The 142,166-nt window shown below is 49.0% G+C and overlaps 1 protein-coding gene across 6 annotated transcripts; it reads right to left on the bottom strand.

Annotated features, from left to right (window-relative positions):
* Positions 1 to 52,628: 52,628 nt before the first annotated feature.
* On the bottom strand, positions 52,629 to 126,538 carry NDST1 (N-deacetylase and N-sulfotransferase 1). 6 transcript variants are annotated; one of them, XM_060093653.1, is made up of 16 exons: positions 126,306 to 126,538; positions 102,557 to 102,688; positions 95,524 to 96,432; positions 88,707 to 89,201; positions 85,527 to 85,614; positions 77,688 to 77,842; positions 76,873 to 77,058; positions 75,130 to 75,258; positions 73,217 to 73,399; positions 72,191 to 72,287; positions 70,847 to 70,970; positions 68,746 to 68,920; positions 65,915 to 66,085; positions 65,141 to 65,250; positions 63,329 to 63,431; positions 52,629 to 57,590 (listed from the first exon to the last, which is right to left on the bottom strand). In XM_060093653.1, the coding sequence occupies exons 3-16, from the start codon at positions 96,034 to 96,036 to the stop codon at positions 57,471 to 57,473; spliced, it is 2,649 nt and encodes an 882-aa protein (XP_059949636.1). In that variant the 5' UTR covers positions 96,037 to 96,432; positions 102,557 to 102,688; positions 126,306 to 126,538; the 3' UTR covers positions 52,629 to 57,470. The 6 variants fall into 6 exon arrangements, with proteins under 6 accessions (XP_059949636.1, XP_059949637.1, XP_059949635.1 ...); XM_060093654.1 differs by lacking the exon at positions 102,557 to 102,688 and having other exon boundaries at positions 126,284 to 126,538; XM_060093652.1 differs by lacking the exon at positions 102,557 to 102,688.
* Positions 126,539 to 142,166: the final 15,628 nt, after the last annotated feature.

Raw genomic sequence — 142,166 nt, 5'->3', positions numbered from 1 at the left:
CCTGGAGCACAGGTAGGGCTCGGTGACCCTCCTCTGTATGTGGATGGTGAGGGGTAGGGAGGCTCCATGTCCAGGAAAACAGTTCTTGAGCAATGGGCTCAGAATAAGGGGTGTTAAATGCAGACTTGAAGAAACAGGAAACCTCAAAGCCCACTGCCCCCCACTCACCAATTTAGCAGAAGCCACAGGAAGATGGCAGGGATTATCTTGATCCCCCAAGGAGGGTACACCAAGACACCACACTCGGTTCCCAAATCCTCACTATCGCAGCCCTGCAAGTGAGCAGCAGCCCTTACTTTCCAGGCTGCCCTGCTAGCGGTCAGATTGTAAAGAGGGTTCACAAGGGTTGCCACCCTCACAGGCACCACTGAGTGGACACTTGGCTGTACCGACTGGTGTAAAATTGATACACCGCCTTCCTTCACCCTTCAGCCTTTGTGCGTCAATCTGGGTCTTGAAGGAATCAGGGGCCTGGGACAGAGCAGGACGTGGCAGCTGATTCTGAGTCTCCTGCTCAGCAGGACACTGCTCACCAGGCCCTGTGTCTTCAGGGGCCAAAGGAAGGCCCCCCGGGGCTGTGAGAGGGGTGGATCACAGGGATGAGGAACCCTCATCTCTGGCAGAGCAACATTCACCAGGGCCCCCTCTGACACATGAGCCATCCTGATCAAATCACCAGTAATTGAGTTGCTTTGGGGGGTAAATTCCATCCAGATGTGGAGGGCGGGGTGGACTTCCTGAGCAGAGCAGGGGCGGGGTACTGATACACGGGGGCCATGCAACCAACTTGCCAAGCGCCCAGGCGGCCTGGGATAGAACATCGTCTTCTGAAAAAGCCAGAAGTAGAATTTCAGGGCCAGGGCATCTGAGTCCAACCCCCTGCAGGGGCAGATGGGGAAACTGAGGTCTGGACTGCCTAGAGAGCAGAAGGAACTGGTCCAGCCATGACTGGGGGTCCCAGATTTCCTGCCTGGCCAGATCTCTTAAATCTGGGGGGTTTAGATGGAAGTAGGCAGGGTAGCCCCTTCCCCAGTAATTCCCATCAGTCCTTGAATTAGGAGGTCAGAAGTGGGGGTCAAGGAGTAGGGAATCTTTGGGTGGAGGAAGCTCTAATCACCTCCAGCTCAAACCCCCAAACCAGAGAGAGCTCTGCGTTCCATCTGCAAGGATTGGGACGGTGGGGGAAGGCTGCAGGGGAAGCCCTCCCCTCACCACCCACCCCTGCACGTTGCGGAGAGCCTGTGGCCTGGGCCTCTTTTCCCAGGGGAGGCCCCTCCGCGCTTCTCTCCTTTGACCTCCTCAGGCCACATACCTTCCTGACTCCTTTGGGCTGACTTACTGGAAGGCAGGAAGAGGCCAGCCAGCCGTGGGGCGGGGAGGGTAGGGAGTCGGGGCGGGGTGGGGGGGGGGCATGAGAACTTGGAGAGAATGAGAGGAAATGAGGGGGGAGTGGGCTAGGGTTGGGGGGAGATTAAGAAGGGAATTTTTTTCCTCCTGCCTCATGTTTTGGCTGCCTCAGTGTGAACATGTCTGGGCGCCTTATCGCGAAGGCCAGCCTGGTCTGCACGAGAAAGAAAATAGTGTCTGCGGTGAGAAAAATTACATCTTGATAAAATATCCTTTTGGAATGGCATTGTGGGTCTCTTATCAGCAGGCGGCTGGGCCCTACATACCTCTTGTCTGACTGTCCCCAGACCTGCAGCCCCTTCTGTTTCTTCCCCCTCCCCAGCCCCTCCACTCTGTTGCCTCCCCAGAAAGTGGCCTATGCTGAAAATATCTGGGAAGTCAGGATACCCAAGTTCTGGTCCTGTCTCTGTCTCTGATGCTGTGTGACCTGGGCCAAACCCCTTTCCTTCTCTGGGCCTCAGTTTCCCCTCAGTAAAGGTCAGGGAGGGATGCATGAGCCAGATGTTTTCTAAAAATCCTTCCAGCATTAACACTTTGTGATGCTGACATTTTCATACCTTGTGGTTCTCTGTGTTGTGAAAATTTCCAACTTCCACCCAAATGCCATCACATGCTAAAAACTGTGCAAATCGCCTTCATTTCCATTAGACGCATGAAGTTCTTACCTAAACCCAACCCAGAGCTTATGCAGCTGAGAAGCGGGTCCTTTCCAGCTGCCATCTGAGAACGCCCGGAAGAGCATGGTCTTTCAATTCTTTTTTAGACACAAATATTTTTTCCTCAAAATATTACCTACATAGAAATCCACATGGAAAACAGACAAGTGAAGCAATTGTGCCCATTCCGACCCAGGCCCCATGTCTCCCACACTGTGGGAGCGTGCAAACCAGTGTTTCACATGGATGGAGGTCTGGACACAGCCATGGGAGCCCTGGCTCAGCCACTACCTTGCTGTGTGAACTTGAATGACCCTTTTGCCCTCTCTGAGCATCTGTCATCTGAAAAAAAATTAGGGGAATAGCACTCACCACGCCCACCTTACTAACCACCCGGTTGTTGCAAGATAAACTAAGTGGGAAATAGGGAAATGCTCTGTAAACTGTAAGAGTTCATCCTCCTCATCCTCATCCTCATCACTGTTGAAATGATGTGATGCATCTGTTGAAATGATGCGCAGTCTGTAAATGTGAGACCTGGCAGGGCTTTTAGAGACTGTCTGTCCAAGTCCTTCCTCAAACAGTTGGGGAAACTCAAGCCCAGAAAAATGGGAAGGAACTTGACAAAGGTCACACGGTGAGATGGCCGCAGAACAGGGGTCAAAAGGAGAGAGACAGGGATTTGGCAGGACCCCCTTCTTTGACCATCTGCAAAGTAAGAGATGCCATCTGTCAGGAAAGCCTCTCTGCAGGCTGGAGGAAGGACTTGTCGATTTGTAGAGATTTTACCCAGCTTGGAAATTCAATCTGAGCCCTCTGAGATACTCAGAGTCTGGGCTCTCCCCTTTTCCAGCCTCCTGGCCCTGCAGGGCAGAGAAGGGGAGAAAGCCCCTTTGTGTGGAAACCAAGCCCCAGCTCTGACCCGTGTTTTTGTTTCCTAAAGACCTGCCCCCTGGCAGAGGAGCCCCATCTGCACTCCCTGCGCCCCACCCCACCAGCCTCCCATGCCGCCTTCCACACCACCCTCAAGCCGGGAGACTTGGCCTGCTCATAGGATTCAACAGAGCAGCTCTGTCCTCCGGCCCTCTGGGTGGCAGGGCGTGGGCTGACACATGTGTGATAGTCTGCAGGCTGGAGAAAGACAGGGCCAAGGCGAGCATAATCATGCAAGTTACCTTCCTCCTTCCAGCAGGGACGGCCACTGCCCCATATCTGAGTTCACCAAGCACCTCGTTTTGTCCTGCTTTGTCATTCCAGAGCCAGGCACTGCCAGAGCTGGCAGCCCCCTCAAGGCCACAATTGGGTCTATGCGGCTACTATTGGGTCTGGACTACTATGCCACTGCCTACACATGGCCTGATTTCCCTCTGGATCCAGACGTTGCCTCAGAATCCTTCTTATCACAGAAATCCAAGCCAGCACAGCACCAGTCGATCAGAACTGGCACAGATATTTTTACTTGTAAGAATAGGCCAAGCCGTTCACAGTGCATAAGGCAGGGAGCAGAGGCCCAGAAAGGAGAGGGCACTTGTCTGAAGCCACACAGCAAGTTAGGGACTGAACAGGGAACGGAGCCCAGGGCTCCAGCACTCTCCTGCAGCTCTGGGAGGCTGAACATCTGCAAGAAAGGAACTTCCCTCCCTGTCCTGGTCTGTCCTCGCCTCAGCTCCCAGCATTCCCCACAGACAGCCTCCTCCCTGCTCCCTGCCTGTACACAAGTCAGGGCTACGCAGGCATTTCCCTACAAATGGGGAAGCCAGAAACCAAGCCATAAAGGGTGCGCTTCAAAGAAATGGGTCTATTCAGACTCCAGCGGGCTATCATTATGGATGACAAGCCTCTGAAGGACCGTCATGGGGCAGAGGGGAACACTTTGTTCAGAGGGTCAGAGTGAGTCCACAGGAAGGCAGATTTCTGTTCATGCTAAGGAAGAACTTTCTCACAATCCACCCGCCTAACGATGAAAGAGGTTCCTTAGGAGGTAGTGAGTGCCCCATCACTGGAGAAATACAAGCAAGTTTCAGATTTCCACATAGGGCGGGCAGGGACTGGGGGTGGTGGTAGAGGAGAGGCCCTCAAAAGCCCTTTGGTGCCCTGAGAGGGTGTGGTTTGGGCAAACACACATAGTCACTCATACTCACAAGCCACAGTCATGCCAGCACAAGCCCCTCTGTCCTCTGAGAGCAGAGTCAGGACTTGATCCCTGAGGAGTGTCCTCTGTCGCTCAAGCCCTGGCCGATGGGGGGAGGGGTGCTCAGAACTCCAGCAAGACCGCTGCCCTGCACTCACTGGCCCCCTGTAGAGTCCAGCCCCAGTGCCTCCCTCTCCTCTGGGGAGTCTTTCAAAATTTCCCCCAACTGCAATGCTCTTCCCCACCTCCAAATTCCCACACTAGTGTGTTTTGTTGCTCTAACTCCACCTTGAATCAGAACAGTTTTTCTCAAGATTATTTTTGGTGGTATAGGGACACCACATGCAAACATCTAATCTCTCAGGAGTGAGAAAGTTATTCTTTTAAAAGGATAAAAGAATAACTCATCAAGGATAGGGTTGCCAGATTTAGCAAATAAAAATACATAATGCCCAGTTCAATATGAATTTCAGTTAAACAACAAAGAATTTTTTTTTAGTCTAAGTATGACCTATGCAATAGTTAGGACATACTTATACTAAAATATGAGTCATTGTTTATCTGAAATTTAAATTTAACTGGGCATCTTGTATTCTATCTGGCAGCACTAATCAAGGAGAAAGTCTTAGTCGGGTGTTAGCCTGTCGTTAACACAGCTCTCATACCTGCTTATCTCCCCCTACCTTTTTTTTTTTTTTTTATCAAAGAAAGCAAGTCTCAGGCTCTAGCTAGAATTTAACATTGTTTATTGTACTTTATTTATATGGTTACTCTGTATAACAAGTGATACAAGTCTTCCATTTACAGTAGCAAATACAAAGTTCCTTTTTAAAGAAATGTATTCAAGTTTTTAAAAGTGAGTCAATTTAAAGAAAAAAAAGTTATATAATAAAATCACAGGCTAAACTCAGATATGACCAAAAGCCAGTAAGGTGGCAACAAGGGATAAGTTTTGAGGCTACCTGAGAAGGTGCTTCTCTCCTTCCCCATCAGTGGGCTCCCAGGGGCAGGGTCCCTCCCTCCCTGGCTCAGTCCTTGGTCCCCTGCTGGCATCGGCTCGAGGATGGAATTCTCCCACCCCCAGGGCAGGCCCTTGGGAAGTGCAGCGGTTCCGTCTGCCCGTCCGTGTGTGTTGCAATTCTGGGGGAGAGGTTTCAGCCCATCCTCCATCGCTGAGGTCCCCGGAGCCCCTTTATACAAAACAGCCTCCCCAGTCCGGTCTCAACTTCAGAGAGGCTGTTTCTGTGGAGGCAGCCGCCAGGGACTTCTCAATGTGTTTCCAAGTCAAATCCAGACCTTTTCGGCTGTGCCAGGAAACCGCCCCTCCTTTCCCACTCTGGCTGCCTCCTGGAGTCAGGGCTGCATTGCGGGGGGAGGGGGGAGCGGGGCTGCAGGGCCACATCCTCCCACAAACCCTCCCCCAGGCCTCCCGGCCCAGACCCCATTGGTGCCCCCACCCCAGGCCTGGCACCCTCTCCCCATCCACACCCCCCAGCTGAAGCTCAGAAGAGAGCCTTGGAATTGGAGGTGGGGAGTTGGGAGAGGAGCAGAGAAGAACCTAATTCCCTGGAGGGCAGTGATGGCTCCAGCGCCTCCTTAGAGCACCACTGGGCAGGAGTGGAGACCTGTATTAGCAAGTCTACTTCATACTAGCCCCCTCTCCTTAGAAAGCCCTTCCCCAGTCTTTTTATCATCAACAAGTAATATGAGACTCTGTATCAGCCACTGTGCTAAGTACTTTCTTTTTCTTTTTTAATTAATTAATTAATTTGGCTGAGTTGGGTCTTCGTTGCTGCGCACGAGCTCTCTCTAGTTGCGACGAGTGCGGGCTACCCTTCGTTGCTGTGTGTGGGCTTTTCATGGCAGTGGCTTCTCTTGTTGCGGAGCAGGGGCTCTAGGCACGCAGGCTCAGTGGGCTTGGTTGCTCTGCGGCCTGTGGGATCTTCCCAGACCAGGGCTCGAACCTGCGTCCCCTGCAATGGCAGGTGGATTCTTAATCACTGCGCCACCAGGAAAGCCCGCTAAGTACTTTCTTGAATCTTCTCATTTCACCCTTACAAGGACCCTCTGAGGTAGGAATTGTCTTTATTCTATTCTACAGAGGGGAAAGTTGAGGCTCAAAGGAGTTAAGTAGCTTGACCAAGGTCACACAGCTAAAAGGGATGAGCCCAGTATTTGAACCCCGGCAGGGTGACTGCAGACACCTTCACTGAACCACCCGCCTCAGCTGCAGGGTGTTAGTACCAGAAAGTTTCTAGGAAGCAAAGTGCGAAAGTGAGAGACCAACAACCAAGGGGCCACTGGTCTCCACCGATCCAGTTGGAATCCCCTCCAACAGTGTCTGCTCCACCTGCAAGAGAGCGCTTCACCAAATCACTGTGTGGCCTGGGGTAGCCCCTTGCCTTCTCTGGGTCTCTGTGTCCCCTCTGGGCTCGATCACAGGGGTCTTGGTCAGGCCGTGATGGTCCCTCCACTCTCCTCCAGGAGCCTTCGGTCTCAGTGAGAAGTGGAGCCAGGGGAACACGTTGGGCAGGGAAGGCCTGGGGACCATCTCAGTTTGACTCCCCTCTTGATCCTCAGCAAAGATGCTTCTCCCAAAGGCAGAGGCGGGCTCGGCTCAGACATCAAAGGGCCTGCACGGCTGGAGCTTTGATGCCGAGCCTTGTAAAGTAATAGGAAACATGAGGATGACACTGTGCCCAGCCCAAAGTGCAGGACTTGGAAAAATGAAAAGAAGAAACTCTTGGCAGCCCTCTGCACGGGCTTTGGCTGAACTCGTGTCCCTCACAGCTGCCGGCAGCCTGTCCTCTCCCCGCTAGGCTGTTTGCAGCCCCCCTCGGGGACGGGGAGGGGAGCGGGTCCTATGCACGGCCTCCAGTCTGGAGGCCTCTCCCCACAGCAAAGGAACGTGTCATCCCTTTCTCCCAGGCTCCAGAAGGCACTGCGGAGAGCACAGAGCTGGGAGCTCACAAGTGGACCTTCATTTGAAGATCCTTTAGCCCATTTCAGACCTCGAAAGTGTGTGGCTCATAATCCAATACCTCGCTATTTCCATCCCTGCCTCAGGAGCTACTGACCAGACTGTGGAGGCCTGTCATTCCCCTGCTTGAAACCTTCTGAGGGGATAAATTGGGGGTGTGTACTGAACACTGAATGCATGTATCCTTTGACCCAGCAATACCACGGCTAGGAATTCATCCAACATATACTAGCCCATGTATTCCAAGGTGGAGGTACAAGGATATATTCATTGCAGGACTGTTTATGGAAGCAAAAGTCTAGAAACAAATGTCACTGTCCATCAGTAGGGACTAGGTAATGAAATGCAGAGTGTCTGCATAGCTGTACGGTGGCACATGGTGGTAAGATCTGTGTTAAGAAATCTGCAAAACATACAACCCAACAGAATGGTGTGTAGGGTAGGCTTCCGTTGTGTAAAAAGGAGGGATGGATACATTGAACAAATATAGCCTAGAATACCTCTTCAAGGATATATAAGACCCGACGATAAGGCTGCCTTCTAGGGAGGGAACTGGTGGCAGAGAAAAGAAATTTATTTTTTACTAAACATTCAGTTGTACTATTTTCTTTTTTTTTTCTTTTTTACAATAAGTGTGCAACATAAATTTTTTTAGTGTCAAAAAAAATGTGAAAGGCTTTTTAAGAGAATGATTCCTTACTCTAGAGGATAAAGTCTAAAGGCCTCAACCTGACTTTATGGCCCCAGGAACCCCTATGACTGCCACCCCAGCCTCCTCTCCTCGGCCCCTTCCTACACCCCACTCCACCCCACACCTCTGCCACGGGGCATGGGGCTGTCTCTTCTCTCTCTCTTTCTCTCTCTCTCTCTCTCTGTCACACACACACACACACACACACACACACACACACACACACACACACACACACACACACACACACACACACACACACACACACACACACACACACACACACACACACACACCGAGATCCCCTCCTCTTCTGACTCCTGCAGTCCTGTGTCTGGGGTCTCTGAGTCCACTTAAGACCTACCTTCTTCTGGTGCAGCCACAAAGCCCCTTCCTTGCCGACACGTGGATCCCCTTTCCCTGGGGCTGGGCCAGGCACCCCAAGGCCAGCTCTAGGGGAGTTCTCCTCCATGAAACACGCTCCCCCCAGCTTTAGGGGCCGGGGTGCAGGTGTCCAAGTAGGTGAGGAAGTTCCAGACAGGATGTGTGGAGCCGGAAAAACTCACTGGGGGGCCCTTCCACAACCTGCAGCCCTCAGGGCACACCTGAGAGTAGAAAATCATACACTGAGATACAGCTGACGGCCAGGCCGGCTCAAGAGGGAGAGAGAGGCTGGTCCTCCCCCTGCTGACCTGGGGCCTCATGCACCACACTCCCCGGGGCTTGGAGTCCACCCTGACAGCTCCACCGGGCCTTGAGGAAGGTGGAGGGTGTCTGTACCAGGCCTGACAAAATCCAGTGAGGCTGGCCTTCCCAAGAATGCAAAGGAAACCCTAGATTTTGCAACCTCTTCTTTTAAAGGGAAAACAGAGGTCCAGTGACTCATCCCAGATCACACAGAAACCACAGAAGAGACAGGACTGGACCAAGGGATTTTGACCCCATTTTCAGAGGCTGTTTTTGTATGATAGTTAGAAAACAGGGATTTAGAGTCACCAAATTTGCTGTGTGATCTTGGATAAATCTGCTTTACCTTTCTGAGCCTGTCCATCTCTTATAAGAGGGAATTGAACTCTGTAATTGTCCCTTCAAATTATAATGCTGAGCTGTTTCATTCTAATGATATAATAAATAAAAAGCATCTGACTTTAGCAACAGGACCCATCCATCTACCTATCCATCCATCCATCCATCCATATATACATACAACCTGTCCACCCACCCATTTGTTCAACAAATATCTATCAGGTTTTTACTATTTGACGGGGCCTGTAGGTGCACCAGTGAACATGACAGACACATCTCCTGCCCTCTCAGAGCTTGAAGCTAGAAGGTACCCAATATCAACCAAATAATCCCACAGATGAGAGTACAATTACAAACCATTCTAGGAGAAGCCCCAGCTTGTAAATGCTATTCCAGAGGAATTTGGCTGCACCTCCAGTGTGTGGTGGGACTTGCGGGCAGGTATCAGGGTGGGCTTCCCTAAGGAGGGGTCGCTTGAGCTGAGGCCTGAAAGAGGAGGAGGCATTAACCAGAAGATGGGAAATCGGGGTGGACAGTGACCCCACAGGTTGTGGTTTAGGAGGTTCCTGCCTGAATTGCTCTCTGCTTCTCCTACAGTGTGATGGATTCTAACCCCTGTGACTTGGGGATCTGGCTGAGCACATCACAGTGCTGGTCTCAGCTGCCCCGGCCTAGATGGAGACAACTGGGGATGTGGGGTTCCCCTTCTCCCTCCTCCATTTCCAGCCTTTGCCTGGCACTCACCTCTGTTGCCTGGCACACTGGCCTGCAGTCAGCCCTGTGCCAGGGAGCTTGATGCCAATGTGTCCCAAGGACCTTCAGAGCCTGGTACCTGTACCACCCGGCAGTGTCCCTCTCTGGGGGTGGCACAGCCACTAGGGGCCTCTTGGCTTCTCCCTCCATGGGTCCTGGTTAGTGACACCAGGGAGACCTTTGCCTGGCTAAGGGCCTCCTGCGGCTCCTCCAGGGCCAACCCTGGCAGAGTCCCCAGGAGCAACCCAGACCAGGGTACCAGGGCCAGCCTTGCCTGTCAGCCCCTCCTTCAAGAAAGAAGGAGGATTGACAAAGGTCCGTGTGGCTCCCTTAGCCACGTGCCTCCCCTCAGTTTGGTCTGTCCGCTGGTTGGTGCGGGGCTCACAGGAACATTCCATCCCCATCCCTTGACTCAAGCCGTGCCCACTTCCTAGAATGCTCCTCTCTTTCCTCCCGTCCTTTCCCCCATCCTTTTAAAAGACCGCTTAAATCTCGGTTTCTCAAAGCCTTCAACTGTTTGGTGCCCCAGTCTCTTCTTCATTCAAGCCAGTGAGTGCAACCTAGTGAGAGAGCTTGGGTTTCGGAGAAACAGTCCTGGGTTTGAGTCCTGACTGGCTGTACGCTTTGGTTTCCTTATCTGTAAAATGGGGGAAAGGTGGTAATAATAATATCTACCTTAGTGGGTTCCTAGGAGGAGTAACTAAGAGAAGCCGTGAAAAGTACCCACCACCCAGCCGTACCCAGCTACAATCAGTGTTAGTGCTGCTCTGATCTCCTGTAATGTTCCATGTCCAAGCCCCATATTCGGAAAGCAATACAACCGTTAGTTCTCCTGGCGGGGAGAGGCTGTGCTATGTCTCCTCCAATAAAAGCCCCAGCCTGGGCGTGGGGAGACTTCGCTATTAGGCCTGGCTCTGCTGCTCACTCCTTGTGTGACCTTGAGCAAGCCCGTCCTCCGGGCCTCATATGACTGACGGAGCTGTCAGTCCCTCGAGGATGGGAACCTGGGCTACCCTCCCCACTAGAGCCCAGCATTGACCTCAGTGCCAGGCACACAGGAAGTAGGTCCTCAAGGTTGGCTTGAGAGGGCAAAGGAGGAGAAAGAGGGGAGAGGAGGGAGGGAGAGGAAGGGAGAAGGGAAGGAGGAGGGGGAGACCTGGGAAGGTAAAGGACTCAGGGATGGGGTTGGGGGCATGGGGCTGCCCCTTTCCAGCTCAGAAGAACAGGGCTGGGGAAAATTCTGGGTCTACACAAGAAGCCGAGGAGATGGTTTACAGCCTGGAGTTATTGCATCTCCAGCTGCCTGAATCTGGACAAGCCAGGTCTGTTCATTGTGTACCAAGGATTGGGAGAGGTGTGGAGGTATCTGTGTGGCCAGCATCCAGCCTGGGCAGGAAGGCAGCAGTCAGGGAATGGGAGTGGGCCGGGTGTGTGTGCGCCGAGGGCGGGGCTCCTCTGCCTACCACCTCTGTGACCTCAGGCAAGTGAATTCATCTCATCTGTGCAATGGAGCCAGTGATGGTGCCTGCTGTTGGGAGGATCAAACAGTGCCTGGGAAGTGCCTGGCACGTAGTAAATGCTCAATCAATGTATTAGTAAAAATATTATTTTTTGATCATTATTATTATTATTATTACTCTGATTGTGTGTCTAAGTACGATCGAGCGTGCAAGGCAAGGCAAGTATAGGCTTCAGCGTGCGTGTATGCGCATGCCCGCACATGCGCACATGTGAAGGAAAGAGATGGCTGGAATGCTTCGGGAGCAGTTGATGCTGAGTGGGAGTGTGCAGGGGAATGTGTCACCAAAGGTGCGGGTAATTGATGCTGAGTGGGAGTGTGTCACCAAAGGTGCGGATTCCATGCAGTTCACAGGATTCTTGGGTTCCAGGAACCCTTGAGAGGTCACCTCCAAGGCCATTCGCCTCGTCCAGTGCTTTTCCAAGAGATCACGGCTCCTGCCGTGCTGTCGCACGCCCCTCTCCCCAAGGACCCCAGGAGTCTTCCTCAGCGGCTCGCTCGAGGCTGCACTGCTCACCCAGCCTGGTCTTCTGTGTCTGTCGGGTGTAAGCAGGCCTGTCAGTACCCAGGCCCTGGCCTGGGGTAGGTGCTCAGGAGATGATGTCCTGCCCTCGTGGCTGCCACAGTCCCCACCTGAGTCACAGAAGTCCCTGCCAGCTGGGCAGGATCATACTGGAGATGCTGTGGTTCACAGACCCTATGAGCTAGAAGAGAACTGTGATACCGGCTCCCCCAGTTTGCAGATGGGCAAAGTGAGGACCAGACAGGACTTATCCAAGGTCCCCTCAGTTCCCATCCAGGACTCCCCGACCCCTAGCTGCCTTCTTGAGAACAGCAGGGAAGGATGTGTTTCTGGGCCCACAGGCAGACCCCCACTGGCCACTGCAGGCACGGCCAACCACCTGCCTCCAAAGGTGGAGCCAGGCTCGGTGGACATGCAGGGCAGGTCCGGGATGAAGCAGGTGAGCCGAGTTGGGGGGAACAAGGGCCTGCGCGTGTGCGTGAAATAGGCTCAGGCTTTCAGGAAGTCAGTTTCATCACGCGTCCCCCAAACCCCATACAACGTACTCTTCAACCGACCAATTTTACTTCTTGGAATTTATCCTAAGGAAATAATCCACATGTGTACAAAGGTATAGGTATTATACAAAGGGATTCAGTGTCTCACTGTCCATATTAGGGAGATTTTGGAAATCACCCAAAGCCGACAACATGGGGCAGCTGCACAATGGAAAGGCACCAACAAGGCTGCTGTGGATCTCCAGTCCTGGATGCGGGCAGGTGGTCATCGTGTGCTGCTGAGTGGAGGAAGGCAGGTTACAGGTCCAGGAAGCTGGACGTATACGAAGAGCCCGCTTTTTGGGAAACTGTGCAAACGTCACTATTTATTTACATAATCCCAGAATATAAGTAAGAGAAGAGTTTACACAAATATGTTAGCAGTTAATTATCCTCCATGGTGAATCTTGGGGTGATGTTCTCTTTTTGTTGTTGTTCCTTATATGTATATTTTTCTTGTTCTCCTCTAATTATTACGTGTTTAATACTACAAATCATTAGCAGGCCTGGAGATGATGCCATGTAAGTCTTTGCTACAGTCATGGGACTTGAGAGGAGCACGAGGCAATAAGCCTTGGGTCTTATCTTAGTGCTGGTGGAACCACCTTCTTGCCCAGAATCTGCCTTCAGATCCACTCCCCAAATCACAAATCCAGGGGCCTCACTGGGGTCTCCTGACCCCATGGAGGGCTCAGGTCCCGGTCATACCTCTCCATGTGGCTCTGGGCGGAATAACACAAGAGCCTTGGGCGGGATTTTGGGGACATTTTTCTCCTTGGACCTTACAGCCGTTTCCTGGGCTGCTATGTGCCTCTCCCAGCAGGACAGGGTAGGGGAAGACCACCATCCCCAATTCTGAACAGAGTCAAGTCCCAGGGAGATGTGGCCACTGGCCAAAGTTCAAAGCAGAACCAAAGCCACCTGAGTCCAGCTGCCAAAGAGAAGGAGGCAGAGCTTGACTTCTGGGCGGCTGCCCCCCGGCCCACTGCCAGCCTTCCCTGCCCCCATCCCGGGTCCCCAAAGACCAGGAACATCTGGCTGCTGGCCCTGCTCCAGGAGGGGTGAGCGGTGGAGGGGCCTCCTTCCGCCAGGCCCTAACGCGGCTGTGATGCAAGGCACATCAATCAAGGCTGCAGGGCTGGCTGGTGCTGGGAAGGGAGCCGGCTCCTTCCCACCTCCTCCCCAGACATTCCTGCGTAATGGAATCTCCTTTCCTGTCCATTTATTACCAACCCACAGAGCTCTGCCAAGCACAGTCTGCACATTAAAACCTCAGCAGCCCTGCCTTTTCCTGGGGAAAGGGGTTCCCCAGGGGGGGACCTAGGAGGAACGCCAGACCCTAACCCTCACTAGCATGTCCCACCCTGTCCATGGGTTTGCTCAAGGGGCCAGATCTAAGCTAAGCACTTCACATAAGGTTATCTCGCATGTCCATACCTGTGAGATGGGCACTCTCTCATATCCTTGTGTTAACAGATGAGAAAACTCAGGCTCAGAGAGATTAACTCACTTGCTCAGAGTCACACAGCAAGACAATGGCAGAGACTGCCTGATCCCCAAACCCAAACTCTTTCCTTGCTCTTCTCTTCTTGAAAATACTACTCCTTCCTCATTGAATGGTCTTGGTGCCCTTGTCAAAAATCGGTTGAGCGCAGATGTATGGATTTATTTCTGGACTCTGACTTCTATTCCATTGATCTAAATGTCTAGCCTTGGGCTGATACCACACCACCTGGATTACCATTGCTCTGTAGTAAGTTTTGACATTGGGAAGTGTGAGTCCTCCTACTTTATTCTTCTTTTTCAGGGTTGTTTTGGCTATTCTGGATCCCTTGAACTTTAGCATCAGCTTGTCAATTTGTACAAAGAAGTCAGCTGGGAGTCTGATAGGCATTGCATTGAATCTGTAGATCAGTTTAAGGAGTATTGCCATCTTAATAATGTTAATGGACTCTTCCAACCCATGATGAATACATGATGTTTTTCCACTTATTGAGATCTTTAGTTTACTTCAGCAATGTTTTATAGCTTTCAGACATAAATTTTGCATTTCTTTTGTTGAAGTTATTCTTATGTATTTTATTCTTTTGGATGCTATTGTGAGTGGAATTGTTTTCTTAATTTCATTTTCAGATTGTTCATTGCAAATGTATAGAAATACAATCGATTTTGGTATATTGAACTTGTATCCTGCAAACTTGTGGAACTCGTTTATTAGTTCTAATAGTTTTTCTTTTTTTAATATTTATTTATTTATTTGTTTGTTTGTTTGGTTGGTTGTGTCAGGTCTTAGTTGTGGCAGGTGGGTTCCTTAGTTGTGGCTTGCCACCTTCTTAGTTGTGGCACGTGGGCTCCTCAGTTGTGGCAGGTGGGCTCCTTAGTTGCAGCTCACTGGCTCCTTAGTTGTGGCATGTGAAATCTTAGTTACGACATGCATGTGGGAACTAGTTCCCAGACCAGGGATCAAACCCTGGCCCCCTGCATTGGGAGCGCAGAGTCTTAACCACTGCGCCACCAGGGAAGTCCCTCTAATAGTTTTTTAGTGAATTCCTTGGGCTGTCTATATACAAGATCATGTCATTTGCAAAAGAAGATTAGTTTTACTTCCTCCTTTCCAATCTGGATGTCTTTTATTTCTTTTTCTAGTTGTCCCAATTAGAATATCCAGTACAACACTGAGAGAAGAGGCAAGAGCAGGCATCCTTGCCTTGGCCCTTCTCTTCTGTCTGTGCCATGTCTCCCCTTCCTTTCTCAGGCTGCCTTTTCCTCTCCTCCCACCCCAAACAGGGGTGAGTTTAGGGATATCAAGAGAGAAGAATGTATGTACAGGTAGGTGACAAGTGTAAAATGAGAAAAAAGGAAATCAACTGGACACCTGAAACTTCAAAGAATATATCAGGATCCCCACTGTATAACTGAGAAAACTGAGGCCCAGAAAAAAAGATGTAATAATATTTATTGAACACCTGCTATGTACCAAATAGTCAGGATATAAAGATGAATCAGGCACTGAAGGGTCAAAGCCGGAATTCAAACTGAGATCAAAGCTCAAGGAAACCCACTTTACCATCTTGTAAAGAAGGAAAACATAAAAGGAACCTAACATTGTCACTCCAAAACCTCTTTTAGTTTCTAGAAGTGGCAGGCCCAGAGCTGTCATGAAGGCAGCAGGAGGAAGAATCTGATTCAGGTTGGGGCCCTGCTCCTTTACTTCCTGGCTGTGGGATCTTGGGCACACAATGAGCTTCCCTGTGACTTAGTTTCCCCTTCTGTAAAATGGGGAGAATTATAGTACCTACTTCAGAGGGCTGTTATGAAGATTAAATTAGTTAATATATTAAGTGTTTAGTAGAGGTCCTGGTGTGCAGTGGAGCTATGTGTGTGTGTTTGGCACCCACAGATGCCAACCTAGTTATGGTATGGGGTCGTGAAGCTGCTTGTTTCTGGGGACTTGGGAAGGGTCTTGTCCTTGCTGCTTGGGCCCCTTTGGAGCCATGAAAGAAACTGACATGACTTCTGCTCCCTTATAAGACAGGGCTCCATGTTATTTTCCAAGAGCCTACTAGGTGCAGGCCCACTGCTGGGGACTTCTCAGAGAAGATGATAGTAACTGTTTTATTCTTATTTTAGTTTACTATGTGCAAAAGTCAGGGTCCAGCCAGAGAAACAGAACCAGTAGGAGGGACATATTAAGAGATTTATTACAAGGAATTGGCTAACACAACTGTCACAGCTGGCTAGGCAAGTATGAAATCCATAGCTGATGGTTATTTTCATGTCAACTTGATCTGGTGCCCAGATATTTTGTCAGACATTATTCTGGGTATTTCTGTGAGGATGTTTCTGTATGATATTGACATTTTATCAGTAGCTTGAGTAAAGCAGATTGCCCTCCCTAATGTGGGTGGGCTTCATCTAATCAGTTGAAAGTCTGAGTAGAACAAAAGGCTGATGCTCTTGTGAGTAAGGGAGAATTCTTTCTGCCTGACTGTCTTTGAACTAAGACATTGGCTTTTTCCTGCCTTTGGACTCAAACTGAAACATTGGCTCTCCCGGTTCTCAGGCTCTTAGACTCAAACTAGAACTACACCATCAGCTCTCCTGAGCTTGCCACCTCACTAGATGTGTGTGTGTGTGTGTGTGTGTGTGTGTGTGTGTGTACATATGTATGTATACATTCTATTGGTTCTGTTTCTCTGGAGGACTCTGCCTAATACAGTAGGGCAGGCTGTCAGGAAGGGCAGGCTGGAACTCTCAAGCACAGGTGGAGTATCTTCTTCAGGGAAACCTCAGCTCTGCTACTAAGGCCTTCCAACTGATTCAATCAGGGCCACCCAGATTATCTAGGATAATCTCCCTTACTTAAACTCAACTGATTATGGACTTTAATTACATATATAAGATACTGTCCCAGCAACACCTAGATTAGTGTTTGACTGAATAACTGGGGACGGCAGCCCAGCCTAGTTGGCACATAAAACTGACCACCACAGCATTGGCCAGATGTAATGCCAAGCCCAAGCCAGCCGGTTTGCTTTTCCAACAATCCCATAAGGCAGATTTTTTAAAACTCTTTTTTTCTAGAAGAAAGTAACTTGCTCGAGCTCACACAGCTGAGAGTGGGGAGCTGGGGCTTGAACCCAGTTCCCTCCAGCACATGCTCCCACCTCTCAGGTTCTGCATCACAGCCCTCATTACAGCCCTGTGTGGTGGATTCTCTTCTCTGCTTTAGAAGCAGCTGGAGGCCCAGAGGAGGGTACATGGCGGCCCCAGGCACTCAGCTGGGAAGTGGAGGGCTGTTCCACATCAGCTCAGGTTCCCCTCTTCACGAGAGCCATCTGCTTGCTCCTCCTACCTCAGCCACCCACCCCAAAGGAAAATGCTTCTGCCCCTGAATGCTCTGTGAGACACGGGCCCCCCTCCCTCCTGGCCTCAGCATTGCCCTGTGCCAGGAGGGGCAGGGTTCTTCCAGGTTTGTCCTTGGAAGGCCTGGCCTTGGAGTAGAGAGTGGAGTCTGGGGACCCCTGTCTCCAGGGAGCTCTATTTGGGGCCTAGTCTCATCCTTGGGGATGTCTCAAGGGCATCCCGTGGGAGATGCCCAGCCAGGACCAAATGCCCTCAAAGAGTCTGTCTCCCGAGCCTCAGGCCGGACAAGGCCTGAGTTGCCCAGCAGAATGTGCATTCCTTGGGAAACCAGGGAGCCTTCTGGGACACCAAGCCCCTGAAGGGTCCCAGCTCAGCCAAGCCTGCGGTCAGTGCTGGCTGTGGCCTGGCCTGCCCACCCCTTCCTTTGGGGGCCTTGGTGCCAGGGAGGAGGCCCTGTGAACAATGCCTCACTCTGTTCTTGGCCTGGGAGGGGGTGTGGCTAATTCAGCCGCACTTCACACTGGCTGGGGATCCAGTGCTCCCCAGCTTACCCTCACTAACTGGCACCTTGGGCCCCAGAGGAAAGCCAGACACCCTGTGCTTAGCACACTCCCAACTCCCAGACAGGCCACAACTCAGTGGTCAGGAGTCAGGGCTAAAATGACTTCAGAGGCCCTGGGGCTGGGGGCTAGGGCCCAAAACCCCACCCCAGAGTGTCCTTGCTCGGGTGTTTTGACCAGGCCCCAGGCCTCACTTGGTGAATGAGGAGAGGAGCTCAGAGAGGCTGGGCAGCTTGCTTCTGGTCACACAGCCAGGAAGCAGCAGAGGTGGAACTCCAACCCAGGCCTGTGAGCCTCCAGAGTCCATCAGAGAGCCCTAGGGAAACCCTGAAGTGATCATGAGTCCAAGGGCTCAGGGCACCCTCCATGGAGGTCAGCACACGTGTGCACACACACACGGGCACACGCACAGGCACACGCGAGCACACAGTCCTCAGTTGCCAAACCCTGCCAAGGACAGCCCTGGGAAGGACCCTGAGGTGCTCCAGGCCCAGTTCCACACCCTCACCTGGAGGGGCCTCTCTACTTCCCACATTCCCAGCCTGGGCACAGGAGTCAGGGCCGCAGCCCAGGGTCCCCTTCCTGTGTGCATAACAGCGGGGAGGTCAGTCTTGCCCTGGAGCTCCCGCCAGCCCGCCAGGCCTGTGGGTCAGCTGGACCTCCTCCCCCAGGGCCCCCAGGCCCCGGGCCAGGCCCGGCTTCCGGAGCTGCCGCCACCTTGGCCGGCCTCACCACACATGGTTTCAATTAGCAGCCTGCCGGGATGAATGGTGCCTTGTGAGAGCGAGGCAGGCTTCACCTGCACACAGGCTGGGCCAGGTGGGCAGCCTTGGAGAGGGAGGAGTCCGGGGGGGACCTCAGTGGGGGCTGTGCTGGGGGGGGACAGGGCAGCACCACAGGTAAGAGCCAGGGCCTGTGGTCAGACAGAGGAGGGCGGGGTCCTGGGCCTGCTACCCACAGGCTCCGTCTGGGCGACACACAGAAGCTTTCTGGGCCGTGGCACCAACCTCCGTGTAAAGGGGGGTAACAGAGCCCCTTCCTGGGGCTGTGAGGATTCAGGGAGACGGGGCTTGGCACGGAGAAAGGGCCTGGCACATAGTGTGCACTTGGTACCCAGAGTCCAGCCTGTCAGGGGCTCGCAAACTCAATTTAATGAGGAAGGGTAAGGACCCCAGCTTGGAGCAAGGGGGCTGGTCTCCGTTGTGACTTCCTTTGTGACGTGGGGAAGGCTACAGTCCCCTGTGTAGTTCCATCAGCTCCCTCCACACTTCAAAAGGCCTCACCCAGGGAGTTTTAGAAGCAGACCTCAGCTCCATGAGGAGGCGGGCCAGAGGGGCTGGCTGGCCTCCCACCTCCATTGCAGCGGGAGAGGCTCAGGGCAGACAGGACGGGAATAACGAATGTCCATTGAGCCCTTGCTGGGCGCTGCGCTCTGTGCATTGCATGCAGCATCTTGCTTAATTCTGCTCCTCCTTCGATTAATGTTTGCATTACACAGAGCCAAACGGATTCAGAAAGGGTAAGCAACCAGGCTGCAGCCACACAGCTAGGGAGAGGCCGAGCGCACAACGAGCTCCAGAGCCCGGGCTGGAGCTTCCACACTACCTGCTGCACGGGTGGCCGGCACAGGGCGGCCTGCCTGAGGGAGCTGAGAGCTCCTTCCCTGAGGGCCTCCAGGGCCTGGGGCTTTTGGAGGGCAGTGCTCCCAGCTCAGATTCCTTTCCCACCCACAGAGCTTCCCAAGGCCCAGTCTAGAGACCCCGAGGACCCATGTCCTCCTTCCAGCACCCAGCACAGCCTGGCACAGAGGAGAGGCTCCTGGGCGTCTGAGAACAGGGGGGAGGGAGGAAGTGTCGAGGGGTGGCGCAAACCTTGTCACGTCTCTTTGTACCAAACCATGGTGGCAGTCTTGCCACCGTCGGGATAAAGCACAGACTCCTTGCCCCTTGGATGAGGCCCCAAGGACCTGGCAAAAGTCTCCAGCTTCATCACCCCTCCTCCCTCACCCCTGCCCCAACCTCCACTCCCCAGGCTAAGGCCTTCAGCTTCTCGGTAGCCCTTGGCCCTCTGTCCCTCACCTTCAGGCTTTGCTCCTGCTTTCACCTGCCTGGAACCTTTCCTTTTCCACCCAGGCTAACCAGGCCTTCAAGACTCAGCCAAGTACCCGGTGCACCAGGATGCCCCATCTGCCCCACTGGGCTCCAGAGCATGCCTTCCCCCCTTTTCCGAGGGCCAGGAGCAGAGCCCTGGGGCCTCGTGGGCCATTCTATGGGCCTGGCCCCAAATTCCAAATCTATCTCTGTGGAGGAATGAGAGGCTTCCTCTCCCCTCTGTTGAAGATGGGGCACTGCCTCTTTAGGTCGGTCTTGTCTGGGCCTCTTCTAATTCAACCATCTAGGGAGTCCAGGGTGTCATTTGCTGAACGGGTCACTTCTAGCTCTAAGCCTTTCAGTGGTTCTCTCAGCTCTGCTGAGAAACCACTTCTGGAGGATGGTTTTATGATGAGCCGTCCCTTTTGTCTGTTCCATATACTACGCTGTCTCCCTCAAAGTGAGCTGAAGCAGCCAACAGCTGGTGCTCACATCTCACTGGTTGTCCTCCTTCACCCTGACCCCCATGCCCTTTAGTGTGAAGGGTCAGTGAGGGCCACTGTGGAAATAACTATGGATGTGCTTGAGAGTTAGGCCGCAAAAATATTGAAGTGGCTTTGTTTATGACACTAAAAATCCATCATGTTCAACAATTAAATAAGAATGGGACAGTCACAAAACTGAATCCCAAGAATGTTTAATGATACCAGGAGACAGAGAAAAAAAAGCAAAAGAGGAAAACCCCCATGCAGACATGTAAAAGTAAAAGAATCAGGAGGTGTAGTGTAAAAGCATAGACTCAGAAGGTACAAGGCCGGGTCCAAAGGCAGACTCTGCCACCCTGTAGCCAGGAGATGATGGACAAGGCACCAAACCTCAGAGCCGAGTTGCATCATCTGTAAGATGGGGATGACACTGCTTTTATGATTATAGACACCGAAGTGTGTTATGAGTGATTTTAATTTTCTTAGGTTTGCTTATTTGTATTTAACTTTTTTTCCTGTAACGAATGTGTATTACTTGTATTAATTTGAAAAATAAAAACAAACATGACTTCCTAAGGAACCAGACTAGTGGGACTCATGCCTGTGTTTCCTGCCAGCATGTTGTTGAGGACATTGCTCATTATGATGCGCTGATGAGATTTTCTGGGAGAAACTGATCTGTTTTTGGTACCAGGTGGTTTCCCTGATCACACTGGCTGTCCGTGGGCTTCAAGCCACAGCCAGGTACCTAACCTCAGTGTTCAGTGTGAGGGGATCATTTAAATAAACTACAACACAGCTCTACAGTGTGCATAGGAGAGCGTGTGAAGTAGTCCCACCAAAGAGTTAGAAGTGTTAGCCCAGGGACCGGGGCAAGAGAGACACTTATGCTTTAGATTTTGTGCACTTCACTGATGACTGCAATTCTTTCACAATAAGCTTGTATCACAATAATAATGGAAATAAGTTGATGTAGTAGAAAAATATTTAGTGACATGTAAAGATGTTGACAATTCATCACGATTATAAAGAGTTTTGCAGAATAGAATGTTGGTATATTCTCATTTCTACAAAAACGATTTTATACATCAGACAGAAAGGAGAAGTCCTAAAATATGAACAGTGGTTATCCTGGAGTCATGGGGTACAGACATTTTCATTCTAATTTGTCTGTATGTTCTCAATTTTCCACAATGGACATCTATAACTTTTGTGATTAAAAAAAATGTATTGTCTTAAAAGGAAAGATTTGGCCCAAGGCTTTGCCTGCATTAAGTGTCTAAGTCACGGCAGCCTGCATTTTTAGCCTTTTTCTTGCCTCTACTTTCTCCTCCTTCTCTGTGTGCCTGTTTTCTCACCCACTTTTAATTGGTGCCATCTTGCTGTCCTTCCTGCGTCCTTGAAAGAGGTCTGAAGTCCTTGTTAAACCGAGGCTAGGGGGCTTCCCTGGTGGCGCAGTGGTTGGGAGTCCGCCTGCCAATGCAGGGGACACGGGTTCGAGCCCTGGGCCAGGAAGATTCCATATGCCGCAGAGCAACTGGGCCAGTGCACCACAACTGCTGAGCCTGCACTCTAGAACCATGAGCCACAACTACGGAAGCCCGCGTGCCTGGAGCTCGTGCTCTGCAACGGGGGAGGCCACCGCAATGAAAAGCCCGCACACCACCACGAAGAGTGGCCCCCACTCGCTGCAACTGGAGAAAGCCCGCGAGCAGCAACAAGGACCCTGGGCAGCCAAAAGTAAATAAATAAATAAATAAATTTATTTATTTAAAACAAAACAAAACCGAGGCTAGGCAGAAGCCAGGGCTCAGGTCCAGCCGATGGTTTCCCATCCAGTGGTCCCCCAACACCCCATGCCGCCTCCAGGAGTATTGTTCTAATTAGAGTGGGGATGCAAAGCAGACCCGAAGGCGGAACTATAAACACCAGAACTATAAACATCTGGGTAACTGACTGCAGCTGTGTAGATGGCCCTGGCCCTCGTGTACACTGGGAGCTGGATGGGGGCTGGGCTGACCATTGAGGACTTGCCTTGGCCTCACCTCCTTAGACCACAAGCTGCTATGAGCTGGGCAGTTAGAGAACTAGGTGCATCAATCGTGGGTGAGCTTACATCCAAGTGAGCTGGGGGTGTGGGGGCCAAGCATCCTCAAAGTCATTTGAATTCTATTATCTATGCCCCTTGGCCTCAATTTCCCCTTCTGTAAAATGGGGGAGAGAGGAACTAAGAGACTAGACGGGCCTTCTCAGCCCTACCACATCATGCTTGACTCATAAATCTAGGCACTGGGACTAAATGCCTGTAATTATCTGTCTGTAATATAATAAAAATATATACCATGTGATACTATAAACATGGTATAATAAATTATCTCTAGTATAACCCATACATTATATTATATATTACCATATCATACTCTTTAATATTATATTTCTATATTTTTAAAGTGTGAGTATCTGTGATCAGAGAGTATGTAGAGGCAAGCCAGGAAGCCTTCCTGTAGGAAGAGAGATTTAAGGGCTATAAATTTGACAGGCAGAGGAAAGGAGAGCAGAAAGGGAAGAAAGAGACTTGAAAGAGAGATTTATGGGTATTTTTGCGGGTGGGGGGGTGGTCATCTGGGACAGGAATCCATGTCTATACTCCACCCCAGAAACACACAGCCTGGTATAGTGGAGGGCAGGAAGAAAGCACACTGGATTAAAATGATCAAGACTTGCCAGCCCCAGCAGCTCCCAAACCTGGCTGCATAACAGAAACCCTGGTGAACTCGGTAAAACACAGATTCCTGGGCCCTTCGCAGAGTTCCTGAATTAGAATCTGGAGCAGCAGCGCCAGGTATTTGAATTTTGGAAATTGCCCAATTGATTCTGAGGCCAGAAGTGTCTGTGTCTGGCACAGGTGGGTGTTTGGGAACCTTGGCCCAGAGTTCCCAGTGTCTGTGGATAGAACGTGGGGTGGGGAGTCACTCACAGTTCTCACATCCTCCTCTGTTCCTGGCTATCCACATGCAAAAGAATGAAACTGGACCCCAACCCTACACGATATATAAAAATCAACTCAAAATGGATCAGAGACATAAATGACCTATCTGTTAAGGGTCCAGTATCCAGAATATATAAAGAACTCTTACAATTCAAGAAAAAAGACAACCCAATTCAAAAACGGGCAAAGGGGGACTTCCCTGGTGGCGCAGTGGTTAAGAATCTGCCTGCCAATGCAGGAGACACGGGCTCGAGCCCTGGTCCAGGAAGATCCCACATGCTGCGGAGCAGCTAAGCCCGTGCGCCACAACTACTGAAGGCCGCGTGCCTAGAGCCCGTTCTCCACAACAAGAGAAGCCACCGCAATGAGAAGCCCGTGCACCACAACAAAGAGTAGCCCCCGCTTACCACAGCTAGAGAAAGCCTTCGCGCAGCAACAAAGACCCCATGCAGCCAAAAATAAATATTAAAAAAATAAATGAATTTACATAAAAAAAAGAATGAATTAGAAAAACAGGAAAAGCTCTTGAATAGACCTTTCTCCAAAGACATACAAATGGCCAACGAACACATGAAAAGATGCTCAACACCATTAGTTATCAGGGAAATGCAAATCAAAAACCACTTTGCACCCACTAGGATAGATACAGTTTTTAAAAATGGAAAATAAGTTTGGGCAAGGATATGGAAAAACTGGAACACTTGTACATCGCTGGCAGGAATGCAAACTGGCTTGGCCACTGTGGAAAACAGTTTGAAGTACTGATTCATTCTACGACGTGGATGAACTTTGAAAACATTATGTTTTAGTGAAAGAAACCAGACACAAAAGGCCATAAATTGTAGGATTCCATTTATGTGAAATGTTCAGAATAAGCGACCCATAGAAACAAAGTAACTGAATGTTTGCCAGAGGCTGGGAAGAAGGAAGAATGGGGAATGGCTGCTAATGGATATGAGCTTTTTTTTTGAGGTGATTAAATGTTCTGGAATTCGATAGTGGTGATGGCCGCACATCTCTGTGAATACTAAAACCCACTGGTTGTACACGTTCAAGGATTATTTTATGGCATGTGAATTTTATCTCAATTTTTAAAAATCAGAGCTGCCTTTAATGCTGTGTGTGTATCTTTATTGTGCTAAAAAATACATATCATAAAATTTCCCATTTTAACCACCTTTAAGCATTAATTACATTCCCAATGTTGTATAACCATCACTTTCTATTTCTAACATTTTCCATCACCCCAAGCAAGAACGCTGGATCCATTAAGCAACAATTCCCCATTCCCTCTCCCCTCAACCGCTGCTAACCTGTAATTTACTTTCTGTCCCTATGAATTTTCCCATTCTAGATATTTCATATAGGAGGAATCATACAATATTTGTCCTTTTGCGTGTCTGCCTGTAGGGTCAGGCCACTCAAGATGGCTGTTCTCTTGCTTTCTCTACATCCCCTGCTTGACCAGTCTCTGCTTCTCCTGCACCTACTCACGTGAACGTGCTTGCCCCCTGCTCTAGCTAGTGATTGTTCTAATCCTCAGGCCAGAGTGGCTCCACCTGCTAGTTTATTAAAGGGAAACGTCTGCCCTGGTGATGGTCATTAACCTGAGGGCTGTGAGGGAGTGCCCCAGCCGCTGGTTTCCTTGGTAACTGATGAGCCAACGTGACGTCACTTCCCCCTATAAATGGCAGCCTCCATCTCCCCATAGCAGTGCAGATAGCTTGCAACGTCCTGCCTGCCGGCCGTCGTTCGCAGTGGGGGTGTTGCTCCAGGCCCCTTTGTTTTGGATGCGTAAGAGCCCCCGTCCAATAAACCATTGATGTCTCTGTTTCCAGGCCCTTTCTTCCGTCTCGAGGCTGAGCAACTACAACACTTGCTGGGGTGCAGCCCAACAATTGGCGAGCCAGCCAAGGAAACTCCTGGGAGCATTGAGATGTCCGGAAATAAGCACGGGGAACGGAAGGTTGTGAGAGTGATCCCCGGGCTGGCCGTCCACTTGCATGTGGAGCCCTGTGGCAGCTGACTACCATGAGAAACGTCTTTCTCTTCCGTTACGTTGATGCTATCCTGTTAAATCTTCCCAGTTTCAAAGTAGCAGCCCTGTGCTCGTGGCCCATCTGACTACATGAGGTTGGCTGGTGAATACAGACAAAACGTAAGGACCTGGATTATCTTGGATGTTAACTGGTTGGGTAAAACAAGCATACCCCCAACCTACCATCCCTAAACAATTACAGACACAGACTTCAGGGATATTAACTCAGGGACAAGCTCGTGAATTGGACATGGCCAGTTAGCTGGAAGGATTTGGTTGCAGCCTGCGGCAGTGGCAAAATAATATGAGTACCCTTGGGCTTCTGGTCCCAGCTATGGAAGGGGGCAGAGCAGTGGTATCGTGTGATGGAACACTATATGCGGTCTACAGTGTGTTACAACAGGTGAAAGACATGACAAAAGTCAAACAGTGCAAAAAGCCACTATTTTGGATCTAGAACGGCTGTGCGTGACATACAGGACCTCCACGGACATTGACAGCGACCGAGGAACCCACTTTACCAGCCATGAAGTTCAGGAATGGGCCGATGAAAACGACACACTGGCACTTCCACCTGCCTTACAAGCCCACTGCTGCCAGGCTATGAATGGACTGAAACAACTATAGAGATGGGAAACCCACTCTGTCAACACATGGACACATCGCAGGAGCAATCCTCCCAGTGCTCATGCCTTGTTAACCCAGAGGCAACCAGTCAACACAATCAGAGTTCAACTGTTGACCACCAAAGGACCGTTGCCAACTATTCATCAGGACAACAACTAGCTTTTGCCCTTTGCCACAGCATCTGCCCCCAGAGGAACACGTTATAAAATGGCCCTGGAACTGGCAGGTAAGTGTCTGGTGGTTTGAGTTTGCTGCCTCGTGGGGAATAGGATTAGAAAGGGATTTACAGATTTCACCTGTGTTCTACCTGGCCCCGCCTAAGACTACTAAGGTAATTAATCTGGGCCCCTCACCAGAGAAAGGCACCATTATATTAACCCTGTGGTCTGTTGTTAAACTACCTCCCCGGTATTCCGCACTGGCTGTGGGTACTGAGGGTGGATAGAGGGTATGGTAAGGCAGGCCGGGACAGAAACCACAGGCAGGACTGCTCTTATCTCAGAATCCTCTTACTGCTTGTATTTTGCTTGATGGTCATGATCGTCCCTGTGTTGTACCTGTTAAACAGCTTACATTTCGTCCTGTTACCAAACCAAACTTGGGTCCCCTCGCCCACACTGCAGAAAAGCCAATCTACTGACACCAGGTTGCGATGAAGGAAAGTGCAGTGTTGATTGCAGGGCACCAAGCAAGGAGTCCAGCAGCTATGCTCAAAGGGCCCGAATTCCCCCAGGGCTTTCAGGGAAAGGTTTATTAAAGACAGGGTGAGGGAGAGGGTTACTGGGTATGCACATTCTTCTGACTGGTTGGTGGAGAGGTAATTGGGAGTCAACACCATCACCCTTCTGGTTCCACTGGGTCTGGGGTCTACATGCTTGTGGTCAGCATACAGTTAACTTTTCCACCTGGTTGGGATTTCAGTATCTGCAAAACAGCTTAAAGGACTTGGCTTGGAGTATTATCTATAGCCCTTGAGGAGGGGCTAAAGGTCCTTGACTTTGTTTAATAGCTAAATTATTATTTTGTCTTGCTTGACTGTTTTCCTTTTGTTTCTGCATTTTCTTACTTCTCTGAGTAAATTTATGCTATGGAACTTGGGGAAGGCCTAGGAGGCTCAAGTTTTTCTACAAAGAGGTAGGCGGAGGACGCGGAGGGGACTCTCTCTCAGGAAGGCCCCATTGGGTCCTGCTCACTTACAGTCCATAGTCTGAGGGGAGGGAATCTGTTGGCCAGCTGGGGGCAACGGTGACCTCACTGCGAAAATACTCTTGTTTGCTGGGTCTACAGTGAGATGCTGTTGTCGTCCTCCCCGAATTCCATGAAAAATTGACTCGATATGCCCCTGGCTCCAAAGTTTGCCCACCTCTTAGGCTCTAGACACTCTCTAGCTGCTGGTGTCTGTATTGCATTTGTGGTATTTGGTTTCAGTGCACCTCTGCACACCGGACCTCATGGATAGAGTGGAAGACGGGCAGACTGAGACGGTAAGGGTCGTGCAGGGCATACAGGGGTGGAGTGTAGGGTCAGACCACTCAAGATGGCTGTTCTCTTGCTCTCTGTACATCCCCTGCTTGACCAGTGCCCGCTTCTCCTGCACCTACTCACGTGAATGTGCTTGCCCCCTGCCCCAGCTGGTGATTGTTCTAATCCCCAGGCCAGAGACGCTCCACCTGCTAGTTTGTTAAAGGGAAACATCTGCCCTCGTGATGGTCATTAACCTGAGGGGCTATGAGGGAGGTGACCAGGCTGCTGGTTCCCCTGGTAACTAGTGAGCCAACCTAATGTCAATTCTCCCTGTAAATAGTGGCCTCCGCCCCCGAGTAGCAGATTGCTGCCATGGCCTGCCTGCCATCTGCCGTACTTGGTGGGCTATCCATCTAGGACCCTTAGTTTAGGAGGTGGAAGATCCCCTATCCACAAAATCTTTATCTCTGTCACCGTCTCAAGGCTCTTTCTTCTGTCTCGAGGCTAGGCAAATACAAGGCTTGCTGGCTGGTAGGGTACAGACCCACACTGCCATATTTCACTTAGTATAATGTTCTTAAGGTTAATTCACACTGTTAACATGTACCAGAAGGTCATTCCTTTTTTTTGACAGAAACGTTTCACTGTATGTATATACCACATTTTGACAGAAATGTTTCACTGTAAGTATATACCACATTTTGTTTATCTGTTCATCTATTGATGGATGCTTAGCTTATTCCCATCTTAGGCTATTGTGAATAATGTTTAACTCTTTGAGGAACTGTTTGCCATAGCAGCTGTACCATTTTAGAGACACACCAGCAACGTTTGAGGGTTCAAATTTGTCAACATCCTCAGCAAAACTTTTCATTTAAAAAAAATTATAGTGATTCTAGCAGGTGTGAAGTGGTTTTAATTTGAATTCCCTTATGACTAATAATAAATTTCCTTGATATCTATGCTAATGCAGTACCACATTTTTGCAAGATTATTTTGGCTCTTTGGCCTCCCTTGGAACTCCATATGAATATTAGCATCGTTTATCCCATTAAAAAAAAACTCTGAGATTTAATAGGGATTGAATTGAATCTGTATATTGTTCTGGGTAGTTATTATTATTTGAACAATATTAAGCATTCTAATCTTTAAACATGGGTTATTTTCCATTTATTTAGGTCCTCTGTAAATTAAGCAATGTGTTGTAGTTTTAAGGGTACAAATCTTTCACCTCTTTGATTAAATTATGTAATATATTTTTAAAAATTTTTATTGGAGTATAGTTGATTTACAATGTTGTGTTAGTTTTAGGTGTACAGCAGAGTGATTCAGTTATACATATACGTATATTCACTCATTTTTAGATTCTTTCCCCATATAGGTTATTCAAAAATATTGAGTAGGGCTTCCCTGGTGGCGCAGTGGTTGAGAGTCCGCCGGCCGATGCAGGGGACGCGGGTTCGTGCCCTGGTTGGGGAGGGTGCCGCATGCTGCGGAGCGGCTGGGCCTGTGGGCCATGGCCGCTGGGCCTGTGCGTCCGGAGCCTGTGCTCCGCAGCAGGAGAGGCCACAGCAGTGAGAGGCCCATGTACTGCAAAGGAAAAAAAAAAAAAAATATATATATATATATATATATATATATATATATATATATATATATAGCGTAGAGTTCCCTGTGCCACACAGTAGGTCCTTATTAGTTATCTATTACATATATATATATATATATATATATATATATATATATATATATATATATATATATATATATATAGTAGTGTGTATATGTTGATACCAGTCTCCTAACTGATCCCCCCCCGCCCCCTTCGGTAACAATAAGTTTGTTTTCTACATCTGTGACTCTATTTCTGTGTTGTAAATAAGTTCATTTGTACCATTTTTTTTAAGATTCTGCATATAAGCGATAACATGTGACATTTGTCTCACTTAGTATGAGAATCTCTAGGTCAAACCATTTTGCTGCAAAAGGCATTATTTTGTTCATTTTTATGGCTGAGTAATATTCCATTGTATATATGTACCACTTCTTTACCCATTGTCTTTTGATGGACATTTAGGTTGCTTCCATGTCTTGGCTATTGTCAGTAGTGCTGCAGTGAACACTGGGGTGCATGTATCTTTTTGAATTATAGTTTTCTCCAGATGTACGCCCAGGAGTAGGATTGCTGGATCATATTGTAGTTCTATATTTAGTTTTTTAAGGAACCTCCATACTGTTCTCCATAATGGGTATACCAATTTACATTCCCACCAACAGTGTAGGAGGGTTCCCTTTTTTCCACACCCCCTCCAGCATTTATTGTTTGTAGGTTTTTTGGTGATGGCCATTCTGACTGGTGTGAGGTATCTCAGTGTAGGTTTGATTGGCATTTCTCTAATAACAGCAATGGTGAGCATGATTTCAAGTGCTGTTGGCCATGTGTTTGTCTTCTTTGGAGAAATGTCTGTTCAGGTTTTTGGCCAATTTTTGAATTGAGTTGTTGGCATTCTTTACATATACTGGATATTAAACCCTTAGCAGACCTATCGTTTGCACACATTTTCTGTCATTCTGTAGGATGTCTTTTTGCTCTGTTGATAATGTCCTGTGATGCACGGAAGTTTTTAATTTTTATGAAGACCAATGTATCTATTTTTCATTGTTTTCTGTGCCTCTGGTGTCATATTTAAGAAACCATGGCCAAATCTAAGGTCATGGAGATGTGCACCTATGTTTTCTTCAATAGTTCTATAGCTTAGCTTTAAAATTTAGGCCTTTGGTTGATCTTGAGTTAAGTTTTATATATGGTATGAGGTAGGGTCCAACCTCAAGGTTCTGCATGTGAGATCCAGGTTTTTCAGTACCATTTGTTGAGTCTGTTCTTTGCCTAGTGAGCAGTCTTTGCACTCCTATCAAAAATCAAGTGAAAATCGATGTGAGGGTTAGTTTCTGGGGTCTCAAGTGTATTCCATGGTCTATACGTCTATGCTAATGCAGTACCACAATTCTGTAAGATTATTTTGGCTCTTCAGTCTCCCTTGGAACTCTATATGAATATTAGCATTGTTTTTCCCATTTCTTAAAAAAAAAAAGAAAAAAGAAAACAACAACTCTGCGATTTAATAGAGACTGAATTGAATTTGTATATTGTTCTGGGTCGTAGTATTATTTGAACAATATTAAGCATTCTAATCTTTAAACATGGGTTGTTTCCATTTATTTAGGTCCTCTTTAAATTAAGCAGTGTGTTGTAGTTTTCAGGGTACAAGTCTTTCACCTCTTTGGTTAAATTCTGTAATATTTTTATTTTATTTTTTAATTTTTATTGGAGTACAGTTGATTTACAATGTTGTGTTTCAGGTGTATAGCAGAGTGATTCAGTTATACATATACATATATTCACTCATTTTTAGATTCTTTCCCCATATAGGTTATTAAAAAGTATTGAGTAGAGTACCCTTTGCTACACAATAGGTCCTTATTAGTTATGTATTATGTATATAATAGTGTTTATATGTTGAACCCAATCTCCTAATTGACCCCTCCCCCCTTCCCTTTTGGTAACCATAAGTTTGTTTTCTACATCTGTGACTGTATTTCTTTTTTGTAAATAAGTTCATTTGTGCCATTTTTTTGATTCTGCATATAAGTGATATCATATAATATTTGTCTTTCTCTGTCTGACCTACTTCACTTAGTATGAGAATCTCTAGGTCCATCCATGTTGCTGCAAATGGCATTATTTCCTTCACTTTTATGGATGAGTAATATTCCACTGTATATAAGTACCACTTATTCTTCACCTGTTCATCTGTTGATGGACATTTAGGTTGTTTCCGTGTCTTGGCTATTGTAAATAGTGCTGCAATGAACATTGGGGTGCATGTATCTTTTCAAATTATGATTTTCTCCAGATGTATGCCCTGGAGTGAGATTGCTGGATCATATTGTAGTTCTATATTTAGTTTTTAAGGAACCTCCATACTGTTCTCCATAATGGGTGTACCAATTTACATTCCCACCAACACTGTAGGAGGGTTCCCTTTTCTCCACAGTCTCTCCAGCATTTATCCTTTATAGATTTTTTGATGATGGCCATTCTGAATGGTGTGAGGTTATATCTCATTGTAGTTTGGACTTGCATTTCTCTAATAATTAGCAATGTTGAGCATATTTTCATGTACTTTTTGGCCATCTGTATGTTCTTTGGAGAAATGTTTAGATCTTCTGCTCATTATGACTGGGTTTTTTTTTTTTTTTGATGTTGAGCTGCATGAGCTGTTTGTATATTTTGAAGATTAATCCCTTGTTGGTCACTTCATTTGCAAATATTTTCTCCCATTCTGTGGGTTGTCTTTTCATTTTGTTTATGGTTTCCTTTGCTGTGCAAAAGCTTTTAATTAGGTCCCATTTGTTTATTTCTGTTTTGATTTTCATTACCCTAGCAGGTGCATCAAAGCAGATATTTCTGCGATTTATGTCAGAGAGTGTTCTGCCTTTGTTTTCCTCTAAGAGTTTTATAGTATCTAGCCTTACATTTAGGTCTTCAATCCCTTTTGAGTTTATTTTTGTGTATGGTGTTAGATAGTGTTCTAATTTCATTCTTTACATGTAGCTGTCTAGTTTCCCAGCACCACTTATTGAAGAGACTGTCATTCCTCCATTGTATATTCTTGCCTCCTTTTTCATAGGTTAGTTGACCATTGGTGTGTACGTTTATCTCTGGACATTCTATCCTGTTCCATTGATCTCTATTTCTGGTTTTGTACCAGTAGCATACTGTTTTGATGACTGTAGCTTTGTACTATAGTCTGAAGTCAGGGAGCCTGATTCCTCCAGCTTTGTTTTTCTTTCTCAAGTTTGCTTTAGCTATTTAGGGTCTTTTTTGTTTCCATACAAATTGTAAAAATTTTTGTTCTAATTCTGTGAAATGCATTGATAATTTGATAGGGATTGCATTGCACCTGTATTTTGCTTTGGGTAGTAGAGTCATTTTGACAATATTGATTCTTACAGTCCAAAATCATGGTATATCCTTCCATCTGTTTGTGTCATCTTTGATTACTTTCATCAGGAACTTATAGTTTTCTCAGTACAGGTCTTCTGCCTTCTTAGGTAGGTTTATTCCTAGGTATTCTTTTTGATGTGATGGTAAATGGGATTGTTTCCTTAATTTCTCCTTCTGATCCTTCATTGTTAGTGTATAGGAATGTAAGAGATTTCTTTGTATTAATTTTGTATCCTGCAACTTTACCAAATTCATTGAGCTCTAGTAGTTTTCTGGTAGCATATTTATGATTTTTTAATGTATAGTATCATGTCATCTGCAAACCTTGACAGTTTTACTTCTTTTCCAGTTTGGATTCCTTTTATTTCTTTTTTTTTTCTCTGACTGCCGAGGCTAGGACTTCCAAAACTATGCTGAATAAAAGTGGCAACAGTGGATGTCCTTTTCTTGTTCCTGATCTTAGAGAAAATACTTTCAGCTTTTCACCATTGAGAATGATGTTAGCTGTGGATTTGTCATATATGGCCATTATCATGTTGAGGTAGATTCCCTCTATGCCCACTTTCTGGAGAGTTTTTATCATAAATGGGTGTTTCATTTTGTCAAGAGCTTTTTCTACATCTGTTGAGATGATCATTTGGTTTTAATGCAATTTGTTGATGTGGTTATCACATTGATTGATGTGGTATATTGAAGAATCCTTGCATCCCTGGGATAATTCCCACTTGACCATGGTGTATGATCCTTTTAATGTACTGTTGGATTTGGTTTGCTAGTATTTTGTTGAGGATTCTTGTGGCTGTGTTCATCAGTGATATTGCTCTGTAATTTTCTGTTTTGTGGTATCTTTGTCTGGTTTTGGTATCAGGTTAATGGTGGCCTTGTAGAATGAGCTTCGGAGTGGTTTTTCCTCTGTAATTTTTTGAAATAGTTTCAGAAGTATAGGTATTAACTATTCTATAAATGTTTGATAGAATTTACCTGTGAAACCACCTGGTCCTGGACTTCTGTTTGTTGGAAATTTTTAAACCGCAGTTTCAATTTCAGTACTTGTGATTGGTCTGTTCATATTTTCTATTTCTTCCTGGTTCAGTCTTGGAAGGTTATATCTTGCTAAGAATTTCTCCATTTCTTCTAGGTTGTCCATTTTATTGGTGTATAGTTGTTTGTAGTAATGTCTTTTTTTTTTTTTTTTTTTTTTTTTTTTTGCGGTACGCGGGCCTCTCGCTGCTGTGGCCTCTCCCGTTGCGGAGCACAGGGTCTGGACGCGCAGGCTCAGCAGCCATGGCTCACGGGCCCAGCCACTCTGCAGCATGTGGGATCTTCCCAGACCGGGGCATGAACCCGTGTCCCCTGCATCGGCAGGCGGACTCTCAACCACTGCGCCACCGGGGAAGCCCCCTGTAGTAATGTCTTTTTAAAAAATTATTTTTTTAAACAGCAGGTTCTTATTAGTTATCCATTTTATACATATTAGTGTATATACGTCAATCCCAATCTCCCCATTCATCACACCACCAGCCCCTCCCCCCGCCACTTTCCCCCCTTGGTGTTCATACATTTGTCCTCTACATCTGTGTCTCTATTTCTGCCCTGCAAACCAGTTCATCTGTACAATTTTTCTAGGTTCCACATATATGCGTTAATATACGATATTTGTTTTTCTCTTTCTGACTTAACTTCACTCTGTATGACAGTCTCTAGATCCATCCACATCTCTACAAATGACCCAATTTCCTTCCTTTTTATGGCTGAGTAATATTCCATTGTATATATGTACCATACCTTCTTTATCCATTCATCTGTCGATGGGCATTTAGGTTGCTTCCATGACCTAGCTATTGTAAATCGTGCTGCAATGAACATTGGGGTGCATGTGTCTTTTGGAATTATGGTTTTCTCTGGGTATATGCCCAGTAGTGGGATTGCTGGGTCATATGGTAATTCTATTTTTAGTTTTTTAAGGAACCTCCATACTGTTCTCCACAGTAGCTGTATCAATTTACATCCCACCAACAGTGCAAGAGGGTTGCCTTTTCTCCATACCCTCCCCAGCATTTGTTGTTTCTAGATTTTCTGATGATGCCCATTCTAACTGGTGTGAGGTGATACCTCATTGTACTTTTTTTTTTTACAACTTTATTGGAGTATAATTGCTTCACAATAGTGTGTTAGTTTCTGCTTTATAACAAGGTGAATCAGTTATACATATACATCTGTTCCCATATCCCTTCCCTCTTTCGTCTCCCTCCCTCCCACCCTCCCTATCCCACCCCTCCAGGCAGTCACAAAGCACCGATCTGATCTCCCTGTGCTATGCAGCTGCTTCCCACTAGCTATTTACCTTACGTTTGGTAGTGTATACATGTCCATGCCTCTCTCGCGCTTTTTCACAGCTTACCCTTCCCCCTCCCCATATCCTCAAGTCCATTCTCAACTAGGTCTGTGTCTTTATTCCTGTTTTACCCCTAGGTTCTTCATGACATTTTTTTCCTTAAATTCCATATATATGTGTTAGCATATGGTATTTGTCTTTCTCTTTCTGACTTACTTCACTCTGTATGACAGACTCTAGGTCTATCCACCTCATTACAAATAGCTCAATTTTGTTTCTTTTTACGGCTGAGTAATATTCCATTGTATATATGTGCCACATCTTCATTATCCATTCATCGGATGATGTACACTTAGGTTGTTTCCATCTCCAGGCTATTGTAAATAGAGCTGCAATGAACATTTTGGTACATGACTCTTTTTGAATTATGGTTTTCTCAGGGTATATGCCCAGTAGTGGGATTGCTGGGTCATATGGTAGTTCTATTTGTAGTTTTTAAAGGAACCTCCATACTGTTCTCCATAGTGGCTGTACCAATTCACATTCCCACCAGCAGTGCAAGAGTGTTCCCTTTTCTCCACACCCTCTCCAGCATTTATTGTTTCTAGATTTTTTGATGATGGCCATTCTGACTGGTGTGAGATGATATCTCATTGTAGTTTTGATTTGCATTTCTCTAATGATTAATGATGTTGAGCATTCTTTCATATGTTTGTTGGCAGTCTGTATATCTTCTTTGGAGAAATGTCCATTTAGGTCTTCTGCCCATTTTTGGATTGGGTTGTTTGTTTTTTTGTTATTGAGCTGCATGAGCTGCTTATAAATTTTGGAGATTAATCCTTTGTCAGTTGCTTCATTTGAAAATATTTTCTCCCATTCTGAGGGTTGTCTTTTGGTCTTGTTTATGGTTTCCTTTGCTGTGCAAAAGTTTTGAAGTTTCATTAGGTCCCATTTGCTTATTTTTGTTTTTATTTCCATTTCTCTAGGAGGTGGGTCAAAAAGGATCTTGCTGTGATTTATGTCATAGAGTGTTCTGCCTATGTTTTCCTCTATGTTTGATAGTTTCTGGCCTTACATGTAGGTCTTTAATCTATTTTGAGCTTATTTTTGTATATGGTGTTAGGGAGTGATCTAATCTCATACTTTTACATGTCCCTGTCCAGTTTTCCCAGCACCACTTATTGAAGAGGCTGTCCTTTCTCCACTGTACATTCCTGCCTGCTTTATCAAAGATAAGGTGACCATATGTGTGTGGGTTTATCTCTGGGCTTTCTATCCTGTTCCATTGATCTATCTTTCTGTTTTTGTGCCAGTACCATACTGTCTTGATTACTGTAGCTTTGTAGTATAGTCCAAAGTCAGGGAGCCTGATTCCTCCAGCTCCATTTTTCGTTCTCAAGATTGCTTTGGCTCTTCGCAGTCTTTTGTGTTTCCATACAAATTGTGAAATTTTTTGTTCTAGTTCGGTGAAAAATGCCAGTGGTAGTTTGATAGGCATTGCATTGAATCTATAGATTGCTTTGGGTAGTGGAGTCATTTTCACAATGTTGATTCTTCCAATCCAAGAATATGGTATATCTCTCCATCTATTTGTATCATCTTTAATTTCTTTCATCATAGTCTTATAATTTTCTGCATACAGGTCTTTTGTCTCCTTAGGTAGGTTTATTCCTAGATATTTTATTCTTTTTGTTGCAGTGGTAAATGGGAGTGTTTTCTTGATTTCACTTTCAGATTTTTCATCATTAGTGTATAGGAATGCCAGAGATTTCTGTGCATTAATTTTGTATCCTGCTACTTTACCAAATTCATTGATTAGCTCTAATAGTTTTCTGGTAGCATCTTTAGGATTCTCTATGTATAGTATCATGTCATCTGGAAACAGTGACAGCTTTACTTCTTCTTTTCTGATTTGGATTCCTTTTATTTCCTTTTCTTCTCTGATTGCTGTGGCTAAAACTTCCAAAACTATGTTGAATAAGAGTGGTGAGAGTGGGCAACCTTGTCTTGTTCCTGATCTTAGTGGAAATGGTTTCAGTTTTTCACCATTGAGAACGATGTTGGCTGTGGGTTTGTCATATATGGCCTTTATTATGTTGAGGAAAGTTCCCTCTATGCCTGATTTCTGGAGGGTTTTTATCATAAATGGGTGTTGAATTTTGTCAAAAGCTTTCTCTGCATCTATTGAGATGATCATATGGTTTTTCTCCTTCAATTTGTTAATATGGTGTATCACGTTGATTGATTTGCATATATTGAAGAATCCTTGCATTACTGGGATAAACCCCACTTGATCATGGTGTATGATCCTTTTAATGTGCTGTTGGATTCTGTTTGCTAGTATTTTGTTGAGGATTTTTGCATCTATGTTCATCAGTGATATTGGCCTGTAGTTTTCTTTCTTTGTGACATCCTTGTCTGGTTTTGGTATCAAGGTGATGGTGGCCTTGTAGAATGAGTTTGGGAGTGTTCCTCCCTCTGCTATATTTTGGAAGAGTTTGAGAAGGATAGGTGTTAGCTCTTCTCTAAATGTTGGATAGAATTCGCCTGTGAAGCCATCTGGTCCTGGGCTTTTGTTTGTTGGAAGATTTTAAATCACAGTTTCAATTTCAGTGCTTGTGATTGGTCTGTTCATATTTTCTATTTCTTCCTGGTTCAGTCTTGGCAGGTTGTGCATTTCTAAGAATGTGTCCATTTCTTCCAGGTTGTCCATTTTATTGGCATAGAGTTGCTTGTAGTAATCTCTCATGATCTTTTGTATTTCTGCAGTGTCAGTTGTTACTTCTCCTTTTTCATTTCTAATTCTATTGATTTGAGTCTTCTCCCTTTTTTTCTTGATGAGTCTGGCTAATGGTTTATCAATTTTTTTTATCTTCTCAGAGAACCAGCTTTTAGTTTTATTGATCTTTGCTATTGTTTCCTTCATTTCTTTTTCATTTATTTCTGATCTGATTTTTATGATTTCTTTCCTTCTGCTAACTTTGGGGTTTTTTTGTTCTTCTTTCTCTAATTGCTTTAGGTGCAAGGTCAGGTGGTTTATTCGAGATGTTTCCTGTTTCTTAAGGTGGGATTGTATTGCTATAAACTTCCCTCTTAGAACTGCCTTTGCTGCATCCCATAGGTTTTGGGTCGTCATGTCTCCATTGTCATTTGTTTCTAGGTATTTTTTAATTTCCTCTTTGATTTCTTCAGTGCTCACTTCGTTATTGAGTAGTGTATTGTTTAGCCTCCATGTGTTCGTATTTTTTACAGATCTTTTCCTGTAGTTGATGTCTAGTCTCATAGCATTGTGGTCGGAAAAGATACTTGATATGATTTCAATTTTCTTAAATTTACCAAGGCTTGATTTGTGACCCAAGATATGATCTATCCTGGAGAATGTTCCATTAGCACTTGAGAAAAATGTGTATTCTGTTGTTTTTGGATGGAATGTCCTATAAATATCAATTAAGTCCATCTTGTTTAATGTATCATTTAAAGCATGTGTTTCCTTATTTATTTTCATTTTGGATGATCTGTCCATTGGTGAAAGTGAGGTGTTAAAGTCCCCTACTATGAATGTGTTCCTGTCAATTTCCCCTTTTATGGCCATTAGTATTTGCCTTATGTATTGAGGTGCTACTATGTTGGGTGCATAAATATTTACAATTGTTATATCTTCTTCTTGGATTGATCCCTTGAGCATTATGTAGTGTCCTTCTTTTTCTCTTCTAATAGTTTGTATTTTAAAGTCTATTTTGTCTGATATGAGAATTGCTTCTCCAGCTTTCTTTTGGTTTCCATTTGCATGGAATATCTTTTTCCATCCCCTTACTTTCAGTCTGTACGTATCTCTAGGTCTGAAGTGGGTCTCTTGTAGACAGTATATATATGGGTCTTGTTTTTGTATCCATTCAGCCAATCTGTGTCTTTTGGTGGGAGCATTTAGTCCATTTACATTTAAGGTAATTATCGATATGTATGTTCCTATTCCCATTTTCTTAATTGTTTTGGGTTCAGTATTGTAGGTCTTTTCCTTCTGTTGTGTTTCTTGCCTAGAGAAGTTCCTTTAGCATTTGTTGTAAAGCTGGTTTGGTGGTGCTGAACTCTCTCAGCTTTTGCTTGTCTGTAAACATTTTAATTTCTCCATCAAATCTGAATGAGATCCTTGCTGGGTAGAGTAATCTTGGTTGCAGGTTCTTCTCCTTCACTTTAAATATGTCCTGCCAGTCCCTTCTGGCTTGCAGAGTTTCTGCTGAAAGATCAGCTGTTAACCTTACGGGGATTCCCTTGTGTTTTATTTGTTGTTTTTCCCTTGCTGCTTTTAATATGTTTTCTTTGTATTTAATTTTTGACAGTTTGATTAATATGTGTCTTGGTGTATTTCTCCTTGGATTTATCCTGTATGGGACTCTCTGTGCCTCCTGGACTTGATCAGCTATTTCCTTTCCCATATTAGGGAAGTTTTCAACTATAATCTCTTCAAATATTTTCTCAGTCCCTTTCTTTTTCTCTTCTTCCTCTGGAACCCCTATAATTCAAGTGTTGGTGCATGTAATATTGTCCCAGAGTTCTCTGAGACTGTCCTCAGTTCTTTTCATTCTTTTTTCTTTATTCTGCTCTGCAGTAGTTATTTCCACTATTTTATCTTCCACGTCACTTATCCATTCTTCTGTCTCAGTTATTCTGCTATTGATCCCACCTAGAGTATATATATATATATATATATATATATATATATATATATTTTTTTTTTTTTTTTTTTTTTTTTTTTGCCGTACACGGGCCTCTCACTGTTGTGGCCTCTCCCGTTGCAGAGCACAGGCTCTGGACACACAGGCTCAGCGGCCTGGCTCACGGGCCCAGCCACTCCGCGGCATGTGGGATCCTCCCGGACTGGGGCACAAACCCATGTCCCCTGCATTGTCAGGTGGACTCTCAACCACTGCGCCACCAGGGAAGCCCTATCTAGAGTATTTTTAATTTCATTTACTGTGTTGTTCATTGTTGCTTGTTTCATCTTTAGTTCTTCTAGGTCCTTGTTAAATGTTTCTTGCATTTTGTCTATTCTATTTCCAAGATTTTGGATCATCTTTACTATCCTTATTTTGAAGTCTTTTTCAGGTAGACTGCCTATTTCCTCTTCATTTGTTAGGTCTGGTGGGTTTCTATCTTGCTCCTTCACCTGCTGTGTGTTTTTCTGTCTTCTCATTTTGCTTATCTTACTGTGTTTGGGGTCTCCTTTTTGCAGGCTGCAGGTTCGTAGTTCCCATTGTTTTTGGTGTCTGTCCCCAGTGGCTAAGGTTGGTTCAGTGGGTTGTGTAGGCTTCCTGGTGGAGGGGACTAGTGCCTGTGTTCTGCTGGATGAGGCTGGATCTTGTTTTTCTGGTGAGCAGGTCCATGTCTGTTGGTGTGTTTTGGGGTGTCTGTGGACTTATTATGATTTTAGGCAGCCTCTTTCCTAATGGGTGGGGTTGTGTTCCTGTCTTGCTAGTTGTTTGGCATAGGGTGTCCAGCACTGTAGCTTGCTGTTCGTTGAGTGAAGCTGGGTGCTGGTGTTGAGATGGAGATCTCTGGGAGATTTTCACCATTTGATATTATGAGGAGCTCGGAGGTCTCTTGTGGACCAGTGTCCTGAAGTTGGTTCTCCCACCTCAGAGGCACAGCACTGACTCCTGGCTGCAGCACCAAGAGCCTTTCATCCACACAGCTTTTGGGAGGTCTGAGGTCTTCTGCCAGCATTCAGTAGGTGTTCTGTAGGAGTTGTCCCACGTGTAGATGTATTTCTGGTGTGTCTGTGGGGAGGAAGGTGATCTCCGCATCTTACTCTTCTGCCATCTTCCCCGGAACCTCATTGTACTTTTGATTTGCATTTCTCTAATAATTAGTAATGTTGAGCAGCTTTTCATGTGCTTCTTAGCCATCTGTATGTCTTCTTTGGAGAAATGTCTCTTTAGGTCTTCTGCCCATTTTTTGATTGGCTTGTTTGTTTTTTTTAATATTGAGCTGCATGAGCTGTTTATGTATTCTGGAGATGAATCCTTTGTCTGTTGATTCGTTTGCAAATATTTTCTCCCATTCTGAGGGCTGTCTTTTCCTCTTGTTTGTAGTTGCCTTTGCTTTGCAAAAGCTTTTAAGTTTCCTTGGTCCCATTTGTTTATTTTTGTTTTTATTCCCATTACTCTAGGAGGTGGATCAAAAAAGAACTCGCTGTGATTTATGTCAAAGAGTGTTCTTATGTTTTCCTCTGAGTTTTATGGTGTCCAGTCATATATTTAGGTCTCTAATCCATTTTGAGTTTGCTTTTGTGTATGGTGTTAGGGAGTGTTCTAATTTCATTCTTTTACATGTAGCTGTCCAGTTTTCCCAGCACCACTTATTGAAGAGACTGTCTTTTCTCCATTGTATATCCTTGCCTCCTTTGTCATAGATTAGTTGACCATAGGTGCGTGGGTTTATCTCTGGGCTTTCTATCCTGTTCCATTGATCTATATTTCTGTTTTTGTGCCACTACCATATTGTCTTGATTACTGTAGCTTTGTAGTACAGTCAGAAGTCAGGGAGTCTGATTCCTCCAGCCCCGTTTTTTCCCCTCAATTCTGCTTTTGCTATTCAGGGTCTTTTGTGTCTCCATACAGATTGTGAAATTTTTTGTTCTAGTTCTGTAAAACTTGCCATTGGTAATTTGATAGGGATTGCATTGAATCTGTAGACTGCTTTGAGTAGTATAGTCACTTTCACAATGTTGATCCTTCTAATCCAAGAACATGGTAAATCACTCCATCTCTTTGTAACATCTTTAATTTCTTTCATCAGTGTCTTATAGTTTTCTGCATACAGGTCTTTTGTCTCCCTAGGTAGGTTTATTCCTAGGTATTTTATTCTTTTTGTTGCAGTGGTAAATTGGAGTTTTCCTTAATTTCTCTTTCAGATTTTTCATCATTAGTGTATAGGAATGCAAGAGATTTCTGTGCATTAATTTTGTATCCTGCAACTTTACCAAATTGATTGATTAGCTGTAGTAGTTTTCTGGTGGCGTCTTTAGGATTTTCTGTGTATAGTATCATGTCATCTGCAAACAGTGACAGTTTTACTTCTTCTTTTTCACTTTGTATTCCTTTTATTTCCTTTTCTTCTCTGATTGCCGTGGCTAGGACTTCCAAAACTATGTTGAATAATAGTGACTAGAGTGGACATCCTGGTCTTGTTCCTGATCTTAGAGGAAATGCTTTCAGTTTTTCACCATTGAGAATGATGTTTGCTGTAGGTTTGTTATATATGGCCTTTATTACGTTGAGGTAGGTTCCCTCTCTGCCTGATTTCTGGAGAGTTTTTATCATAAATGGGTGTTGAATTTTGTCAAAAGATTTTTCTGCATCTATTGAGATGATCATATGGTTTTTCTTCTTCAATTTGTTAATATGGTGTATCACATTGATTGATTTGCATATATTGAAGAATCCTTGCATCCCTGGGATAAATCCCACTTGATTATGGTGTATGATCCTTTAAATGTGCTGTTGGATTCTGTTTGCTAGTATTTTGTTGAGGATTTTTGTATCTATTTTCATCAGTGATATTGGTCTGTAATTTTATTTTTTTGTAGTATCTTTGTCTGATTTTGGTATCAGGGTGATGGTAGCCTCAGAGAATGAGTTTGAGAGTGTTCCTTCCTCTGCAATTTTTGGAAGAGTTTGAGAAGGATGGGTATTAGCTCTTCTCTAAATGTTTGATAGAATTCATCTGTGAGGCCATCTTGTCCTGGACTTTTGTTTGTTGGAAGATTTTTAATCACAGTTTCAGTTTCATTACTTGTGATTGGTCTGTTCATATTTTCTATTTTTTCCTGCTTCAGTCTTGGAAGGTTATAGCTTGCTAAGAATTTGTCCATTTCTTCCAGGTTGGCCATTTTATTGGCATAGTAGTCTCTTAGGATTTTTTTTTCTGCGGTGTCTGTTGTAACTTCTTTTTCATTTCTAGTTTTATTGATTTGAGTCCTCTCCCTCTTTTTCTTGATGAGTGTGGCTAATGGTTATCAATGTTTTTTATCTTGTCAAAGAACCAGCTTTTAGTTTTATTGATCTTTGCTGTTGTTTTCTTTGTTTCTATTTCATTTATTTCCACTCTGGTCTTTATGATTTCTTTCCTTCTACTTACTTTGGGTTTTGTTTGCTCTTCTTTTCTCTAGTTCCTTTAGGTGTAAGTTTAAATTGTTTGGGATTTTTCTTGTTTCTTGAGGTAGGCTTGTATTGCTATAAACTTCCCTCTTAGAACTGCTTTTGCTGCATCCCACAGGTCTTGGATTGTCATGTTTTCTTGGTAATTTGTCTCTAGATATTTTTTGATTTCCTCTTTGATTTCTTCACTGATCTCTTGGTTATTTAGTAACGTATTGTTTAGCCTCCACGTGTTTGTGTTTTTTACATTTTTCCCCCTGTAGTTGATTTCTAATCTCATAGCGTTGTGGTCAGAAAATATGCTTGATATGATTTCAATTTTCTTAAATTTACTGAGGCTTGATTTGTGACCCAAGATGTGATCTATCTGGAGAATGTTCCATGCGCACTTGAGAAGAAAGTGTAATCTTCAGTTTTTGGATGGAATGTCCTATAAATAGCAATTAAATCTATCTGGTCTATTGTGTCATTTAAAGCTTGTGTTTCCTTATTAATTTTCTGTTTGGATGATCTGTCCATTGGTGTTAAGTGAGGAGTTAAAGTCCTGCACTATTATTGTTTTACTGTTGATTTCCTCTTTTATAGCTGTTAGCAGTTGCCTTATGTATTGAGGTGCTCCTATGTTGGGTGCATATATATTTACAATGGTTATATCTTCTTCTTGGATTGATCCCTTGATTATTATGTTGCTTCTTTCCTTGTCTCTTGTAACAGTCTTTATTTTAAAGTCTATTTTATCTGATATGAGTATTGCTACTCCAGCTTTCTTTTGATTTCCATTTGCATGGAATATCTTTTTCCATCCCCTCACTTTCAGTCTGTATGTGTCCCTAGGTCTGAAGTGGGTCTCTTGTAGACAGCATATATATGGGTCTTGTTTTTGTATCCATTCAGTAAGCCTGTGTCTTTTGGTTGGAGCATTTAATCCATTCACGTTTAAGGTAATTATCGATACATATGTTCCTATTACCATTTTCTTTTTTTATTTTTATTAAAAAAAATTTTTTTTTGTGGTACGCAGGCCTCTCACTGTTGTGGCCTCTCCCGTTGCAGAGCACAGGCTCCGGACACGCAGGCTCAGTGGCCATGGCTCACGGGCCCAGCCACTCGGCGGCATGTGGGATCTTCCCAGACCGGGGCACAAACCTGTGTCCCCTGCATCGGCAGGCAGACTCTCAACCACTGCGCCACCAGGGAAGCCCCTTATTACCATTTTCTTAGTTGTTATGGGTTTGTTTTTGTAGGTCCTTTTCTTCTCTTGTGTTTCCCACTTAGAGAAGTTCCTTTAGCATTTGTTGTAGAGCTGGTTTGGTGGTGCTGAATTCTCTTAGCTTTTGCTTGTTTGTAAAGCTTTTGATTTCTCCGTCAAATCTGAATGAGATCCTTGCTGGGTAGAGTAATCTTGGTTGTAGGGTCTTCCCTTTCATCACTTCAAATATATCATGCCACTCCCTTCTGGCTTGTAGAGTTTCTGCTGAGAAATCAGCTGTTAACCTTATGGGAATTCCCTTTTATGTTATTTCTCATTTTTCCCTTGTTGCTTTCAATAATTTTTCTTTGTCTTTAATTTTTGTCCATTTGATTACTATGTGTCTCAGCATGTTTCTCCTTGGGTTTATCCTGTCTGGGACTCTCTGCACTTCCTGGACTTGGGTGGCTATTTCTTTTCCCATGTTAGGGAAGTTTTCCACTATAATCTCTTCAAATATTTTCTTGGGTCCTTTCTCTCTCTCTTCTCCTTCTGGGACCCCTGTAATGCGAATGTTCTTGCTTTTAATGTTGTCACAGAGGTCTCTTAGGCTGTCTTCATTTCTTTTCATTCTTTTTTCTTTATTCTGTTCTGTGGCAGTGAATTCCACTTTTCTGTCTTCCAGGTCACTTGTCTGTTCTTCTGCCTCAGTTATTCTGCTCTTCATTCCTTCTAGTGTATTTTTCCTTTCAGTTATTGTATTTTTCATCTCTGTTTGTTTGTTCTTTAATTCTTCTAGGTCTTTGTTAAACATTTCTTACATCTTCTCGATCTTTGCCTCCACTCTTTTTCCAAGGTCCTGGTTCATCTTCACTATCATTATTCTGAATTCTTTTTCTGGAAGGTTGCCTATCTCCACTTCATTTAGTTGTTTTTCTGGGGTTTTATCTTGCTCCTTCATCTGGTACATAGCCCTCTGCCTTTTCATCTTGTCTATCTTTCTGTGAATGTGGTTTTTGTTCCACAGGCTGCAGGATTGTAGTTCTTGCTTCTGCTGTCTGCCCTCTGGTGGATGAGGTTATCTAAGAGGCTTGTGCAAGTTTCTTGATGGGAGGGGCTGGTGGTGGGTAGAGCTGGTTGTTGCTCTCATGGGCAGAGCTCAGTAAAACTTTAATCCACTTGTCTGCTGATGGGTGGGGCTGGGTTCCCTCCCTGTTGGTTGTTTGGCCTGAGGTGACCCAGCACTGGAACCTAAGCAGCTCTTTGGTGGGGCTAATGGCGGACTCTGGGAGAGCTCACACCAAGGAGTACTTCCCAGAATTTCTGCTGCCAGCGTCCTTGTCCTCATGGTGAGCCACCCCCACCTCTGCAGGAGACCCTCCAACACTAGCAGGTAGGTCTGGTTCAGTCTCCTATGGGGTCACTGCTCCTTCCCCTGGGTCCCGATGTGTGCACTACTTTGTGTGTGCCCTTCAAGAGTGGAGTCTCTGTTTCCCCCAGTCCTGTCAAAGTCCTGCAATCAAATCCTGCTAGCCTTCAAAGTCTGATTCTCTAGGAATTCCTCCTCCCATTGCCAGACCCCCAGGTTGGGAAGCCTGACGTGGGCCTCAGAACCTTCACTCCAGTGGGTGGACTTGTGTGGTATAAGTGTTCTCCAGTTTGTGAGTCACCCACCCAGCAGTTATGGGATTTGATTTTATTGTGAGTGCGCCCCTCGTACCATCTCATTGTGGCTTCTCCTTTGTCTTTGGATGTGGGGTATCTTTTTTGGTGAGTTCCAGTGTCTTCCTGTCAATGACTATTCAGCAGTTAGTTGTGATTCTGGTGCTCTCGCAAAAGGGAGTGAGCACACATCCTTCTACTCCGCCATCTTGAACCATCCTGTAGTAATGTCTTATGATCTGTGTATTTCTGTGGTGTCCATTGTAACTTCTCCTTTTTCATTTCTAATTTTATTGATTTGAGCCCTCTCCCTTTTTTTCCTGATAGTCTGGCTAAAGGGTTATCAATTTTTATTATCTTTTCAAAGAACCAGCTTTTAGTTTCATTGATCTTTTCTATCATTTTCTTCATCTCTATTTCATTTATTTCTGCTCTGATCTTTATGATTTCTTTCTTTCTAGTAACTTTGGGTTTTATTGTTCTTCTTTCTCTGGTTGCTTTAGGTGTAAGCTTAGGTTGTTTATTTGAGATTTTTCTTGTTTCCTGAGGTAAAATTGTATTGCTATAAACTTCCCTCTTAGAACTGCTTTTGCTGCATCCCATAGGCTTTGGATTGTCATGTTTTCATTGTCATTTGTCTCTAGGTATTTTTTGACTTCCTCTTTGATTTCTTCAGTGATCCATTGGTTGTTTAGAAGCATATTGTTTAGCCTCCACATGTTTGTGTTTTTTACATTTCCCCCCCCCCCCGTAGTTGATTTCTAATCTCATAGCTTTGTGGTCAGAAAAGATGCCTGATATGATTTCAATTTTTATTAAATTTACTGAGGCTTGATTTGTGGCCCATGATGTGACTGACCTATGCTGGAGAATCTTCCATGTGCACTTGAGAAGAAAGCGTATTCTGCTGCTTTTGGATGGAATGTCCTATAAATGTCAATTAAGTCCATCTGGTCTAATATGTCATTTAAAGCTTGTGTTTCCTTATTGATTTTCTGTCTGGATGATCTGTCCATTGGTGTTAGTGGGGTGTTAAAGTCCCCCAATATTATTGTGTTACTGTTGATATCCCCTTTTATGGCTGTTAGCATTTGCCTTATATACTGAAGTTCTCCTATGGTGGTTGCCTATATATTTACAATTGTTGTATCTTCTTCTTGGACTGAACCCTTGATCATTATGTTGTGTCCTTCCTTGTCTCTTTTAAGAGCTTTATTTTAAAGTCTATTTTGTCTACGTATGGCTACTTCAGCTTTCTTTTGATTTCCATTTGCATGTAATATTTTTCCATTCCCTCACTTTTAGTATGTATGTGTCCCTAGGCCTGAAGTGGGTCTCTTGTAGACAGCATATATACAGGTCTTGTTTTTGTACCCATTCAGCCAGTCTATGTCTTTTGGTTGGAACATTTAATCCATTTACATTTAAAGTAATTATCGATATGTATATTCCTATTGCCATTTTCTTGTTTTGGATTTATTTTTTTAGGTCTTTTTTCTTCTCTTCCTCTTTTGTTCTCCTCTCTTTTAGTTTGATGAGTATCTTTAGTGTCGTGTTTGGGTTGCTTTTTCTTTTTTATGTGTGTATCTGTTGTAGTTTTTTAGTTTGCAGTTCCCATGGGGTTTTGATATAGCAGTCTATATATATATATACAAGGTTGTTTTAAGTTGCTGGTCTCTTAATTTCAAATGCAATTCCTATTTCTCACATTTGTACTCTCCTCTTCTCACGGTTGCTGGTTTTGATATATTTGTGTGTGGATGATTTCCTACTTGACGTATTTTATTTTTTGATAGTATTATAAACTGAATTGTCTTTTTAATTTCCTTTGTGTTATTGATAGTGTACAGAATTAAAATTGATTTGTGTGTTGATTTTGTCGCCTGCAACTTTCTGAATTGATTAATTCTAAGGGTGTTTGTGTGTAGATTCTTTAGGGTGTTGTAGATATAAGATCACGTCATTTCCAAGTAAAGATAGTTTTACTTCCTTTCCAGTTTAGGTGTCTTTTATTTCTTTTTCTTGCCTAATTGCTCTGGCTAGAAATTCCAGTACACTGGATAGAAATTCCTGATCTTAAATAGAAGGGGGAAAAAAGCAGTCTATCTTGTCTTTGCCTGATCCAAGGGAAAAAGTTTTCTGTTTTATAACCATCGAAAATGATGCAAGCTGTTTCTCATATATGGCCTTTGTTGAGAAAGTTCCATTCCATTCCTAGTTTGAGTGTTTTTATCATGAAAGGGTGTTGGATTTTGCCAAAGGCTTTTTCTGCATCAGTTGAGATGATCATGTGGTTTTTCCACCTTCATTCTATTAATGTGGTATATTACCTTGATTTTTATATTGAACCACCTTTGCATTCCTGAGATAAATCCCACTTGATACTGGCATATAATCCTTCTAGTTAGCTGCTGAGTTTTCTTTATTATTGTTTTGTTGAGGATTTTTTGCATCTGTTTTGATAAAGGATGTTGTAGCTTTATTTTCTTGTAGAGTCTGTGTCTAGTTCAGTATCAGGGTAATGCTAGACTTACAGAATGAGTTAGGAAGTGTTCCCACCACTTCAGTTTTTTTGGAAAGAGTTTGAGAAGTATAGGTGTTAATTCCCCTTTAAATACATGGTTAAACTCATCAGCAAGGCCATTTGATCCTAGGCTTTTCTTTGCTTGGAGTTTTTTGATTAGTGATTCAATCTCCTGACTTGTAGGTCTATTCAGATTTTCTATTTCTTCTTGAGTCACTTTTGTTAGCTTGGGTATTTCTAGGAATTTGCCCATTTCATCTAAGTTATCCTATTTGTTGACATGCAGTTCATAGTGGTCTTTTATGATCCTCTGTATTTCTGTGAAGTTGGTAGTTGTATGTATATTTTGAGGGGTCATTCTCAGTGTCCAATTTGATTTCAAGCGTCCCAGAAAGGACAATCATATACGATGAGTTTCCACTTTGGGTGTGCCTCTTGGCCCTTCAGCCCCATCTTCATCAGCCTCAGGACAAAGGTGGCAGTGCCACCCCCAGGCTGAGGCATGGGAGCTGCATGAGTCTGATGACAAGAACTGGATCAGGCTTTACTAAGCACTCAGCATGAAGCAGGTTCAGGTGAGGGCTTTCCAGGCACTGGAAAAGTAAGGCACCCCTTACTCTTCACAATAGCCCTGGCACCTGCCACCTGCCACCCATTACTATTTCCATTTCACCAGTGAGAAGACAGCCTCAGAGACATGAGGTACTTGCTCAAGATCAGATAACCAATAGGAACCTATTTGACATCAGGTCTGCCTGTCTGTGCACATTTCGACAACTATGCTATGCAGCCTCCTCCCTTCCCGAGGGACAACACCCTAGAATGGGGCAAAGGCTAGAGAATTTAAGCTCCAGCCTATCCCTCCCTCCCTCCCTAAAGGTTTGACAGAGTGGAGCCTCCCCAGGTACCTCTAGCGGAGGAGAACCTCCATCTGTTACTACAGAAAGCAGCAAATACCCCTCTACCCAGTTCCCAGTACCAGTGAAGAAGTGAAGTGCAGAATAGCATGAGCAGTACAAGCCAGCAGAGGATGTATGTGTACTTACTCATATTTGTAAAAAAAAAAAACAACTTCTGGAAAGATCCATAGAAACTGGTGGTAGTGGTTTCCCCTGAAGAGGTGAGGGTCGGGGGTGGGGGTGGGTTAAAGGTGAGGGTCGGGGGTGTGGTGAGCTGTTTAGAGGTAGACTTAGATCTCACTGTAGGCAGTGTTGTGTTTGCTTTATCTTCGTGGATATATATATACACACACACATACATACATACATACACACACACATACATACACACATACATAACTTTTAAATGTCCAGCCTGGAGAGGGACAGGGTCAGGCTCAGTGAGTTCTCCCCACTCTGCCTCATGACAGGAGGCAGGACTACCCAGGGGGCTTAAGGCGGTGGAGTCTCACAGACCAAGGACTCGCAGCTCTATGACCCTGGCAGAATCACTTAACCTCTCTGAATCTCAGACTCCTCATCTACATAATGGGAATGATGACAATCCCTACCTCAGAGTTGTGGCAAGGATGAAGAAAGACAGCACTTGACAAGCAGAAGGCCTTCCCCACAGAGTGAGAAATAGTTTTTATTATTCATGTCATTGAATTCTTTATGATATCATCACCTCAACACCATTAACTACCTGCCCAGTCTTTCCCGGGGAGGCTCACACCGACTCTAGCCCGTCAGAGACTGGGATGACAGTGTCCCCTGGTGGACATGTTATGAACTGCACCAGATAAGTCTGACCCATTAGAAAAAGAACATCAGTTAAAATTCAGCTTTATTTTTCCCTTTTACCCATCAATATTTCAGCATGTACGACTTAAGAGCAATGACATACTCTAACAGAACAGTAATCAAAATCACATAATTTAACATTGATAAAGTACTATTATCCAATGTACACAGTCCATATTCACATTTTGCCGGTTGTCAATATAGTGTTCTTTATAGGTAACTCTTTCCTGGTCTAGGACCCCTCCAGGATCATAAATGACATTTGATTGCCAGGTCTCTTCAGTATCCTTTTATCTTGAACCATTTCTCCGCCTTTCTTTATCTTCCATGACCCTGACAATTTTAGAGTTCAGGCCAGTTATTTTGCATAATGTCCCTCAACGTGGATGTGCCACTGTTTCTCCTTGGGTAGATTCATGTTGATGTGTTTGTCAGGAATTTCACAGGTGTTAGGCTGTGTCCTTCTCAGGCAAGCAATGTCGGTTTGTCCCAACACTGGTGTTCACTCTAACTCCCCCATTTGTGAGCATGTGGGAGCTGAGAGTCACCTATAGTCACATAGCGAGTCGGAATCCTCAGCTCAGGGGCTTGACAAGTGCTCAGGGTACCTGCAGCAAGGCAAGAACTTCCCCCCAAAGGCCAGGGCCTCCTCAGGCCCTGCACTTTGGGTGCCTATGGGCTGGGGGAACAGCAGGGTTGCTTTCATGGTAGCATCCCACAGCAGTCCAGCTGCCTGGACCCCCTTTCTGCTTCACCCATTTCTAATTACTTTTAAGACTTTTTTCATTCCACAACTGATACATGCATTTTCATTGTCTTTAGTAAAATATTTCAGCCAAAGCTAAAGGCCCCTTTGAAATCTTCTCCCCTTTCCCTGCCCCCTCTTCCAGAACTAACCAGTTATCAGTTTGGCGTGAGAGAGAGCTAGCTAGCTACATTGCCAGGAAAAATAATACAGAATAGCATAAGCGGTGCAAGCCAGCAGAGTATGTATGTGTACTTAGTTATGTAGCATTCTCTTTCCACAAATGGTCACACTTAGGTCAGTCTCAGAGATATTTCCTGGTGGGACCTGGAGACTGAGCTGATTATTCTCTCCATCATCATGTTTCAGCATGTGGCCACACGAGTGGCTATTTAGCTGATCCCCTCTAGATGGACATCTAAGTTGTTTCTAGGGCTTTGCTATTATGGAACACACTGCCCTGTGCACCTGATCCAGGGCTTCTCTGAGGGAAATGCCCACTTCCAGGATCCAACACTGCTCCTGGGGCACCATGTCCCCTGAGTGGTCTCCTCACTTAGGGGATGAGGAGGGTTTGATGTGTCTTTGTTCACTCAACCTGTTAGAATTGCAGGACTCTCGGGACCTCTGGGAGCACCTGGGCTGGGCTTTCACAATGTGTTTCAAGGATTCCTAGGGTTCCAAGATAGTATGGTGACAGAGAGCAGTTGAACTGATGACAGTCCAGATACTCACCCCAAATCCAACCAGAAACACCCTTCCTGCCTCTACCTGGTTTTCAATTAAGTTTCTCTTTAAGAAACAAAAGGCTGTTTTCAAATTCAAAAATCTCTGATGTAGCCTGACCACCTACCCAGCACCGAATCCCACCTGTATCATGCAGATCGACTGATCCCATTAATGCAGCCTCCACCCATGTTCTTGTTGCCCCACGACCCATACCAAGCTCCCAGCTGACAAACCGCAAACAGGTGTCTGCAAGTGCTGCCCTTGTACCACTGGGGTTGGTGTTTTGATGTGCTCCCAGCTGTGTCCCAGCACGCCCCAGGGCAGCCGTCCACGATTCTGTGGAGCTTCTCTGGCTCATCCTTCGTGGCCTGATTCAGTGTTCCCACACTTTCCTGTGCAGCAGGGAGTTTGTTTAAAAGCCACATTTCTGGGTCTCTCTGCCAGAGGTTCTGACTGAGTGGACGGGACTGGGGGAGCCTGGGAATGTGCATTTCGTAAAGTTCCACAGAGGCTCCTGCCTCTCTGCTCCCTGCCTCTGCCCCTCCCCCACAAATCTCAAGTTCAACCAGGCTGGGAGAGCTAGGAAGTCATTTGTTTTTACCCAAAGTTTTCATTCGTCGGACAGCAGGACTCTGAATTAATTAGAACCCGTAGAAGTCCTCTATCTGAGCCAGAGTTTCCCAGAGTGCTGGAGAGGTTGTTAAAATGCAGGTGCTCGGGCCGCACCCCACATCTGCCAGAGAGGAATCTCTGGGAGCACAGCCGAAGAATCTGCATTTTAAGCAAGTTCTCCAGAGTAGCCACTGAGTCCAACTCCGTCCACACCCCTAAGAGATGAGGGAAACCGAGGATCAAAGCCTAAGAGTGACTTGGCCCGGTCACATCACACACTGATAGCAGAACTAATTCTAGACTGAGGCTCTTCTCAGTGCAGTGCTCCATCCCCAGCACTTCTCAACCATCTAGCATGGCTGAGGGCTCTTTGTCACCTGAGACACCCCACTGGCTGTCCTGGGACAGGCCTCTGCTATCTAGAAAAGCTTCAGTTTACAATCCATTGAATTGATCTTTGGTTTGACAGTCACCTTGTGTGTACGGGGGCGGCCAGACTGGCCGTGCATGTGAACATCCTTTTCTCCACCCTCCCCTGCGGGCCTTGCAAAAACGTCAGACAGACGGACACACATGACCAATGTGTACAAACAGAACCCCACTTTATTAGCAGTTAGTTCAAGATTGTACATTAATGGAGGGAAGGTTCCCACTTTTAGCACAACCCAAAACGGCTGGTTTGAGAGCCCTGACCAGGTGAGCGGGGAAGCGCCCCCCTCTCTACTCCTCTCCCCACTCCCACAAGGGAAGGAAACCTCTGCCTGCTCCCCTCATGTGCCCCGCACCCTCTCCAGTCAGCCCTCTCCTCTCCCCAGGAAATGACATGAATTTCATGCACAAATTACAAAAGGAGCCCTCTTGCTGATATAAAAGCTACTAGCACAGTCATAGAAAACCCTCTCCGCCCTCATTCTCCTCAAGGGCCACAGAGAGGAAGGAGAGAGGGAGGGGTGAACTTATTAGGATAAAACACAGCCAGAGTCTCCCCATAGGCCCTTGACATAGACCCCACACAAAGCCCATGCCTCTCCCTTGTGGGAACTAAAAAATGTCTCTGGCTGTCTGAGCTGGCGAGCGGAAGCCTCTGGGGGCAGGCAGCCCTGGGCGAGCAGCCTGGGGACCCAGCAGTGCCTCGTGGGCAGCGGTGAGGGGGGCCTGGGACCTCCATCCTCACTTCAACTAGAGCAGACCTGCTTCCTTCTTTGACGTCTGAAAATCCATGCTGTAGGCCCATCTGCTCATTCTAGATGGGGAAATTGAGTCCCTGGGAGGAAAACTGTCACTCAGCTACTCAGTGTACTCAACTGGGACAACATTTCACATCTCCTGCCTCCAGCCCAGCGCTCTCCTCCGCAACGGCAGCTTGGGTGGGGCAGCGCCCCCGCGGAGCCCTTCTTTGGTGCATCCCAGGGGCTGGCTCTGCTCCGGTGCACACAGACCACGGGCCTCCGGGAAATGAACACCCAGAGGCCACACAACAGAAAGAGAGATGCCCTTTGGTGCCCTGTGCTCTGTCACCAGGAGCAAAGGGGGCAGCACAGGATTTTCTGAGTCCGGGACGTCTCATTCCCAACAGGCCCACACCGCGTGGTCCAGCCTCCTTTCTAGACCCTCCCGGGCGCGGCTGTGATGCTTCCTCCCTCGCCCTCCCCAGCTCTGGCCGGCCCCTCTGCTGATTTGGCACTTGGTACAGGTGACAGCAGAGGGGCATCTTAGGATGGACTGAAGTCTTCAAGTCAGCACAAAAGGTACCAATCCCCATAGCGCAAATTACCCTTGCCAATACAGGGGTTAGAGGTGTTCTATGACACCAGGAAGGAACAGACAAATCCAGCATGTGGGACTTCTATAAGACAGCAGCCTGCTAGCCTCCGAAATAATGTCATTCAAACAACCAGAGTGGGCAGAAGGGAAAGTTTACTGACTTGAAAGAGATTTTAGAAAACACAGTTCCAAGATGCAACATGTGTACCTTAACTAGTTCCCGATTCCAAAACCAGGTATAAGTTATTTGGGAGAACTGTGAATATGGATTGATCAGCAGATGTTGCTGGGAAATTACTGTTGTGATACTGGGCCAATTGTAGGAGAATGTCCTAACTCTTAGGAGATGCAGGCTGAAGCATTTGGGGTAGAGTCTCCTTATATTTGCAACTTTTAAACTAGTTCAGAAAAAATATGCTTGTACAGAAGGAAAGATTAAAATGCGGCAAAACATTAATTTTAAGTCTGAATGGTGGGCAGTGGGAGTTCATTATAAAGTATTTGGTACAACATTTACTTATTTACTTGCTCTTTCTCCTAACAAACCTGTGGGGACAGCTCGATGTTGGGACCAGCAATCTCTGCAAGTCAACCTAGCAGTAGTACTCTTCTACTGGGAACAGACCACTGCTCCCTCAGCTGGGCCCCAGAGGCACTGGCTGCTCCTACTTAGGGGCTCGAAAGAGACCAGTCTTTAAACCTCAGACTCCTTCTCCAGGCGCAAGATGCCCGCACTGTGGGCAGCTCCAGAGCCCCGAGTGACGGAGGCAGCTGCACATCCCGCCTGCACCGAGCTTGAGGCACAGGTGTGTGGAGGGGATGGCAGAAGGGATGGTAGAGTTTTTTTTTCTTGTTTTTGGCCAGTAACTTAGTAAACATGGAAGATGCTCAGGATACTGCACCCACTGACCTCTGGTTTTCTCCTCTCGTGTGTGTGTGTGTGGGGGGTGGATTCTGTGTGCTCAGCAGCTGAGAGAACCTAGAGGGACTTCTCTCCCCTCCCCAGTACCTACCGGTCCTGGAAGTGGGTTCTCGAGAGAGATTCGTTAGTGGGAAGGGAAAAAGTAGCAGTGACAAGACAGACTGAGAACATGTGACAGGTCAAGTCTCCAGCCTCCCAGAAGGGCCTGGACAAACGTCTCCAGCATTTCCTCTGCTACCACAGGGCCTCAAACCTGCCTGTTTCTTCCTCAGGCCAGAGGACGAGGGGAGCGGACCTGCCCGCCCCACGAGGACAGGCTCCGGGCAGCCTGCCCAGGTGTCCAGGCCCAGGGGGAAGATCTCAGACGGTGGGAGCTGTGCCGTCCTCACGGGTCACGGAGCAGAGCCCCACGCTGACAGATGGGAAGTGAGGCCCCGGTTTTGCACTATGGAAGCCGCTGCCCCCTCTGGGAGTCTGGTTCCTGGTGCAGGTAAGTCTTCACAAGCGTACACGCAGACATGCCACCCTGTCCTCAGACACTCCGCTTCTCATCCCCTGCAGGGTTAGCAGCAACCAGGGTTCCCAGGTTCTAAGGCCCCAGTGAGAAGCATGATGGAAACGCTTCACTCAGGAGGCCGTAGAGCCATATGCAGCTGGCCCCGCAGGACAGTCCACTTCTCCAGCCCAGTGGAGGCCCTGGGAACTGAGACCCAGGCTCCCAGGCTGGGAGAGGACCTTCTGAGGTGGGGAGAGCACGACAGGGATGCAAGTGCAGCTCTGGAACTGAGAAGGCTCAAAGGCACCCTGGCTGGGAAGGAGTGGTTTGTCCCCATATCCTGGAATGACCAAGGGCGTGACTAAAGGAGGGACAGCAACCTGGCACAGAGTAGGGTCCCAAGGATGGGCTCAGAGGCAGTGTGGCATTGGAAGAAGAGCACTGGGCTCGGAATTGGGAGCCTCGAGTTCAATGCTTGGCCCTGCTCCAGATCAGTTCTGTGACATCAGCCCCAGAGGCCACCTCCCATTTCTGGACCTGTGTCCACACCCGTTGAAGGACCCTTCACCCCAACATGGTAGAGTCTTCTGAACAAGACAAGGCTCTCCAGAAAGGATTTCCCAGGTGTCAGTTCAAAGCTGAACTGGCAGTGGGAGGGGCTGGGGAAAGGCACCCCAGCCTTAGTCACTTCACATTGTTAAAAGATGGGGGCGGGAGGGGTGGGTAGGAGCAGGCCCCAACCAGAAAATAGCCCAGAGATCCCCTTGTCGGCAGGGGGCCTAGAGACAGTTCTGTGGCTCCCAGGGCAGCTCCCAACCTAGCACCATGTGAGGGGAAGGGGAACAGGCCAGCCTTTAAGCCCCGGGGTCTCCTACCCCAGCCTGGCTGTTTCCTTTGGCCAAAAGTGCCCCAGGGTCACCGCGCTTCATGAAGCCAGATCTCCTGGAAAGAGGAGGTCTTCCTTATGTATCTCACCACCTGGTCACCTGGGGCAGCCCCGGGGCAGCCAGGGCCCTTCCATACAGTGTCCTTGAGGCCCCCACCCCCCGCCCTTCCATCCCATTCTCTAGCACTGAGATAGGACGCCCTTTGGGACTGGGGCGTGCCACCATTTTGTACGACTGAATTAAAAACAAACCCAACCAAAAAAAATATAATATATATATATACATGTTATATATATATATATATATGTAACACAGTGCGACCCCAGCACCCAGGGTATAAACTCTGGCACCAAGAAAAAAAAATATTAAAATACTTTAGCTTCTTAGTATTTGGGAGGTTAAGGGGCTCTCTAGAAACCCTTGGCCACCGGCAGCTGGCGCAGAGCAGGGATGGCCATCTCATCAAGTCTGCCCAGCATCTGCCAGAGGCCAAGGCCAGGTGGGCTTAGGGACAACATATGTACACTGGGACATGTATACGGCCGACTCCACGACCGCCTCAGTCCTTTACCACAGGAAACACCACACATTGTCATATCCCAGGGGGAAGAACCGGGGTAGGGTTGAGGCCTGGGTCTCTGGGTCCAAATGCGTGGCAGTGCCCCAGGGCCCTGAAGGAGGCCTTTAGGACTGAGTGGGTACTGTAGGAACCAGCGATTCTTTCTCTAAAGAGGGAAGGTGAGATAGGAAGGTATGAAGCAGAACGGGTGTGGAGGTCCAGCGTTCTCGAGCTGGACAGGCTCACGCCCAGCCTAGGGACCACCTCTGGGTTCCCAGCTGACCCCTCTGAAAAGCCTGGCTTGAACCATCAGGGAAACTTCCAATCTCTCCCCCTGGCTTGGCAAAAGCCCCAGCTGGGCTCTTCTCGTTGTCTGGAGGACAGGGAAAATAGGGCAGCTAATACTGAGTGGACACCCTACTGGAGCAAGCAGGGAGTGATGGGATGGAGAGAGTAGGGTGGGTAGAACACAGGGACGGAAAACAGAGTCTTGTGGACTCCTTCCTACCAGCTTATGGTCTTCCACCAACAGGAAGTGGCCTCCCCATGAAAAACTATGAGCAGAATGGACCCCGGTTGGCGAAGGAGGTCCTAGAGGCCACCAACCCAGCACTGGACGCTCTGAGGCGTGTGTGGACCTGCCTGGGCTCTTCTCCTGGCCCTACCTGGGCTGCAGCAGAGTATTGCTTGTAAGTGCTTGGCCAGCCCGGGCCCAGCTCCCCACTCTGCAGGTCAGTCTGGCTCAGCGTGTGGCGGGACGTCCCTGCCGTCACATTCAGTCTGGCTGTGGTGGCCGTGGCTACCTGGTGTTCTGGAGCTCCTCCCGTAGCCAGGTGGGCAGTGTCTGGCCCATCTTGTACAGCAGCTTGGAAAGCTCAATGTTGTGGTCCCGGTAATAGTCCTTCAGGAAGGCGCGGGACTGTAACAGGAAGGAAAGCTCAGATCTTGGTCATGTGCTGACTCAAGAGTGACCCCCCTCTTCTTTAAAACCACCATCCTGTTGGCATCATCCCACACTCCCATTATTTATTCACAATCTTCTTCAAAATCACAACCTTCAAAAGAAAGCTCATATAATAGAAGCACCAAAATACAGCACACAAGGTCAAAATTCTTGTGATTGATTGATAGGGAGAAGAGAGAGAGAATTAAAACCAGGAGCAAACAAGAAAAGGGAAACATAGTATTTTGTTGAGGATTTTTGCATCTATGTTCACTAGTGATACTGGCCTGTAATTTCCTTTTTTTGTGGTATCTTTGTCTGGTTTTGGTATCAGGGTGATGGTGGCCTCATAGAATGAGTTTGGGAGTGTTCCTATGTAATTTTTTGGAAGAGTTTCAGAAGGATAGGTGTTAACTTCTCTAAATGTTTGATAGAATTCACCTGTGAAGCCATCTGGTCCTGGACTTTTGTTTGTTGGAAGATTTTTAATCAATCATAGTTTCAATTTCAGTATTTTTGATTGGTCTGATCATATTTTCTATTTCTTTCTGGTTCAGTCTTGGAAGATTGCACCTTGCTAAGAATTTGTCCATTTTTTCTAGGTTGTCCATTTTATTGGCCTATAGGTGCTTGTCATAGTCTCTTATGATCCTTTGTATTTCTGTGGTGTCAGTTGTTACGTCTCCTTTTTCATTTCTAATTTTATTGATTTGAGTCCTCTCTCTTTTTTAAAAAAACTTATTTATTTTATTTTTTGTTTTTGGCTGTGTTGGGTCTTCGTTGCTGTGCGCGGGCTGTCTCTAGTTGTAGCGAGCCGGGGCTACTCTTCTTTGTGCACGGGCTTCTCATTGCAGTGCCTTCTCTTGTTGTGGAGCACTAGCTCTAGGTGCCTGGGCTTCAGTAGTTGCGGAGCATGGGCTTCGTTGGTCCACAGCATGTGGGATCTTCCCGGACCAGGGCTTGAACCCATGTCTCCTGCATTGGCAGGTGGATTCTTAACCACTGCGCCACCAGGGAAGCCCTCCTTTTTTTCTTGGTGAGTCTGGCTGAAGGTTTATCAATTTTGTGTATCTTCTCAAAGAACCAGCTTTTAGTTTTATTGATCTTTGCTATTGTTTTCATCTCTATTTATTTCTGCTCTGATCTTTATCCTCAACAAAATACTAGCAAACTGAATCCAACAATACATTTAAAGGAGCATACACCATGATCAAGTGGGATTTATCCCAGGGATGCAAGGATTTTTCAATATCTGCAAATCAATGTGATACACCATATTAACAACTTGAAGAATAAAAACCATGTGATCATCTCAATAGATGCAGAAAAAGCTTTTGACAAAATGCAACACCCATTTATGATTAAAAACTCTCCAGAAAGTGGGCATAGAAGGAACCTACCTTAACATAATAAAGTCCATATATGAAAAACCTACAGCTAACAAACATTCTCAACGGTGCAAAGCTGAAAGCATTTCCTCTAAGATCAGGAACAAGACAAGGATGTCCGCTCTCACCATTATTATTCAACATAGTTTTTAGAAGTCCTAGCCACGGCAATTAGAGAAAAAGAAGAAATAAAAGGAATCCACATTGGAAAAGAAGAAGTAAAACTGTTACTGTTTGCAGATGACATGATACTATACGCAGAAAATCCTAAAGATGCTGCCAGAAAACTACTAGACCTCATCAATGAATTCGATAAAGTTGCAGGATACAAAATTAATACACAGAAATCTCTTACATTCCTATAAACTAACAAACAATGAAAGATCAGAAAGAGAAATTAAGGAAACAATCCCATTTACTATCGCATCAAAAAGAATAAAATACCTAGATGTAAGGCCGGATACTATAAAACTCTTAGAGGAAAACATAGGCAGAACACTCTGACATAAATCGCAGCAAGATCTTTTTTGACCCACCTCCTAGAGTAATGAAAATAAAACCAAAAATAAACAAATGGGAACCAATTAAACTCAAAAGCTTTTGCACAGCAAATGAAACCATAAACAAAACAAAAAGACAACCCTCAGAATGGGAGAAAATATTTGCAAATGAAGCAACCAACAAGGGATTAATCTCCAAAATATATAAACAGCCCATGCAGCTCAATATCAAAACAACCCAATCAAAAACTGGGCAGAAGACATAAATAGACGTTTCTCCAAAGAAGACATACAGATGGCCAGAGGCACATGAAAAGATGCTCAACATTGCTAATTATTAGAGAAATGCAAATCAAAACTACAATGAGATAGCCCCTCACACCAGTCAAAATGGCCATCATTAAAATATCTACAAATGACAAATGCTGGAAAGGCTGTGGAGAAAAGGGAACCCTCCTACACTACTGGTGGGAATGTAAATTGGTACAGCCACTGTGGAGAACAGTATGGCAGTTCCTTAAAAAACTAAAAATAGAACTACCATATGACCCAGCAATCCCACTCCTGGGCATATATTTGGAGAAAACCATGGTTCAAAAGGATACATGCACCCCAATGTTCACCGCAGCACTAATTTTTTTTAAATTTATTTATTTTTGGCTGCATTGGGTCTTTGTTGCTGCACACGGGCTTTCTCTAGTTGCGGCCAGAGGGGGCTACTCTTTGTTGTGGTGCACAGGCTTCTCATTGCGGTGGCTTCTCTTGTTGTGGAGCATGGGCTCTAGGTGCGTGGGCTTCAGTAGTTGTGGCTCGTAGGCTCTAGAGCACAGGCTCAGTAGTTGTGGCACACGGGCTTAGTTGCTCCGCGGCATGTGAGATCTTCCCGGACCAGGGCTCTAACTCGTGTTCCCTGCATTGGCAGGCAAATTCTTAACCACTGCGCCACCAGGGAAGTCCCTGCAGCACTATTTACAATAGCCAAGACATAGAAGTGACCTAAGTGTCCATCAATAGATGACTGGATAAAGAAGATGTGGTATATATGCACAATGGATATTACTCAACCATAAAAAAGAATGAAATAATGCCATTTGCAGCACCATGGATGGACCTGGAGATTCTCATACTAAGTGAAGTCAGTCAGACAGAAAGACAAATATCATATCACTTATATGCAAAATCATCATAAAAATGAACTTATTTACAGAACAGAAACAGACTTACAGACTTAGAAAACAAACTTATGGTTACCAAAGGGGAAAGGTGGAGGGGGTGGGGAGGATAAATGGGGAGTTTGGGATTGACATATACACACTACTGTATTTAAAATAGATGACCAACAAGGACCTACTGTACAGTACAGGTAACTATGCTCAATATTCTGTAATAACCTAAATGTGAAATGAATTTGAAAAAGAATAGATACATGCATATGTATAACTGAATCACTTTGCTGTACACCTGAAACTAACACAACATTGTTCATCAACTGTACTCCAATATAAAAGTTTTAAAAAAAGGGAAACATATTAGAACACTCTCTCATACCACATATAAAAACAAACTCAAAATGATATACAGACCTAAATGTAAGACATGACACCATAAAACTCCCAGAAAAGTAACATAGGCAAAATATTCCCTGGCATAAATCATAGCAATGTTTTCTTCAGTCAGTCTCCCAAGGCAAAAGAAGAAATAAAAGCAAAAATAAACAAATAGGGCTTCCCTGGTGGCGCAGTGGTTATGAGTATGCCTGCCAATGCAGGCAACGCGGGTTCATGCCCCAGTCCGGGGGGATCCCGCGTGCCGTGGAGCGGCTGGGCCCGTGGGCCATGGCCACTGGGCCTGTGCGTCCAGAGCCTGTGCTCCGCAGCGGGAGAGGCTGCAGCAGTGAGAGGCCCGCGTACCACAAAAAAAAAAAAAAAAAAAATAGAACCTAGGAAAACTTAAAAGCTTTTGCACAGCAAAGAAAACCATCGACAAAATGAAAAAATATTTGCAAACGATGTGACCAACAGGGCGTAATTTCCAAAATATACAAACAGCTCATACAACTCAAACAGCTCATACAACTCAGTATCAAAAAAAACAAACAATCCAATCAAAAAACGGGCAGAACGGGACTTCCCTGGTGGTCCAGTGGCTAAGACTCTGCGCTCCCAGTGCAGGAAGCCCCAGGTTCGATCCCCGGTCAGGAAACTAGATCCCACATGCTACAGCTAAAAACAAAAAAAATCCCGCATGCTGCAACTAAAGATCCTGCGTGCTGCAACTAAGACCAGGCACAGCCAAATAAATAAAAATAAAATATTTTTTTAAAAAAGGAGTAGTGCAGAAGACCTAAAGAGACAGTTCTCCAAAGAGGACATACAGATGGCCAACAGGCACATGAAAAGACGTTCAACATCACTAATTATTAGAGAAATGCAAATTAAAACTACAATGAGTACCACCTCACACTGGTCAGAATGGCCAAAATCAAAAATCTCCAGACCATAAATGCTGGAGAGGGTGTGGAGAAAAGGGAACCCTCCTACACTGTTGGTGGGAATGTAAATTGGTGCAACCACTATGGAAAACAGTATGGAAGTTCCTTAAAAAACTAAAACTAGATCTATACAATATGATCTAACAATCCTCCTCCTGGGCATATATCCAGAAAAGACAAAAAACTCTATTTGAAAAGATACATGCACCCCAATTTCATAGCAGCACTCTTTACAATAGTCAAGATGTGGAAGCAATCTAAGTGTCCATCAACAGATGAACAGATAAAGAAGATGTGGTATATATATATACACTATAAAATATTACTCAGCCATAAAGAAGAATGAAATATTGCCATTTGCAGCAATGTGGATGGACCTAGAGAATATCATACTAAGTGAAGTCAGACAAAGACAAATACCGTATGATAACACTTATATGTGGAATCTAAAGAATAAATCTATTTACAAAACAGACTCAGAAAACAAACTTATGATTACCAAAGGGGAAAGGGAGAGGGGAGGGACAAATTAGGAGTATGGGATTAACAGGTATACTGCTATATATAAAACAGATAAGCAACAAGAATTTACTGTATACCACAGGGAACAATATTCAGTATCTTGTAATAACCTATAATGGAAAATAATCTGAAAAAATATATATATCACTGAATCACTTTGCTGTGCACCTGAAACTACCACAATATTATAAATCAACTATACTTCAGTTTTTAAAAAATTATCAAGGGGTAATGGAAAAAAAAGGGAAACGTAACCAGTCACAGTGTGTGCCCTTTCCCCTATATCCTTATACATGCCATCCTCTCCTACAAGAATGCCTTATCCTTCCATGCCATAGGTCCAAATACTACCCCATCCTTCCAGGCCCAACTCGAGAGACACCCCTCCACCCCCCCCACCACCTCATCTGAGAAGCCTTCTTACCCATCCAACTTCAAGTGGCATGTCCTTGTTCTGAAGTCTCACAGCACTTGTTCATACCTAACTACACAAAACACTTCCTCCCTAGTATTCTACTTATTGGCACATGTGACTCATTTCCCTCCTAGACTAGGAGCTCCTTGAAGGCAAAGAACAGGTCTGATTCATTCTCAAAGCCCCATAGCATTCAGCCCTTGTAGAAGGAATACTCATTTGACTAAATCAATTCTGATCCACTGTATCCCCTAGCCCACATTTCCTCCTGTTAAGAACACCACCCAAGAAATGCCAAGGCCATTGAGTGCTGGGTGTCAGGTAAAGAGAAGACTCCCTCCAGTACAGGGACCCCCATCATTTATTCCCCTGCCGCAGGCAGCAGGTCTGCTACTTACATCCAAGTCCATCTCTGGGTATTTCCGGCCCTTGCTTTTGCCTAGACACTTGGTTTTTCCTCCTTCGAGCAGCTGGCACCAAAATCCTTTCTTTGGATCAAACCTGTGAAGGTGGGGAAAGGCTGTGGATGGGAGCTGGCCCGGCCCAGCCCAGCCCCTTCCCACTTCAGGCAATGTTCACAGACCTCAGGAATGGCAGAGCCTGCTAGAAAATCACAGGATCCACTCCCATAGGCACACTCTGGTTTGTGGAACTGATATTTGCATCTGTTTGCCCAAGCTTTGGCTCTGGGCTCCACTAAACACACCTGCCCCCTCTTCCCAGCAGAAGGCAGGCCGCACGCTCTGAGATCTCTCTTCTCCGGACTGGGCAGGCTCAGTTCCTGCAGCAAGTCCCTAACATGAACACTTCTCATCCTTCCTTATTCTGGGGATCCTCTTAGCACTCTCCAACTCAGGGGTGAGAACCCAGTAGGGGGAAAAATGTTTAGTGGAGGTTCTTTTGCTTTTTATAATAAATTCGATCTTTATCAAGAAATGCTGTATCTACGGTTGCATTTAAGCATGTGTATCACTGGAAAGTTGTTTTTTTTTAAATAAATTTCAGAAATGATAGAGTAAGACTGCCTTCAGAATTGAAGTCATGCTGGACCTTCAAAGGTATTTTGGGGAGAGGAGATCTGATGCTGTCATGGGGAAGAGAGGCATAATGGCATCAGAATTCAGTCCCAGATCAGGAACCATTAGGAGGTTCTCGGGCATGAGGACAGAAGGAAAACAGAGTTCACATTTGGCAGGGGAGGGAGACAGGGACTTTTGAATGGGTCCCAGGGTAGGCACATGTGATGGTAATGGTGGCGATGATGATGATGAGGAGAGTAGCTATCATTTACTGAGATTAGTACATCCTGGGCACTGAGCCAAGAGCCCCACCCACATGCTTTCATTCAAGACAGTGATCCTCCGGAGGTAGGAATTATTACCTTTATCCCCAACTTACGGAGAAGGAAAGTGAGGCTTGAAGGAACTGAGACACATGTCCAAGGCCCACAGTTAAAGAAGATGTCTGGGATCCTAACCCAGGCATCTCTACTGCCACAGCCATACCTGGAGCTGCTGCTCCTTTCTACCCTCAAAGGGAAGGACTGACTACCGTTTTCCACCTTCCGTTTTCAACTTCCAAAGTAAGGAGAAGGGAATATTCTTGCTGAAGGGCTTTCCTAAGAAGGTAGCTGGGGAAGGTGACTATTTCTCCTTCTCTTCAGACTCCCTCATTCAGATGAGTGTGTCACCTGTCCATGATACACCCTAGGAGACAGCCTCTCCCCAGCCCTGAGCCCCTCAACATAGGCTGGCACTTATCCATCTTGGGACAGCGTTCTCAGTGCACTTGCACTGGGTTTTGAGTGATGGGAATGATTAGTCAATGACAATATTTATAGTATCTTTTTCCTTAAATTATATTTAAGTCATAATCTAATGACAAGAAACCCTTGTGGGAATTGGAATTGCTCATTGCTGGTCTAACTTACTTAGGTAAAACACTCTAAAAATGTTCAGCCCAGAGTGAAAAGAACACCCCAGGTGTAGGACTGACCAGAGTCATCACCTCACTTTTTCTTGAGTCAATATCTTTATTAATATGACTCAAGTCCTATTAACTTTCCTGCTAAACTGCCATCAGGGACATGCGTACTTTCTCACATTTGCTGACTAATCTGTGTTTTTCTCCTAATCATTCAAGCCTTTGGCTTTTGGGCCCAGGTACCTGCTCAGGACATCCCCCTGTTGAAAGGCCAAGGTAACACTCACGCCAAGGTTTTGTGGTAGTCAATGGTGTTCGTCACCCCAAGGAACTTTTGCACTGTGTCCATCACTTTGGCAGGTTCCGTTCGCAGCAGTTTGCCATCCAAGACCAGAATCTGGAAGAAAAGAAAAAGGAGAGTGTGATCTGAACCTGTTTTCACTCCAGTGGCAAACAGGCCCCCAGTCTTCTGGGTCAGCAGGCATGGTTATAAATTGGGGACCCCACACTCTGTAGACTGCTTCTTCCTCCACCTGTGGATGGGAGGTGCCCCCATGCCTCAGTCCTGGGCAGTCTAACTCCCTGCTTTCTGCCAGCTTCCTCTGACCGATGCCATCCTCTCCTAGGGTTTAGGCTATCGGCAAAACCCTGCCTGCCCCTCATATCCCTATGACACCCCCTCTCTCTGCCTCTCTCCAAGTTTCTGGACCACATGTCACTCTCCTGCCTAAATCCTCCAAGGGTTTCCCTAAAATGCCTCAGCAATCTGGCCCCATCTACCTCTGCAACCAGGCTCTCCCTCTGTCACATACGCCTGTCTCCCTCACTCCCAGGGGCCTATCCCAGAGCTTTCTGGGTCCCCTTAGGGATAAAGAGCCTGTTGTGATGGGACAAGGGCTTGGGATAAACAAGACTGAAACCTTTGAAGACCCCAAAGATCTAACTCTCCAATGACACCATGTCTGGCCCTGTAACTGGTAAAAGAGATTTTGAGGCTTTCTGCTAACCACCCAGAGCCAGGGCTGTGATTGCCCTCCCGAGGGTCAGGGACAGGCAGCTACCTGGTTGGCATGAAAGGCGCTGAGCCAGCGCTCGATGTGGGTGGCATACCAGCCGGGGACCAGGCAGCGGTTCTGGAGGGCGCGCAGTTTCAAGGATGCATCGGGCGCAGCTGTGATCACCTCGTGGAAGGTGTACTTCAGGGCTACTGGGTCATCATGGGCTCGCTGGTGCTGCAGACAAGGGCAGAGAGAGGGTCAGCATGTCACGTGGAGGGACCAAAGGAAGAGGCTTTTGTGGGACAGAAACCAGGAGGCAGCCAGAAGACCCTGAGCTGGAACCAGGAGCCCTGGGTTCAAGTTCTGGTTCTACCTGTCATTACCCTTTGACTTCAGGGAAGTCATAGCCCCTGGAAGCCCTAGTTTCCCCATCTTTGAGAGATGGGAGTTGGACTAGATCAGAGCTTCCAAATGCTGGTTGCTTCACACCACTTCTGTGATTTCTGCCATATCCACAAACCACCTGTATGTGACAAGTCAACATAAGTTTCTTTACGTTGAATCATCTTTCTTATTCACGTAAATGTATTTCAAAATAAAACTCAATACTGCCTCCATAAATAGAAAACTAGAATCAGTTGTCATATATAAAGGTAATCATTCATAAATACAATAAAAATAAAGCAATGTTCTCAAACACCAGGCAGATACAAATGTCTGCTACAGGCCCTGATACAGGCAGGAGGGTGGGGCCCCTGTGATGGGATTGGTGCCCTTCTAAGAAGAGGCACCAAAGAGTTCGCTCGCTTGCTCTGCCATGTGAGGACACAGAAGGTGGATGTCTAAAAGCCAGGAAGAGAGCTCTCACCAGGAACCAAACCAACTGTCACCTTGATCTTGGACTTAGATTTCTAGGCTCCAGAACCGTGAGAAAAAAATTCTGTTGTTTAAGCCACCCAACCTATAATATTTTGCTATGGCAGTCCAAGCAGTCTAAGACAGAAGGATTGGGAAAGAATTGGAAAGGGGAAAACACCAGGTTTGAACCACTTAAAATAATGCCACGGGCAGTCGGCATCTGCATAATTCCCAAGTCCAGAGATCAGGAACCTGTCCACCAGGAGTAACCCTCATGAGCCCCTAACACCTCCACTGAGGATCACTCAGAGCTCGGGTGGTGGAGGTGCAATAATGGTGCATAACAGCTCCCCCTCCTGACCTCCCCTCTGAGGCAGGCCACTGTCCTTCTTCTCCCTCCAGCACCTTCCTGGATCCTCCAGGTAGGAATTAGTCCCCCTTCTCCTTATCCCGCCTCGACCATGGACAGAAGAAAGAACAGGGTCTTAGACCTGGAGGAGCTGGGTTCAAAATGGCAGCACATGAACTTGAGCTAGTCACCTGGCTTGCTGAACCTTGGTCTTCTCATCTGTGAGAGGGGACATGCACAAAGCCCTCTACCCTCTAGAAAACTGCCGTGACGCTCCAATGAGGTGAAGATGTAGAGCAGGAGCATTAGAACAGAATGGGGACAGACATCAGCCAGGGCCGCTTTCCCTCTACAGCCTTCTCCTTCCTCTTTCCTTCCCCCGGTAAGAGCAGACAGCCAATCTCTGCTCATTGCCAGGAGCTGGGGGGCACTCGGCAGAGCAGAAAAGAGAAGTGGCCTTTATTCCCCCAAAGACAAAGCCCAGAGGGAAGGAGAATACTGAGGTATAGACAGAAAGTCCTAGAGAAGCAAGTGGGAGAGAGAGACTGCCCACCAGATGAGGAGGGTCCCCAGGCTTCGGGAGTGAGAGGGGAGAGAGAGGTCTGTGGGAACAGGGAGCAAAGAGGGTCTGCACCTGCCTCCTGCCAGCCTGTGGCCACAATGAGGCCCCAGAGAGGAGGCTCAGAGGGTGGCCAGACCTAGAGGGGCCTTCCTGGATCAGCTCTAGACGAGGAAGCCCCACACCCTGGCACTGGCATAATCCCAGGAAGACTGGCAGGCAGGGGAGGAAACCCCCAAAAGGCCAACGTCTAAGCTTTCCTGTAAGCCCAGTGGAATGATGTTCAGAAAAAATTCAGTCAGGTCATTGAAATTAAAGAAAATTCTAGTTCTTACATAGTCAAGTAGGAACTAGGAGTCACACTCTCTAGCACAAACTGTAGTCCACGTAACTTCCTTACCTGATCGGGCATTTGCATTCTCCACTAAGAATGGCAGGTCCTGTGTCTTGTCCTTCTCTGATTTCCCACCCCCCTCCCACCCCGTGCCCAGTAAGGAGGCCACAGTTAGTATGAGCCCAGATCACTGTTCACCAAATCTAGGCTTCATCAAGATGGAACCAGTCTCCACCTCTTGTTGGTGTCAGAGTCACAGGCAGGTCCCCAGACGAAGCTGAGAGGGTGAGCAGGTAACTTGGCTGGTATTCAACATGGATTTCTGCCTGGCTTCTCCTCTGGGCTAGAGTGCAGTGGAGGTGGGACCATTCTTACCCACCACGGCATTCCAGGAGCCTACTGAGGGCTGGCACAAAGGAGGCGCATAATAAATATTTGCTGAGGGACTTCCCTGGTGGCCCAGGGGTTAAGAATCCACCTGCCAATGCAGGGGACACGGGTTCGAGCCCTGGTCCGGGAAGATCCCACATGCCGCGGAGCAACTAAGCCCGTGCACCACAATTACTGAGCCTGCGCGCCTAGAGCCCGTGCTCCGCAACAAGAGAAGCCACTGCAATGAGAAGCCCGTGCACCACAATGAAGACCCAACACAGCCAAAAATAAATAAATAAAAAATAAATAAATAAATAAATAAATAAATAAATAAATAAATAAATAAATATTTGCTGGTATTTATTGGTGGCTGAGCAGTAGACAGAGCCCGTACCCCCACCCAGGGCCCCACCCCGGCTCACCTGGTACCAGGAATAGGCTCGGTCTGCTGGGTTGATGAGGATGGTCAAGACCTTGGCCTTGGGTAACAGGGCAGCCGCCCGCCGGGGAGCCACTTCCGAATCAAAGTAGTTGGCGCTTTTCTCAAAGTAGAAGTCAGAGGTGGTGTTGGAGGGGATAGGGAAGAACTCCATGTACCTGCAGGAAGCCCAGAGAGGAGGGCTCACAGGCAAGACCCAGGATGAAGGGGCCTGAGGGATGCAGCTGGGAGGGCCGCGGTGGCTGGGGGTGGAATTTGAGAAAGCAAGCAGGCACATGGCTCTCAGTCAAACAAGGACTCACTTCTGGCAGGGGTCCTAGAAGGAGTGGTCACTTGGTAGTCTCCCTTTTATGAATTCATTCCTTTTTGGGGGAGACTCTGGGGTCAGGAGGATGTGAAGACTTGTGGGTGTGGTATGGGTGGCAGGGTATGGGAAGGGGGCTGCATCTTTCCATCCTAAATGGGATGGTCCCAGAGTGAAACAGGCAGGGCCCTAACTCTCACTGCCGCTAGGGGGCAAGCGGGGATGCCTCTGACCCGGGGACGCCAGCACTGAGGGGAGGGACGCCCTGTGCTGCCTCCAGACTGACCTCTGATGGTGCTTTCTAAGCTGCTACTGTGGACCAGGAGACAAGACGGGGACGGGGTTCACCTCCTGCCACCCACACCCCCTCCCTGGCCTCATACGGGTGAACCTGATAGCTTCCCAGATGAACCTCCCACGTCCCACCCAGAGTGACTGTCCACACCAGTCCTTTGAGATCACCTGCAGGTTGAGGGTCCCTCAGAAAACTAAGTGAACACTCAGACCCTCCCAGGAGCACCTACTGAGGCAAAATAGAGGTACAACTTCAGGGGTTTGTGGGAACCAAAACCCACAAAGCCTACCCTAGTTAAGGATGTAGGATCCCTACTCTATCCTGTGAGATACGGTTTCTCTTAGGTGATCCCAGGGGACCCCTTTATCAGGAATCAGAATCACCTGGGGGCTTGTGAGATCTCTGCATCCCTACAAACAAAATCAAAATCTTGAGAATGGAGCCGAGAAACTGCTAGCGCTCTCACATCTCTGAATTTTCTTTACAAAATAGCATTTTTACACCCACAATCCATTGTTTGTTACACCTAAATGGAGAAAGCCATGAGAAAGAAGCTTTTTTCCTAAGTTTGTAGCAAAGACATTTGGCAGCAAAACCTGACTTATGAATCTTACTTGGCATAAATATTCACATACTTTGCTACAGATATATTAATGTATTTGCTAATGGGCACCGCCCCAGACCTTGGTGAAGGTGCTGTTAAATATACCGTGTCTCTCTAAATCTGGAAAGAGATGACATTCAATAATGCATCTGGCTACAGTGGGTTTCAGGTAAGAGATTGTGGCAATATTGGAGTGAGAAATAGACAGGAAGCTTGACAGACAGATGACTGGTTGACTGAAAGATAGACAGCCAGAAAGAGACTGATGGAAACACACACAGAAAAATACCACAACACAAACAGAAGAGTGCCCATGATATCTCTATGAAGGTAAATCACTGACATAAAAATAATAAACAGGAGTAATACATGTGTTACAACCGCTGGTGACAGGTTCTGGTGAGAATCTGCAATTTCAACCACCTCCCCGGAAGACTCCCTGAAGGCTAGAGAGCCACCTCTGAAGGGCTCACAAGAACACCTCCTGCTCCACAGTCAGCCATCCACAGTGGGAAGGGCCAGCCTTCGGGTCAGAACCCTTAGATTTCAGCCCCAGCTCTCGGGACCTCGGGCATGTCCCTCTTCTCTTCTGGGACTCAGGGTGTTTCTGTGCAGGCGAGGGAGGGGCTGCACTCTGATTTCTAGTATTCTCAGAGCCCAGGCAATAATGTAAAGGGGCAAAGGGCTTCCTCATCAACTATCCCATCTGTGACCAGGCTCCAGAATCATGACTCAAGGGTCACTGTGTTTTGTCCGTTTACAGGAATTAGCTGTGTGTAAGCGAGCGCCAGCTGCTTCCTGCTGTGGCCACAGCAGACCTCCTCCTGGGCAGACTCCATGGCAACCATCCCATCCCACTGTTGACAGAAAGGCCCACTCACCAGTCGATGCCTTTGTGATAGTTGTGACCATTAAAAAACTGGATCTCCTCAAAGGTCTCGGAGCTGGGGTAGTTGCTGCTGAGGTCGGGGTGCATGCCCAGGAACAGGTAGAGGGCCGTGGTGCCTGCGGGGAGGGAAGGTAGGTGAGACCTGGGCCCAGCACCCCAACACAAAGATGGAGTCTGAAATTCTGGGTTCTGGTCCTGGCTCTCCATTACTCACTGGGAGATACTGGAAAAGTCCCTTCCCTTCTCTGGGTTTAGTTTCCTCATCTCTACCATGAAGGAATCATACTAAGGATGGGCAAATACATGGCTTGCATGTGGGCACGCCAACTCCTGCATCCACTGCAGACATCACTGATCCATCACGACATTCTTCCATCACTAAACAAAGACTTGGCCTCAGAATCCTCTCACCACTGTACTCTAGCAGTCATGTCCACTTGATTACTGTCTCCTCATAATCCAGGAATTAGACGGTTTCTGTTGGTCCCTCTGGCTCTGGGCCTCTGTGCTCTCTGGCACTTGGGAGGAACTCAAGGACAAGGGAGTTCCAGACTCTCCAGTGTGCTGATATGAAATTCTTGAAGGGCTAAGAAATCTGGCTCAGATGCCTCCTCTTTGGGTACCCTTCCTTCACTCATACTCCCTCCCCTAATTGAGAGTACAGGACCGACCCCCTCCTTTAGAGATTTCGTTCCTTTCCTACATGTGAGTCTACAGTTAATATGCTATAATGAGAGGTTCCAGAAGAGAAGGAGACTACAGAGTTTGGTGATCAAGAGTCTAAGTTTTGGGGTCACAGAGACCAGGGTTCCAGACCTGGATCCGCCATTTCCCAACTAAACGTGTGAGGGAAATCACTTAACCTCTCTGAGCCTTGAGTGCTTTGTCTGTAACATGGGAGCACCCGTCCGTGCCATACGGTGCGCACGGTAAATACTTAGCAACCTCTCTCCTCTGCTCCCTCCTGCACCTCTGGCAGACATGACTAATTGATCACAGTCTTCTTTGCTCTGAACCAGTTTTACCTGGCACTGCTCCAACATGCAGAGTAGCTGATCTGGGCTTCTCTGATTTTACTCTGAGACTCGCAGCAGGACACAGGGAGAGCTCCCTGAGGCTGTGGTTCAGGACAGATAGGAGAATCCAGTGCCCAACCTCTATCCTCTTCCCACCTCCACACTGATGGGCATTTCATGTTCACCCCAGCTTCACTCTCACTTCCTGGCAAAGAGGGGGCAGATTCCTGGGGAGTGGGACTAGGGCATGGTGGCCCCCAGAATTCTGTGGCTGAGAGAGCAGGCACTGGGGGAGGCTGGTCAAGAATGGAAAGACCTGCCTGTTTTCTGGGGGCCAATGATGAGGAGCTTTGGGAAGCGGTCACATGTCTTCTCCTTGGACCAGATGTCTTTATGGCGTTTGTCTTCACAGGGATCCTAAAACAACAAGGGAAGAGATGTCAGGGGTGCCCAAGAATGGACACTGGACTCCCACTGCACATGGATATGTGGCTCTTACAGCCCTGAATGACAAGTGTAACTGCATGTGCCCTTGTCACATCCCCATCTTGGGACACTGAACGGCTGGCAGGCAGCGACCATTTCTAGTCAGTCTCACGCTCCCAGACATAGCCTAGTAAAATGCTCAGCACAACACTTGGCTCATGAGCTCCTATTGTTGAATTTAAAAGTTCAGCAAGAGGTCAGCAAACTTTCTCTATAAAGTTTAGTAAATCTTTTGAAATGTTTAGTAAATATTGTATTTTAGGCTTGGGTACTATCCGGTCTGTTGCAACTACTCAACTCTGCTGTTGTAGCTTGAAAGCAGCCACAGATGGTACATACAAGAATGAGTGTGGCCACGTTCCAATAAAACTTTATTTACAAAAACAGACTGCAGGCCAGACTGGATCACAAGCCATGGTTTGTGGACCCCTGAGACCAGCAATTCCAGCTTCTGCTTCCAGTTTTTTACAGCGCCCTGGGGCAACTTCCCCAAGAACTGTCCTCCAAGCCCTCTGATCAGTCCCCTTTCCCATGTTCAGAGCCTGCTGGAGTGAGAAGGTACATGCCAGGCAGGGCAGCTGCTTTCCACACTTGTTTACACTGTGTTCACCTACAGTTCTGTGGTGCTGTTTTTCAGAGGCTGTGAGTATGTATGCACATATGTCTGCGTGGAAGGTCTAGTGTGCACAAGAACAAGCAAGCATGCCCACGCTGGTGAGCAAGTGTGCACCTGAGTTTACACTTGAGAGAGCATGAGGACCTGAGGACTGAGTCCCTGAGACCATACCTGGGGTGCATGCCCGTGGGTGGTAGGCCTTCCATCCCTGCAATGAGGCACCCAGGCCACCCATCCCACCCACCTGCCAGAGCGGGTCCTTCTCCTCAGAGAAGATCTGGAAGTACTTCTGGGCCAGCTGCACTGGGGGCAGTGTCTGCAGCCGGAGGTTGGTCCAAGAGTGCAGGAAACGCACCAGGTGCTTGAAGGTGTACAGGCCCAGGCGGTCGTTCCCGTAGTTGGACAGGTGCGTCATGAAGATGCTAATCTGCTCCGGGGAGGGAAGATGCGAGGCAGGGCCAGTCAGCCTCTGAGCCCCTTTCACTACCTTCACCCCACTTCTGACCCTCTGGTCTTGCTTGAGCTTGTAGGGCCGCGCTCAATGACCAGTCCAAGGTTCACCGGGGCCATCAATAAACTCACCGTGTGAGCTTGGGCTAGGTACAGCCAGGTGAATCTGGTCTGACACCTGAAAGGGGAAGCTGACCTCCTGTGCAGTCATATGGGTGCTCTTTTCTACCTTTTTGGCAGGAGGGTGAGGGGGTGCATGGAAGATAAGGGGTACACGGTTACCCCATAAAGCTGATAACACTACCACTTGATATCTATCTAATATTATTAAAGCATGGATGATTATTTCCATTTTACAGATAAGGAAAGAGAGACCCAGAAAGTTCAGCTGAACTATATATATAGTGCTTTTTAAACTATCTATCTATCTATCTATGTAGATATATAGTTTAATATATAGCTTAACAGATTCAGTTTACTATGTATATTTATACAATATTTATATATTTATACACACACACAAAGACTGGAAAAAGAACACAGACAAAAATGCCAACACTAATGGACTTCCCTGATGGTGCAGACTAATAAGAACTTGCTGTATAAAAAAAAATTAAATTCAAAAATTAAAAAAAATAAACAAACAAACAAAATAACAAGTTAAAAAAAAGGGGGGGCTTCCTTGGTGGCGCAGTGGTTGAGAGTCTGCCTGCCAATGCAGGGGACACGGGTTCGTGCCCTGGTCCGGGAAGATTCCACATGCCGTGGAGCGGCTGGGCCCGTGAGCCATGGCCGCTGAACCTGCGCATCCGGAGCCTGTGCTCCGCAACGGGAGAGGCCACAACAGTGAGAGGCCCGCGTACCGCAAAAAAAATAAAAATAAAAAAAAGGGACTTCCTTGGTGGTGCAGTAGTTAAGAATCCACCTGCCAGTGCAGGGGACATGGGTTCGAGCCCTGGTCTGGGAAGATCCCACATGCCGCAGAGCAACTAAGCCCGTGCGCCACAACTACCGAGCCTGCACTCTAGAGCCTGTGAGCCACAACTACTGAGCCTGCATGCTGCAACTACTGAAGCCCGTGTGCCTAGAGCCCGTGCTCCGCAACAAGAGAAGCCACCACGATGAGAAGCCCACGCACCACAACGAAGAGTAGCCCCCGCTCACTGCAATCAGAGAAAACCCGTGTGCAAAAACGAAGACCCAACGCAGCCAAAAATAAATAAATAAATAAATAAACAAATTTATTTTTTAAAAAAGTGCCAACACTATTTTATGGAAGTGCAAGATTATAAAAGGGACAAAAAGACTGCTCATGGGCTTCTGTGGTGGCGCAGTGGTTGAGAGTCCCCCTGCTGATGCAGGGGACACTTCGTGCCCCGGTCCGGGAAGATCCCACATGCCGCGGAGCGGCTGGGCCCATGAGCCGTGGCCGCTGAGCCTACGTGTCCGGAGCCTGTGCTCCGCAACAGGAGAGGCCACAACAGTGAGAGGCCCGCGTACGGCAAGAAAAAAAAAGACTGTTCAGATTCTCTACCAAGGTCATGCAGAGGAGCGGGGACACAGCCAGGGCTAGAGTGTGGGTTTCCCAACTCCTGGCCGCATACTTGCTCCTGCCCCTCCCCCCAGGCCTGGGAAGGCCTGCCTCCGCTGCAGACGACTGTCCAGCAGCCCCTCCTCACCACCAGCCAAGGGCTGTGGAGCACTCACAGGGTTGAGGAGCACTGTGAGGAAGAGCTCGCCCCCGTTGATGATCTTGTCCAGCTCGCTGGAGCCGCCTGGGTACTCGTTGTAGAAGATCGTGTGTGTGAAGAGGCCGCAGGTCTGCCGCGGGAGGACCTGAGGATGGGGCGGGAGAGAGGAGCTATGGCTTCTCCAGGCACGGATGGTGACGAGCAGGGTCACCAGAAAGGTGACCTCAGAAAGGCAGCCTCTTGTGTGACCACACACACCCCAACCCTTGGGGGTCTTCTCCACCAAAGACCTGTGACACTCCCCCAAGTGAGCCCAGGTGCCCTTGCCATTTTACATATGTAAACACTTTTCATATTTCTCTGTACAAAATGAGCAGACTCCAAAGTAACAGGGACAGGCAAGTGAGAATGTTTCTGGAAACTTGGACTGTGTGCCCAGCGAGGGTCCCTGCCCCTCTCTAGAGCAGCTCTCCCAGGTACACTCTGACTTCTCTCCTGGCTTTAGAACCTGCCTCATAGCACTCTCGGTTGTACACTGGTTTAGCTGTTTAGTATGCGATCCAGGAGGGCAGAGAACTCACCCGTCTCATCACCGCCTCATCCCCAGAGTCAGTAGGAACGCCTGGGAGGTCAGTGGATAGATGGATGCAGGCATGAATCTGGCCTTCCCATAGCTGCCCATCTGGACTGATGAGAACCGTCTAGCCACTCCAGTGGCTGAGGCCAAAAACCTGGAGTCATCCTTGCCTTACCTCTCTCTCCCATACTCTATATCCAACTCATCAGCAATTCCTGTTGGCTGTAACTTCTAAATATGTCCAGAATGTGATTACGTCCCAGCATTGCACCCTGGTCCAAGCCACTATGCCTCAACGGGAAGACTGCAGCGGCCTCCTAACTGGTCTCCCTGCTCCCCACTTGGCCCCCTACAGGCTTTGCAACTCATAGCAGCCAGAATGATGGAAATCCTTTTAAAATATGAGTTAGATCATAAGAGCACTCCATTCAAAACCCTCCCATCACAGACTAAAAGCTAAAGTCCATCCAGCGGCCTTATGTTGCCCTGCATGATCTGGTCCATCAATCACCCCTCTGACCTCATCTCCTACCACCTCCTCCCAACTTGCTCCCTTCCAGCCATACTTGTCTCTTAGTTGGTCCTCAAAACCATGCAGCACAAGCCTGCCTCAGGGCCTCTGCACTTGTTTTCTCTGCCACGCATGTTCTTCCTCATGTAGCAGCATGGCTCATTCCCAGGAAGGCTCTCCCTAACCATCCTGTTTAAGCTTCTCCTCTCCTCAGTACTCCCTGTCTCCATTCCCTGCTTGATTTTTCTCCACAGCATTTATGCCAACCGACCATTGTATACTTTACACAGTTATGAACGCACTGTCTCCTGCCACTAGAATGTCAGGTCTACAAAGGTGAGGACTTTTGATTTTGTGCACTTCAGTATTCCCAGAGTGTAGAAAAGGGACAGACATACATTTTACATAAGCCAACAAATGGATGAGACAGAGGCCTATCCCAGGGCCTCACTAGAGGCCCATTAAAGAATGCTCATCTCCTGATCCCCTGTCACAAAAGCATAGGAGTAGCTCATGAAAGAAGCAGACTGGTAGTCCTCTTTCCCTGGGATAGCCTCAGGTGACAGAGGGGACAGTAGAAAGTGGCCTAAAACCCCTAACCAGCTCCCCAGACTCATGCTTCCCAGGATAGCATGTGCATACCCGCCTCCCAGGCTTTGGGCCACACTCACCATGATGCCGTTGTGGATGAAGCCACGGCGGTAGCGGGCTGGCTTCAGGTGGGGGTACTCCTCCGTGCTGGTCACGCGGATGTTCCACACCTGCTTCCAGGCCTCGTACAGCTGCACGTGCACAGGGTACACACCCGAGTGGTGGGGCGCCACTGCATACCCCATGTCTGTGGGAATGCCGTGCTCCTGGGGAGAGGAGGGCCAGGGCAGGGTGAGCACAGGATTTCTTCCCCTCAGGGCTTTATCTCCCCTTTGCAGAGAAAAATCAGAGGCTAGAATGGCAGAGCAGCAGGTCTGAGCCCTTGAGGTGCAGATGGGGAAGCTGAGGCTCAGGGCCCAGAGTCTCAGAAAGAGGCACCAGCCAAGCCGGGACTCCAATTCGGCCCAGCGTTCACTTCCGCCAGCACCAGGAGTGAGGAACAAGGACGGGTGCTGTTCCTGCCTCTCTTGGCCTCTGACTGGCTGGTGGCTCAGGCTGAGCCAGCAAGCAGGCCTCATCCCCTCCTTGCTGGGCATCTCCTCCAGCCTTCTGGGGTACCCACTCTAGCCTGAAGATGAGAGCTTGGGCTCAGGAAGCAAACAGGCCTGGGTTTAAGTCCTGCACGGACCTCTTATTAGCTGGTGTGGCCTTCCAGAGCTCCAGTTTCTCGTTTAAAATGAGGCTATTGAGAGACTGGCCTCTTGGGATCCCTGTGAGGCTTCAATGAGATAGCAGCTATAAAGACGAACTGCACAAGCAGCACAAGGCCAGTAGTTCTGACCCCCAGCCCAGCCCTGAGCCCTCCCGGCTCTGCCCTGTAGGGAATCTTACTCACGACAGCGAACTTCTTGTTCAGGGCCATCTGCTCAGCTAGTACGGACTGGTTGTGGAAAAGGTGGGGCTGCATATGGCTCCACATGTGGGGGAACCACCAAAACTCCTTCACATACGACAGCAGCAGGTCGTCCCCAGCGTCCTCAGCATCGGTACCTACAGCCCGAGCACAGGCAGCTCAGCCCAGCCCACCGGCCATGAGGCCTGGGGATGGGTGTGCACAGCCACAGCCCACCTGAGAGCTGCTTAGAGCAGTTCTGTGAGCTACAGTGTGGGGCAGACAGAGCTCCAGTCCAGGGCCCTGGATTCGAATATGGCCTTGACTCAGTGGGTGACTTTGGCCAAGTACTCCCCATCTCTGGCCCTTGGGGCCTGTTTATGCAATATGCAGTTCAGAGGCAATGATTCTAATGTTTTCTTCTAGCTCTGACTTGCTTGCTCTGATCCTATTCCTATTTTTCTACTGGGTCATTTGTCTTTTACTTATTGACTTGTAGATGCTCTTTGTATAGGTACAAGATGTTTAACCCTGTCTTGTGTATATCACTACAACGACATCAAATATGTTAAGGGTTAAGAATATAAAAATACACACAACCAAGTGTTGCTCTTATTTGGCTTTGGAACTATGCTGCAGACTTTCCTCCCAGAACTGCAGACTAATAAGGTTTGCCTAGAATTCAAGAGAGGCTGTCCTCACTGTGGCCCACGCAAAAGGCAGCTCAAGGGAACGCTCACTACAGATGACTACTCAGAGGCTGTTCCCTCCTGCCCAGTCCCAAGGGGCAGCTTGTGAGGACCTTGGGAAAGCCCCCAAGAGGAGGGCAAGTAAGAACAAGGCAATCCTGAGCTTTCAACCTCAACCCTTAAGACTCAAAAATAAAAAATAAACTCATTCCAGATGAAGGAACAAGATAAAAACCCACAAGAACAAATAAATGAAATGGAGACAGGCAACCTACCTGAAGAAGAATTTAGAGTAATGATAGTAAAGATGATCCAAGATCTTGGAAAAAGAATAGAAGCACAGATTGTGAAGATACAAGAGATGTTTAACAAAGAGCTAGAGATTTAAAGAACAAACAGAGATGAAGAGTACAATAACTGGAATGAAAAATACACTAGAAGGAATCCACAGCAGAATAACTGAGGCAGAAGAATGAATAAGTGAGCTGGAAGACAGAATTGTGGAAATCACTGCCACAGAACAGAATAAAGAAAAAAGAATGAAAAGAAATGAGGACAGTCTCAGAGGCCTCTGGAACAACATTAAATGCACCAACATTTGCATTATAGGGGTCCCAGAAGGAGAAGAGAGAGAAAGGGCCTGAGAAAATATATGAAGATATTATAGCAGAAAACCTCCCTAACAGGAGACGGAAACAGTCACTCAAGTCCAGGAAATGCGGAGAGCGCAATACAAGATAAACCCAAGGAGAAACATGCTGAGACACATATTAATCAAACTGACAAAAATTAAAGACAAAGAAAAAATATTAAAAGCAACAAGGGAAAAAGCAACAAATAACATACAAGGGAATCCCCAAAAGGTTATCGGCTGATTTTTCAGCAGAAACTCTGCAGGCCAGAAGGGAGTGGCATGATATATTTAAAGTGATAAAAGGGAAAAACCTACAACCAAGAATACCCAGCAAGGCTCTCATTCAGATTTGATGGAGAAATCAAAGCTTTACAGACGAGTAAAAGTGAAGCGAATTCAGCACCACCAAACTAGCCTTAGAACAAATCCTAAAGGAACTTTTCTAGGCAGAAAAGAAAAGGCCACAACTAGAATCAAGAGAATTACAAATAGGAAAACTCACCAGTAAAGGCATCATAAAGTAAAGGTAGGAAATCATCCACACACAAATATGATATCAAAACCAGCAATCGTAAGAGGAGAGTACAAATGCAGGATATTGAAAATGCATTGGAAATTAAGAGACCAGCAACTTAAAACAGTCTTGTACATATATAGACTGCTATAGCAAAACCTCATGGGAACTGCAAACCAAAAGTCTACAATAGACACACACACACAAAAAGAAAAAGCAATCCAAACACAATACTGAAGATAGACATCAAATCACGAGAGAAGAGAACAAAAGAGGAAGGGAAAAAAAAAAGACCTCCAAAAACAAGTCCGAAACAATTAACAAAATGGCAATAGGAACATACATTTCAATAATTACCTTAAACTAAATGGATTAAATGCTTCAACCAAAAGACATGGGCTCACTGAATGGATACAAAAACAAGACCCATATATATGTCATCTACAAGAGACCCACTTCAGACACAGGGACACAGACAGGCTGAAAGTGAGGGGACAGAAAAAGATATTCCATGCAAATGCAAATCAAAAGAAAGCTGGAGTAGCAATACTCATATCAAACAAAATAGACTTTAAAATAAAGACTCTTAGAAGAGACAAGGAAAGACACTACATAATGATCAAGGGAACAATCCAAGAAGAAGTTATAACAAGTGTAAATATTTATGCACCCAACATAGGAGCACCTCAATACATAAGGCAAATGCTAACAGCCATAAAAGGGGAAATGAACAGTAACACAATAATAGTAGGGGACTTAACACCCCACTAACACCAATGGACAGATCATCCAGATGGAAAATCTACAAGGAAACACAAGCCTTAGACCAGATGAACTTAACTGATATTTATAGGACATTCCATATGAAAGCAGCAGAATACACTTTCTTCTCAAGTGCACATGGAACATTCTCCAGGACAGGTAACATCTTGGGCCACAAACCAAGCCTTGGTAAATTTAAGAAAATTGAAATCATATCAAGCATCTTTTCTGACCACAACGCTATGAGATTAGAAATTCATAACAGGAATAAAAACTGTAAAAAACACAAACACAATGGAGGCTAAACAATATGTTACTAAACAACCAACAGATGACTGAAGAAGTCAAAGAGGAAATCAAAAAATACCTACAGACAAGTGACAATGAAAATACAACAGTCCAAAACCTATGGGATGCAGCAAAAGCTGTTCTAAGAGGGACGTTTACAGCAATACAATCTTACCTCAGGAAACAAGAAAAATCTCTGAATAAAGGTTATTCAGAGATTAATAGGCTAATAAACAACCTAACCTTACACCTAAAGCAACTAGAGAAAGAAGAACAAAGAAAACCCAAAGTTAGTAGAAGAAACCATAAAGATCAGAGCAGAAATAAATGAAATAGAGACAAAGAAAACAATAGAAAAGATCGATGAAACTAAAAGCTGGTTCTTTAAAAAGATAAACAAAATTGATAAACCTTTTGCCATACTCATCAGGAAAAAAAGGGAGAGAATTCAAATCAATAAAATTAGAAATGAAAAAGGATAAGTTACACTGGACACCACAGAAATACAAAGGATCATAAGACAATGCTGCAGGCAACTATGGGCCAATAAAATGGACAACCTAGAAGAAATGGACAAATTCTTAAAACGCTACAACTTTCCAAGACTGAACCAGGAAGAAATAGAAAATATGAACATACCAATCACAAGTACTGAAATTGAAACAGTGATTAAAAAACTCCCAACCAAAGTCCATGACCAGATGGCTTCACAGGTGAATTCTATCAAACATTTAGAGAAGAGTTAACACCTATCCTTCTGAAACTCTTCCAAAAAATTACACAGGAAGGAATACTCCCAAGCTCATTCTATGAGGTCACCATCACCCTGATACCAACACATGGCAATGATACCACAAAAAAAGAAAATTAAAGGCCAATATCACTGATGAACATAGATGCAAAAATACTCAACAGAATACTAGCAAACCGAATCCAGCAACAGATTAAAAGGATCACACACCATGATCAAGAGGGATTTATCCCAGGGATACAAGGATTCTTCAGTATCTGCAAATCAATGTGATACACCACATTAATAAACTAAAGAATAAAAATCATACGATCATCTCAATAGATGCAGAAAAAGTTTTTGACAAAATTCAACACCTATTTATGATAAAAACTCTCAAGAAAGTAGGCATAGAGGGAACTTACCCCAACATAATAAAGGCCATATATGACAAACCCACAGCTAACATCATTCTCAATGGTGAAAAGCTGAAAGCATTCCCTGTAAGATCAGGAACAAGGCAAGGATGTCCACCGTCACCACTTTTATTCAACATGGTTTTCAAAGTCCTAGCTATGGCAATTAGAGAAGAAAAAGAAATAAAAGGAATCCAAATTGGAAAAGAAGAAGTAAACCTGTCACTGTTTGAAGATGACATTATACTATACATAGTGAATCCTAAAGATGCCACCAAAAAACTACTAGAGCTAATCAGTGAATTTGGTAAAGTTGCAGGATACAAAATTAATACAGAGAAATCTCTTACATTACTACACACTAACAACAAAAGATGAGAAAGAGAATTAATGGGACTTCCCTGGCAGTCCAGTGGTTAAGACTCCATGCTTCCAATGCAGGGGGCACAGGTTCAATCCCTGGTCAGGGAACTAAGATCCCACATGCCACATGGCGTGGCCAAAAAGAAAAAAAAAAGCAAGAGATATTAAGGAAACAATCCCATTTACCACCGCATCAAAAAGAATAAAATACCTAGGAATAAAAGTACCTAAGGAGACAAAAGACCTGTACTCTGAAAACTATAAGATGCTGATGAAAGAAATTGAAAATGACACAAACAGATGGGAAGATATACCATGTTCTTGGACTGGAAGAATCAATATTGTCAAAATGACTATACTACCCAAGGCAATCTACAGATTCAATGCAATCCCTATCAAACTACCAATGGCATTTTTCACAGAACTAGAACAAAATTTTTTTTAATTTGTATGGAAAAACAGAAGACCCTAAATAGCCAAAGCAATCCTCAGAAAGAAAAATGGGGCTGGAGGCATCAAGCTCCCTGACTTCAGGCTATACTACAAAGCTACAGTAATCAAAACAGTATGCTACTGGTACAAAAACAGAAATATAGATCAATGGAACAGGACAGAAAGCCCAGAAGTAAACCCATGCACCTATGGTCAATTAATCTATAACAAAAGAGATAAGAATATACAATGGAGAAAAGACAGTCTCTTCAATAAGTGGTGCTGGGAAAACTGGATAGCTACATGTTAAAAAATGAAATTAGAACACTCCTTAACACCATACACAAAAATAAACTCAAAATGGATCAAATAATGTAAGGCCAGATACTATAGAACTCTAAGAGGAAAACATAGGCAGAACACTCTTTGACATAAATCAGAGCAATATCTTTTCTGATCCACCTCCTAGAGTAATGAAAATAAAAACAAAAATAAACAAATGTGACCTAATTAAACTTAAAAGCTCTGCACAGCAAAAGAAACTATAAACAAAATGAAAAGACCACCCACAGAATGGGAGAAAATATTTGCAAAGGAAGTGACTGACAAGGGATTAATCTCCAAAATATATAAAACAGCTCAGGCAGCTCTATGTGAAAAAAACAAACCACTCAATCAAAAAATGGGCAGAAAATTTAAATAGACATTTTTCCAAAGAAGATATACAGAAAGCCAAAAAGCACTTGAAAAGATGCTCAACATCACTAATTAGTAGAGAAATGCAAATCAAAACTACAATGAGGGCTTCCCTGGTGGCACAGTGGTTGAGAGTCCGCCTGCTGATGCAGGGGACACAGGTTTGTGCCCTGGTCCGGGAAGATCCCACATGCCACGGAGCGGCTGGGCCCATGAGCCGTGGCCGCTGAGCCTGTGCGTCTGGAGCCTGTGCTCCGCAACGGGAGAGGCCACAACAGTGAGAGGCCTGCGTACTGCAAAAAACAAAAAACAAAAAAAACCCCAAAAAACTACAATAAGGTATCACCTCACACTGGTCAGAATGGCTGTCATCAAAAAGTCTACAAACAGGGACTTCCCTGGGGGTCCAGTGGTTAAGACTCCATGCTTCCAATGCAGGGGATGTGGATTCAATTTCTGATCAGGGAACCAAGATCCCACATGCCATGCAGTGCAACCAAAAAAACGTCTACAAACAATAAATGCTGGAGAGGGTGCAGAGAAAAGGGAACCCTCCTATACTGTTGGTGGGAATGTAAATTGCTACAACCACTATGGAAAACAGTACGGAGGTTCCTTAAAAAACTAAAAATAGGGCTTCCCTGGTGGCGCAGTGGTTGAGAGTCCGCCTGCCGATGCAGGGGTCACGGGTTTGTGCCCCAGTCTGGGAAGATCCCACAGGCTGCAAGGCGGCTGGGCCCGTGGGCCGTGGCTGCTGAGCCTGTGCGTCCGGAGCCTGTGCTCCGCAGCGGGAGAGGCCACAACGGTGAGAGGCACGCATACCACAAAAAAAAAAAAAAAAAAAGCTGAAAACAGAACTACCATATGATCCAGCAATCCCAGTCCTGGGCATATATCCAGAGAAAACCATAATTTGAAAAGATACATGCACCCCAATGTTCACTGCAGCACTATTTACAATAGCCAAGACACGGAAGCCACCTAAATGTCCATCAACAGACAAATGGGTAAAAAAGATGTGGTACATATATACAATGGAATATTACACAGCCATAAAAAAGAATGAAATAATGCCATTTGCAGCAACATGGATGGACCTAGAGATTATCATACTAACCAAGCCAGACAAGAAAGGCAAATATCATATCACTCATATGTGGAAGCTAATTTTTAAAAAAATGATACAAATGAACTTATTTACAAAACAGAAACAGACTTAACAGATATCAAAACTGGTTACCTAACTTATGGTTACCTAACTTATGTTTACCTAAGGGGAAACATGGTGGGCAGGGATAAATCAGGAGCTTGGGATTAACATACACTACCATGTATAAAATAGATAACCAGGGCTTCCGTGGTGGTGCAGTGGTTGAGAGTCCGCCTGCCGATGCAGGGGACATGGGTTTGTGCCCCGGTCCGGGAAGATTCCACATGCCGCAGAGCGGCTAGGCCTCTGAGCCATGGCCGCTGAGCCTGCGTGTCTGGAGCCTGTGCTCCGCAACGGGAGAGGCCACAACAGTGAGAGGCCCGTGTACCGCAAAAAAAAAAAAAAAAACGGATAACCAACAAGGACCTACTGAATAGCACAGAGAACTCTACTCAATAGTCTGTGATGGGGGAATTCCCTGGTGGTGCAGTGTTTAGGACTCCACACTTTCACTGCTGAGGGACTGGGTTCAATCCCTGGTCAGGGAACTAAGATCCCACAAGCCAGGCAGCACAGCCAAAAAAAAAATAAAAATTCTGTGATAACCTATGTGAGGAAAGAATCCAGAAAAGAATAAATATACGTATAACTGAATGACTCTGCTGTACACCTGAAACTAACACAACATGGTAAATTAACTATACTCCAATAAAATTAAAAAAAAAAAAAAGGAAAAACTCGTGACAGTGCTCATCTCTGGGGTGGGTACGTTTATAGGGCATTTTCATTTTCTCTGCTATATATTTCTGTAAAATGCTTAAAATTCAACCAATTTCTTTCTAAGGCTGAAGTAGTACAAAGAATATTAAAAGGTGGTGGTGAGAGGGAGGCAAGAGGGAGAAGACGCCCCCCCGCTGAACAGCAGAGCCTGAGGCCCGGGGACAGATGAGTGGGGGCCGTCGTGTGTCACTGCTGTCTCCAGACGCCCTCTGCCTGGGGCTGCGGCTGCTTTGTGGGCTGTCTGGCTCTGGGAGAGGCCACAGAGGTCAAGTGTGGCCCTAAGTGGGCCCATCCGCCCACCTGCTGACCCCATGGCATAGCACTCTGAGGGTCTGGATGTTGAGGGCCCCTGGAAGTGGCTAGTGGGGGCAGAGCCAGGCCCACTTACCTGTGTGGAAGAATTTCCCTGAGTAGCCCAGGTTGAAAGTGAAGTTTGGGATGTGTGTCCGTAGTTCGTTCTGCGTATCAAATAGGGCCTAGGATAGGCAGAGTGGGGAGAAAGGGGTGAGGGGAAGCCAGAAGTTCCCCGCTCCTCCCATAAGGGTCCAGAAGGGTCCTGCTCCTGCAGGACCAACTACAAAGTTGGCAGGGCCCATAGAAAAATGAAAATAGGGACCCTTGCTCAAAGATTGTTAAAAATGTCAAGAAGGGGGCTTCCCTGGTGGCGCAGTGGTTGAGAGTCTGCCTGCCGATGCAGGGGACACAGGTGCGTGCCCTGATCTGGGAAGATCCCACATGCCGCGGAGCAGCTGGGCCCGTGAGCCATGGCCGCTGAGCCTGCGCGTCTGGAGCCTGTGCTCCGCAATGGGAGAGGCCACAGCGGTGAGACGCCCGCATACCGTAAAAAAAAAAAAAAAAAAAAAAGTCAAGAAGGAAATAGCAGAGCATTATCTTGAATGGGCCCCCTCCAAGCATGGGGCCCTGTGTGACTATACAGGTCCCATACCCATGAAGCCAGCCCTGTGCTGCCACCTCCACCAGGCCTCTGGCAAGACAAGACATAGACTCTAGCCTGGTTCTGCCATGCCCTTGAGGAAGCTATGCAACTTCTCCAGGCCCCACTTTCCCCAGGTGTGAAATAGGGATAATAATAGCTCCCTCATGGGGCTCTTGGGAGGATTAAATGAGATACTGCATGTAAAACGGCCTGGCATTTTGGTAAGTGATGAAAAATAGTGCCATTATCATGTCTGTGGTCACTGCCACTGTGAGCCCCATGTCTTCATCTGTCAAATGTGGGGGATTTCACCTCGTTGGTGACTGCAAAGCTGATGTCAAAGGACCACGACTTTCCCAGAGATGCACTGTGTGCCCAGCAATGCAGTGTTTCCATGCACAGTGCACCCAGCGCTTTGCAAGTCAGTGAAGGGATGCTGACACTTGTTAAACAAACATACAGTTGTCCTCTGGCGTCAGGACTCAAAAACATCCCTACCAGGTATGATGCGCAAGGCTGCGAGGAAACCTGTAAGAAGAGCCCGCTCTCAGAGCACTCTGCAAACAAAAAGTCCTGGCCCTCCTTGGGGCCACCACCGGCAGCTTACCAAGGCCATGCACTACCTGGTGGACATCCATGCTCTAGCTGTGTGGCCTTGGGCCAGTTACTTCACCTCTCTAAGTCTTAGTGTCCACCTCTGTAAAATGGGATTTAAAACAATACCCACCTCACAGAGCTGCTGTGAGGATCAGATGATGCAATGCACAGAAAGGGCTGAGCACAGAGCCTGGCACTTGCCAAGCCTTGAATGAGCACTGCTGTTGGTATCATTTAAGTTGCACTGTACAGCCCATACTGTACAAGTTAATGAGGCAACATTCAAGTCTCTGCAAGAAAAGCTCAGTTGTAGCCAGTCCTTGGGATTAAAGAAAAAAAAAAAACAAAAAAAAAACCTGTCCCTCTGACTCAAAAGGATGTTTAAAGCAAATGGGACTTGGCTGGCATAGAGCTCTACAGTCTGCACTGAGCTGAGTACACTGAAGAGGGCATCTCTTTTGGTACTCTTCTACAGAAAAGGCTCCGAACTGCTAGCATTCCTCTCATTCCAATAATGGGGAAAATAAGAACCAAGAAGGGCAAGCCCAGGGTTCACAGGAGACACAGTGAGCCTGGCAGCCTGATTTCCTCATGGGGTCGACCCTGGACCAGTCTCAAGGACTCATCCTGGATAGGAAGCAAAGACCTAGGTTACAGCAGGAGACAGCAAGGCTGGGCCACCTGAAGAACGCCCTAAGGAGAAAACAGAGTAATCTACTTTGCTAGAGGTGGGTCGTGGCATTGCATGAAGCCTCAGAGCTGGAAGGCTCAACAGGAGTCGTCTCAAAACTTTCTTTCAATAGGGGAGCCCCTGAGGAAGTGAAATCTCAGGAGCAAACGCAATGGGTAAAGCAGATCAAAGCAACACTGCTCTGTCCCGGAGGTAGAGCCGGGAGGGCTCAGAGCCTGGCATCTGCACGTGCCCCCTCACCCCAGCCATCCAGGTCCTTCCCATCCACCCCATCTCGTCATTTCACCGCTGAGGCTCAGACAGGGGAAGGGACCAGCCCAAGTCACCCAGTCAGTTAGGGGCAGATTGGGACTGGAACCCAGGTCTTGACTCCCCCGACACTGCCTGCGCCTCAACAGCATCTGCTCTGGTGTACGGAGGAGCAGAGAGTTCACTCTAGACCGAGGCAGGAGGACGATGGACCCCGCACCCCGCCCCAGCCCAGGGCCTTCCTTCCAGGACCCACGGCCAATCCCAACACAGTACCCACACAGAGGAAAGCATTCCTCTTAATTAAGTCTCTTTTTCAATCCTCCTCCTATCGTCAAAAAGAAGTCTTGTTTGGTGCTAATACGTTTCTAACTCTCACTAATCTCGTATAAGAGAGGACAGGTCATCAGTAGGCAGCAGTACTTGGCTAGAATTTAATCCCCTGTTTCGTTTTCATTGGATCTATTGTTATGGTTGCCCTCTATTTATGGCAACTGATACTGATTTCCCCATTTACACTAGTGATGTTGTTCCTTTTGCATACAACTCTGAGTAAAGTAGTGAGTAGATGAAAATGGTCTTAATTTGCAGGCTTCTCTTTTATAGTGATACATGTGTAAAATTTCATGGTTTGCAAAATGCTTTTACATACAGTTAGTTTAGTTTGGTAAACATTTTTTGAATTAAAACACATGCCTTTCACTATCTATACAGACCGCAGTTAAAGTATGCCTTGTATATGATTCACACTCTAATTCTTGTTTTATGAGTTTTGTAGGAGCTTTGGTACTGACACAAACATTTTTGAGAGTTAAAAATCATGTCTGGATTAAGAGGTAGGTACTCTCTGCACAGCTACCACCTCTCCATAGTTATATTCTTGAGCTCCATACAAGCAGATGAAAAATTCCTGTATATTCAATACTTCAAATAATTTTAAATGGCACTTGCTTCTAATAAGACAATAAAACCAAGTGGCCAAGGGAGGGGGACTGACAGCACAGGGGAGGTGCAGACAGCAAAGTCACGATGGAGACAGTAAGGTCTGAAGGTGGTGAGGCCCACCCTACATGGTCTGGCGCCCCCAGCCATACCTTCACGTCCTCCACCTTCATGCGCGTGCCCTCCTTGCCCACAAAGATGTCATCAATGTCCACCAGGATGTAGCGGTCCAGAGGCAGCGAGAGGCGCTTGCCTGTGAGGAAGGCCACGGCGTCGACGAAGACAAGCTTGTGCAGCCAGAAGTTGAGGTTGTTGCCGAACAGCACGCGCTGGATTCCGTCGTGGAGGCCCAGGTCCTGGACCACAGTGGCATGCAGCGCGGCGTGAAGGCCGGCATCCGCGCCCAGGTGCGGGATGGACTCGGACGACCGCGTCTTGGCCAGGAGCACAGGCTCGTAGGTGGAGTGGTTCGACTGGAATACGGTCCAGTCCTCGCCAGGCAGCACGCCCTTCTCCACCTCGCTGGGCCGTGTCACGTACAGCAGCGGGGACTTGGGGTTGATGCTGCAGTCCTTCAGGCCCAGGTTGGAGTGCAGGAACAGGGGGAAACCTTTGAGCTGCGCGCTCAGCAGGCTGTTCTCGTTGGCCTGCAGCCGGGGGTGGGGGTGGGGGGTGGAGAGAGCCGTCAGAACCACAGCCCCAAGGGACCACGGAGTATCAGTTGTGGACTCATAACAGTCATGTCAACAGTACGCAGTAACATTCACAGAGGGCTCGTCACATTCCTGATCCTGTGCTGACCTGGCGGCGCAAACCCCGCTCTGCCTGTCATCGTAACATACCAGCTAACACACATGCCGTGCTCACCAAAGCCAGGAACCAAGCTCATGCACTCTACATGAAGGGGTGCCGTAATCCTCACAGTGACCCCACGACGGAGGCATCACTGCCATTCCCATTATACAGACAAGGAGACTAGGCTCAGAAAAGCTAAGTAACTTCTCCAAAATCACACACAGGAAAGTCTAGCAGTGGAGAGCACGGATTCTGCCACCAGACTGCGTGGCCTTGGGCAAGTCAGGTAACCGCCCCACGCCTCGGTTTCCTCTGCTGTAAAACATGGCCAAGAATGGTAAATCCCTCAAGGGGTGATGGAGGAGGTTGAGCGCTGACTCTCGCAAAGTGCTTAGAACAGGGCCAGCGGCATCGCCCATTGCTCATTCCGTCCTCACATCAGCCTCAGGAGGAGGGTTCCTCTGTCATCCCCGCTTCACAGACGAGGACACCCAGGCTCTGAGGGCGGTGCTGCCCTGAGTTGCACTGTGGTCAGGACGAGCCACACCTCACAGCCAGATGGCTGACCCCTGAGCCCACACACCTGACCACCAGGCTCCCCTGCCTGGGGTTTCCAAGCTGGCTTTTGTCACAGTCCTTTCTTCAGGAGAAATCCTGGGCAGATGCCAACAGAGAAGAGATCAAAGAGGAGGTATCTTCTGGGAGTGCAGGAGCAGACACTCTGCCCACAGTGCTCCCAACCCCCATGTGCCCCCAGCACACCCAAGGCCACGCCCCAGAGGAGCCCAGCTCCCTGTGCCTCCCTCTCCTCCCAGGACCCGCTGCTGCCAGTTCTGGGAACCTACAGGCAGTACCCACAGCACCCCCTTTTCCTCTTCCCTAGACTCAGCCCCTGCTCCTTATCCCTCACCCTCCCAGCCACCTGCCTCTGGATACAGTACAATTTGTCCTTGTCCCTGTGCCAACTCCTTTTGGTCTTCTTGGCCTGACAAACTGCTCATCCTTCAAAACCCCATGCATCAGGACTTCCCTGGTGGCACAGTGGTTAAGAATCCACCTGCCAATGCAGGGGACACAGGTTTGAGCCCTGGTCCGGGAAGATCCCACATGCCGCGGAGCAACTAAGCCCGTGCACCACAACTACCAAGCCTGCGCTCTAGAGCCCGCATGCCACAACTACTGAAGCTCGAGCACCTAGAGCCTATGCTCTGCAACAAGAGAAGCCACGGCAATGAGAAGCCCGCGCATCACAATGCAGATTAGCCCCCACCCGCCGCAACTAGAGAAAGCTCACATGCAGCAATGAAGACCCAACGCAGCAAGGAAGGGAGGGAGGAAGGGAGGGAGGAAGGGAGGGAGGAAGGGAGGGAGGAAGGGAGGGAGGAAGAAAAAAAACATGCATCTACCCTCTTCTCTTCATTGGCCTCCCTGGGACATTAAAGCCTCAGCTGTAGCACTTCTCACCTTGGCTGGTGCACTATCTGTTCAGAGTCTCCCTCACCAGTCTGCACCTTCTCAAGGGCAAGTACTATGTCACTTCCACCTTGGATCCCTGGGCCAGCACAGGCTTGACACCCAGTGGGAGCAAACGCATATTGGATAAGTAACTGGATTTTTAAAAAGAAAGAAGAACAGACAGATCCCAAATACCTGGCACATGACAGCTTTTCATTACGGGTTTCATTTGTTTATCCCACAATTATTCACTAAGCCAGGCACTGTGTTAAGTAACAGGGATACAGTGAGAAAAACACATGGCTCCTGCCCTTGTGAACTGTAAAGGTGAGCAGAGAAGAGAGAGAGTAATCAAAATAGCAGAAATATACGTAAACGTCAATGTGACACATGTTACACAGAGGAGGTTCATAGTCCTAGAAGAGCAGATAACTGGGCATCGTCAGCTGGCTCAAGAGAGGCTTCCTGGAGAAAGGGACTGAGTAAGCATCAAGTAGGGGAGAGGCAGGAGCCAAGTTCAAAGAACAGCAAGTGCAAAGGCCCTGAGGTTGGAGAGAGCTCAGCACAGTCAAGGAATATCAAGAGGCCAGCAGAGTGATCAAGAGGGAGGAGAGGAGATGAGGCAGAAAGGTCAGCTGGGACCAGACCTGCGGGACCCTAGAGGCTTGAAGTGGCAGTGGGAAGCCATCAAAGACTCCATCAAAGGGTTCTGAACAGAGGGATGACAGGTTCCAATTTGCATGTTAAAAAGATCCATCTGGCCACTGTGTGAAGAATGAGTGGGGTGGGATGAATCAAGAGTGGACAAAGGGCAGCAAATGAGGTTGGAGAGGCAGGCAGAGTGGTACACAGGGCCACCCTGGAGAGCTCACCACATGAGCGCTGAACAAGGACACTCAGCTGAGGGCTGAGCCCTGGGCCTCAAGTAGAGTGACATCTGCCCAGGGTGCCTTTTAGTAATAACCTTCACACAGAAGTGCTTTTTTCTAATTCCCACGAAGGCTCTGCAGGGCCCTTGCCTTCGTAAACCGAGATAAGGGGCCTGCGTTTGACTCTCCACACACCAGGAGTACCTGCCAACTCCCACCCTGTCCTGAGCCAGCCTCTGGTGTTGACAGCCCCAAACTGAGACGCCCCTCCCCCAGCCCCCAGCTCCCCAAGACCACTAAGCCAGCACTGGGGACAAAGGCGGTGGGGGCCAGCGACATTTCAGGCCCTGTCCATCACCTGCTGTGGCCTGGGAGGCCACACTGGATCACAGGCACTGAGGGATCCCATTTCAAAACCCCGATTCTGAGCTGACTGCCAGGCGCTGGCAGCTCAGCCAGCTGCCCAGCTGGGAGGCATCAAGGAAGGGAGAAAGCCAAGTTGCCGACTGTCCACCCCAGTCTGCAGTGAAAGCAACCATCTGGGGAAGGGAATAGAGAGTAAGCCTAAGCATCGCAGAGACTGACCCCCACTGCGGGCCTCGGCCCGTGGGAGGGGAATCCCTCCTGTTCTTCAGCGCTGGGGACCCACGCAGGAGACACCAAATCTTCCAGTGGGGTCATCAGGCAGAGGAAGGAAGAGCCCTGATCAGGGAATGGGAGACCTAGTACAGACTTAGGTAGTAACTGGCTGCATGACCTTGGGAACCTTGGGGTCCCCAAGGTGCTACCTCTCAGGGCCTCACGTCCCACACCCGTAGGTCAGTTTGCTCCGACGCGCTCACCCGTGGTTGGCTTAGAGGGGCTGAGCGTGGAGGTCGAATCTTGGCTCTGACTTATTAGCTGTGTCGGTCTAGAGAGCCACATAACTTTTTGAGCCTTGATTCCTCACCTGAAAATAAAGTGCCCACTTCACAGGGTAGCTGTGAGAATTACATACGATAAGGCCTGCAAAGCAATGAGCTCAGGGTCTGGCATGTAGCAAGTGTGCAATCAAGCATCAGTGGCCCTTGTCAGGGCTCTACCAGGATGTGCTCAACCCCGGGGGCACCTGGAGCTGCAAGGCTGAGCCAGGAAATGGGGCTACTGATGAAGACCCGCTCCCACCCTCAGGGTCCTCAGGGGCAGATGCTGGCCAAGCCACAAGACAGATAAAGAGCTACCACAGCTGTGTGTGCTGAGGTGAGGTGACCCGGCGTGCCCGCGTCCATGTACTGTGTGGCTCTGGGTACCAGGCACGGTGCTAGTGCTTCCCATCCACTGTCCTATCTTCAACCTGGCACAGCGAGGTGGCGCTGTGATTGACCCCCACTTCACAGATGGGTTGACTATCCTGCCCAAGGTCACTCTGCCTCTAACTGACAGAACGAGTTGAACCAGAGTCTGGACTTTTCAGCCCCTGCTCTCCCACTGACCTGGGAATCCAGTGCCAGCGGGCATCGGAAAGTGAGTGTCTCCAGATCCCTGGAGTCCCAAGCCCGATGCACAGCATTGAAGCAGGCCTTGCAGAAGAGCAGAAGGATGCAGCTTGACCACCAGATGGCTCCCGTTAGAGCAGAAAGTCACAGGTCCCTGATCAAAACCAAGGAGGGGTCTTGTCTTACACAGCAGGGTAGGAAGAGCATGGAGACCTGGAATTGCCACTGACCCCACAGGGGGACTCTGAGCACCTCCCTGCCCCTCCTTGGGCCTCGTGTTCACCTTCTGTAGAGCAAGGAACTGGGGCCTGATAGGATCCAAGCTATGTTGTACCGACTGGGCCCAATGACCACAGCCCACTGCTTGGTCCCCACAGACTGTGGGAGCTCTGTGCACAGTTGTGGCCTCTGATGCAAATTCTACTAAATAGCATAAATGGTATTTGAAGTTCCTGGACTCATCCCACAGTGTAGGAATAAAGCCTCTGGAGCCAGACCACCTGGGTTCAAATCCTAGGTCTGTGCTTATTAGAGGTGTGAGTGTGGGCACATTGCTTCATCCCTCTTTGCCTCAGTTTCCTTCTCTCTTAAATCAGATGACATCCATCTGGCTTGGAGGATGGTTTATGAGGGTCAAATGTGTTCATTCACATAAAGCACGTAGGACGTGCGTGGCGCTGGGTGAGCACTCGGCAAGTGTCAGCCATTGTGATGTTTTTCAGGCCTGGGGCTCTGAATCAAACCTAATGAAGTTCATGGCAGGAAAGGGAACAGAGTCCAGGAGCAAAGGGAGACAGACAATGAAGCTGTCTGACGCTATGCCACTGCCCAGCCATAAACCGGGCCAGCGTTTCCCAGACAGTGAGCCATGAAATAAAGGGTTTTGTCATTAAGCCAGCTGGGGAACAAATCTCACCAGGTTGCTCTACTGCAGGACTTCTAAGGGCCTTCAATTTCTTGGCCCACAAAACCTGTTTTAGTGGCAGAGCAACCCGATCCATTAGTGCATGAAAGAACACAGCCGTGAGAAACCCTCAGCTAGACCAGGCTCCTCCCAGCACGGAGCACGGGTCCAGGGCAAGGCTGTGCCGCCAACGCCTGGGGACGAACGAGCAGCCATCGGTGGACACGGCCCACTTCTGACCCATCTCCTGCTCCTCTCCCCACTCACGCCAAGCAAGAGCCGGCCTTGGGACCCGTGTGTTTACCGCTCCCTCTGCCTGGAAGGCCCTTTGTACAGGGAGCCACGGGCTCCTCTCACTCCCTTCTGGTCACTTTATCAAAGATGACATCACTGGTAACGCATTCTATCAAAACCAGCACCAACTGCCCATATCCATCACCCACGTGCCCTTCCCCGCTTTCTTTTTTTTCTGTACTTATCACCACCTGTCACATGGTATGTTTATTTGTTCACTGTCTAGTCACCCACCCCACCCACTGCACTGAAATGTCCACAGCACCACAACTGGGACTTTGCATACTTCAATAACCACTGTGTCCCCAGTGCCTAGCGAAGGACCTGGAACATGTTAAGCACTCAATAAGTATTTGCTGAATGATGGAACAAACACCCCCGAGCACCCAACTACAGTCCCAACCACCCAACTTGCGCGTCAGAGTTCTCTGACCAGAGCCTCTGGATCCCCCATCCAGCTGTTCACAACCTCCTCCCCAAGGACAGCTTCTTCATGACACTTTCAGCAAGGACTGTGGTCCTAGCAGTTGCTCTGGGTACCCTGCGGAGCCCAGAACAGCTCACCTGTCTGCTGGGATTTCTTTCTCCTCTTTCTTCCAATGCAAAATGGCTCTGGTTCAAGAGGTACATAAACTCCACACCCCCTCCACAGCCAAGAGGAAAGGGCACAGGACACAGAGCCCCCAGCTGTCTAAGACTGGGTTCAGACCCTGGCTCTCCCACTTACTGGCTACATGACCTCCTGTGACCTAACTTAATCCTCCTGAGCCTTGGTTTGCCCATCTGCAAAACAGGGACATGCCTCATCCATTGGGAGGACTGCCATGAAAGGTTCTGAGGGACCCAGCAGAGCATATGCTCTCCTCCCTTGCACCCATCCCTGGGGCCTCCCTTAGGCACACGCCTGCTGTGTGCCGGGTCCCATGCGTGGAAGGCAATGCCCCTGTCGTGTGCTCTCAATGAAAGCTAATACTTAAAAAGTACCTACTAGACACCAGGCGCTCCAAGTGCCTTACCTACACTCACCCACTTACCTTTCGTGACAACCTAGGAGGAGGCGTTACCGTTAGACCCATTTTACAGGTGAGGAGAGTCAGACACCCAGTTAGCAAGTGTGGGGATAAGAATCCAACTCAGCTGGAGCTCTCCACAGCTCGGGGACCCGCTCCCCACGTACCTTGAAGAAGCCGATGATGCCCACGCCGTAGGCCACGCAATACTTGTCCAGCAGCTCCCGGTTCCAGGCATCCAGGTTGACGTACTTGAGGATGTTCTCATAGATGATGAGGGCGAAGCGGCCGCGGCCCTTGTCGGTGAGTGTGGGCATGTCACCCTTGCCCGGTGCAATCTCTGTGCGGTATTTGAAGCGGCTGGACTCCAGGATGGCCACCACCTCCTGGCCCAGCTGGGAGTAGAGGCTCTCCACGAACACCAGCACCAACGGGTCCGTGCGGGAAGGGGCGGCCACCTGTATGGGCTTGAGTGGCAGCAGGCGGCTGGGGGCCACGGGCGGCGGGTCCCCACAGTCAGGCTCGGGGGCGTCCACCGAGGGCTCCAGGCCCCGCTTCCAGCCATATAGGTAGTAGGCCGAGACAAAAACGCTGAACAGGCAGAAGGCGAACAGCAGGAAAAGTACAGCCTGCGGGGACATGTGCCGACACAGCCTGCGGAGGCGCGCCAGGGCAGGCATCCTGGCCCCCGAGACCTCGGCCACCGGGGGCCCGGCCACCCTGGCTGCCCCAAGGCCCCACGCAGGAGAAGACTCCCAAGTTGTCCACCGACCAACAAGTTCACAGAGACTCAGCGAGCAAGGCCCCAAGTGGGCAGTGGCAGTGGCAGTGGCAGTGGAGGATCCGGGCCCCGGCCCTTCCTCCCAGCCAGAGGTGCAGTCCGCGGCCGGTTGCGCTCCTTCCGTCCTCCACGCCCCTTTATGTCACCATGGCAAACCCCCACGTGGTCCTGTGCACAGCAGAAGTGCCCCAGGGCGTTAGGACCTCCTGGGGGGGCTGGACAGTGGGCTGAAGGATGCTGGGCATGCCTGGGGGTGCCGCATGCCGCTCTCTCGGTGGGGCCCCCGGGGCTAAGGCTGTGGAGAGAGGAGGAGAGTCAGAAGGTGGAATGTCAGAGTGTGGGCTCCGGGGGTCCACTGACTGTGGACCCACAGGTCCTGACCTCGCGGTGGGCCCAGATTCAATGACCGCTACCCAACCTGAGTTCATGATTTGGGGCAAGCTTATCAATTTCTCTGAGCCTCAGCCTCCCCATTTGTTGACAACAGTACCTGCCTCACAAGAGGCTGGGAGATTACATCCACTAATGTGTATAAATCACACTGGGCAGTACCTAGCAAATGATGTCTACAATGATAGTTGCTATTTATCATAATGATCAGTCCAAGACTAAACCAAGAAAACTCCAGAAGCAGGAAGGACAAAGTAAGACAATAAACACTTGCAAGGCCTAGGAGCTAGAGGTGGAATTCTAAATCACGACCCAACACCACGTTCTCACCATCTTCCCCTCACTTACCCACGTGCTTCCCCACCCATTTCTCTGAATGCACCCAGCAGCCCCATCTGACAGACGAAAAGACTAAGGCTCAGGCTAGGATTCAAACGCAGGGCTGTGAGGCATCAGCAGCTTGGCTGTGCTAGGAGCCCCTCTCAAACACCAGTGGTCTCATCTGGAAAGCACCACCCCTGCAGCATCGGGTTGGGGCCAAGGGATAAGTGAGTAAACCTGTCAGAGGAGCCCGGCATAAGCAACACTCAAGAAATCGCAGCTGTCAGTATCTGCCCCTTAATGCAACAGGCATCTCTCATCCTCAGGGTACCTGCCCACAGTGGCACAGGACAGCAGGCGACTGAACCCCCCAACGTGAGGATCCCAAGTGGCCCAACATCCTCACCCAAACAGCGCCCACCCATACCACGGCCTTCCAGTCTCCCTTTAACGTGAGTGGAGGCAGCTGCTGAAAGCTGGCAGAAGAGCTCCCCTGGAGATGGGAGATGGGGACAAGGACAGAAGGTGTGAGGGACTGGGCTGCTGCCAGGGAGGGAACGTGAGCCTCAGACCCAGAGTCGGGGTGGGGGGGAAGATCTTCAAAATCCCTCCCGGCCCAAGACTATATGGTGTGCTTAGCGTGGATACAGTATACCAGAGACCCTACAATTGTACTCCTAGGAACTTATCCTAGAGGGAGTAATTGCAGAAGTGTGTCAAGACTTCCCCACAAGAATACGAATCCCAGTACTGTTTATAACAGCAAAGGATGTTGTTTATAATAGCAAATGACCAACCACAGGGGATTGTCTTTAGCAATTATAATGCAAGCATGTGATGGAATCCCAGGCAGCCATTTATAATATGTTGAAGGAGGACATTTACTGACATAGAAATATAATCACCAGGACTTCCCTGGTGGTGCAGTGGTTAAGAATCCGCCTGCCAATGCAGGGGACATGGGTTCGAGCCCTGGTCCAGGAAGATCCCACATGCCACGCGGAGCAACTAAGCCCGTGCGCCACAGCTACTGAGCCCATGTGCCACAACTACTGAAGCCTGCATGCCTAGAGCCCACGCTCCGCACAAGAGAAGCCACTGCAACGAGAAGCCCACGCACCGCAAAGAAGAGTAGCCTCCGCTCACCGCAACCAGAGAAAGCCTGCACAGAGCAACGAAGACCCAATGCAGCCAAAAATTTAAAAAAAAAAAAAAGAAAGAAATATAATTACCATATATATTGCTAAAGTGGAAAACATTTATAAGACCGTATGCATGGTCATATTTTTGTGAAAAATTTTATGCATAAGCCAGAAACTGGTGCTAATCCAAAAAAATAAAACAAAAATGGTAACAATTATCTCTGATTTTTATTTGCCTTTGTTTCCTAAATTTTCTACAATAATCATTTATTATTTTTGTGAATATAAGAAAACAAATGTTTTTAAAAGATGTGCTCAGAAGCAAGAGGCAGGGGTGTGAAATGAGGACATGTCTTGGACATCGGGTCTGCTCCCAGTTCTGCCATAATGTGCTGTGTGACCCCAGGCACACCCTGCCCCTTTCTGGGCTTCTTGCCTGTTAGAGAGGGGCCTGGACCAGATGGTGTCTGGGGGCTCTTCCACCTCTGATATTCTACAATTCAGTCTCTACTATGTGCCAGCATCACAGGGAAGCTGGGGCAGCCAAGAAAACAAGCACCTACAATGCAGGGAGTGTGACAGGGGAAGGGAGGGTATTTGAGAGAACTGAGGGGCACTTAATCCCCCTGCAGGAGGAAGGGGGCGGACCACGGAAGGCTTCTTGGAGGACGTGGTAGCTGAACTGGCCAGAAGACCAAGTAAGGGTTGACCAGGGGTAGGAACAGTGAGGGACACATACACAGCTTGGAGATAAGGCAGCAGGCGGAGCTTTCCAGGGAGTCCCTGCAATTGCAGCTGAGAGCAGGGCCAGAAGGGTCAGGCTTCCTGGGTGGAGCCACAAGAGCTGAGGTGACTGGCCCTGCAATTATTCCCAAAGGGCACCCATGTCCCACTTCCCATTGATAAGGGCAGCCCTCTGCCCTGCAGCCACAGCGAGCCCCACCCCTTGGCCCGGGGCCAGGGCAGGAGCACCGTGTGTGGGAAGGCAGAGCTGCCTCGAAGGTGCCCTGCCTGCTGCCTGGGGGGACCTGCCAACTCGGGCCACCTAACCCCACATCCCCTGCAGGCCTGGGCACTGCGGTCTCTGGCCTTCGGTCTATTGCATTAACAGCCTTTCAACATGTGTGCTAATGACGACACAACCAGCAGTCTCAGGCATCTCGGGGTCACAGATCCCTGTGTGAATCTGACAACATTTCTCCATAAAGAATATGCACATATGGTAGAAAATGTTTTAACAATTTCAGAGTCCCCGTGTCCCCAACCCCATCCATGGACCTAAAGCCCTAGTTAGTAGAGCCTAAGGATTACATGGGGCAGACTAGAGCCAGGCAGCTTCGTTCAAACCCAAGCCCTACCACCCAGTAATTTTGTAATCTTGGGCAAGTTATTTAACTTCTCGGTGCCCCAGCTTCCTAATCTGTAAAATGCGAAAACCTGACATACTTCTCAAAGTTGTGAAAATTAAATGAGTGGATACATAGGAGGTGCCATGCCTGGCACACAGTGCTGAGCAAGGGTCAGCCCCTGTTTTCATGCACTCCTGTTGCCTATTTAACATACTCACAATGTGCGTAACACCTGAGCGCACAAAGCACCATCAAGTTCTGTGCTCTCTCTCTCAAGTCTCTAACAGCCCTTGAAATCCCAAATCCCCACTTTGAGAAGCCGTGTCTTGCCTGGGAGCTGGATGGATGAACAGAGGCCAGATAGAGGCCAGCAGGCTAGGGAGAAGGCCATGCAAAGACCAGGCCCGAGAGAGGGCAAAGGGAGAAAGAGAGTGGGCCAACTAGCCCCCGTCCCCAGAGAAGGCCGAATACCCTGGCGAAGTGCTGACCACCAGTGAGCTGGCAACGGGGGCCTCCAGCACTGGCCCCACTGCAACCCCTCAAAGGCCTGGCACCAGCCATTCAAGGCCCTCCACGCCCGCCTGAATTCCTGCACCCCTGTGGCTCAAGGGATGGTAAACTGGGGGTTTCTAACCCCTCTGCAGCCACCCAGGCCTCAAGGACAGCTGGCGGGCTGAGGCCTCAACACCTCCCTCCCGCCCTGGGCCTGCCTGGGCCTTGCCGACATCACCAGCCGTTTTCCTAAACTCCAGCCTCGCCCAACCAGTCACCAATCTTGGTCATGCATCTAAGCCTTTGCTAATGAAGTTCCCATTGCTTGGAATGCCTCCTCCTACCCCTTGGGACACTTACTCATCCTTCAAGACCCCAGTTTCAATGTCATCACCTCTCTGAAGTCATCTCCACCCACCACCCCGTTTCCCGCCCCCATGTCCCATTCCTTAGGCTCCCACCCCATCCCTAAGCTATAGCATGGAAGTTGAAAACCAGGACCCTCAAGCTAAAACAGGATGCAGCATTCTTGTTCCTTGACAGCATTTTTCTTTGAGATTAGCTATCAACATCTTAAAATCAGGAGATGTCAGATAAAAGTCAGAACTTCCGACTTCTTTAAAAAGAGTACATTTTAGGGACCTCCCTGGCAGTCCAGTGGTTAAGACTCCGAGCTTCCACTGCAGGGGCACGGGTTCCATCCCTGGTCGGGGAACAAAGCTCCCGCATGCAGCACAGCACGGCCAAAAAAAAAAAAACATAAAAGAATGAAATATAAAAAGAGCACATTTTGGTGACACGTGCCCACTGGCCACCATCAGCTGACGCTATAAAGCGCCGGCCTCAGATGGGTTAACACAGGCCCATAACCAACCTCCCTCTCTCATTTGGCTTCCTGCCCAGCCCCTGAGCACACCTGAGTGTGGGGTCCATGCAGAGCAGACTTGGGGCGTTTCTACACACGGCTCTGTGCCCTTGAACCTGCAGATCACGGGGCAGGACCAGGATATACTGACCTGTGCATGGGCAGGCCCTGCCTGGTACCTGGCACACAGAGGCCTTCCCCACATGCCTGGGTGCCCCAAAGGGCAGGGACAAGTCTGATTCATTGTGGAAGCTCCCATCACTTTTCCCAGCAATGGTCCTTACTGAATATTCAGGATATAAATGATGAGCAGCTGTTATTATTCTCAGTTTACAGATAAGGAGACTGAGGCCCAAGGTGAAGTGACTTTCAGTCCTCCATGAAGCCCAGGTGTTTCTATAATAAAAATAATAGCAATAATACCATTATAATTATCATCATTGTTATTTTTAACTGCATTTACCCTGAGCCAGGCACTGTGCTAAGCACTTTTACATACTTTATCTCAATTAATCCTTTCAACTAGTACTGTCATTATTCACATTTACAGTTGCAGAAAATAAGGCTCAGAGATGTTAAGTCACTTGCCCAAAACCATACAGCTAGTCAGTGACAGAGCTGAAATTTGAACCCAGACCCCATGAAATGGTGATGGATCCAGAGCCCACAGGGGAATCTTGGCAGGGACAGGGGAGAGCATGAGGGGGCCTCAGCTACCAAGGCCTCCAGCCCTCAGCCAGGCTTCCACTGTGCTCTCCCAGCCCTAGGCCTAGCTTTCCCTGCCAAGGTGCTGGGGATAATGAATGAGATGCTCTGGTTGTCATGGAGATGCCATGGCAACACTGCACTTTCGGGAAATACCACGGTAACTGTGGCCACTGCTCTGGAGTTGAAAGTCACTCACAACCCCACCCCTCACTCCAAAATGCTCTGGTGCCCCCACAATCCTCTCTAGGACCCAAAGGAAAAGGAGGCAGAGGTACAAGGGACTTCTCGGAGACCAAGCTGTCTAGAGAGCAGGACTGGGGAGGAGGTCCAGCTCTGCCATGGATAGACAGGTGGGCTCCAGGAATGAGACCAAGAGCTCCCCGTGCCTTTTATGGTAAAATGCACTTAACAACCCAACTCCCATGTACTTGCTGCCTAACACGTGCAGCAGGCCTCCTGTGAAGGGCCAAATGCATCATGCTGTTTCACCCCAACCGTCTGAGGGGCAGTGATGCAGTGGCTGCTAGAATCTCTGTTAAAGGCTCAGACTGGAGCCAGCTTGCATGGTCTTGAATCTCGCCTCCATTATTTACCAGCCTGTGACCTTTGTGCAAATCTCTCGACCTCTCTGAGTCTCCATTTCCCCAACTATAAAATAGGGTTTATACTACTTATCTATCTTGCAGGGCTGTTGCCAAGACTAAGAGAGATGATATGTGTAAAACTGCTCAGTGCCTGGCACATAGTGATACAGGCTAACAAAATGATTATCCATTTAATGGAGTTGGAAACTGAGGCTCAGGAAGGAACTGACCCAAGGCCACATATCAAATTGATAGTGGATCCAGAAAGAGGAAGAGATGTCAGGCTTGGGAGCACACTGCAAGTCGGGAACAAGCAAAGGATCCATTCCTTGTTCCCTCATTCTGTACCTGAGCACCGCCAGGTACCAAGCCTGGCACTGGGCACTGAAGATGCAGGCCTTCGGGCTCCAAGGTTTTATCTGGTGTGATGCTGCTGCCGGGTGAATGGTGCAGGTCCCCAGAGCCCCGCATGCTCACCCAGCCCATGCTCACCCTGCCTGGGTCACTCCTGACCATGCCCCCTACTCCCTCCCCTCTCACAGGCACACGAATGGACAGGCAAACTCACATGGTGCCGAGATGTTCAAATGGTGTCATCACAGGCATCTGGGTCACAGGCACGAGTATGGGGCGGGGAGCTGAGAGGAGTGCAGGGAGAGCCCCACAAGCAGGCTCAAAATTCTGTGAATGGGCACCAGGCCTAGGGGAGGAGGAGTGGCTGCCGGGCTGGGCACTGGTAGCCCCACATGCAGTCCCAGGGCCACTCCCCAGAGCTGACTTGGCCCCTCCCATCCTGTCACACCCCCAGCACAGTCACGCCACCACCCATTACCCAGCCATACCCCACAGCCACGCTGCTCCACCAGCTACCCCGCCCTAGCCTGCCCCACCCACCACGTACAGCAAAGAAAATCCTCCACATTTGCTTCCCAGCTGTGCAGGAGTTTCTCCAGCGCAATTACACCCTTGGGAGGCCGAGACCAGAAGCAAATCCCTTCCTCTGCTGTAATCTGCTGCACACCCCATCCCCCATAGCCCCGCAGTACCGCCCAGCTGGGGGCTAAGATGCCGCCCATCAGTCACCCCAGAGTCCATGGTTGCCACCAAGGGACTGTCAGAAGTCTGGTTCAAGGGTCTCAGGGTTACAGAGTATACAGTTCATCTTGTGGTGAGCACATGGGGACACTGAGGCCCAGAGAGAGAAAAGGACCCCCTCGGGGGGCGTTGCCAGGCCTGCCCCACCCCCACCTGCCTTGGCCCATTTTCTTACCCACTAAAACCCTGCACGTCCTCCTCCAAGGCCAGCCTCAGCCGAGAGCTGGACTCTGCCAGCTGTGGATTTCAGAAGTCCTAGATGAGCTCTCCTGCTCCATACCCCACCATGCAGTGCCGGATTTATGCTGCCAGATGTCGGCTGCAATTATAACTAGAACACTGGTCCCCAACTTCACCTAAAGCTTTCCAAGGCAGAAGCGGTCTCCCACCCACAGCAGGCACTTAAGAGCGAAGTGCCCTTGCCAATGACCTTTCCCTTTTTGAATGTGCTATGAGGAATCGCCAAGCTAAATGCATTAAAACATGAACTTCCATTTATTAGACATGATATGCCTGCACTACATGCTACTATTAATCCTTACGATAGCACCATGACCTACGTTCCCTTCATTTTACAGATGAGGAAACCAAGGCCCAGAGGGGGCCCGTGACTTGCCCAGCCACAGAGCTAACAAGCGGGTAACTGGGAATCTCAGCACAGAGGCGCCAGCTCATCATCCTTCAGCAACACACGCCCTCCATGTTCACCTAGGACAGCTGACAAGCCAGCGCCCACACACCCCATGCTCCACTCCCTTTGAAGACCACTTTCTGTTTTTATTTTCATGCATTTTACGTGTGTTTTAACATCAAAAGCAGCCTCTAACGATCCTTCTTGGAAGCAGACCCACAAATCACACATCAATTGACAAGCAAACAAAGCATAAAGCGCTGGTTCACTCCCAAGTTCTCAACCTGGGATTTGTTCTGGGTTCCCCGGAGGGGGATGCCCAATAAAAACCTCAAGAACTTATACCCGCCACTTGTTGAGAATCTGTGTTTCTTCCAACAGGCCCTGAGTTGAGAGTTTATCTTTGCACCAGCTCTGAAAAAAAGAGTTTACTGAGCAAACAAACAAGACAGCTGGGGGCAAGGGCGTTTGCAGAGTCAGGAACAAGACAGGTCCAGACCAGCTGCCCTCTGGTCCCACTGAAGCTCTAGGGCAGACCAAGGTGGGCAGGACCCTCACAAGGCAAGCTCTTCGTTAGCCTACGGAACTCCCCAAAATAGGACTCTCTCCACCCAACCCCCAAATCCATCTACGCAGTCAAATCCATTCCTAGCTATTTTTCTTAAGCTCAGATCACAGGCACTTGAAAAAAACAGAAAGATATTTCTTTGCAAATATCATAACCTCCCTCGCTGACAGCAGCCAGCACTGACTGAGCTCCTGGTAACTTGCCAGCCCCACACCAGCTTTCCCTGACTTATCACACCCAATCCTCACGCTTAGAGCTGGTGTCACCGATAGGTGCACTCACAGACAGGAAACCTAGGCTCAGAGAGGGTACGAAGCAACTGACTCAAGGTCACACAGCTGGGCAGGGGGAGAATTAGGACAACCCCAAGCCGGCCCACCTCGGAGCCCCTGCTTGTAACCTCCGGGCAGCTGCCCAGCATTCCACACCATTCCTGAACCAGGTCGGTGGCCCAGAACGTACCCAGAGACAGGCTTCCTGCAGGTAACCAGCCCCAGCTGCCTCAGTGCAGGCTGAACGGCTCCTCTGGCAATGGGAAAGCCTTCCTTCACGGGCAGACAGGGGCACCACAGATCCCCAGAGGCAGGACCTCAGCCAGAGGGTCTTCACCTTCCCCCGCCCCAGGGGCCTGTGTCATCCCCAGATAGGCAGAGACCGCACATGAGTAAGGGAGGCTGCCTCTATGCCCCAGGCAGAGGCCTCATGCTGAGGAATGGGAGAGAGAGGTGGTGAGGCTCAGAAGCAGGAGATCTCAGCTAAAAGGGCCAACTCAAAGGACAGCGGTGACTGGACAGCCTCACAGGTCTGCTGCACGCCAGGTACAAGCACTTCCCAATCGTGACCTCAGTTATTCGTCATCTTCTCTCAAAGAAGTACAAACAAGTTTACCATTATTCATTCCCCCGTCTGCCACCCTTGCAGAGGAGCCAGGAAATGCTGGTCAGCCCCAGCCCCTGCCCTCCCACTTGCCCACTCCAGGTTGCCGTATGATCCCTGACAGATTCTGAGAAACAGGTGTATGGGGGGTGGGGGAGCCCTCCATCTCTAGGATGCGGAAGCAAACTCCACGTGGGCCTGGAGTCCACATCAGCATTCCAGCGCTTCCACTGGCTCCCTCTGGGCAATACTCTTCCCTTCTCTGAGCCTGTTTCCTTACCTGGACAGCAAGGGGTAGAGAATAGATCAGAAGTTTGTGACCTCCTGGGGTTACAGAACCCTTTGAGAAGACTTCCCTAACCAGCGCAGTGGTTAAGAATCCGCCTGCCAATGCAGGGGATCCGGGTTCAAGCCCTGGTCCGGGAAGATCCCACATGCCGCGAAGCAAGTAAGCCCGTGCGCCAAAACTACTGAGCCTGCGCTCTAGAGCCCGTGAGCCACAACTACTGAAGTCCACGTGCCAAGAGTCCGTGCTCCGCAACAAGAGAAGCCACCGCAATGAGAAGCCTGCACACCACAACGAAGGGTAGCCCCCACTTGCCACAACTAAAGCCCATGCGCAGCAACGAAGACCCAACGCAAAAAAAAACAAAGAAATAAAAAATAAATAAAAAATTAAAAAAAAAGAACCCTTTGAGAGTATCATGAAGGCTGTTAGTGGACTCTCCCCAGACAGATGCCATACTCCATACAAATTCAGGGAGGTTGTGACCGCCCCCTCTCCAAAAGCCAAGTTAAGAACATGGAAACTCTGTAGCAGCCCCTCTGACTTAGACAAGCCATAGCCTCACCGTCAAGATAGGACTGAAGCCATGAATGTAACATCTGAGCCCCTGGGACCTCGTCATTCCAGCTCCCCCCATGGCCTTGCAGTAAATCTTTAACTCCCAGACCTGCTGGCTTCAGGTGGATTTGTGAACTTGCTGAGCTGTCAGGAGAAGCTCAAAGATAAGCTAAGCCCTTCCTTCCCACCCCTCAGCCATAGTCTCCTTTTCCATCAGGAATCTGCCAGGTCAGCCCTGGCCCATCTCCCTGGGGCAGTGCTGGGGGCTGGGACACTTGAGGAACCCACTTCTGGTCCTGAATGCAGACGGGACCCAGTGCCAGGCTTAGGGGCCGGCTCACCCTAACCCCTGCACCGCCTGGCCCCCTCCTGCGTTGGTTTGAACACGTACACACTGCGGGTACACACACATCAGACAGACCTGGGAGGACTGGACAGGAGGGAGGGGACACGGGGCTGTGGTCAGAGGGTATAGGGAGGCCGGGGAGAAAAGGACAGGACCCACCTGAGCTCCAGGCAGTAGCCGCTCAGCTCCACTCCACTTCGCGTCACCGCATCCTCTTAATGGCTCCACGCTCCTCACGTAACACAGTCACAACTAATCCCAGAACCAGGACAAATGGCATGACTCTCTACCCAATTCCCTCTCTGGGAGGGAGCGGGTGGCCCTAGGGCACCCTGAGCCACCAACCACGTTCCCAGAAGCCTCCAGGCCTCCCCATGTCCCTTGCCAGAGGCCACCATGTCCCTTGCCAGAGGCCACCGACCCCTACCTCCTGAACCTCAGGAAGAGGATGTCTTGTCTGACTCTGCCCCATGCCCAGGGGACTCCTCAGCAGGTAGGGATCCCGCTCGCTCACCCCTGCCCTGCCAGAGGTGCCTTCCATGGAAGAGGAGAAAGCATGTCCCTGACCCTGATGCCAATGGGCCCTAGGCTTCCTCTCAAGAAAGGTGGCAGCCAGGAGCAGCTGAGCCCTCACTGTCAGCAAGGGTAACTGGGCTCTGGCTGCAGCCCTGCCTGACTGCCTATGCGATCCAAGCAGGGCCCTTCCCCCCCCCCCAGACCTCAGTTTCCCCGCCGGTCCTGAGAAGAAGAGGAAGAAGGACTGATAGCTCCTATCAGGCCAGCAGGTGGTCAAAGCGCCTGTGATGGTGGCTTTTGGTCCCTGACCCAACCCCGCTCAGCGGCCAGGCCCTTCCATTGCCCTCCCTGCCCTGTCCCCTAACCCCCGCAAAGAAAGAAGGGTAACTGCCAGAGTGCGGAGGTGCTAGGGCTGAAGAGGGCCTTACAAAGCCCAGAGAGTAGAAGCAACTCGGCCGTGATCACACAGGCAGCTGGATGAGGGCCAGGCTAGCCTGGGTTTGCTCTTCAGCAGCAAACATGAAAGAGTGTCCACCTGCGAAGGTATTTGCCTTTTTTTTTTTTTTTTTAGATGTTGCAGGTAGGAGTTTAGTAACTTATTTATTTATTTTTGCTGTGTTGAGTCTTCATTTCAGTGCGAGGGCTTTCTCTAGTTGTGGCGAGCGGGGGCCACTCTTCATCACAGTGCGCGGGCCTCTCACTGTCGCGGCCTCCCTTGTTGCGGAGCACAGGCTCCAGACGCGCAGGCTCAGTAGTTGTGGCTCACAGGCCTAGTTGCTCCGCGGCATGTGGGATCCTCCCAGACCAGGGCTCGAACCCGTGTCCCCTGCACTAGCAGGCAGATTCTCAACCACTGCGCCACCAGAGAAGCCCTGCCTTCTTATTTAATTTTTTTAAATTTATGTATTTTTGGCTGCATTGGGTCTTCATTGCTGCGCGAGCTTTCTCTAGTTACGGCGAGCAGGGCCTACTCTTTGTTGCGGTGTGTGGGCTTCTCATTGCAGTGGCTTCTCTTGCTGCGGAGCACGGGCTCTAGGCGCGTGGGCTTCAGTAGTTGTGGCTCATAGGCTCTAGAGCGCAGGCTCAGTAGTTGTGGCACATGGGCTTAGTTGCTCTGCAGCATGTGGGATCTTCCTAGACCAGGGCTCAAACCCATGTCCCTTGCATTGGCAGGATTCTTAACCACTGCACCACCAGGGAAGCCCTGGTATTTGCCTTTTTAGAGGACACCAAGGAGAGCACAAGGAAACTTACTAAGTAGCAGAATTTCAGGTCCCAAGAGCAGCAGTGGGGAAAATAATGGCATGTCTGTAAGTGTAGGACCTGGGGATGGAGATTGCCGACTGTCCAAGGCCCCTCACATCAAACCACAAGGGTGGCCTAGGCTCCTGCCAGCCTGGGGTGATCCCAGGAACCCCTGCAGGGATTAGCAACTGTGGCCACCTCTTCACAAGTCACCTGAGGCCCAGCCTGCAGGCCCGGAGGTGGTGATGGGGAGATTGGCCCAGATGGACACCCCAAGACCAGGCTTCCCAGAAGCCTTGGGGAAACTGAAAAGGCTCCAGGCCCCGTGGCCAGAGTGGAGGGAAGCCAGGTGCACCGGGGGCAACAAAGACGAAGGGAAAGGCTTGAGGCACTTGGAGCCACAGAAGGCCCCTAATCTCCTGGAGGCCTGGTGGGCACAACCCAGGCCTGCTGAGACCAGGGGAGCTTCATCAGGGCCCGCATGAAAGCAGCCTCGTCGTCCCTCCAGACTCGCTGGGGCTTGTTGCCGTGACAGGAGCCCGCCACTAACATGCCTCCCCTCCAGGGTGAGGGGTTCAAATGCTTACATGGAGGCGCAGCTGGCAGGGGAAGGGGCAGCAGGTGGGGAGAGGGGGCGGGAGGACCTCGCTTTCTCTGGATCACAGACTGCTAGAGAGCAGAGACAGAGTAAAAAGCCCCAGCAGGTGACCTACTTATCAAAGGTCCTTTTTAAAGGGGCCAGGGGACCTTGGTGAGACTCTACAAGATAGCTGACAGGTGTCCCCAGACCCCCAAGGTTCGGGGACCAGTTCCTGGGGTCAGGAGACTGGCGCTCTAGTCCTAGACTGGGCTAGGGTGAAGCATCCAGGCAGCAGGCACAAACATGAAGGAGGCGCCCACTCCCAGGCGCTGGCATGCACCTGCATGACGCTGGTGAGAGTCGCACCGCGGCCCCTGAGTGGCCCTCACAGTCTGCCTCTAAGTGCCTCCCTTGCCTCGCCCTAGGCCCAGCCTTGCACTAACCTGCCAATGACCCCACCAAGCACCCGCTCCTGTCAGGCCTTGCTTTGTTCACCAGTAAAATGGAATGGTGCCAGATGACTCCAGGGGCCCTTCTAACTCGAAGGTGGGCAATTCTGCAGGGAGTGTAACTGACCTCCACTGCTCATCCCCAGAAATGGGCACAATGGCCCCCACTCCCGCCACCCATAAGCCCATCAGGCACCATGCTCCACCATGATACAACCTCTCCCTATAACCGTGTGCTATGCCCTTTGCTAAACACTTGGCCTCTGCTTCATCAAGGCCTCATTTTACAAATGTGGAAACAGGCTCATGGAAGTTAAGCATCTGGCTCAAGCTTCCAATTGGGAAGGGCTGAGCTGAGATTTGAACCAGTGCCTGGCTGTAATCCTACATTCCATGGGATCTGCCACAGATAACCCAAAACTCACTATGGCTCAGAAGATGCCATCGGGTCTTTGCACCTCCTACATCTTCGAGTGTGCAATGCTGAGGCTAATGCTAAAGGCGGGCTGCTGGAGGCGGGAGCAGGCAGGCAGGAATGGGAAGCCTGTGTGGGTGCTGAGCATTTGCAGACTGACCAGCCTCCACCCCAGCCAGTTGTCCACTGCTGTGGCTACAATGTCCTTGTCACCATCAGCACACCACAGCCACCACTGTGCCATTTTTAAATCATTACACAGATGCAAAGCTTTTTCACAGATGCTGCTCTGGCATCACATGACAAGCTTCTAAGATCATGGCAGAGATTTCTTCCCTCTTTCTCAAATGAGGAAAGTGGGGTTCCTGGAGGAAGAGTGACTTCCCAAAAGAACACAGTGAGGCAACGTTTGGCAATGAACTTGGAGCCCACATCTTCTTCCTCCAGGTCCAGAGCTTTGTCTACTCTTCCATGCCCTCCTTGACTTTTCAGTTCAACCAGCATTGATGGGTCTTTGTAACAATGACCTTTTTTTTTTTTGGCTGCGTGATCTCAGTTCCCCGACCAGGGATTGAACCCAGGCCACGGCAATGAAAGTGTCAAATCCTAACCACTAGACCACCAGGTAACTCCCAACAACGACCATTTTTGAGAGCTCATTCTGGGCAGGTATTATACACAGCACTTCACATATTATCTCATTTAGCCATCAAGACAACCTCATAAACTAAGTACTGCTACTGTTTTCATTTCGTAGACAGAGACACTGAGGCTCAGAAATGTGGAGTATCTTGCCCAGTTCACCGTGTTAGGAAGGGGCAGAGCTGGGATTCAAACTGAGGTCAGTCTGGCTCTGGGGCCTGCGCTCAGAGCCTCCGTGCTTTGTCTAGGAACAGAGGGGAAAGGAGAACAGACACACTTGAACAGCATGTGTGCCTGGCAGGTTATGGCAAGATTAGGATAATAGGAAGACAAACAAAGCTCTTGGAGAGCCCAGAAGATGGAGGTTGTTTCAAACGTCCGGGCAGGAGGCCAGGAGTCTGAGCAAGGGACACGGGAACAGAGGGAGGTGACAGATAGGAGGGAGGCGGCCTTGTGAGACCTTGGTCAAGTGCCTTGCTCTCTCTGGATCTCAATTTACCCAGCTGTTAAGAAAAGTTCCTGGAATATCTCCAGAGCCCTCTCCATCCCGAAAAGCCCTTGGACCCTGGGAAAACAAGCAATGCCTGGTGACAGCCTGGCTGCCAGCCCTGGGGGAATCTGAAATGTCCTTGGCCGTCCTGGCACGATTCAACTGCTGGGTAACAGGCTTGCAAAAGCGCAGGGCTCGGCCAGCATGCCTGGGCACCACTGAAGTGTGGGTCCTAAGGGGGCCACATTCCGCCCATTGTCAACCTCTCCATGGCCCCACTGGAGCAAGCACCACCCAGCCGGGACCCAGACCAGCAACCAAGGTCATATCCAAGTGCCCAGTGGAATGTCACTCCAGGCCTGCCCTGCCCCCGCTGATCCTGTCCAGACAACTCGAGTACATTCAATATCACCCACCCTCAGAGCCCCACACTCACATTCCCTAAGGTCAGCCACTGGGACGTAGAGACAAAGGGTTCTGTAGGAGATCTTCGGGAAAATGACCACCCCCATCCCCAAGGGACCTGTTCAAGACAGAGGTTGCTGGGGCTTCCCCTGGTGGCGCAGTGGTTGAGAGTCCGCCTGCCGATGCAGGGGACGCAGGTTTGTGCCCCGGTCCGGGAGGATCCCACAGGCCGCGGAGCAGCTGGGCCCATGAGCCATGGCCGCTGAACCTGCACGTCCGGAGCCTGTGCTCCGCAACGGGAGAGGCCACAACAGTGAGAGGCCTGCGTACTGCAAAAAAAAAAAAAAAAAAAAAAAAGACAGAGGGTGCCCATGCCAAGTCAGTGAAGACCCACAGTTAAAGGAAGGGCAGGAGAGTCCATCAGGGCTGGCCCTCAGTTCTCACTCCAGCAGGTGGAAGGGGCTCAGCCCAAGTCTCCGAACTCACAGCAGCCTCCTCAGACCACATGAGTACCAGGTTCCTACTCGATAGCCTTCCATGGCCCCCACCACCTACCAAGCAAAACCCCTTAACCTGACCGACTGCACAGTCACTAACAGCCCCTGTTAACTGGGTGTGGTATATGCCAGGGCATTGGCTAAGTGCTTCGTGTGCATTTTCTCATTTAACCCTCACAGCGACTCTGTGATGCAGGTACTATCGTTGGCCCCTTTTCACCGATGAGAAAATTGAGGCTCGGAGAGGTTATGTCACTGGCCCAGAGTCTCACAGCCAGGCGGCCAAGCAAGGATTCGCACCCACACTGGACTTCAAGCCAGGTTCTTCACCTCTGTGCATCCAGCCCCCTCAAGAGCTCCCTGCCACCCTCAGAACCCAGGGGCCAGCTTAACACGTCTGTGTGCAGGAGAGGAAACCAAGGCACAGAGAGAAACCTCTCTCTGTTGGCAGCCGAGCCAGGGAAAGGCCTGAGGCCTCTGGCCTCCCCTTCCAGGGCTCCCCCTAGCCCCCCACCCAAGAAGCATGGCAGGCAGAAAGGCCAGGGCCACCACCAAGACAGTGAGTCCTCAGAATCTGCCTTTTTCCTCTGTCCAGGAGGAAGGGAAAAGCAGGAGGAGGTTTACAAAGAAAGAAAAACAACACGAAAGGCCCAGGAAATACTTATTCTTACAGACAGATTCTCAGAGTTCGGCAGGTCCTACAGGGCACCCCTCACACCCCTTCAACGACAGGAACGTGCAGGCCCAGGACCAACCTCTACCCATGTGTCTCCCCTCCCACCAGGTATGCTCCAACCTAAAACATCTGACCTGAAATATCCATTTCTCTCCCCAAACCTACTGTCCTGCAGCCTTCCAGTCCCTCAGGCCAGAAACCTTGCCGTTGACACCTTCTTCCTCTCACAGCCCACACCTAATCCATCGGCAGTGAATTGGTTTCACCCAGTGAAACCAATTCAGAATCTGACCCCGGGCCGCCTCCCCACATCCCCACGCTGAGCCGTCCTCCCTCACCTGTGGCACCCACTGGCTGGCGGGCATCCCGCTTCCAGCCTCCAGGCTTCTCTCCACGCAGCAGCCCACAGGATCCCTCTCAAACATGTGTCAAAACAAGGCAGCCCTCAGCCCCAGCCGCTCAGCAGCTTTTCTTTACTTTACCCTTTACTCAGACCAAACAGCGAAGTCCTCGTCCTCTCGAAGGGCAGGAGGCCCTAGGCAATCCCCTCCGCCCCTGGGCAGACTCCCTCTGGCCACATCTCCTCCCAGCACGGCTCTTATTCTGCCACACCAGCCTCCTTGCTGCTGCTCCTCGAGCACACCCTGCACCCTCTTGCCTCAAAGCCTTGCGTTGCTGTTCCCTCTGCCTGGAATGCTCTTCCCTCTGCCTGGAATGCTCTTCCCCACATACCCCGTGGCTCCCTAGCTCCCCTCCTGGAGTCTCCTGTCCCCTTACCAGAGACTTTCCATGACTCCCAACACAGCAGAGCCACTCCCTTAAGTCACACTGTCCACCCCCAACCCAGCTTTATTTTTGTGGCAGGCACTTCTTGCCAGCTGACAAATAGCTAGTATTCATTGGTTTGTTGACTCTCTCCCACTACGAGTGTCACCCCCAAGTCCAAAACAGGGACTGGGCTGTTTTGTTCACTGCTGTGCCCAGAAAAGCACCTGGAACAAAGTAGATGCTCAATAAAAATGTGTTGGATGAGGGACTATGGCTGCCCTCATCTGAGCATCTTTTAGTTTCTGCAGTCCCCTAGGAGACCAGGGTTACCTGGAGGCGGAAATGAAACTCCACCTGTGCCAGCTGGAATCTTGATGGCTGTCACATGAACAGTCCTGGGACAAGTAACTGCTTGGACCAGAACAGGACTTACGCCAGTCCCTGTCCGGTACCTTTGCCCACCATCTTGGTCACTTTTGGGTCTGACAGCTGGGCCCACAGGGCGGCTCCAGCCCCAGCGGGAACATGGACTGGGCTGCAGCTGGGCTCCCTCCCAGCCCACCCGTGCTGCTGGGGTCCAGCATCTGACAAAGGCTGCCCCATGCTCCCAGCTAGAGGAGGCGGAGGAGGGAGGCCCAGTGCCATGCCTGCCCTTTTCCCGTTGTCGGCAGGAGGACTGTCAGAAGGAAGCTTTGTTCTCAGAATAAAGAGCATGAAGCCCAGTGCCAGGCGGAAACGGGCACAGAGGCAGCCGGCCCATCAGAGACAGTTTAAGGAAAAAAAAAAAAAAAAGGGATGGAGGATGTTTGAGAGGTAATTTGCACACCCAACCGGTTTCATGCCTCCAGGGTAGCTGTGACGATGGTGGCTTCACTTTCCCAGACCCGAGCCTCAAGACCGTCACAGACAAGCAGACTGTCCCCTCTGGGTGATCTGGCACCGACCCTGCAGAGTGAGGTGAGGACAGACGAGTGGGATCTTGCCCAGGAGTCAGAAGATCTGGGGTCCAAGCCTGGCTTTCCACACACTCATGTGTGACACGGGGGGAGTCCCTCCCGCCATGTACCTCAGTTTACCCTTCTGTAAATGGCTTGTATAGGCTTGTGCTTGGAGCCTCAGCCTGCCTGCCACAGGATCACACAGCAAGGTGCCCCTCAGCCTGTGGCCAGGTCACCGGGCAGCCCAGGCCAGTCCTCCAACCTCCTTGGGCACAGCTCCTGCCCACTCAGACTGGGGCTTCCAGCCTGCCTCCTGCCCTGACATCAGGGCATTCCTCTTCTGAGCTGTTAGCTGAACAATGTGAAATCTCTGTGGGCCCTGCCCAGACACTGGCACCTGCCCGGATCCCCCGTCATCCTCTCCAAGGATGGCTCATCAGACGCTTTCAGCCACAACCAACAGGAGGAGCCCAGCGTATGAGTGCACCCAGGGTAAGAGAGAAGCCCGGAGAGGGAAAGGGGTATGCGATGTCACACAGCTGCCACTCAGGGGTCCTCCCTACCAGCCCTGGCCTCCCTGAGCTAAGGCAGGGTCCTCAAAGCGTGTCCACAGACCCTCACGTCTGAATCTTCTAGGGAGGGGGACACTGTACCCTGGACTGAAGGAATCAAAGATGGGGGCCAGAAACTTGCATGCTTTTTTTTTTTTTTCTACAAGCTTCCCAGGTTTTTCTTGTCCCCAGCACAATTGTGACCTCTCAGCTAAGACCTCTTCAAGGAGGAGATAGCTTAGCCGGCCTCCAGGGAAGGTTCGGATTTCAATTAAAAGAGTGAAATACGCCTTGGACAGACAGATAGCTGGACAAAGAAGCTGGTGGCTAAAGCGCACACTCTAGGAGGAGAATAAAGCAGAGAATGGGAAGCCTAGTCCACGAAACACCTGAACTGATCCTTCCCCCCATCCCGCTGCCTCCCCAGGATGCCGAGGTCTGTACTCGATGCCATCTGAAGGCTGCCGATCCCAGCCTCCCTCTCCCCGCAAGCTCCTTCAAGCCCCCTGGGAGAGTGAAATGTGGGGACAGCTTCAGGAGAAATGCCCCTCTCCTTACTTACACTGCACCGTGGGGACAACCCTCTGAGTGACTGTTTATCCGCAGCTTAAGAAGCTGCCTGGGTCAGTGGCTAAGCAGCCACAGCTTATCTGGGAGGAGGATTCTCTGGCCATGGGGCAGGCTGATCCAGAGGCTTCCATTAAATGGAATCTTCACAGCTGGTGAAGAGCAGCAATGCCCCGCCTTCATTCATAAAGGAAGCGCTTATTATGCTCCTGCTGTGTACGCAGCCCTGAGCCTGAGCACAATGCTTCGAGGGGCACAGAGATGAGTCAGACCCCCACCCCCACCACCAAAGAGCCCACAGAGCAGACAGATGGGGGACCACACCACAGCGCAGGAGAGAAAGCCGGCCGTGCCTACAGGACGGGGTCAAAATTCAGACACCTGGGGGCTAGAAAGACTGTATAAGTGTGCGAAGTGGGCGGGGGAATGGGGCAAAGAGGAGCTTGCGTGCTTCATCTCCAGTAGTGGCCACTGGAGAACTACACTCAGAGTTGTATGATCTTCTCATTTTTGAAGCCAGAAGTTGGGATTCTTACGTAAAACCTCCTGTTAGCAACTAGCTCAAGATTTGGCACGGGCCAAGTAAAAGCTGCCCATGGGGCGGATGCGGCCTGCCAGTTTGTGGCCTTTGTTTTCTTAAAGAGAATAGAATGCAAAGCTCGGTAGATGAGACTTCCCTGCAGCCAAGGTATCAGGGGAGGCTTTCTGGGAGAGGAGGCTTGGCGCTGGGCTTCAAGGATGGGTAGGTCACTCGTAGGGAGGGAGTCATGGTGGGGGAGTGTACCCATTCAAGCCATAGGGGCCATGGGTCAAGGGTGCCACCCCCCAGCCTATAGCCTGCCTATCCCCCTAAAAAGGGGTTCCTGTCTCCACCCCCAAAGCAGGCACAGAGGCATCAGCTCTGTCTGTCCCCAGGTAGCCAGGGGAGGGGCCGCTTGCCCAGCAAACCTCCAGACTAAATCGATTGGTAGCAGAATAGCACGGGTTCGATTTCATCCCTGGAGCTTGGGGAACAGGTCAGCTAATGCAATAGCCCTGTGGGGGGAAGGGAGAGGAAGAGACAGTGGAGGACAAAACGAGGTTGAGAATCATGTCCTGCCTGGCTGGGCCCCACTGGTTACATAATCTTGCCTTAGGACAAAGCTACGTTCAAGTGAGGGCCTGGGCTGGGGAGCCCAGGGATGAGGAAGGTTCCTCCTCCCTCCCCTATTCTCCAACCTCGCCCTGCAGCTCCTGAAAAGCCCAACAGAGCTGCAGGTGGAGACTAAGACCCCAAGATAAGGTACTTAACAGGATCACACAGCAAATTAGCAGCAAAGCTGAAACTGATAATAATAGCAAACGTTAACCAAGTGGTTACTTTGTACCAGGCACCAGGATAAATTCTTTACACACATTATCTTGTTTGAAAGCCTATAACACTGTGAGATAACTATTCTTATTTTTCCCCGTTTTACAGATGGGGAAATTGAAGCACAGACACAGTAACTTATCCAAGGTCACACAGGAGCTGGCTTAGAGGAGGAGCCAGTTTAGAGAAGCCAACAGTGGCCTCCAAGACCATACTCTGAACCACGACACTACACTGCCACCATGCTACTTTCGACTAGAACCATACTGCCTCTCCAGCAACCTTCTCTCAAGCCTGTAGAGCATGCGTTCGGCCCCCTGCCCTCCCATCAGCACTTTGGGTGACACCAAGCCCTCTGACAACCTGATGAGACCTACAGATTCTCTCTGCAGAAAAAGAATCCACGGAAATGCCCACAAAATGTTGCACAAGATTTTAGGGGCTTACATCCCCTTGCACTGGTGAGAATAGATGGATCCAGATCATGGAATACTCCAGAGATAGGAGGTAGCAGAGGAAGAGGACTCCCCCAGGTTCTCTGGTCCCCTCATGTCTGAACTTGGAGCCCAAACGGTTGACCACTTTAGTCCACAGTACACCCACTGGGTGTGACTCACAGCTCCCAGCTGCTGGGCAGACAGTGCACAGCTGGGCCCCAGCATCTGGACGGGGGTGGCATCACCAAGCATACCACCATGCTTCCCCACCATGCAGGTCACCATCCAATGGGCACACCTCACTGCAGACTGGACCTGGCCTTGTCCTGACTCTAGCAGCTCTGAGTGTTTCCAAGAGGGGACCCTCCACGGTCCCTGCGGGCCTCCAGGCCAGTCAAGGCCACGGGAGCAGTAAGTCGAGACAACCGCCCTTTAAAAGGTGCCGCAAGACCCAGGCTCCCATCCCAAGTCTTCTGTGTCTCACTGTGCAGTCTCAGGCAGCAGCCCCCTCACCGCACCTCTGAGAGCCTCAGTTTCACCAACTGTAAAGTGGGAAGACTACGCTATCAAGTCCTTCCCAGCTCCACAGCCCTGAGTCTATAAACAACAGCATCTGAGAAACTTCACAGAGCTCTGGGACCCTGCTTTCAGGAAGTTACATAAACATCCTTCAGAGAAACAAAAGTCAAACCTAAAGACTCTACTTTCTTTTTCTGTAAGGATATCAAGAAGCCCTTTTTATAGTCTGACTTCCCCCATTCTACTTCCATTGTTCCAGATATCCTCTCAGGACCTAGAAAATACATTTGGTTTCCGTCTGGGGTCTGGGCTTCTTGGTGTTCTTTCTCTTGGATGCTGCCCCACCCTCCTTGGCAGCTTTCTCCCCCAGACACACCCACCTCTACCCCCAGCATTGGTCTGGGCCACTCTGAGGGCTACAGCTACCCAGCCTGCCAAAGGAGGGGTGGGGGGCAGGGACAGTTTTCAGGAAACAAACCCTTCCCTGGTCTGAACAGAGACAGCTCTGTGTCTGGTCCCAATCGTGACACCACGGTGTGTGGCCCTGTGTGAGTCCCTGCTCCTCTCCGGGCCTCTGTTCCCCACTGAGAGATGAAGGGGTTCCTGCACTGTGTCAGGAAAGCCCTTGGGCTCCTGGACCGTACCCTGGGGACACTGAGGCAGAAGAGAAGAGCAGAGTGGACACTGGGCACTGATCTTGACACCGCACCTCTCCTGCTAGAACCAGAGAAGACCCTGGTTTTTTCTCTCCGATTCTATCTCTTGCCCTATAGCTGTGGGACCTTGAAGTCAGCACTGTCCTTCTTTGTACCTCAAATGGCCCATCCATAAGAGAAGAATGACAGTGTCTGCAGTGGAGGCCCCAACTTGGAGGCTTGAGCCCTAACCATCCCAACGCAATCCCATCACCCCCCCCAACGGTAAAGCCCAATTTACTCGTTTGATAGAATATATATTTCTGCAGCTTTATAAAGCCTGCTACCCAAACACTCCAAGACAACCCTCCACCGCCCTTCTTCCAATGAGATGTTTCCAAGCAACCCTACAGGATTTCTAGATTCTACCTCCTTATGACTGTGTGCCCTCAGTATTTTCATCTATAAAATGGGGCCAATAATGATGTTGACCTTATAAGATTACTTTGGGGATTACTCCAGATAAGATTACATGGAAGTGCTTATCAAGCACCTACAAGCTCTCCACAAATGTGAGCAGCAATTATATGATCACCATTATTAAATTACTGAGATGCTTAAAACCACTGGACCGGTGACAGCTAAGGCCCCTTGGCCCTCTTGGACCACATCTGGTCGCTGTAATCACACATGCATGCACATACGCCCGGCCCCAGCACACACCCTTCTCTGAGGCGGGACCCACTCTCTGAGCCCAGCCCTGGCCCCAGCCCTAGAACACAGCCAGCTTGTTCCCGGCACCCATCCTTGCCACCCACAAAGCCTCCCACCTTCGAGTCCCCCAATTCCACCTTCTTTAAGTGGCCCCAGAACTGTCTCCTGTAATCACGTTGGGGTTCTGTTCAACAGAACCCCATCACTGTGGCACAAGATTGTTTCCTGGGCAGGAGAAGCTGTTATAAGACGGTGGCTCTTTGAAGACAGGGTAGAGAGAAACTGGGCTTTCCTTTGGGTCCCCGACCTTTGCTGGTGTCTGAATACGTTAAGAGCCCAAAGAAAGAAGCATCAAATTTTTTTTTTTAATATTACCTAACCAAGTGTTTGTGGATGTTTAGCATGCACTGGAATCACCTGAAGAACTTAAACAGCTTGTTGGGCCCCCCTCCTCACCCCTGCCACCCCGCCCAGTTTCTGATTCAGTAGGTCTGGGGTGGGGCTAGATAATCTGCATTTCTAATAAGTTCCCAGGTAATGCTGATGTTACTAGTCCAGAGACCAACCTTGAGAACCACTGACTTAACCTGCAGGTGAATCAGGGAGCGCTTCTGTGAACAGGTGATGCTAATAGTCCTGTAAATACACAAGCAAGAGCTGCCTGGTGTGAGCAGAGGAGGAAGGGGACCTGGGCAGAGGGTGCAGCCTGAGTGAAGGCCCTGCGATGATGACACTCATTTCTCCTCACCCGGCCTCTGCCTGGACACGTAGCATAAACCAGCAGTGGCTGCACAATAACCACAGCAAACCTCCACCAACCGACAGCCCGGACCTGCCTGGACAGGCCGAGCCTTGGTCAGCCCGCAGGTGAGGAGAATCCAAGCTACGCCCCATGGACCAGACCTCGGCTCCCCACCACTTCTCAACCACATGAGCACCAGGATTCTGCTCCACACCTCCAGACACAATCCCTTCCATCCTGGCCAGCTCTGTTTCCTCGTTCCCAGTGCCTCACATTATAAGTCAGTTTCATCCGACCAGAGCAGACCCTCGAAATCACCAGACCCCAATGGCAGTCCCCAGAGTCTGAACCTCTCCAGGCCGAGCCATCCACCTTACCGGGACTTAGTCACCGTATCTGCTAAAAGCGGGTGGTAACACTGCCCGTCTCCTACTGCTGTTGGGAGGATTAAAATAAGCTTCTTAGTCATTAACTACATCATCAACTACAACAATAACCATAACTAACATGGACTAGGCTTGTAGTTAAGCACCTTCCCTGTATTTTCTTTCTAAATGCTGTGAGATGGGGACAATTATTATCCCCCTTGTACAGATGAAGAAACTAAAAACAGCTTGCCCAAGGTCCCATAAGTACGAAGTGGCCCATCAGAGATTTGAACCCAGATCATCCTGCTCCAGATCCTAGTCCCCAGCCTCTCCTCTATCTGTGTCCTAGTCACCCACCTTGAGTGAGATCTAGCCCAGGTCACCTCTCCCTGCCACCGTCCTCTCCCCCTTCCTGGGGCACAGGGAGGCTGGGCAGGAGGCCTCTGGAGGTTGCAGCCTCCACAGTGTCCACAGTCTAGGGTATGGGTCCCTGGTCTCGAGGGCAGTCACAAGGCCTGCCAGCCAGGCCAACTTAACTGGCACAAGTTTTAGATACCACTCAACGTGGCCACCAAGGAGGAGGCTGGGACTACAGAACTTGAGTACCTTAACCTTGATGAAAGAAGAGAAGAGGAAAAACAGGTGTAACCGAGAGAGGAAATCCTGCCAGGCTTCCAGGATAAGACGGGCAGGTCCCACACCCTAGGCAAATTGCCCTTTCTCTCCAGGCCTCAGTTTCCTCATCCATACAAGCCTCAAGTCATTAGACAGAAAGTTTAGAAACTCAAACTCCAGAGATTCTTCCCTCTATCTCTAAAAGGATAGATCATCTCCTAGGTATAAACAGTAATTATGATAACCATTGTTAGCTTTGAAAAGCTCCCACTTACTGGGTTCTTACAATGGGTCAGGCACTGATCTGCTCAATCTCCCTAGCAAAACAGGACTGTTACTATCCTCATTTTGCAGCTGAGGAAAACGATGCCCAGAGAGATTTAGGTACTTTGATCAGGATCCCACACTTAATGGTGGCAGAGCTGGGATGTGAAGCCAGGACTTCTGACTCCGCTCTGCAATGCTGCCCGCACCCAGTGGGGCAGGAATGGGCTGCCCACAGCCACTGCCTCCAGAGCACAGAGCCTGGAGGAGATGAGACGTGTCCTGAAGGAACCGGAATTCAAAGCCAGGTGTGTGAAGGGCCCTGTAGAGGCCCAGGTAACAGACTGTGCACATGCAAAGCAGGGAGCAGGCGGCGCGAGCTCTGCAGAATTAGGAAGAGGTCACACTGGAGCTGGGCACTGGCTGGGGGGCGGATTTTGGGGTGGGTGAGGGGAAGTGACTGGGGTGCAGCACCCTCACTGTGAGCAGAAATGTGGAGGCAGGAAGGGATAGTGCGCACACAGGGAGGGAAAAGTGGCAGGTTCTCTTTGAGGGTTGAGGGGGACTGGGAGGTGAGGCACTGTGGTCACATAGCAGGTCACTTCCCACGCCTTGGCCTCCAATAAATAAATGCTCATTTGCAATGCACATTTTAAAATTAGACTAATCCAATCTGTATCAACAAATAAAACAGGTAGGAATAAAAAGGGCCAGGAGGCAATTTGACACAAAGCCTCCATCTAGATAAGAGCTTCAGGCCCCTCTGTAACTCCTTTGGTGACAGACTGGCTTTAGCCCTGAGGCCACACAGTCCAAGCCATCCACAGCCACCCCTTCCTCTAAATTCCCAACCTCCAAGCTGAAGCTGATGGACAAAGCTTTGTGCCAGCCCCACAGGCAGGAGAAAGCACCTTGGCTTGTGACCCCTCAGGCCGGGAGCCCCGGCTTTACCCTCTAATGAGGGGAAGGAGAGGTACAGCCCTGTCCCCCAGCCCATGCACCCCACCCCTCCCAATCCTCACTTTCAAATCCATCAGCCCTTTCCTCCAGCCCCTACTGATTCAGCCTGACTCGTGATTCAGCCTTGTCTCCTCACATTTGAGGAACGAGAGACTGAACCCATTTCACAGACTGGGAAACGAAAGCAGAAGGTTCCAATCCTCTGTGAAACCACAGTCCCTGGCAACCCAGATTTTGGTGGCTGATCCAGAAATTCTGAGGGGCCCCTCAAAGGTCAGCTGGGCTGAGTGTTTTCCATGGGGCAAGGGCTCTCCCAGGCAGCGCGCTGCAGGGGAACTTCCGGAAGGGGCAGCTATGAAAAGCTATGAGAAAAACGGAGTACAAGTGGGCCGAGCACCACCCCAAGATTCTCGGGTGAAAAGGGAACTGAGAGAGGTCACCCAGGCATGACCCTCCCGGTACATGCCTCCGGCACCCTCTCCAACTCTCTGGCCTCTTTGCATATACTGTCAGCAACGGGGACCTTGCTGCCTCCCCAGGCAGTTAATTCCCGTTAGCTTCATTGTCACCCTTAGTGCTGTCTCTGCCCTTGAGAGCCACACAGGACAACACTATGCCCTCTTCCAGTAGACAGCCCTGCAGGGAACTGAAAGCAGTGACACTGCCACTTAAGGGTCCTTCCCCAAACCCCAGACCACCTGTGATGACCCTATCCCCAAGATACCTACAAAGTCCTGAAGCCTCCCTCTCCTTCCCTCTCAGTCCCATGGCCTGAGTCAGACCTCTGCCAGACCACAATTAGCATCATCTCTGAGCTGGTCTCAACCCTGCCAGTCTTGGCACCATCTTTGACCAAATGACCCCTGAGAGGAGCAGCACAACAGGGCAGAAACTGTTCAAGCCTGGGTTCAAACACAGTTCTGTAAGTGATTCGACCCCTCGGAGCCTCCACTTCCTCATCTGAAAATGGGGTGGGGCTGGGGGTGGCCAGCAGCAGCTACTTCGCAGGGGTATTGTGAGATCTCAATGGAGCGTCTGTAAGGAGCCTGGCACAAGACACAGTAACAGGCATCGACTCAACGAGCTGCTTACAACCCTCTGTCCTCTCCACCAGCCACAGAATGAAATCCAAACCCCCAAGGAGGACACTGCAAGCTCCCCACGACCCCATCTTGCCTCCCACAGCCCCCTTTCCCACTGCCTGCACCCTCACAAACACTTCCTCCCCCAGGAAGCCCTGTCGACATTAACAACCAGAAGAGCTTTTCCCCCCCACTGACCTTCCAAAGCCCATCTATCACTGATCACATCCTGCCTCTTCGCCATCACTTGATCCTTGCCTTCCCTCCCCTGTCAGATTAGCGGCCTCTCCAGCCAGAAAGCAGGAGCATCTCACCTCATTTCATTTCCCAGTCACCCCTGTCCACAGACATTTTCCATACATATTTAACAATTACCCCAATGTTCCATTTCAAGTAAAGAATGTCCAAGTCCTCCAAACAGTCCAGATATTTCAAGCCATACCCAAAACCAAATTCCAAGCCAGCAGAAGTCTGCCCAGTCTCTAGGGACTCGCAGGCCTGTCTTTGACCCCGAAGTACAGAAGACGGGTCAAGCAGGCCCAAAGCCCAGGACAGAGAAAGCCCTGGGCTGCTAAGACCAGAGTCCATTTCTAAGTGTCTCACATGCAGGATCTCTCAGTTGGCCCCTAGGTCAACGCCCAGCCTATGATTTCATACTCTTAACCACATCCTCAACTTGTGAGTGTAAAACTGTTCTTTGTATACCCCTTGTGATAGGAGACTCACTATCCATCTTTTCATTCTTGCTGGCTCCTCCTCCCTTCACCTGTTGATTCTCTTGCTCTGATCTCAAGGAGAGTCTGACCACCGCCTAGGGTCATCCCCATCCCTCAGGAATCTTTTCAGCCCCTCCACTTAATCCCTCAATTTCTGAGCCCCCTTAAAGTCTAGGTAAGTAGTGGAATTTCCACTCTTGTTCCTACCAGCTGGCAGTGAACTGTCAGCCCAGGAGGACCCCCTATTCTCAGGGCCCAGGAAAAGCCTACGGACACTGCAAATTCCAGAAGCAGTGCTGGCACAGCCCTCGGAGAAGTTAGAATAGTCATGCACAAACTTTCCTTTCGCCAGGACTTTTTTTCACTATCTGCTCCTTTTTTTTTTTTTTTTTTTTTTTTTTTTTGTGGTATGCGGGCCTCTCACTGTTGTGGCCTCTCCCGTTGCGGAGCACAGGCTCCAGACGCGCAGGCTCAGTAGCCATGGCTCACGGGCCCAGCCGCTCCGCGGCATGTGGGATCTTCCCGGACCGGGGCACAAACCCGTGTCCCCTGCGTCGGCAGGCGGACTCTCAACCACTGCGCCGGCAGGCGGACTCTCAACCACTGCGCCACCAGGGAAAAGGCTAGGCCAGCACAGGGCACTAAGGTGAGTGTAAGTCTGGGCCACCCCACATTTACTCCTGGGCTATTTACATGGAAAATGCATGCCCTAGGCTCAGAAACCCATACACGCATGCATTTTCCATGAGGATTCTGCAATCAAGACATGTGCTCAAAGTCCACCCTTCATTACTGTTCTCAAGGACCCTTGGGGCTGGGGCATTATTTTTGCAATGAGACCCTGCTGATGAGTCACACAAGAGGACACCTGCAATATAAATCCCATCACCCCAAGGGCTCCACTCCTGGCCCTACCTCTGCCCCCTGCTGATCTGAAAGTGACCTGGTCTGGATGGAGTAGAAAGGCCCTTTGGTCCCCTGGGTGCTGGGGAGAGGCATGTTAACAAAGCCACCAGCTGTCCCCAGCCAGAGCCAGGGAGCACTCCTCCCTGCACCACCCATACTATGAAAGCGTTCCTACCACGGACCCAGCCAGCAACAGAACTTGGACCCTTAACGGAGCTCCAGGCCCGGGCTCCAGCTGCGCACAATAACAAGAGCCAGGGCACAAGACCTCAGCCCACACCAGTACCAGACAGAAGGAGCATCACCTGGGGGTAAGGGTAAAGGGAAGAGCGGCCTGTGTCCTCATGATTTCAATGGAAAATGAGCTCGGTCACAGCAGGATCTTATAAAGCCTTGTAGTTGAGACTCAGACTGGGGGAGGGGAGTCAAATCCAAGTTCCACCACATCACAGCTGTGCGACCTTTACGATTCTGTGCCTCAGTTTACCCCGCTGTAAAATGCTTTTAATAGTAACATGGGAGAATTAAATGAGATAATGTATCTAAAGCAATTAGCCCAGGGCCTGACATATAGTACACATATAACAAATACTTGTTGAATATAAACATGCCACCGTTTTCTAAGGTACCACAGGTTCTCATTTCATCCTTATTCTGGCAGATTCTATACTTTGCCCATTTTACAGGTGAGGAAACTGAGGCTAGGGGAAGGTAAGGAACCAGCCCAAGGCTACAGAGCTGGGAAGTGACAGGCACCCAGGTCAGTCTGAACCTCAAACCGGGGACAATAATGCCGCAGGCCATTCCAAATGCTCTGGGGCTGGGGGTGGGGAGGGCGGTTTTACAGCACCCGGGTGTGATGGTGGGATTCTGTATCCTCTGGGCCTGGCATGGCTCCTAGCTGACCCGCGTGCTTAAATCTGGGAAAGAGCCTATTTCCCAGTCTGTCCCAGAGCCCACGCGTCCACGTACGCCCCCTCCTACCCCGTCCCAGGGTGTTAAAGGGCAGCGTTCAAAGAGGGGGTATAGTTGCTCCCGAGAACCTGAGGGAGGAGGGGAGTTAGAGACCAGGCCGATCACAGCCCACAGAAAACCGGTCCGGCTGCCTTACCCTTTCCGAAGCGGGGACCTAGCCTCTAACCCCGTCCCTCGCCAGACAAAAGTTTCCCCTGTTCGGGAGTAGAGGAGGGGGAGGGGGCATTCCTCGTGAGTGACATTATCCGTGACCTACAGCTGCCGCGCTGCCCTCACCGGCACCCCGGCCTGCCCCCGGCCCCCGCCCGCTCCCCCACCCCTTTGTCCTCCCACCCGGGTGCGCGGGGCCCGGCAGACTCTACGAGCCCGCCCGGCGCCCGCCCGCACCAAACTTGCGCCGGCGGCCGCTTGGGCCCCGCGCGGCCTGCACGCCCAGCTCGGCTCGGGCCCCGCAGGCTCGGCGACAGGGGACTGGCCCGCCCCGGCCCTCCCAGCCTCTTACCTGCCACGGCTGGGGCGCCACCCGGGGGAGGGGGCGCTCCCGGCGAGCCGCCGGACGCCTGGGTCCCCTGGGCCGTGTGTGCGCTGCCGGGCAGCGGCCCGGTAACCCCTTCGCGTCCGCCTCCCGCAGCTCCCACCCCCGCTCCACGCCGCAGCCGCCGCTGCCGCCGCCCGCCCCGCCTCCCGCCCGCTCGCCTCCCCCTCCCCCTCCCCCTCGGTGCCCAGCCCCCAGTCCAGGTCCCCGGCACTGCGCTGAGGCAGCGTGCAGCCTACCCCCCTCATCCCGCGGTGGGAGGTGGGGGTCTCCCGGAAGACTGGAAGTTGGGGCGCGCCGCCTCGCTCACCGCGGGCCCGCGGAGCACAGAGGAGCAAACCCGCGCGCCAAGGGGCCCCCAGCCTGTCTCCCCTTACCCCCTCCGTCCCCGGCGCCTACCTCCCCGAATGTCGGCGGAGGGAGCGGGGTTCGATCCCGCGATGGAGCGTGGGTGCCGTCCGGAGATCTGCTCCAGAGGCCCGAGCGGCCGGCTGGCGTGCGGCGCGCACCCCGGGGCGGGGGCCGGGGCGGGACCGGCGCTGCTATCGGAGCTGGATTTCTCGGCTTCCACCCGGATTCTCCCTCGGCTCTCCCGGCCGATTCGGTGCTGCTCGGCGACCACGTGACGCAGGCTGCCTTTGACCCCAGTCTCAGAGCGGGTAGGGGGTGGGGGCCGGAGGGGGTGTCAGATGCGGGACCCACCAGGGCCCGAGGCGGCTCCCGGGAGTCCGGGAGGCGGTGACCCTGGGGAAACAAAGCCCGAGGGAAGCCAACAAGTTATTCGGGGGTCAAAGAGGGAACAACACTGGGGGTCGGAGAGGCTGCAGAGAGACCGAGAGAGACAAAGACCCGCGCCCGCCGTGCCTCCGAGGGTCCTGGGAGCGCCCTGGCTGGCCCGCGGGGGTTTCCTGGCTCTACCAACACTGGGCTGATGACAACCCTCCAGGGCCTCCTCAGACGGCTCCCCAACAGCCAGGTCTCTGCTGGAGTGACCCCTCCAGGGCAGTCCTACCCAGCCCCACCTACCCCTTTGCCCTTACTCTCGAAAACCCCTTTATTTCCTTTTCCGTGATTATCTGGTTCACTTACTGGTTGCATTGTTTACTAGAATGTCATCTCCCCCAACAAGTTGTTCCCAGCTGAATTCCCAGCGCCTGGCACATAACAGGCAGATGAAGAGGTGGATGACATTGTGCAAATCTCTTCTCCCACTGCGTCTCAGTTTCCCACCCCCAGTGCAACCATCTCAAGGACCCTGCAAATTAGGCAAGATTACACTGGTCATCCTCATTACACAGATGAGAACAGCGAGGCCCAGAAACACAAAATGATTTCTGGGAGTCTGAAGTGGCTGAGAGCCCCAGCCTGCACTCAGATCTGACTGTTCCAGGTGGGGCTTTTTACCATCCATGAGCCTGCCTGTAATGAGGGACTGGGTCATTAGTTGATTGGTTGATTAGAGCCATAAGGAGCTTGCTAATGATGTAGATCACCAGGCCACCCTAGAGATCCTGACTCTGTGGGCCTGGGGTGAGACTAGCAAATTTGGAAAACAATGGATTGGTGGTTTCCTAAGGACCTTCAGAGGCTTGAGATTACCTAATTGTAGGAGCAAAGCTTAAAAAAAATATGAGCAACCAAAGCAGAGCCAAGAGAGGTAGGAAAGCCAAGCTTGACATGAGAATAGGACAGAATCATCCCAATTCCCCTAAAGGGTAACCTCCTGTGCTGGGGGGAGGGGGGGAAGAGGTTTCAGCCAGCCCACTCATGTCTCAGAGGAGGAAAGACGCTGAGGCCTGAGCAAGGCTGATGCTGGGGAATGGGACCAGGCTCTGGACTCCCAGTCATGCCCATGTGACAGCTTTGCATGGAGTGTAGTCAGAAGGACTAAGCCTAAGGGTGGTGATCACAGACCCAAACTGCAGGCCATGTTCAAAGATAGGCTTGTGACTTCCTAGTGCATACTCCAGCCATGCCACCAATTTAGCCAGGGAAATCAACATCCACTAGCAAATTCTCTTTTATAATCTATGTTCCTGTGGTCAATGATCTAAAGTTCTTGAATACTGTCTGGGTCTTGGGCAGGTTAAACAAGCCCCTAGAATCTTATTTTCATCCACATTTGGTCCTGTAGCGTCTTCCCTGTGCCAGGCACTGTGTTCTCGGTAACAGAGATACAGGGTTGAAAGAGACATGGGTCTGCACTCTCAAAAAGTGTCGGGGTGTGTTTGGAGGTGATCTGCATGTCCCTCCCTGTGTCCGGAGGCTGGCTGAGCTGAGGGCCTGCTGGGGAGGCCCAGGGCAAGTGCTATGGCCCACAATAAGAGGGGAGCAGAACAAGGGAACTTTGCGGGGAGGCAGCCTCTGAGCAGGATCTGGAGGGACCGGAGGGGATCAGGGCAGGGATATGGACATTCCCGGTACAAGGAACAACCTGTTACAGGCCACATGGAAAGCGTTCCGGAAAAGCTGAGTGTTGCATGGAGGGGGGTGGGGGGAAGGGTAGAGGAAGCAGGAAGGAAAGAATGAGCAAGAAAACTGGAGAGGTGGGTTAGGAGCAGTTTATGGGTGACCTTCTCTGAGGGGCCCAAAGGAAAGGACATTATCCTGAGGGCCAAGTGGAGTGAGAAGGCTATAAGCAGGTGAAGGAGGTAATAAGAGCGATGCTATGGGAGGGTAGAGGGGAATGGAGACCAGTCAGGTCACGGAGCTATTCTCCTGCCCAAGCTGAGCGAGAGCCAGCATCTCACCAATGGAGCTGCAGGTCCCGAGCACTGGCAGGGGGGAGGGGGGACAGCTGTGAGCTAGGGTGACTCCCCATCACCAACAGCTCTTCCTACTCTTTTTCAAGTCTTCAGTTACCGTTCACCAAGTTGGGCCCAAGGCCCTCCAGCTCACTGTTACCCAGAAAGCCTGCAAAAAGGCAAGGCCCAGGCTCCACCCTGGGCATTGGCCTCCATGGGTCTAGGTGAAGCTGAGGACTCGCGTTTCTAACCACACCCTGGGAGGTTCTGAGGAAGACTGTCGAGGTGCCCTGCTCCTCCACCCCCTCAGGACCCACCCACACCTCCCAGAGCTTTGGGGACCTTCTTTGTGTTGGTAACTTCCCCTGCCCACACCCCCTCCTCAGTCCAGTGTCCTCCCCACTGGCCACTTGACATGCTCCTTGGCTGCCCCAAGGTCCCCTTTATCCAACTCCGTAAACCAAAGGCTGAACTTCCAAACCTGCATCCACCCAAACCTGCTTCTCTCCTTCCTCCTATGTGTCCAGTTCACATGTCCAGTCCAGAAATCTGTCACCAGCCCCTGTCCCCACATCCCATCCATGAGCCAGGGCCATTGGTTCTGCCTCCAGTTTTCTTCTCTAACCCAACCCCATCCCTTCCTCTTCATCACTACCACCCTAGTCCAATCCAACATCTGGTCTCTGCCTCGGCCCATGTTAACAACCCCTTCACTGCTCTCCCTCCCCCCAACTTTGCCTCCTCTAATGCAATCTAATCGTGCCCATTTCTTACTTAAAGCCACCAATGCCTTCCCATTGCTCTCAGGATAAATTCCCCACCTTGTTGTCCAGCCTTACCTCTTGTCCTAAGTGGTATGCCTGGCCTTCCCCTTTACCTGACTAATTCCTCGTTCAGAGTGTGGACTACCTGGGTTTGAAAGCTGGCTCTGCCACTTACAAGCTGTGTGACCGTGGGCCAGTTTTTATTTTTTTTTAAATAAATTTATTTATCTTTTTTTTTTTTTTTTTTGGCTCTTTGGGTCTTTGTGGCTGCAGGCAGGCTTTCTCTAGTTGTGGCGAGTGGGGCCTACTCTTTGTTGCCGTGTGTGGGCCTCTCATTGTGGTGGCTTCCCTTGTTGCGGAGTACGGGCTCTAGGTGTGCAGGCTTCATTAGTTGTGGCACGTGGGCTCAGTAGTCATGGCTTGCAGGCTCTAGAGTGCAGGCTCAACAGTTGTGGCACACGGGCTTAGTTGCCCTGCGGAATGTGGGATCTTCCTGGACCAGGGCTCGAACCCATGTCCCCTGCATTAGCAGGTGGATTCTTAACCACTTTGCCACCAGGGAAGTCCCTGGGGGCCAGTTTTTCAAACTTTCTGTGTTCATCTCTAAAATGGGATAATAGTCTGTACTTCCTAGGACAATTGTGAGAATTAAATGAGTTAAACATGTAAAGCCCTCAGAGTGGTGTCTGTCACATGATAAGCACTATTAAAATGTTAGCTAAATGGTTAATTTTTTTTTTTTTTTTTTTGCGGTACGCAGGCTCCTCACTGTTGTGGCCTCTCCCGTTGCAGAGCACAGGCTCCAGACGCGCAGGCTCAGAGGCCATGGCTCACGGGCCCAGCCGCTCCACGGTATGTGGGATCCTCCTGGACCGGGGCACGAACCCGCGCCCCCGACAACGGCAGGCGGACTCCCAACCACTGCACCACCAAGGAAGCCCTAAATGGTTAATTTTTATTTTTGGGGTATCAGGTTAAATTTCATTTCCTCCTGGGGCTGTTCCTGTGTCCCTAACCCAGACCACTTCCTGGTCTACATGTCACAATCCCTCTTCATCATCCTTGTAGTTACTTGTCGGCTGCCTCTCTCTAGAGTGTAAGCTGTGTGTGAGCAGGACCACATTTGTCTCAGACACAGCTGAGCTCTGGAACCCCACACAGAGCTAGGCACAGGGCAGGCAACCAGCACATATTTACTAACTAAACAGATAAAATGAAAGTCAACAGATTCATCACAAAACAAAGAACACTGCCTCCCTACAACATGCCCATCCATGGTACTTCATTCATTTAGTCATTTGACATTGATTAGTACCTCTCCTATAGTCTTCCTCACACCATCCTGGTGGGGGAGGAGAAGTAGAGGGACATAGAGATGAACATGACAGATGTGGCCCCTGTCCTCAAGGAATGTATGGTCTACTGCAGAGACAAACATGTAAATGCACCAGAAGATATGACACAATGTAACCATGTTGTTATACTGGCCTGAAACAATTCTGCTTCCCAGGAGGTCTTTGGAACAGGAAAGTGAAAAGTAAATGAAAACAGACACTCTTGCCTACTTTAGCCCCTACCCCCAGGTCCTAGCAGGGTTGTCTATAACAGAGCAGGAAGGGTAGGTCCTGTCCCAAGGGCATTAAGATCACCCCCCTCTTTCCCTGCCTGGAGACCTCCTATTCAGCCTTCAAGGCCCCACTTAAGCAGCATCTCCTCTGGAAAGTCTTCCTGTTCCTGCCAGGGCTCTCTATGGGACTTGGTCACGGCTCTAGTGATTTCCTGGGACTATGGTGGGATTTGTCACAGAGAATCCAAATTTCATGTCATTTGCTTCTTAAAAAAGTAAAAGGTGATTCAATGAATGTGTAACTACATGTGATTTCACGTTTGGACTTCAGTGGAGGCAGAAAATAGCCTCTGTCAGACCATGTGACCTGATTTGTGGTTTGGAGAACATGGTCACCGTAATTACAGCATTGACCACATGGTGTAACAGTTTCCTCTCTCCTCTCTCTCTCTCTCTCCCCCCCCTCCCTCTCTCTCTCTCTCTCTCTCTCACACACACACACACACACACACACACACACACACACACGCAGGCAGTTCTTCAAGGAAAGGGACTATTTGCTTCCTGGCAGACCTTGATATCTGTTAAGCAAATGAAGGAGAAAAATCTGTGAAATGGGCAGGTTATACATGCTTCAGATGGACAATGGATATAAAGTGTTCTGAAAAGCAACCAAAGACTGTCTGAGGTGGGGGATGGGAGTAATTAACAGCAATTAATTGCTTACTCTGGTGCATGCTACCTGCTTTCCGCCATTTGTTATTGAGCAGCCGAGACTTGTAGCTCAGAGAGGTGAAGCAACTTTCCCAAGGTCACCCAGACAGGCGTGGCAGACAGAGGAGGTTTCGAATCCAGGCCCACCTAACTCGAAGGTTAAGTTCTTAGCACTATTACCCCCCCTCCCAGTGCCTGGGGGCAGTGAGTCTCCGAACTGTGCAGGACCACCTGGGTTCTGTGCCCTATTCCCCCACTTCCACAGGGTTCGCCCACCCTTCCCTGTTGCACCCCCACTTTCATCTACGCTGCTGCTGTCTGAAGAGCACTTGCACCTGGTTTCCAAAGCAGTCCCGTCTCTGGGGCCAGGTTTCCTGTTTCAGGCAGAACCCACCCAAGGATGTGTGTCCCGCCTTCCCCAGCCCATTCCTCACTCCCAGGAGCTGCCTGGGCCAAGGACTCAGCTAGCACAATCCCTTGCACGTGCAGCACTCTTCCTGTGTTTTCTAAAGCATTTCCCAATTCTGTAAACCAATTCCTGGGGACTCCACAGCAGTCCTGAGGATTTTTCACAGTGGAGGTTTTCTCACCCCCAGTTGATGATGATGAGGCTTTTCCACCCCCAAAGATGAGAAAATGGAGGTTTGGCCAAACCTTGGGAGATCCCCTCAGCTGATCAGAGAGCCGAGCTGCAGCTAAACACCATTTCAGACCACCGCCGCATTCTTCCAAGTCCCTGGAAGGTTCAACTTGACCAAGAGAACAGAGATGAAGGGTGACAGATCTTCAGAATCCTCACACAGAGAAGATAATAGCTTCTGCAAACAAATGTAAATCGGTTAATTTCCCTTTTTACTGTGTTGATTGTGATGCACTAATTACAACCTGGCAAAAGAACAATACAAGCGCGTGTGGTCTCTAAATGACGCTACCGCAATAGGCTCAAGGTCCTCTGAGGGCAAGGAAGGGTCCGGGGCTCAGTTCCAGCCTGCTAATCTGGGAGCAGAACCCTCCTAATGTGAGGGCAGAAGCTAAGGGCGGCGGCAGAACTGTTCTTTCCCAAACCTCTCCAGAGGTGCTCAGCGCTGGCCTTGCCCTCACCCCCAGGCCATTTCTCATCCACTCCTCCACTATCTGGCCTCCTCACTCTTCAGTTCTCTTCACTTGACCACCAGGAGCTAACTCCTTTTTTAAAAAATTGAAGTAAAGTTGATTTATAATATTGTGTTAGTTTCAGGTGTATAGCAAAGTGATTCCGTTATATATAATTTTTCACATTATATTCCATTGTAGGTTATTATAAGAATAATATTGAATATGGTTCCCTGAGCTATACAGTAAATTCTTGCTTACATATTTTATGTATAGTGGTGTGTATGTGTTAATCCTATACTCCTAATTTATCCTTCCCCCACCTTCTCCTTTGGTAACCATGAATTTGTTTTCTATGTCTGTGAGTCTGTTTCTGTTTTGTATACAGATTCATTTGTATTATTTTTTTAGATTCCACATATAAGTGATATCATATGGTATTTGTCTTTCTCTTTCTGACTTACTTCCTTTAGTATAATCTCTAGGTCCATCCATGTTGCTGCAAATGACATTATTTCATTCTTTTTTATGGCTGAGTAATATTCCATTGTGCATATATACCACATCTTCTTTATCCAGTCCTCTGTTGATGGACACTTAGGTTGCTTCCATGTCTTGGCTATTGTAAATAGTGCTGCTATGAACATTGGTGTGCATATATCTTTTTTAATTTAGAGTTTTCATTTTTTCCAGATATATACCCAGGAGTGAGATTGCTGGATTATATGGTAACTTTTTTTTTAGTTTTTTTAAGGAACCTCTATACTGTTTTCCATAGTGGCTTCACCAATTTACATTCCCACCAACAGTGTAGGAGTGTTCCCTTTTCTCCACACCCTCTGCAGCATTTATTATTTGTAGACTTTTTGATGATGGCCATTCTGACCGGTGTGAGGTGATCCTTCACTGTGGCTTTGATTTGCATTTCTCTAATGATTAGTATAATTAGTGATGATGAGCATCTTTTCATGTGCCTGTTGACCATCTGTATGTCATCTTTGGAGAAATGCCTATTTAGGTCTTCTGCCCATTTTTAAATTGGATTGTTTGTTTTTTTGATATTGAGCTGTATGAGCTTGGAGCTAAATCCTTTTAACATGACTCAGATCAAAAGATTACATTCATCAAAGGCAGGGGGGACATTTTCCCTCAAGATTCCCATCAATTATTCCAGTTAATTCTCACCACTCCCATGGGGTAGGGGGTGGGCACCACAACCCCCACTTTCTAGTTAAAGAAAGTGTGGCTCAAGGTCCCAGCACCTCTGGCAAGTGAAGCAGGGAAGCTGGGCCAGGCCACCTGGTCTGGAGGTTGCTGTCCAGTTCTCCTGGGTCCCCGCACTCCTTACACATACCCAGCCCACCTCATTCGTTTGCATTCTCCTCCTGGGCTACCTTGTCATCTTTGTTTATGATTCCTGAACTAATCCAAACTGCCTTTTTACAGAAATGGAGACACTGAGGCCCAGAGAGGAACAGGGGTCTGCCCCCATCACCAGTGATGCAGCCGAGCTACGATGACCCTTCCCCATTGCCCGGCTGTGTGTGCATCAGAAGCTGAGAAGAAGGGGGCACCAGTAAGGCAAGGACTCCCAGGGTCAAGTCTAGACACCATTCCTGGGCCCTTGGAGATGTGCCAGCGTATGGGGGGAGGGGCAGTGTTGATCCCAGTGGGAAGTTGGCTCTGGAACTGGCATGGTGGCCAGACTCTTGTCTGGGGCTATCTGCTCCAACAGGCATGGAAATTCTTATCATTCCAAGGCCTCCTCTTCACACAGACCTGTCTGGGCTGGGTCTGTCCTGAGATGGAGCTGGGGTTGGGGGAGGGAGCAGGAGGGAAATGGCAGGGATACCACCCCCCATCACACACAACATGGTCACACTCATTCACTCATCCGCTGCACACACCACTCACCCCACCCACCTCCCTTTCCCCCAACCTGCCCTCCTTCCAGTGCTTAAGAGCTCTGGAGCCAGACTATTCTGTGTGGAAGTCCAAGGTCAGCCTTCACTTACTGTCACTTAACGTGGCTTCAATTGTTTTTTTGTAGAATGGGGATAATAGTACTTACATCATAGGGTTATTGAGAAGATTAAAGGAAATATTAGGAAGCCACTTAGCACCATGCCTGTCATAGCTATAATTGTTACTGTTGTTTTATCCAGCACTCCCCTATAGCTCACTGGGGTTCCCCCTCTATTGTACATACACCCCCCCCCCCCAGAGGCCAACTCCCAGGCTGCCCTCGGCCAGCTGAGCCCACCATCACAGCCCCACCGCCCACCCTCTTACCCCTCTACTCCAGGCAGCCTGGGACCCTCAAGGCCTGGGCACCGGCCATGTGTACCCAGCATCCCTTCTGCCCAGAATGCCCTCCTCTCCACCTCTTCACAACTCTAACTACCCTCTCCTTTCCTTCAAGTCCCAGCTCCAGTCCCACTTCCTCCAGGACGCCTTCCCTGACTGACCTCTGATCTTCCTCCTCTGAATGGCTGAGGTGCTCTGAGTGAGTCATTGCCACTTAATACTGCCTTGGAATTCCTGACTCTGTCAGTAAGAAAGCCTCTTCCTTCTTCCTCCCCACAATCTCTTAAAACTGAAAACAGCATTCTACAGGCAGATTTGAAGCACCCTAAATCAACCTGCTGATCCCTGTGTCACCCCACATCCTAGCACCTGCAGTCACCCATCACACATCTTCCTAGAGCTGGGAACACGGTGGGGCTCAGAGACCACGCAGTGCAGGCCAGTTACCCAGACAGACAAACAGAATACTCTACAAACTGGGAGAGGCTGGAAGGATCCTCACTCTGTCATTGGGGTCTGTCCCAGGAACAGTTCTGCTGAGGGATGGGGAAGCAGAGAGGGGCATCTGGAGCAGAGGCTCCCTGAAGCTCACCTGTAGGAACAGGTGTTGAGGTAGACCCTGCAGCCTGTAGAACAGTGGCCTGGGGGGAGGGGAGGGAGGGGCAGGACTCAGACTCCACACCTTTCATGGGGAGAAGGATGCAGACCTGTCCTGGGAGGCCCTGGAAGATGCTCTGGGAACCAACCATGAGGGTGGAAGAAGCTGCAGGAAGCAGATCCCACCCGACACCCAGAAACTCTAACCATTCCAAAAGCCCAGCAGCCATGGCGGCAGTGAGTTCTCCACTGGGAAGGTGGGGGGAAGGGGTAGGCAGAGGCTGGTCAGTGCTGGTCAGGGTGGGCTAGGGGATCCCTGCACTGGGTGGGAGAAGGATCAGGATTCTTCTCAGATTCTTTTAGGCTCTGAGAGTTAGTGTCTAAGACTCAAAGTCAGCTAGCAATATAAAGATCTGGAAATCTGGTTCTAAGATTCTATTTAAAATTTTGAAATGAAATACATGAAATTAAAAATTTTCCAGTAGCCATGTTTTAAAAGCAAAAAACAAAAGGTGAGATTCATTTTAGTAATACATTGTATTTAACCCAATATATTTAAAATATTATCATTTTGACATGTAATTAATATAAAGAAATTATTAATGAGATGTTTAAAATTCTTTCTTTTATACCAGGTCTTCAAAATCCACTGTCCACTTTGTATTTTACACTGTCTGCTGTGTAATTAATATAAAGAAATTATTAATCAGATGTTTAAAATTCTTTCTTTTGTACCAAGTCTTCAAAATCCACTCTCCACTGTGTGTTTTACATGTACGGCTCATCCCATTCAGACTAGTCACATATCAAGGGCTCAATAACCACATGTGGCCAGTGGCTACAGTGTTGGATGGCACAGTTTGGAAACCTAAAATCTATGACTCACTTTTCTGAAATTCTGGGATGCTGTGCCTCTGAGATTCTAGAATTCTGCAGCGTACTCATGTTCTATAATGCTACAACTGTGATTCCACCAGATTAAAATGTTGCCCCAAGTCTGCGTATGGATAAGGCTTCTCCCCACATGTCTTTTGTGTGGAAAGAAATCTAGGCCCCTTCAAAGTCCCTGGGTCGGGGGAGAGGGGAGCAAGGAACCCTCCCCTCAGCTGCCCCCACCATCTGGCCCAGCCGGTGGAAGAGAGGTGGGCGTGCCCATGTGCCCAGGGCGCTGGCCTCTCCACGTGGAGCTGCCTCTCCCACCATCCCTCCGGCTCGTCATTTCTCCATCCATGCACACAAGCCTGGCAGTGGGACTCCTGCCTTTGAGTCCTCCTGGGGAGGGGGCGTGACCCAGCCCCCCAGCCTTGGTTTCTGTCCACTCTGGAGAGCATCTGGGGGCTCTGCTGGAGCAGATGGAGCCGGGGAGTGTGGTTCAAATCCCAGATGGAAGCCCCTGAGGATGGAACTGGTCTCCATCTGCTCGAGCCTAGGGCCCAGAGACCCACCCATTGTACCTCAGAAGACTCACTGCGAGGTCCTGTGATATAGCCTGAACAATGCAGATAGGGAAAGTGAGGCCCAAAAGCAGAAGGGATTTCCACCCCCAGGCATATGTTGAGTGTTGTGATCTGCCAGAAGGATGCCTCCTGCTTAGCCACGGGCCTCCTCTTCCTACTCTCAAACTCCCCGTTCCATCTCTGCCTGTGGGGAAAGTCAAGGTGCAAACCTGGAATGGCAGGGTGCTAGCGAGGCTGCTGGAAGACCCCACAGCGGTTGTATCCAGGCAGGTGACTTCTTGGCTTCGGGATGCTTGTGCAAGGCCCGGAGTGTCCTGCTTCCAACCATGCTCTTCCCAGGCTTCCCCTGCAGCAGGCCCATAGGCCCTACAAAGGGTCCGGAGAATGGGCACTGGGGCACAGGCAGGAGTCTGGGTGAGGCAGAAGCTGGAGCTGGGTGGGGAGGGTCTCAGTTGACATCAATCAGCTTCTGCATCTGCTGGTATCCAGTTCTGTCCTCTATTTCAAAGTCCTTTCACAGCCACAGTCCCATTTATCCTCATGAGAGCCCAGGAGGAAAGGTGGGAGGGAGGATGTGCCATCAGCCCATCAACTCCCAGCACAAAGGCCATGCAGAGGGCCTGGTGCTGGAGCTTTATTACTGTCCCACTTTTCACAGGTGGGGAAACTGAGGCCCAGAGTGGGGCTATGACCTGTCTCGGACTATAGAGCCAGAGGGAGGCTGGGTCTATGCCCCTGGGGAATCATTGGCTCAGCACCCATTCAGGGAGTACACCCCCCCACCCCCCCCGATCCTGCTCCACTCCCAGGCACCCAGACGCTCTGCAGCTGAGGAGACAAAGATCAGGAGTTACCCATAGCCATATTTTCCAGGCTGGGCTGCTTCCAGGCTGGGTTTCCCCTCAGAGGAAAGCCCCAAGATTGTTCTGCGTGGTCAGGAGAACCAGAGAGGAAATGACAAAAATCCTGCTACAAAGGGCCGCAGAAAACAGTCCGACCTTTGGCCTCTAGGGATCTGGCTCTGCCAACATGGAGGCGCAGAGGTGGGGGGTAGGGGCATGCTGCCGGAAGGTAGCCCTGGAATCCTGATTTGGAAAGGCATCAGCTTTGGAGTGAGGTGGGCCTGGGTTGAGTCCCAGAACTGCTACTTACTTAGTAGCTCTGTGATCTTGTGTCTGTGACTTCAGCTGAGCTCTCTCCACGGTGAACTGGCTGATACCCATCTCCAGGGCAGTGGGCGTCTGAGTGTACATAAACTAAGCCCATAGTTAGTTCTTGCTCAAATGCCCTTCCAAGAACTGATCAGTTTTGGGGGCCCCCATCTGCCATACTTCGCTGTCATAAAAATGCTCCATAAATATTTTTTGAATAAGCAAATGAATGAATGATTTTTGCCAGCCAAGAATACAGCAAAATATAGGGGAAGGCTTTGAACTAGTCTCTGGAGATTTGACAGATTCTGTCACAGCTCACAGGGTAGCCTCATTTTTTAAAGCCCTTAATAATAACTAACCTTTCTGAAGCATTCACTATGTGTCACGCTTTGTTAAGAACCTTAAGAGCACCTAGTTCTCCCAGCAACACTCTGAGAAGGTGTGACTATTATCCCCATGTTTCAGATGAGGAAACTGAGGCACAGAGAGGCTAAGTAACCCCGTGGTCACATTGCTGGTTTGCCGTAGCACCTAGACGTGGACCCAGCCTTCCTGCCCCCAGACCCCATGGTCTTCACTTGCGGATGGCCGAGGACCCCTTTAGCTCTCCCTTCCAGGTTCCTCTGGCCAGGACTCCCGTCACGGAGGGCACTCCCCTTCCCAGGCTAGTGCTGGTGCTGTTCAGGGCTCCCCATGGGTTTTGGAAGCTCCCGCAAATCAGCCTTTGGGGGTGTATGTGGGAGATGAAGAGGGAGCTCTACCCACTCCAAGACTGTCACCTCTGTCCTTTGTCAGAAATTAATTCTCACAGCTTTCTGGCTACTTCCTGCCCAGAGGGAGGCAGGAAGTAAAGCCACCTGGTACTTGGGCTCCAGCTCCTTTGTTTTCCTTTAGCTTATCCTCCCCCTCCCCTGCCCCAGCTGTGGACCTTCCTCTTCCTTGCCCAACCTCAGACCTTGACCCTGAGGTTCACTCCCAGGCAGACTTTCCAGTGTGAGGACAACAACTCAGGGCTGAGAATCCAGGGACTGGGTTCTATGTGCTGCCAAGAATGGGGGAGGGGGGGCCTATTTTCTCTCCGTGGAGGGAGCATATTTGGAGAAAACCTGCCCCAAGATGGGGGAGGTGGGGGTCGGGAATGTGCCAACAACTCACATGGGCACATCAGTTCTCAAAGAAGCTCCACAGTGAATGTGTGGGATCACCCTGACCACCCTGGTTAGAGATGAGTAGTTTTATTATCACCCCAATTTAACAGAAGAGGAAGCTGTGGCCCAGAAGGATTTAAGAGACTTGTTCATGATTATGCAGACATTTAGGGGCAGGAGCAAAAGTTTACCCAAGTCTCCAGAGATTGTATGATTATAATAACTATTAATATTATTGCAAATATTTACCAAGCTCTGACTCTGCCAAGAACTTCCCTCTCATTACCTCATTTAATCCTCTCAGAAATTCTAAGTAGTGACCCCCATTTTACAGATGAGGAAACTTGAGGATCAGAGAAGCAAATCACATGCCCGAAGTCCAGTTATTTGCATCCACTAGTCAGGGTGTGAAGGAGATCTGAACTCAAATCTGTCTGGCTCCAAAGTCTCAGGTCTTACAGGAAAGACAGGGCCACCTCCACCTGGGGTTGAGGAGTCACCTAATTTCCCAAAACAGGGCCTGGAGCAAGCCTGGCTTCACCAACCCCTGTTTAGGGTGCTGCTTTGGGCCTGGTGCACATAGCCCCTGGGAGCCCCTCCGGCAACGGGCCCTGGGAAATGTAGCAGGTACTGCCGGACTCTGGGACATGTTGGGGCCATGTCTGTGTGTGAGCAGCATACCTGGTCTAGGCCTACGTGACCCTGTGACACCCTCACAGATGAGCTTGCACATGTGTGCACACAAATTCCTTCCTTCCTTCATTCATTTACCAAATGCCAGCGCACCAGTCTTCATACCTTCATATTTCTACACACAGACATTCCTGTTTTTTGGGGTTTTTTTAGACATTCACTTCATTTGCTGACCTCCCCAAGTAGGGACAGCTACATAATTGATGGGGCCCAGTACAAAATGGAAATGCAGAACCCCTTGCTCAAAAATTAAGAATTCAAAGACAGGGACAGCAGAGCATTCAATGATGCATGAGACCCGGGTGAGTGCACAGGGGGCCTGCATACCCCAGCTCACCTTGGCCTCTCCCTCTAGACCTCCCTTCCTGCCACCCCATCCTCCTTTCACATCCTCACAAGGTCCATGATCTTCTCCACCTCAGGGCTTTTGCAAAGGCTGTTCTCCCTGCTCTGAACACTTTTCTCAATCATTCTCTCATGAGGTCCTTCTCATTATTCAGCTCTCAGCCCAAACACCACCTCCTCAGGGTATGCCTCCCTGGTCCTCCAGCCTCAAGTGGCCACCCACTTAACTCTTCATCATATCTGCTGTTTATCCCTTCCTAGTGGGCATCAATCTGTGACCTCAAGTGTACTTGTCAGTTTACTGTTTATTATCCATCTTCCCCGGTAGAATGTCAGCTCCCCAGCACAGGGCTGTGTCTGTCCTGGTCGGCACTGAATCCCAGGGGCCCAAGCCAGTGCTTGGCACATAGTAGATGTTCAATAACTATTTGTAAAACAGTGAATGAATGAATGAATGAATGGACACAGACACCCTTCCACCCCCCTCTCCCCGCAACATTGCCCCACACCCTCCCTGTGCACCCCAGATAAGCACAGGGGTTCTCCCTGAATGTCCTGGTGCTCCAGACATCCCAACACAGAAAGCTGATGAGACCCAGAAGGGCAGGCGGATCCTGAGGCCTTGAAATGAGGACAGACGGAAGAGGCAAGGCCTGGAGAAAAAGAAAAGAAGATAAAGGGAGGGAGGAGAGGGGAAAAAGGAGGAAAAGTGGAAAGAGAAAGGAAATGGAGCCAGAGGAAGGACAGAAGAGGTAGACAAAGAGGGGAGAACGCGTTGGGCTTGGTGATAATCCCGTTTCTCCTCTTTATTAGTGAAACTAATAATTACTATTAATACCTGGCCCCTCCCTGGTCCCTTCATCCAGGCTGGTGGGGAAGTTTTGAAGATGAAAGTCTGGGGGCACCTCTCAGATGCAGGTTTCAGGGCTTCACAACCACTAATTAAACTTGGCAGCCCCTTCCAATTACCACCCCAACCCCCTCCCCTGGGACGCTCTGTCACCTGACTCAATGTCTTCCAGGTGGGAACGCTACCTGGGCCTTGAGGGAGGCTCAGTAGCTGCAGCTGGGGAGTGCAGGGTGGGGATGTCAGCAGAGACAGTCATGGGGGAGGTGCTAGAAAGAGGAACCTCACACCAGGTGGCACTGAAACCCAGGAGCCCTGCTCCCATCTGAAATTACAGCCCCATCCCAGAGGCTGCCCTCCCCCCAGTCCCACCCCAGGGTCTGTGTCTCTGGGCCCTGCCAGATGGCAGTGGGGGAAGTGCTACTGGGAAGGAAGATCTCACCAGGCAAAGAGGCAGAGTGGGCATGTCCAGCTCCTCCACGCAGCCCCAGGGCCACCCGGAGTCCTGGTCTCTCGTATCTTCAGGGGCCATTTCATTGCACCTCCCTCAAAGAGGCCCCCCCGATCTCTAGCAGTCATGAGAGACATCAGCCCGGCTCCCCTGCACACCTGCAGCAATGGGACCCTCACTACCTCCCGTTATTAAGCTGCCTGGACTTTGGGCTCAGTGAGCTCATCCAATCCCTTGATATTAAATACAATCTAGAGGCTCCTGAAGTTACATCAGCAGCTTTCGACCTTTCCAACGAGCCCCAACTGCCTGCCCCATCTTTCTACTAGGATGTCACATTGGTGGCTTCAAAAATAACAGGGCCTGAGCTTGGTTCCCTC

Source organism: Mesoplodon densirostris, chromosome 3, assembly GCF_025265405.1.
Source record: "Mesoplodon densirostris isolate mMesDen1 chromosome 3, mMesDen1 primary haplotype, whole genome shotgun sequence".
In the NCBI taxonomy this organism is placed as follows: Eukaryota; Metazoa; Chordata; class Mammalia; order Artiodactyla; family Ziphiidae; genus Mesoplodon; species Mesoplodon densirostris.
This window is presented reverse-complemented; position numbering and strand designations above follow the sequence as displayed.

What these genes read in the sequence shown, in the direction of transcription:
- NDST1 (XM_060093654.1), bottom strand. Translation starts at nt 96,036, where the DNA reads ATGCCTGCCCTGGCGCGCCTCCGCAGGCTGTGTCGGCACATGTCCCCG. An exon ending in TCACAGTGCTCCTCAACCCT is followed by an intron (nt 73,400 to 75,129) that starts GTGAGTGCTCCA and finishes TCCCCGGAGCAG; the next exon opens with ATTAGCATCTTCATGACGCA. An exon ending in GCGCCTTTCATGCCAACCAG is followed by an intron (nt 65,251 to 65,914) that starts GTAGCTGCCTGT and finishes CTTTTCTTCCAG; the next exon opens with ATTCTGGTCTTGGATGGCAA.